General features: G+C 37.9%; 1 protein-coding gene across 1 annotated transcript; it reads right to left on the bottom strand.

Annotated features, from left to right (window-relative positions):
- Positions 1–4,760: 4,760 nt before the first annotated feature.
- Positions 4,761–95,089, bottom strand: LOC581842 (vacuolar protein sorting-associated protein 13D). The gene is made up of 76 exons (XM_030987496.1): positions 95,042–95,089; positions 92,671–92,848; positions 91,940–92,017; positions 91,267–91,454; positions 90,138–90,227; positions 86,749–86,865; positions 76,403–76,534; positions 75,140–75,187; positions 73,921–74,168; positions 72,259–72,430; positions 71,224–71,325; positions 70,687–70,873; positions 69,462–69,901; positions 68,835–69,016; positions 67,462–67,687; positions 66,576–66,668; positions 65,407–65,512; positions 64,562–64,736; positions 63,505–63,727; positions 62,948–63,078; positions 62,221–62,336; positions 61,410–61,575; positions 60,788–60,960; positions 60,180–60,365; positions 59,389–59,525; positions 58,234–58,387; positions 55,619–57,591; positions 54,532–54,727; positions 54,426–54,436; positions 54,302–54,338; positions 53,422–53,683; positions 52,669–52,861; positions 51,593–52,198; positions 51,007–51,085; positions 50,235–50,651; positions 48,808–49,032; positions 47,814–47,971; positions 47,113–47,211; positions 46,144–46,377; positions 45,264–45,459; positions 44,277–44,476; positions 43,269–43,468; positions 42,314–42,384; positions 41,783–41,879; positions 40,913–41,020; positions 40,185–40,319; positions 39,389–39,463; positions 38,961–39,035; positions 38,380–38,587; positions 36,190–36,324; positions 35,331–35,484; positions 34,239–34,446; positions 32,070–32,295; positions 31,131–31,322; positions 30,299–30,468; positions 29,231–29,362; positions 28,333–28,477; positions 27,396–27,571; positions 26,485–26,608; positions 25,456–25,528; positions 24,498–24,654; positions 23,693–23,807; positions 22,809–23,036; positions 22,143–22,215; positions 20,957–21,129; positions 19,951–20,097; positions 19,456–19,605; positions 18,699–18,827; positions 17,098–17,234; positions 16,579–16,828; positions 15,599–15,766; positions 14,330–14,536; positions 12,825–13,078; positions 12,195–12,352; positions 6,582–6,760; positions 4,761–4,949 (listed from the first exon to the last, which is right to left on the bottom strand). The coding sequence occupies exons 2-76, from the start codon at positions 92,765–92,767 to the stop codon at positions 4,833–4,835; spliced, it is 14,199 nt and encodes a 4,732-aa protein (XP_030843356.1). The 5' UTR covers positions 92,768–92,848; positions 95,042–95,089; the 3' UTR covers positions 4,761–4,832.
- Positions 95,090–103,455: the final 8,366 nt, after the last annotated feature.

Consider the following 103,455-nt stretch of genomic DNA (forward strand, 5'->3'; position numbering starts at 1 on the left):
ATAAATGGGTTTGTAAGAAAGTACATCGTCGCGTATTCGTTAAATTTATATGAACCTCAAATCCGATTTAGTGACACACACACAAACAAAAATGAAAATATTGTTGGACATTTAAGCTGCGAATAAAAGAGTGGAAAATCGACAGAGAAAGACATGGAAGACAGAAAGAGACAGAGAGGAAAGGGAGAATAAAACAGCAACGTAATATAACACCTCAACGAAGGAAGTTTAAGATCAATAGAAAGAGAGAAATCAGGAACAAAACGAGAGAGGAAATCAGACAAAAAAGAGAATAAGTACACGGAAATAATTTAAAAGAACGAAAATTAAATGTTACAGACTATGCAGAAGCGGCTGTGAGTAAAGCAGTCACCAAATCCTCATAACAACCTGAAGTCACCAAATCCTCATAACAACCTGAAGTCATCAAATCATCATAACTTTAAGTCATCAAGTCCTAATAACCGTAAGTCATCAAAACAACCTTAACTCGTCAAGTTCTCATCACAACATTTAATGAGGTCATCATATCCTAATAACCTTAAGTCATCAAGTCCCCAGAACCGTAAATCATCAAGTCCTCAGAACTGTAAGACATCAAGTCCTCATAACCGTAAGTCATCAAAACAACCTTAACTCATCAAGTCCCCATAACAACCTTAACTCGTCAAGTTCTCATAACAACCTTAAGTCATCAAGTCCTCATAACCGTAAGTCATCATAACAACCTTAACTCGTGAATTTCTCATAAGCGTAAGTCCTCATAACAACCTTAACTCATCAAGTCCTCATAACAACCTTAACTCATCAAGTCCTTATAACAACCTGAAGTCAACAAATCCTCATAACAACATGAAGTCACCAAGTCCTCATAACAACCTGAAGTCAACAAATCCTCATAACAACCTGAAGTCAACAAATCATCATAACAACTTTAACTCACAAGTCCTCATAACAACCTTAACTCACCAAGTCCTCATAACAACCTTAACTCATCAAGTCCTTATAACAACCTTAACTCATCAAGTCCTTATAACAACCTGAAGTCAACAAATCCTCATAACTACCTGAAGTCATCAAATCCTCATAAAAACCTTAACTCATCAAGTCCTTATAACAACCTTAACTCATCGAGTCCTTATAACAACCTGAAGTCAACAAATCCTCATAACAACCTGAAGTCATCAAATCCTCATAAAAGCCTTAAGTCACCAAGTTCTCATAACAACTTTCACTCATCAAGTCCTTATAACACCCTTAGACCAAAACAATACAAGAAACCAAATATGAACTATGATATCATTAGCACATAAGTCTTTAATGTAATTAAGTTCTATTATACACTATGTACACATTCATTATGATACAAAATAAATCTTTTCATAATCATTCTTCATCTTTCCTAAAGTTTGTAACGACAGTCAGAGGTACATGAATTTACTGCTGCAATGAATCGAACAAAAATAATATATCTGCATATATCATAAAAACAGATGCTTTACATAGAGAACATTTCTATTCAGTTTATACATTTCTTTTGACACAAGGAATCATTTATCACACAACTCGTCCTTGTTTTCACGAAGTGACGGTAGTGAGGCAAATCGTAACGCAAAGTGAATGCAATTTTTTTTCACTACCGTCACTTTGTGAAAACAGCAACGAACTGTTATTACCAAGTAGCACAAATATTGTTCCAAACTTTCCGTAAAATATTCTGCACTTCACAAAAATTCATACTTGCATGACAAACGATGAGTTATTTCCCATTCTCAGAATATTAGAGTGGCATAATGCCAATAACTATATAAAATTACTTTTATTGTAAGTTCATTACGATGCATGTACAATGAAATCACACTGCAAGTAACCACACATTTCAGTTAATCAGATTCCATGATAAAGCAGGATATTATAAAACAATTATCCCTTCAAAGCTACAATAAAAGGTAAGCTTAAGATTTCTATAAAAAAACTGCATACTCTAAACTCCACAACATCAGTACACATGTATCCAAAGTCTATATGAATAAACATTCCCCCTGGTCAAACTTATAGGCCCAAATTCACAAAGGAGGTTTGTCGACAAACCTTGGTTTTCGTACGTCATATGACGCATCTTACGCGTTTTTTACAAACCTGGTTTGTAAAGAACAAAAGGAGGTTTGGCGAAACAGAAGGAGGTTTGAGCTCAAACCTTGCTTTGTGAATTCGGGCCTTCATGGTTCAGTTAGACCCAACAAGAGGATTACAGTCAAGACAAACAAAGGTCAAACTTAGACGAGAAGAGACCTTAGTCTAACTTCTCTTGTTAAACTCCACTTATGGCCAAGCTTCAACACAGTGTTGGGTTTAACTGTGAATAAAATATAATAATGAAACATCCATTTACAATAGTGCAGCTACTACTGTGCTTAATACAAAGTTTCATATTATAACCCCAGCTGTAGCTGATCTGCCATAATAAAGTGCTAAGCATTCAAGGAATTTCTTCCAACCGGGTATCCATTTACTTCACCTGGATGGAGAGTGGCAAATGTAGATTAATGTCTTGCCAAAGGACATTAGTGCTGCGACTAGACTCGAACCATGAACCATGTGATCCATAGTCCGATGACATATCCACTAGACCACATCACCTCTATAAAATATATGGACCAATGTCTGAAATATCTATAATTTTTCTACAACTTCTACCTTACTCAATGCCTACTATTCTAATACTACTAGTAACATGTCATATGACTATAACAACTATCTCTTTAACGACTATATCCCTTATTCCATATTACAAATAATCAATGCCTAACATAATAACATTTAAAATGTGACCTCAATCTAATTACATCCGTGTACTGAACATCAGGCAAGAGTGCATTCACTTAAGTGCTAAAAAAATCTTACACTCCAGATCATGAAAGCATACAATATTCATTCTAATGTCATCCATGTTTGCAAAACCTATGTCTACATGTATATCTGTTTTTGTTACACTAATGTGAAGAATATTAATGATTTTATAAAATATCTAAGATCTACTCAAACATCAATGGCAAGTGCATGGATAAAACATCATTTATTTGATTTCCTAAGCATCTATCTCACGTCTCATATCTACAGACTAATTACTACCTATATAAGTGATTTTTAAATGCTTGCTTTCAAAATCAATACAATTGATGATAAATTGGTATAAATACACTTGTGAAGAATGAAGAATAAAACAAAAATGTCATTTACAATGAGTTATAAAATCATAAATAATATTGCTCTAGTGTTAAAATCAGGGAGTCAGTTATACAAAAATTGAAGCGACATAAAAATAAAATCATTTTGGCCAAATAATACAACTTATTGATCTTGAACCAAACAAGAGGATGACAATAATGAAGGAATATAAACACTACTTGAGAAAATCACTAAAACTGGTGAACAATTGCACTTCAAAACATCCCCATTTGACTAAAGAAGCAATACAGCCGTATCAAAGTGTATTGAATTCATAGGGGGAAAAATGTAATACATGTATGTCATAAACACAGACAATTTTAATTTTGTTGTCCTGAAACAAAAGAACTAAACTGATGGATTAACAAAGCAAAATAATTCCATAGAACTCTCTTGGTTACAGAAAGATATTGCTTATTTTGTGTTAATACAGTCTGTTTGGAGGAAGAAGGATATTAACTCCTATAGTATCAACAGATAGCAGGGAGTTAAACCCTTCTCGTTCTGAATAGATGATTTGTTAATTTCATGGCAGATCTGCATTTGCTTTATACTGTTAATTGTGTTTATTTAGATTAGGTTATGAAATATGAAAAGCTTGAATATGCAAAAATCAGTTTAGTTTCTCGAAAAAAAAAAAATATATGAACTCCCAGATATACATATACTAATATATAAGCAAACTGCATGCTTTAATTATCTTGCATTTGCGTAGACCTTGTATAGCTTTGCTCTGAGTAATCACAAAACAAATCATGCTGCTACCAGTGTGGCTGATTCAAGCCTACATGTACATATCAGGATGAAGTAACAAACCGATTTTAGAATACCTATAGTTCATATAATTGCAAAACGATATTAAGTAACATTTTAAAGTAAAATAATGTGCCTTTAATATGGGAGAATACATCGCTACTTCTTAAAGCACAAGATCTCATTATTTATACATAAAAAATGGAAAAGGGAGAAAATGAGTGGAAGATATAATAACTGTGCATCTTATTAAAACGACTCTGTCCAAGGGGTCGCAAAGGGTCACATTTCAAAAGACAGGCATATACCGGTAGAGCTGGAAAAATTGCAATCTCCACATAGCAAAAGTACTTGCCACCTAAATAGGGTCATTACATAGGAATTTGAGGAGATGAGTCACACACCTGTTCAAACTTGGGTCTGATCAGTGTCAATTTGTAGGCGAAGACAGAGAGCTGGGCCCCGTCTTATAAAGAGTTACGATCGATCCAAATCAATCGCAAGTTTGCAGTCTCCTATCTCTTATGTACATAGTTGTGATTGATATCAACCGCAAATAACCTGCGATTGATATCAACTCTTTATCAGACAGCGCCCTGATCGTACCACTGATATTATCGCTAGACCAACTCACATCTCCATGAATGATAAATTGCACAGGGCATTTGAAGAGATTTAAACCTAGTCATCAATGTGTGAGGGTAGATGAAGTTTGAGGAAAGCATCGTCACTCTTAATAATGACTTGTTGCTTGAGTTCCTCATAACAACTCTTACCACTGATATTATCGCTAGACCAACTCACATCTCCATGAATGATAAATTGCACAGGGCATTTGAAGAGATTTAAACCTAGTCATCAATGTGTGAGGGTAGATGAAGTTTGAGGAAAGCATCGTCACTCTTAATAATGACTTGTTGCTTGAGTTCCTCATAACAACTCTTAGCATAGTTGATCTGCTGGGAAACCTAGGAAAAGAGAGATTAGAAAAGAAAAAAAAAGAATGGTTAATAACTGGAAGATCCACAAACTACAAGCACTGATTTTTGGGTGGATCCCTCCATTTCCTCAGAAATTAAGAATTTCTTGTAATAATTGTATTTTAATAATTTATTTATGTGTACAGTGTATTTGTATACTTATCAAGATGAAAATGAATATGTACATATTATATTTGTTCATACTTTTTTGTAGTTATATCTGTAATCCCTTTGTTTATCGTTCCATTGGAAATGAAATAATTACAAATTGAATTGAATATCAAAGATAAATAGATAGTAAAAGAGGGTGATTAAGGTTGACAAATAATGGGGGGAGGGGGGTGGATTCCCACACAGGGAAAGTCCACCGATTATAAGGGGTGATGGGTTCTTCTGAAAAATGAATCAAACAGAAAACTATTTGTCCATTACTGTGTGCCATACATTTTTCAACCATTTGATCTGTTTTACTGAGGTTTGTAAGTTAATGTATTTCTAGTTAAATTCTAGAGATAATGTGTAGTTGCACCCTCAATCTCTCACATCTTAATTTCTTGTTGTGAATTTTTGAAGTATTTTTCTGTGAAGAATCAAATTTAGACAAACTCACTCTAAGCCACTAATTAAAAAAAATAATGAAAAGAGATAAAGTCTGAACCATAAACAAAATACTTCAGCATACAATATTTGATTACTTTATGATCGACATTTGGGTAAATGTATCTCCAGAAAATAAAGAGAGGCAGTAGACATTATATCTCACTCTGAGAATTTCTAGATAGTGGTGCTACCATTTTAATCATGTCAGAGAGGGAATGTAGCTGTTGCGTATTTTGCTAAGTTTACCTCCGACATATTATATACACAAAGCACAGTGTAACCATAGGCAGCAGTTTGAAATGTAATAGCATAAAGACTTATATACGTATATACATGTATGCCGCAGGAAAGGTGCGGTAGTTTACCAGTGGTTTTATAAACGCAGTACACTCCCCATTTTTATATCTATAGCACACAGATATTAAAGTAGGTCCATGTAGGACCTTTGTTGACTTCCTTCATCCCCACTTACCAGACATTCAGTACACAAAAACTGCTATGTAAACTTATGCTGTTTACCATAGCATATGGGAGTGACACTAAAATAATTGTTGACATACCAAAAACTGTCATACTGTCAACCAATTCAAAACTTGTCTTAAAGGGATTGGGTAACTGTGTCTCAGATTCTAAAACAAAATCCTGGATTTAGCTCATGCTGCAATGATATTTATAAACCTTTAGGTCAGTCAGGAACCCCATGACTTTTACCAGCCTATCGCTTGTCTGATTATCAAGTTATTTATGACTGGAAATCAAAATCAAATTTTGCTTTTTCCTAACGGTTTTCATAACACTACGGTCTATTGGGGGAAAACGAGTATGGTAAAACCAGTCATTCAAAGATATTTACTTTTTTGAGGCACTTCATGATCATTTTGAAGCGCAATTATTTTAGGGCTTCAATATTACACCATATCACAGACACTGATAACACGTAGAGCCATACATCTCAGATGTAATATTGTTAAACGATGCCTTTAACCTACTTCCTCCCCACTTGCATGTCATTCAGTATACAAAAACTGCTATGAAACCTATGAGTGAGCCTAAAATAAGGGATAGGACAGGCCTTACCTTCTTGGCGATGCGTTCGTTATCACACCCAACCTTGGGTCTTTCTTTGAGATCCAGACTAGGCGCTGATACACCAGCCTCTGTGTTAGCCACCTTGGTCAGCTCTATGTAATGCTTCCCAGCTGAGAACAAAATCAGATTGATGAAAAAGGCAAAAAATTACAGAATCATGTTCAAATTCAATTCAAAAGACTTTATTTCAATTAAAAACAAACAAATATATGATGTGATTTAGTACAGACAGTTCAAAAAAAATAAATCATAAGCATTAAGTCAATTTAAACAAACTGTGAAAATGAGTAGCAGGAAAAGGGAGCACCTGTAGAATGCTTGTTAGGAATGAAAACTATAGTTTATAAAGAACAGTGTTTCACACATTAACCTGTTTGCATTTGAAGCATCCATCAGTAACACAATGATAGAATACATCCAGTGTATTCAGCTCCTTAAAGTGACTCGGTAACATTGTGGAAGGTTGATGAAAAAAATTGCTTAATTTTTGTATAAAATGTTACTTACTATATTCCTTCTACTATACTAACCCTCTGACATGCAAAAAATCCTGAACAAATTCTCAAACCACAAAGATATCTATGGTTTTCTTTGAAGGCGTCGATGTGAGGCACCCTCTAACAGTGATTAACAGTAAATTCTCCCAACCATTTTTGAATTTTCCCAACCGTTTTTCCATGAGAAAAATACATAAAACAGGCTATAAAAATCTGTCAACACTTAACTGTCTAAAATGGAATGTAGAGCCATTTTATTGCTTTGTGACGATTTACATTCTCTTAAAATGTAATTAAATTGTCCTTGTCTTGATGCTGAACAGGCTTTGACAAGTAGCAGAATAAAAGTAGAATAATATAGTTGGGAGAATTAAGGAATCGATCAGATCAGTTTTTCCCAATTTGTACCATGAATAATGATTCGTTTTCACTCGAATTTTCAGATTATCTTTAATTGTACATCTAGCATTGAAGTCACTACCTTAGCACCACTATCTCTCATCTGAACAATGTTACAAAGTCCCTTTAAGTTAATTGTGACCAAAACATGTTTTGCTCTTGATGTACGCCGTTCCATGTTGCTTCACATTGGTCAAGATATAAACTTCAAATCTGACTCCTATAGAGAGATACCTGTATAGTCTACATGTACAGAAATTAGGTGATTGGTATATTTTAAAGCCTATCTGCACTAGTTTGGCCAGGAGGGATTAGACCTCCCTGCATGGTCACTGCCACGTGGTTATCTCATCAAATCAGCTCTTGATTAACATAAGAAAAAGGGGGTCATGGGGGAATCAATGGTCACCACTTAGGCATTGTTTGCGATATAGAGGGCGCAAGTAGCTAGAAGTAGTGCAGTGGGGCTTTAAGTGATCTCCAAGACGCTGGTGAGCTCTTAGTCCAGATTGTGTTATTTTGTTTCGCGATCTCTCCCATCCCCTACATGCTGCAAGCCACAGATGGTGGAGTGATATCAAGAAATACTGCAAGTTTACATGTTTACAAATTTACATGTTAATAAACTCTTAATTAACATAAAAGTGACTTGTAAGTAGACTATTTAACAGTATGTGCTCACATGGAATACAAATATTATGGCACCCAAGTCTGTCTTGGATTCTGCGTGCTGGGTTTTATGTTACTAGTATTCTATATTTGTTTTTCTCCATACTCTTCACCCACGGGCTGGTAGAACCCCAGGTTGGGATACTTGTGGCTGATTTCATCATACATTCTAGCTGCACACATTTCATTTGTAAGGTGATTGGTAACATTTTGACTAACCACTAATACACAATGCTACAATAAAGTGAGTAGTGCTGTGTTAACTCAACTTATCAGTATCAAGTTAACAATGGGTCAGAAACATGGAAAATACAAGTAGGAAAAATGAGATGACACACATTTTCATGTTCATGAATGCACAGATAAGGATGATATAACTAAAGAGATGATTGGTTCAGAGATGACATTCAAGAACTTGGACATCAAAATGTACCCACTAAAACAATGGTAAAACAATGGTATGACAATGATTGAGATACACCGGCATTCAGCATCCCCTCAGAAACAATTTTCGTGAACCAATGACATTGATGAAATGACAGGACTACTGAAGATGCACATGTATCTTGCAACTCTTGGTTACTTATACCATGAATTGTACAATGTTGAGTTCTGGGGGGTGTTTTACAAAACTTGACATTAGTGACAAATAACAGTTTTTGTTATAAGCTACTGAAATCCTTGCTTCTGATTGGTTTATCAGCAGATTTGTCACTGAGTTTTGTCCTTTATCATTGACAAAAAGCTTTGTGAAACGCCCCCCCCCCCCTGGTCATAATTGAAAATACAATCAAACCTGTCTATTAAGGCCATCCAGGGGAAACAGAAAAACTGGCCACTGTAGACAGGTGGCCTTTCTAATCCAACAAACAATTCACTGCACAATAAACATATTCAGAGCCAGTTTCTACATGTACATGGAAATGCAGTTTAATCACCAGAACTCAAAATATGTTTAACATTTGCAAAGAAATGCTTTACATATTGCATAGTCCTTCTTTTTTTTAATCACCAAAGGTTTAAAACAAGCTAACCAGTATTCAGACATTCAGAAATCATCTGTTGAAAGCAGAAAGGTTGTTAAAGTTCTCTACATGTAATAAAGTAAAACTATTTGAGTTAATGCCCTACTGGCTCTCAACAGCTGAATTGCAAAAGGTAAGTTGCTCCACTTTTCCCATGAAAAAGGCATGGAATTCTTTGATGTGTTAGGAAGAGAGAAGGCTTGGTAGAAGTTGTTTTAGAATGATAAATTCAAAGGCCTTTCTGATTGAAATACGCCAATAAACTAAAGTATGCCTATAATTATTAGCACAATATGAATATTTTAAAATTAAATTGCTTGCAAAAATATAATTCTATAATCAAGTCTTTCTCTATGATGACAAGGCTCAATATGAAAATGAAATCGCCAAAGAAAAAGAGAGTGTTCAATGAGTAACATAGATATGTAAGGCCGAATATATAACACAAACCTTTGTTACGTAGCGTTCCAAACTTCATGTATTTTAAGAAAAGTAAATTAATTGGATCTCAGATGATCTAAAACCACTTGGCAAAATAACCAAATTCAAGGCCCTGACTAACACTGTGTATTACCTTTTGACATTTATAATTTGGTATAGAATCCTAGTTTTGGATACCGAGATGATGCCAAATATGAGATAAAAACATGGACAATATATCAGATTGGAATCTACATTGTACATCTGTCAGAGTCCCTCCTCAATACTGGTTGTTTTTTAATGTAACATATTAACACTGGCTTATTATTGAATTGTACTCATATATTACCCAGTTGCACTGCAGGCTTTCTAAAACTCATCCCAACAAAAGAAAAACTAGACTCCTATCGTGGTGCTCAAAGCATTCAATGACTCCCTTCCAACCAGACACCAACTTCCTACACCCGGGTTACAAGAGGCAACTGTGAATGAAAGGCCTTATCAGAGGACATAACTGTACATCCTATCACTACTGACTTCTCCTAACCCCATAGGCTTCATACAGAGATCACCTGGTTCCTGTAGGCAACGGGTGAAACACTTTTCTACAACAACCTTGAAATAGGAAATGTCACAAGAGAGGCGGACCATGAATTTCTCTTGGTAATAATGATCTGTTTCTATCTATGAAGGTAATGATACATTTATAGTTAAACAGAAAAATTAAAGAAGGATTTTTCAAAAAACAAGGCCAATGAGAGATCACAGATCTTAACAAAAAGTGAACTTAAACCATCATGCTCAATGTTGAAATTAGGATGGAAAATGTACTCCTCCGCAGGCACACCCCTATTCTAGCTAATGGACTGTCCCGCTATTTACCTTCCTGCATAGGCCATGCATGGTGGAACTTGCTATGCCACACATATTGAGAGGGGTGTAGCAAAGAAGTCAAGTGGATGTGCTGGAGTCCCGCCGCATATTGGTAACGAACAGCTGGTACAATTATGTGTAAATGCACAGCATACATGTTTGTTAAAAGTGTCTACTGAAATTGAAGAAGGTTACAATCCTGTGTTCTGACACTCATTCTAACCTCTGTACACTGAAATTGTATTAATTATTAGGTCATTAATTACAAAAAAAGGGTCAGATACCTATTTTTTTTTTGCTTGTTTTTTAATATTTATTATTATTATTATTATTATTATTATTATTATTATTATTATTATTATTATTATCATTATCATCATCATCATCATCATCATCATCATCATCATCATCATCATCATCATCATCATCATCATCATCATCATCATCATCATCATCATCATCATCATCATCATCATCATCATCATCATCATCATTATTATTATTATTATTATTATTATTATTATTATTCTTTTTTTTTTTTTTTTTTTTTTTGGGGGGGGGGCTTGGCATTCACTTTTTATGTGTGCCTTGTAATGAATTTTTTTTTCCTACTGAGGGGGAGGGGCATTTTGACAAAATTTCAGGGGGGGCACCAGAAAAGAAAGCCTAGCTAATGCAATTCAAACCAATAGATTGAGAGAAGAACAAAAATCATTTCTACTCCCAAAATGCACTAAATAAGAGGATGCTGCCATTGCACAGATATACAGTTAGTATGCGAGAGTTGTGATGCATAAAGTTCCACCACAACTTACAGGTGCAATGCAGACCTTGCTTATGACGGGGGTTATCACTCTCAAAGTAAGAAGCTTATGAATAAGAACAAAAAAGGACCCACTTTCAAATAAGTCAATGTTTTAGTTTTTTGCATTCACATCAGAGGTTACCAGTACCACTGCATAAATCAGTTAACTGAAAATTAATCCACCGAACATAATTTTATCCTCTAGAGTATATTGGTGTGAAATGCATGATATGAAAACAGGGTAATCGATATATTTCCTTCACTGCATGATGTGGTATTGTTGAAACAGAGTAACAAAATGGGAAACTTTTAAAATGAAGGGAATAACAATGCATCTCATGAAGGCCAGAGAGGAAAATACATGAATACATGATAAAAAGATTGGGTATCTTTGCCTCAGATTCTTAACAAAATCCAGGATTTACCTCATGCTGCAATCATAATTATAAACCTTTAGCTCAGTCAGGGATCCAATGACTTTCACAAGATATTCATGATTAGAATTAGAAATTTCAAAAACCTTTTCCCAACGGTTTTTATAACACTACATTCTATCACGGAAAATGAGTATGGTAAAACCAGTCACTCAAAGATTTTTACTTTTTTTAGGCACTTCATGATCATTTTGAAACGCAATTTTGTTAGGGCTTCAATATTACACCATATCACAGACACTGAAAACACGTAGGGCCATGCAACTCAGATTTAACATTGTTAAACGATGCCTTTAACACTCACCAAGGTTACTACATGTAAAACAAAATACAGCGTCATGCTCACAGATTCTCATCTTCATAAATGTGATAAAGACAAGATGATCTACCCCTATTACTGAATGGTAGAGTCTGGTTCTTACCTTGTAGTATATGTTTAGCATGGAAGAGCTCAGAATGGAACACACTAAGAACAGGTTCCTGAAGGTTTGTGAGGGACAAGAAGTAGGTGCATTCACTGGTGATCAGGACCTGCATGCCGTCTAATGGATGGTTCCGTAACTCGTCCATCATGAAGTATCTGATATAAAATGTTATTTGTTAATATATTAGGGGAGTGTTTCACAAAGACTAAGATCAACTTCAAGTTGGACTTAACTATGGCAGGCACTGTTTGCTCTCACCATTATGATCTTTAGATAGTATTTTTTCCTTCAATAATGAATTATCAATTTTTTGTTTTAGTTTTACCCTTTGATTTATTCTTGAAAATATTATCATAAATTCTTGTGCTAAATCAAACAGCTGTTTGATGCTTTTTTTGCAGCTGCTGGAGATGCCCAGATCTAAAGGCAGAATGGCAAGGAAACATTTAAAAACAAATGGCTAGAAAATTACTAGTGTATACGTCTAGAATGACAAAGGCCTGTTGTCCCTCCCTATGGTATGCAGATACCTGAATTTTCCACATTGACCATTTTTCTTTTTGCTGCATGAAATTAAAAAAAAAATGTATAGTGCAAAAGGTTTTCTTAGCATGCTCGTAAACTCACCTTTCTCCACTAGTGCCTTCACAGAGCACACTAACAAACTCCATGCCCCTGGAGTCGTGTAATGAGTACCTAGCAAGCACCCCTGAGGGACTCCTACAGCACCGTGGTGGTCTGACCCTAGGGGGCATTAGGTGGCTCTCACTGGTGGTGGAGCTACGGATGGCATTCATGGTACCCGAGGCGAGGTCAAACAGACCGGCAGCAGGCTTGGTGACGGTACCCATGATGCCACGCCCTATCCCCTTCATAAGTCCCTGAGGAGGGGAAAAAAAAAGAAGATACTGATAATTTTTATGTAGATGCTGCTTATAAGTATCGGCTTGCATGGTGATGTAGATATACAGTAGGCTTGCTGTTGCACCATGTGAGAGAGGGGGAGAAAGATAACCAACAGTCTTTTTCAAGACTATACCAACAGTCCTTTTCAGGACTCCCCAATCCTCCCCCTCTCTCACATGGTGCAACCGCAAGCCTACGGTAAATCTTGATGTAGGATGATTATTTTTTTATTTTTTTTTGAGAATTAAATTTTACAACATCTGATACACAAGTGCAGGCATTGTATCTCAAATCACTCTGTTTAATGACAGACCTTATACTACAAATCAGTATGTAGAAGATAATATTATTGATAACATTGAAAGGAAGGTATTCCCAAACACATGCTAACAGAACATACACTTTTGGCTTGGTCCTATATGCCACAATAATTTGTGGCAGTTTATGCACATACACTTAGGTGTACTGGACTTCACATTTTTGTATTTCATAAATAGTCAAGTTTTAAATTCAACTTTTAATTGTAATATTTCTCAATGAACTTCCAAACAGTATTATATACATATAAGTTTTGAGTAGACTGAATCAATCCCATGTTACAATAGACCTTTGAAGTCTAAATGTAGGGTTTGATATACAGAATACATGTATATCCAGGCCTCTTTAATAGAGACACCCAATGTGTTTGTTTCTTCAAAATGCAAGATAAAATCGCGATCATATGCGATATTGCTTTGTGAAAAGTTTGCACTGAGGATCAAGCATCTTATAAGGGTACGAACACATCTGGAGAATATCCTTGTCTTTGGTTCAGAGATGGCAGATACTTAAAGGCATCGTTTAAATCTGAGATGCATAGCCCTACGTGTTACCAGTGTCTGTGATATGGTGTAATATTAAAGCCCTAAAAAATTTGCGGTTCAAAATGATTATGAAGTGCCTCAAAAAAGTAAAAATCTTTGAGTGACCAGTTTCACCATACTTATTTTCCTCAATAGACTGTAGTGTTATAAAAACCGTTAGGAAAACGAAAATTGTTGATTTCCAATCATAAATATCTTGATAATCAGACAGGCGATCGGCTTGTAAAAATCATGGGGTCCTGACTGAGCATGAGCTAAATCCAGGAGTTGGTTTCAGAATCACAGACAAAGATACCCAAACCCTTTAAATACACTGTACTTGGCATATACAATAATTTGACCGGCATAGCCTCTTGCACTCACCTCAACCCCATCCTCTGAAGCTCCTTTGTAGGTCTGAGTGAACATACTGGTCAAGCCACCGACCACTCCAAACGCAAACCCCTTGACCCCTGCAGACAGATGACCGGAGCTGGTTCCACCGTGCGTCTCTCGGATCACGCTTCTCATCTCCTGATGACGGTTGTCAAAGGTTGCCGTCCCGATCCCGTCAGAGATGGTTCCCGTCACCTGTGGAATTGAAATATGCAGCCCACTTTTATTCTAATTGCTCTTCAGCAAAACATCTTCATGAAGCGATATTTACGGTCACTACCTTGACAGGATGTTCGCTTCATTCAGTTTTATTATATGTACAAATGTATATCTACTTTCATTCATTTTCATTCATTTTTATTTTTCATTTCCAACAAAATACAATACATAATAACGAATACAATGTAAAATGTATACAAAACATATTTACATTTGTAATAAACAAATCTTTAGAGTAATTTATACATTTAAGGTAGACAAAAATTGAGTTAAAAATTTAACTGGATTTATATTTTGAGGAAATGAAGAGGTCCACTGAAAAGCAGAGCTTGTAAATTGTGGACCAATCATACTGTAATAAACAAGTATGGTAATCCTTTTTGTGGTTTACATGTATGTGATCTAAACTGTCTACATGTAAAACTTCGCTAAGAACTGCTGCCTTTTTTTCATGAAATTCAGAATAGTTTAATGTGCATGCTGATACCATGGACTAATTTCATTTTCATAAAGCCCAAAAATGCAAAAATAAAAATAAATATTGAAGACTTGCTCAATGAATCTATATGTACTTCAAATGTTTGTAAACTTTGCGGCACTTGATTGAGGAGAGCAAACTTTCTTTTAGTACACATATTATACGAATGCATTGTAGAGTTGTTGTGGTCTAGTAGATGAGCCACCCAACTGCAAATCACAAGGTACGGAGTTCAAGTCCCACCACGGCACTAATGTACTTTGGCAAGACGTTAATCTACATTTGCCACTCTCCACTCAGGTGTTAAATAGCTACCCGGTAGGATGCGAAAGTTTATGTGGTTGGATTAACAAGTGGGGCTTGTAAAATGGTGACTGGTGGAATGCTCCCCAGAGAGTGGAGAATGTGCATACATTGTTTAGGGAAAGCCTGAATCCGATGACCGGGGTAATAATCATGTACTGCGCCTAGAAACAAAGTATTAGGTGCATTATAAATGTGAGCTATTATTATTATTATAATAGTTTACTGGGATAAAGTCTTGTATGATGACAATATACCTTTGCAGCTGTGTTTGACATGCCATGGGTCACGTTCTTGACTAGACCCGTCACACTCCCTTCTAAGACCAGTTCCTTCAGACCATCCTTAAAGTCCTGGAGCAGACCGATGGGGTTACCCAAGAAGTCCACAGAACCTAGGATCTTCACTGCTTGACTCTTTAGCTCCTGGGGGAGAGAATTTTGATCAAAAAGGAGAGTAACAAAAAAGAAAAATAAATCCATCTGAGACCATGTTACAGTGTTTAACACTACAGGGGGATGTTTCATAAAGATCCTTAGTTGAACTTATCTCTAAGTTTGACTGAACAATTATGGAAAACTGTTAGCATCTATGAAAATATTTTGTAAAAGTTATTTCAAAAGGCATAAAATGTTGATTAAAATCATTCATATTTTCTTTTACCAAGGAGATTTTATGTTCTTGATGTGGAATTTATGAAAAGTCTACAATACTTGAATTTTTGCTTACGAATATATTTCATTTCAAGGCTACAAACGGCTCTCCAAAATGTTCAAACCCAACTTAGTATTAAGTTTGACTTAGGATCTTTATGAAACACCCCCGAGGGCATAAATTCCATAAAAAATATCAGCTACATGTTTATAGCACCAGGCCTATCAGATAAAGAACATCAATAAAAGTCCGCTCGGAGCTACAAAGAACATTGTTGGTTTTGAAATGTTCAAAGGAAATTATTCAAAAAATGCAGATAATTTAATCAAAAATTTCGCTAAATTCTACATTAAGGATCTATCGATACGAACGGAAAATTTACATGTCAATCATACAGCACAAATATTCTAGAAATATCATACAGGAGAACTAAAGAACAAAATGCTACAGTCTTGCAAACGCACCTTTGAGCAGTGCTTACAAATGGTCAAAAGTAAATGTCATAGCACCATATTCTCCACTAAGCGCAGGGCTAACAAATATCCAAGGTAAAAAAGGTAAAAAAATTGCCCCACACACCCACCTCTGTGTAGTGTTTGGCAACTGATTCCAAGAGAAACTCCTGCGTCTCGAAGGGATGTTGCCTTGTGAAGGGATCCAAGGAGACGGGAGCTTCTTCAAACTGGATCAAGAAGAGCCTCATGCTTGTCTTGAGCTGATTGAGGTCCTTGGGGATCTTGGTAGAGGTGTACATGCTAAGACGGAAGTCCTTGGCATGGATCTTCAGGGTCTCAAAGAAGAACCGCTTCGTAGGCTGGTTGTTGTCTCTGGGACTGCAAGGAGAGGAATAAAAAAGACCCTACTGATCAACACTGTCTTTCTATCAGTATACCTTCTGCAAGAACAATGTACTATACAAGCCAATATTTTCGCAAATAAAATGTTCAAGGACGAATTTGCGAGTTGTTAAATTTGTGAGGGCATACGGCAATTACTAACATAAATATTGATAATGGAGATATATCTAATAGATGATGATGATGACTATTTTTGTTGATGACAACGATGATGTTGGTAATGAAAATCAGTAATGGTGACAAACCTGATGGTATCATAGTGCGTCTCATCCGTCGTTTCCGTGGTGATATCTGGTTGAGAGAATCCACTCATTTGAAGCAGCTTGAGAAGCAGAAGTTCTTCTACATTCAGTGTCATCTTACTCACTGTCAGGACCAATCTCTGAAGTTCACAAAGAGATAATCAATCATTAATATCTGATCTATATTACTCTCTGTCTATCTGTCAGCCTCTCTCTACCTTTCTCTGTCTGTCTGTCTGTCTACCTGTCTCTTTCTCTGTATGTCTGGCTCTCTCTCTCTCTCTGTCTGTCTGTCTCTCTCTATTTGTCTGTCTCTCTGTCTGTCTCTCTCTCTGTCTGTCTCTGTATGTCTGTCTGTCTGTCTCTCTCTCTCTCTCTGTCTGTCTGTCTGTCTCTCTCTCTGTCTCTGTATGTCTGTCTGTCTATCTGTGTGTCTCTCTGTATGTCTGTCTGTCTGACTGTCTCTCTCTCTCTCTGTCTGTCTCTGTATGTATGTCTGTCTGTCTGTCTCTCTTTATGTCTGCCTGTATTTCTGTCTCTCTGTTTGTCTCTGTATGTCTGTCTGTATGTCTGTCTGTCTCTCTCTCTCTCTCTCTCTCTCTCTCTGTATCTGTATGTCTGTCTCTCTCTCTCTCTGTATGTCTGTCTCTCTCTCTCTCTGTGTCTGTCTCAGCCTACACATCTCACCAATGTACATGTAGCCTCCCACACTCACCGATGCATAGTGCTTGCCATCACTGTCTTCCCTACATCTTTGTTTCTCCTTCTCCATGCCCCATACATGTACATGTACTTCAGCACAACCAGCAACCTTTTTTACATGAAATTTTACCACTTGCTAACAATGAGAATTTTAAGGCAAGAAAATGCTGTAAATTGCACAAAGAAAGAAACAAATAGTTTTGTGTGTCTTCATTCAAACCGTCTGCGGAATGATGTTTTCTCGAATCAGGATCATTTTCTAAATCTGTGAAAGTTTCTAACATGCAAAATGTTCCGGTCTGAGAATAACTTACACCTATCACTTCTCGCACCTCAATCTCTAAAACGTTACTACGTATGTTGCAACATCAAGTCATCCAGGGCATGTATGTAGAGTGAATAAAGGACATCCTAATTATTTTGTATTATATTCCACATACAAAGAATCTTGAGCTACGATTGGTCAAAAGTAAAATCATATGATGAAAGAACGTTCGCCCATCATTGATGGGAGAAGAAAAGTTCATTGCACTGTGTTCACTGAAGATTGTCTATGTTGCGTAATATACATACGACTGTACATAAGTACCACATGCACTGTACGTGCAGTACACGTATCGTACACCGTTTGCTACATGTAGCTGTTAATTAATGACTTGTTGCTCTAAAATGACGGAAGAAGTGAAATGTTTCCAATGTGGAATATAAAACAAATAATCACCTTTTGGTTTCAGGCAATGGCAAACTATCACTTCCTCGGTGATCTGAATGTATACGCTTCGCTTCGGAAAGATAGCTACATCCAGATCGCCTCGGAAGTGATAGTCTGTCCTATCACCTTCACCAACGGTAATTATTTGTTACTATCTACATGTATTTGGCAAGAGACTGCTGTTTAATACCTTGTAGATTTCCACTGTTGGGGAACCCCCTAGCTGCTTGGTAGCTACTAGGCTGAGAGCTGGCCGACCTTCTTTGTCTGAGGCAAATAACATGACTGGTTTCTGAGCTTGAGCAAGCTGGTTGTCAATCTTAAATGGAAAGCAAAATGTATCAAGAATAGGGATTGTTATCTTGATACAATATTATCACATTTAGTGATAGACTCTTTATAACTGAACACCAACATCACCACTTCAATTTCTCTTGTCATCAGTAACATCAACATTATGATCTTCATCATCATCCTCTTCATCATCATCTACACCACTTCCACTTTCAACAACAACACTACCACCACCAAAAGCAACATCACTATCATCATCACCATCACCATCCTCATCACTAACTTCACTGTCATCAGCATTATCATCACCATCAACTTCATTATCACCACCACCACCACCATCATCATCATCATATCATCATCATCATCATCATCATCATCTAAGCAACAGCAGCATCATGATCATCATCATCATTTCCGTTGTCGTCATCACAACCACCATCACCATTATCATTATTATCACTACCACCACCACTATCATGATCAACATCACCACCACCACCACCAACCATCATCATTTCCATTGTCGTCATCACCGCCACCACCTTTATCATTATTATCACTACCACCACCACCATCATGATCAACACCACCACCACCACAATCACCACCATCATCATCACCAACATCATCATCACCACCATCAAACTCACCTGAATTTTACAGACGCTGGCATTGAGATCGACCTCCTTGCTCGTCTGTATGTAATGGACATCAATGCCAGTCAGGGTAATATAAGCCAACTCCTCAGGAGCTCTGTTCACTAGAGACAGACCAACCCCTTCCTTCAACCATAGGGCAATCTACAACATAGAAAGAAATAGAAAATAGAATTAGCCAAAATTTGTACAACTTAGTTTCAATACACAGGAAATTATTATAGAATATATCTGACAAAATGTTAGTCTTACTTTGCTCTCATGGCATTTGAGTTTTACAACAACATATAAATGAATACTACATGTAGGTATAGGTAATGGATAATAAGATGTAACAATTATTATTTGTTTTGTTTTTCATTCCACCCACAGTTGTATTGATAATTCATTGAAAAGATAAATTAACATTAAAATTTCTCATTTTAATTAAATTAAAAATTTGAGAAAAAAATTGCAATTCTTGTTAATGAAACAAAATTTCTTCTTTACCTCTAGCTCTTTGCCCTTCTTGGAAGTGCCGCCCTGTTGATTCTGGCTCTCTGCTGTGACCTTTGACATCCGAGCTTTGACTTCTACCATCTCAAACTCATCTACGGAAGAGCCTGGGATGACGCTGGCTGGTTTCTGGGGTGCAGACTGTGACAAACATAATCAAGTTTAGCAGTGCATATCAAGGAGAACAAGGAATGAATTACATGCAAGACAGCCACATCATGTACATATTTCATATAACAGTCTGTTCCAGCCACTAAAATTGGACACCTAAACAAACACAACTACCAACCTGTTGGGTGTTGTCATTGATGTGCAGGGATCTGGTTGGTCCAGAAGTAATGACCTTGGCACTGAAGTTGCTTGATCCTGATCTGAAGTTTTAGAAACATTTTTCCAAGCCGTTCAAATATGTCAACAAGCAACACTTTTTACCAGTTGGATGTTGGCATTTCTGTACAGGACTCTGGTTTAATAGTCCAGCAGTAATGGCCTGGGCACTGGATTTGCCTGACCCTAATTTACAGAAACATTCTGTCCTGCCTACTCAAACATGAAAACTCTACAAACAACTAACAACCTATTGGATGTTGTCATTGATGAACAGGGCTCTTGTTGGTCGATCAGAAATTACCTTGATGCTTGTCCAAGTTGTTTTTACTCAAACATCTGGGGAGTGTTTCACAAAGACTAAGATAGACTTTAAGTTGGACTTAACTATGGCAGGCTGTTCATGCCGCTGTTTGCTCTCACCATTTTCTGGTATTGGTCTCTCAAGGGACGTACAAATCGTGCTCATAAATCTACAGAATGTACCTTTTTTGATAGTTCATTATTGAAGGAAAAAATATTATCTAAAGATCAGAATTGAGAGACCAATAGTGAGAGCAACCAGTGGCATAAATGGCCTGCCATAGTTAAGTCCAACTTTAAGTTAATTTTAGCTTTTGTGAAACACTCCCAGAACTCTATGTACACATCTACACCTACAGTAGTTTAATACCTGCTGAATGTTGTCACTGATGTAGAGGACTCTTGTTGGTCCATCCGCTACGACCTGGACAGCGAGGTTGCCTGATCCTGGAAGGTTCTTCTGTCTGGTGATGACCTGCTCTAGAGGTATCTCATCCTGCGAAACATCCAGTCTGCCACCGGCTATCAGGATTAGCTCACTCCCTGAGGATACAAAAAATATATTGTAAGAAAGGGTAATTATTCTGTCTGGGCCCTCTTGCATAAAGAGTTGCATTTAAAAGCAAACGCAAGTCGTGAAAATCAAACCATGTTTGCGTTTGAATGCAGCTCCATCGCATAAACAGTTGTGTTTGATTTCAAACGCAACTTTCAAGCGCAACTTTATGATAGATATATGACCAAACGCAAAGTTGCATTTGTTTTCAATCGCAACTCTTAATATACAATGTGCAGTTGCATTTGATTGCAAGTTGTGTATAATATTTGCGTTTGATCTGAGATGCGATCAATCGCAACTTGACTTTTATGCAAAAGGGCCCTAGAGTCTCCTAAAATATTACAGGTAAATGATACAAGAATACAATAAAATTTTAGATTAGATCAGATACAAATAAAAGGGCATTCTTTTGTATCTTGGTGATCTGTTCTAAAGGAATCTTATCTTGAGAGACATCCAGTCTGCCACTAGCTATCAGGATTAGCCCACTCCCTGGGGATACATTGAGAATATTACATTAAAAGATTGTTCTTCTGACTAGTGATGACCTGTTCTAGAGGTACATGTATCTCATTCTGGGAGACAAATCATATAATTTTATTTCCATTAATGTCCATACTGTGCATCCATTACCCTTGGAATAATAGCAGGGTAAAAGTTGCCTTTAAAGCCACACTGTCCTACTGGTAGCTACTTGATCCCTCTATATATAAAACAATGCCTAATACCTAAAAAGAGGATCATGAGGGGGGGGGGGGGCCAATGATCCTCTTTTTCTTATGTTAATTGAGAGCTGACTTGATGAGATAACCACCAGTCCAGTGACCTTGCAGGGTGATCTAATCCCTCCTGTAAACTAGTACAGATAAGCTTTAAAAAAAAACATATTGAAGTCTGTAGAAAACGTCACATACATGTACATGATGAAGGATGAAGGGATGAAGGCAGAGAAAGAACAAGAAGGAGAAAGGAACAGAAGAACCAACGTTACACTGACCTTCCTTGAGGCTGAGTAGACCAAACTTTGGCTGAACGACATAATTACTGTCTTGACACCTCAGTCGCCCATCCTGCAATAAATGAAATCAGTGGAAACTCTTTATCAATGTAAATTACATATTGTTTAGGCAATGAATGTATAAAATATATCCCTCTTATACTTTTTTGTTCCAAATGATGTGACAAAAAATACACAGAGTGTGTATAGAGAGGCAGGTTAATATCGTTTTTGTAATAATGTTGTGCTTATCTATGCATGCTCATGTAGCTAATGCCAATCTGATTTTACAGTATATCAATGCGGAAAGATAATCCCAGTGGAATATACAAGTTTACACTTTGGGTGAAATAATGTTTTTTGAAATAAACAATGACAAGGTTTAATAGAGCAGCATTGCTAAATGAGAAAACCATGAAACAGTCTTTTTTTATAATGTCCTTTCAATATTAAAGGCCATCTGTACTAGTGTGAACAGGAAGGATTAGGCCACCCAGCAAGGTCACTGACAAGTGGCTATCTCATCAACTCAGCTCTCAATTAACAAAAGAAAAAGAGGATCATGGGGGACTAACAGGCCCCGATTAGGCATTGTTTTCTATATAGAGGGAGCAAGTAGCTACAAGTAGTACAGGGGGGCTTTAAACCAAGTGGAAACAACAATACCTTGCCAAAGTACCACGTCTGTGTGTTCTGTCTCGCCTCATCCGGTCTTCTTAGCTTCAAGATCATCTCATCTCTGGACGTGAACTGACCGTTGCTGATGTCCAGGACCAGACCATTCTTAGTCAGACTGCTCCTCCTCTGACCGGGATCCCTGGGGGCAGCAAACGCTTCGTTCTGAAGCAGACCGGTCGACGTCATGCGCCATAGCTGACTCCTCTTCCCAGGCTCCTGTAAGGCACATCAGATATTACCAAAAGAGTTTAAGGTTGTCCTACATTTTGCCTTGTGTTTATGATATTCAAAGTAAAATGAAATGAAATGAAATAAAAATACAATAAATACAATTCCTGGAATGCTTCCAGTGTCTCTAGGCAGCTTTGCTAAACCAAGAGTAATACAAGTACTTTGTAAGGTTCAGGGATGCCAGTCAGTTTTACTCACTGGGCCTGAAAAAACCAGAACACGTTAAAGCCCATTATGTGCTGTACAATATAAAATAATAATAATAATAATAATAATAATAATAATAATAGCCTAATAGTCCACTCCAAATTTTATTAAACCGAAACGGAAATTCTTTTTGCCCAATTGATCGTGAGCCCGGCAGCCACTGAGCAGCGCCAGATCGACGTTGCTCTATCCCTTACTGTTGAACGCCTAACAAGGTAGCAACAACTCCCGTCTTTTGGTATGACGTGGCCAGGGTTCGAACCCACGACCTCCCGGTTGTGCGGCGGACGCTCTACTGACTGAGCCAACACTCCGGTACCTGAAAAAGCCTGAAACGGGAAGTTGTCAGGGCCTGAATTCAGGCAAAAACCTGAAGAATGGCATCTCTGAAGGTAATTGCTATTATCTCATCAAAATAAAACTATGATGCTCACCTTCTTGCGTAGGACGACTGGTGAATCGGCATGAGGGACATCCAAGACAAGCTGAGCCGAGGACCAGAAGTTCTTGTTAGATGATGACTCTCCAAATGACTGTAGACTTGAAGCTCTGCAGGGGGAAAAAGTGTTTGTTTTAATTTTTGCTGGTGTTATTTCCCATACAAGTCCAATGTAAATCAGTCCTTGGACTTTAAATAGGGATAGTTTTGTTTTTTAACAGTCTCAAATCCCTTTAGGGAATTATTTTTATAGCTTAGTATAATGATGTCAAAATAATTGCTTTTCTATTTGGAAATTTCTCTCATAGAAGTGTTATTACTTGTGACTCTTTAGTAAAAAATAACAATAATAAAAACAATACTTATAAAGTACTTTCCACCAAAGTCTCTAGGCGCTTACTATTTTTTAGTTTTAAAGTTTTAAAGGTGGGGTCAATAGCAATGCAGATCAAATGTCCATAACAAAAACAAAAGCAGCTTTCCCATTCAAGTTTGTCTAGATTATAGACAATGTTGGATCCGCCTTTATACCCCTAATCATAATAACTTACCCTCCTTTCTTAGCCCTCATACCGGTATCATTACCCCTCCCTAATACCACTTTCAATACAATTTACCCTTTGAATGTGGAGTCCATAGCAATGTAGATGAAGATTTTATAGTAGAGATGGTTACCATCTTCAAGCTTGTCTAGGTTATCCTCCTCTCTAATACCCCTAATCATTATCACTTACCCTCCTTGCCCATCCCTCATACCGGTATCATTACCCCTCTCTAATACCACAAGCAATATAATTTACCCTTTGAATGTGGAGTCCATCGCAATGTAGATGAAGTTCTCATAGTAGAGATGGTTACCATCTTCAAGCTTGTCTAAGTTATAGACACTGCTAGAGCCTCCTTTCACTTCACACACCATGAGAGGGGGGAGAATCGGCTCATCCCATGCATACGGAACTGAGAATTAAAGAGAAGATAGGTATAGCACATTTAACGAATAGTAATGAAGAGAGACTTATGGGGCGTTGCAAGAAAGTTGCAATTGATTGCAAGTTGCAAAATTTGCAACTGATATTTACAATCAATTGCAACTCAACTTTCTTGCAACGCCTAACTAGTCTCCTAAATTTCCTAGGATTTTGTTAGGATTAAGTTTTAACAATGGCATTAAGTTAACTAGATCTAGCTTTTATTCTCCTCTTTTCTCTCTCTCCCTCTCTATCCCTGTCTTACTAATGGCAAGAAATTGGAGTTGCAATCAATTGCAAATTTGCAATTAATTGCAAGACTTACGCTTGATTTTGGGGATTTGCTATTGATTGCAACTTTCTTGCAACGCCCCATTGGAGAAGCTTTTTTATTAAATGACTGGCTTCCCTATATTTTGGTCAAATACTAGTTATTCTTGGTGGAGAATATATTAAAAGGGAATTCTTTGATTATGGGAACCCCCCCCCCCCTTCTCTGTTTATTGATCAAATACTTATTCTTGGTGGAGAAGATATTGAAAGGGAAATTGTTGATCATTGATTAAAATAATACACAACTATGAAAAGGTTTTCTGAAACGGGTGAATCTTTAGAGTATTTTTTAGAGGACTGCCATTTACTGTACCTGACATCTTTGGTCTTAGCATTGTCCCAAGTGTTGGGTCTTCACCCCAAATTTGTTGATCATGGATTAAAATAATACACAACTATGAAAAGGTTTTCTGAAACAGGTGAATCTTTGAAATATTTTTAGAGAACTGCCATTTACCTGACATCTTTGGTCTTAGCATTGTCCTTAGTGTTGGGTCTGTCACTCCTCGCTGGTAGTAGATGATATCAACCTGATTAAAAAAAAAAAACAGAAAAAAATTCTAATTCACTTCCCAGATCTACTCATTAACATAATGAAAGAAAAGAAACAGTAATTCAATAGTTCAATGCATTACTTAATGAATTATCAACAAATGTCAATTTCTATAGATTTGTGACCGTGATATGTACGTCCCTTGAGAGACAAATGCCAGTAAATGGTGAGAACAAACAGTGGCATGAATGGCCTGCAAAAATCGATCTTAGTCTTTGAAACACCCCCCAGATCATACAGATTCTGGTCAGTTCAAGAAAATGAAAGAATCATGCTTCCTCTGCCCATAGCTATCCCTAGGAGGGATTACCGTAGCCCAGACTACGTAGAAGTATGTTAAAATGCCTTCAACTAAATTAAAGTAAGTTAAAGTACAGCCAACAATTTTTCTGCATGAATTAAGACACGGAGAAGTAAATGTATGTTAAAGTACAGTAAAGGATGGTGAACTAGGTTGAAGTAAGTTGAAAAACGTGTAACTACGTTCAAATAAGTTACTGCTACCTCAATAAAAATGCCAGATACTGCTATCTTTTGATCATGCCCAACAGATAAACCTCTGCGCACGATTTTCTCACATGAATGGCCAAGTTATTTCTACAGATAACCACGGATGGTCACAGATAGCTACGGTGCGCCATGTTAAGCTATGCTAAGCTACGGAGGTTTCCACTACGCTTAACTACGTTACTTCACGTATGTGTGATCACCCATTAAAGCCCGTCTGCACTAGGTTGGCCAGAGGGGATTAGACCTCCCTGCTAGGTCACTGACAGGTTGTTTTCTCATCAAATCAGCTCTCAATTAACATAAGAAAAAGATGATCATGGGGGACCAACAGCCACCGATTATGCATTGTTTGCTATATAGTTGGCGCAAGAAGTGCAGTGGGGCTTTAAGCAGAGGATATAACAATGGAAGAACAGTACTGACCTCTGACATGTTGTCTATCCTGTAAGGCGGAGGTAGATCTGTTGTATCAGTGAAGATCACATAGAATGTAGCTCCTCTAAGGCGTACCTCGACATGGACAATGTTTGTCTGGTTGTTGTTACTCCTGACAATGATATAAAGATATGTGTACATCAGGGCGCCATCTTACAAAGAGTTGCAATTGATCCAAATAAATCGCAAGTCCTCCAATCAATCGCAAGTTTGCAGTCTCCTACCTCTTATGTACATAGTTGTGATTGATATCAACTCTTTGTAAGACTGGACCAGCAATAATCATCCTGAGGCATATTGAAATACCTGTACTTTGATTATTACACAATCAAATTAATTAATTAATTGGATTTGTTATGATACAAAGCAGTCCAAGACTAGTTATTACACCTGGGCCTCATCACATAAAGAGTTGTGATTGACCCAAATCAACATAAAGTCCTCAAAGTCCTCAAATCAATCGCAAGTTTGCAGGCCCCTATCTCTTGTGTATATAGTTGCCATTGACATCAATCGCAAATAAATTGCAATTAATCGCAACTGTTTATAAGACACGGCCCTGGTCTAACTTACCTCATAATAATAATAGCCCATAACTAGAAATAACAATTTCTTGTAATAATTTATTTTAATCATTTATTTACATGTATGTGTACAGTGTATTAGTATACTTATCAAGATAAAAATGAATATTTTCTGTAATATTATCTGTAATGCATTTGTTTATCCTTCTGTTGAATATGAAATAAATATACAAATTGAATTGAATTGAATCACAATATTGCTTCAAGGTCATAGTATTCCTATCATGACCTTGCATCAGAATAAAAGTAATCTAAGTCTAAAAAGTGTCCAAGACCAGTTTATTAGTGCGAGTCTACATGTACAGTGTACCTTACCTCATGTTAATGTTGAGAGATCCTGGCTGGTCTATGCGTATTCCACCGGACCATCGACAACCCTCAAGGTCATGCATACGAACACACAGCAGTCTGTCAAGGTCATCACGCGGCCAGTGAAATATGACCTTTGACCCAGATGTAATGGCAAGATGATTCCTGGGATTCTTGGGTCCCTGTCATGTGAAAATGACATTAAAAATTTTAAAAATAAAGACACAAAAAAAGCATAGATCTAGAATGTTCATACAATCTGTAATAAATACAAAAACTGATAAGCTGAAACAAATAATATGCTATCTAAATGCTTGTACAAAGTGAAAGTTACATTTTGTATTAATTCCCTTAATTTGCTGCTGCACATAAAATACAATCATCTACTGGTTCAGTATTACTTTCTCTCTTTCTGGTCTGCATTTTAAACCACTTTCTTTATTTATTATTATTATTATTTTTTTTTTGGTTTAATTTACCTGACTGCTAAAAATCATGTATTTAAAGTAAGTAACCAGGGGACTGATGGCTTAAAGTCATCTCCAAGAGACTTGGTAATGAGGATTAATGCCTTACCAAAGCACACTAGCTCATCAGCTTGGTTTCGAACCCAGGACCTCTCGCTTACGAGACCACTGCTGTACCACTGAGCCATCAGGCCTCCTTGACTTTAAAGGCCAAGTCCACTCCAAAAATAACTTACTTAAAATAGAAGCAGAAAAATCAGACAAACCAATCAAAAAAAGTTTGAGCAAAATTGGATAACTAATAAGGAAGTTATGGATTTTGCTCAAACTTTTTTTGATTGGTTTGTCTGATTTTTCTGTTTCTATTTTAAGTAGGTTATTTTTGGAGTGAACTTGGCCTTTAAACGATTTCTTCCTCTGCTCCCTTCCCTTCCATTCCCCCCTCCCCCTCTTATCTCTCCACCTCCCAAACTTACAATGCCTGTAGTGAGATGTCGCTGAGCAAAGGCAAGGTGATGAGAGGAGCGGTTCTCCAGCTGGAAGCGAGGTACGAAGGTCACAATCTTGGTTTCATGATAGCGCCCCCTACCTGGCCGAACATCAATACCGATGTTGTAGACTCTGTAAAAGAACAAAATACAAGGTGACTCGGTAGCATTGTCTCAAATTCTGAAACAAAATCCTGGATTTAGCTCATGCTGCAATGATAACTATAAACCTTTAGGTCAGTCAGGAATCCCATGACTTTTACAAGCCTGTCTGATTATCAAGATATTTATGATTTATGATAATTTTGAAGCACAATTTTGTCAGGGCTTCAATATTACACTACATGTATATTACAGACACTGATAACATGTAGGGCCATGCATCTCAGATTGAACATTATTAAACGATGCCTTTAAGAATAAGCCACTGCAAGCATTTTTTCATTCATCCATCCATCTACAACATTGAAACAAAAAATTAAAACTTAAAATCTGACTTTCAAAAATTCAACCAGGGGGGGTGTTTCACAAAGATCTTAAGTAGAATTTATCTCTAAGTTGGACTTAACATTATGGAAAGCCGTCTTTGAAAATATTTTGTAAAAAGTTATTTTAAAAGGCATAAAATGTTGATTCAAATCATTCATATTTTATATTATCAGGGAGATTTCATGTTCTTGATGTGGAATTTATGAAAAGTCTAAAATACTTCAATTTTTGCTTTTGAATACATGTACATTCTATTTTAAGGCTACAAATGGCTCTCCATAATGTTTTAGTCTAACTTAGAGTTAAGTTTGACTTGGGATCTTTGTGAAACACTCCCCTGGTATTACTGAACGTGGTGATGGACTTCTTTGAATTTCTAAGCAAAAGAGGATCTTACATGTGAGGTCTGCCTCCGTCTTGATGGATCCTGAGGGATCGTACTCCTGTACCGCCCTCTAGTGACATACGATGGCACCAGTTAGGTCTGCCTTCTAGCCCGATGATACTCTGTCCAAGACGCATCACACACCTGTTAGTAGTAGTTACACACTTACATGTCAATGCAGACTTCATTGAGTGATTTCAATTTGAGGGTTTAGGGCGGGTGTTAGTGTTTATTAAAAACTATCACCAGCCATAAACATTGAAATGAAAATCAGCTAATCTTAAGGCTTTGACCTCTGAATATCGTCAACTTCTGGTAGCTAGTGTTATCGATTTTGCAAAATTGACCTTTATATGGCTGGTGTTAATATTTTAGGTACAAATGTCCAATTCACTAACACTAGCCCCTAGGGATTAAGCAAATGTTGATTTCTAGTTTGGTGTTAGTGTAAAGCTATCAATATTATGGTATCTGGCTCTTAATTTCCTCAGCACATTTTTAGCTTGATTTAAGAACTCTTCATTGCTCTAAACACTAACACTAACACCCAACTTGAAATCACCCATTGTTACACTTCACATGATTTAGATAATGAACATACATGAATCTGTACGACTTACACATAGTTATAACAGGAATCCATAGGTAGTCAAGGGATAAGAACCAAGTACTGACTTCAAATTTGACCAAGCAATGATTTAAAACCCAAATTTTTTGCAAACTCTCAACAACAGCAATTTTTTGCAACAAGATATCTTTGCGTTAATTGTAATTTAAATATGAACCATGAACTTTGCAAATCTTGACCACTCTATCTCTGTTATATGTGAACTAAGACGAAATTAAGAATTTATTATCCATTCTGAATATCAGTTTTTCACTTGTAAAAGTTTATAGATCAGTTTACAAAAGGAAATCATTATCATAGACAATTACAGTAATTGTAAAATACAGTCATAACAGCTCTAGATGGATAAGTTACACAAAATCAGTTGTCTACGTTGATGCAGCCGCCTAAACCCCCTAAACAACTACAAACTGAAGAGGACTGAAAACTGAAAAGGAAAAAAGTAGTCTCACATGTTATCTGCTTTGCCCGGCTCCCTGTATGACAGCATGAGAGGAGCTACACTCCTAGCTCTCTCATGCTCATCATACTGACCGGCAGCATCAAAATCAGCTCCCTCCTCACGGAACACCAGAGGCAACCCAGACTTGTTGATCAACCAGTAGGGCGCTGAGACAGACACCTGCAAAGAATGATGACATACATATTACAGATACTACAGTCAAACCTGTCTATAGCGACCGCCCAAGGGAAAGACCACCTGTCTATAAACACCAAATTTTTTGTTTCCCTTGAAAATGGTTTCTCATTGGAACATGTACTAACGGAACCTGTATATAAAGACCACCTGCCTTTGAAGGCCACTTTTCTTGTCTCCCTTGGATGGTCTTTACTATTCATACCTTAGCTTCTCCTGGGGGTCGGCTTTTCTCTCAAGCATTCACTCTTGCTACTCTAATTCCACCTTCCCAATTCTTGATGTAATCCATCCCGCAGGAGGTCTACCAACTCAACACTTTCCAAACACTTTTCAACTCACCAATTTCACCTTTTCCAGTGTCCATCACCACTACCACCAATATCTATTCCCATCACCTCCACCACTAAAAAACATAACCACCATTACTCAGACCACCAACACCATCATCACCATCATCACCATTATCATCATCATCATCATCACCACCGCCACTATTGATCACCACCACCACCACCACCACAATCACCACCACCACCATCATCACAACCGCCATCCAACAAACATGACCACCATTACCCAGACCACCAACACCACCACCACCACCACAATCACCACCACCACAGCCACAATCACCAACTACCAACCTTGAGGGCTCTACCAGCAACACACTCTACCCTAACGGCAAGCTGTAAGCTCCTCCTCTTAGGATGTGTGTCTCGGAGCTCAATGTAGGCACACCCATCACAGTTGTGTTTGGCTGGGATGGTGAGAGGATGAGTGCATTCCCTGAAAGACTCGGTGAAGAACTTAATGTCTTGTGAATGGTCAAGGTCAGCCTGTCATAGCATCAAAGAACAAACAAAACACAATAAAAACATTAGAATAATAATAATAATAATATCATAATAATATTGGATATTTATATAATGCACATATCCACCATGCATGGTGCTCAAGGCGCTCCAACATTACCTTGGCTCTGCTAGGCAGCCAATTTCGGCGCTCACAGCATTCAAGGAATTCTTTCCTACCACCGATTCATTAAATGCTTTGAATCTCCCTTTAGATATCCACATATTTGCATCAATAGCCATGATCAATGTCTCAAACAAGATGAATTCTTATCTTACCTTAATCCCTGACCTAACAATATACCTCAAACTAAACCTAATCCTAAATCTAGATTTTACAACATATGTTCTGGTGACAACTGCTTAGTGGTCAATATATTACACTTACTGAATTCTTAGCACTTCATCTAACCCTAACCCTAAATAAAAGCCAGGAACAGTAATTCCTGGGCCCCGTCTTATAAAGAGTTGCGATTGATCCAAATCAATCGTAAGCCCTTTAATCAATCGCAAGTTTCCCCTATCCCTTTATGTACATAGTTGCGATTGATATCGATCGCAAATAAGTTGCGATTAATATCAACTCTTTATAAGACGGGGCCCTGGAGGATACATCTTGAAGTATATAAGCATCTACACCTGACCCAAAACCCACATGCAGCTTTAATCATACATCTTCAACGAAATATAGACTTCCTTAAATCGGATCAACTTGTTACGTATTGAACTGACCGTGTAGATAGGTTCATCCATTCCTGGTCTGATGCAGCCTTGGACTTTGGATTTGACCACCAGGAAGTTGAGTTCCATGGGTAAGAGATTGGTGAGTACCATGGGAGGCAGGATGGTCAAGGTGTGACCGGGCTGAGCGGCCAGCGTCTCCGTCTTCTTGGCTTGAGACCGCCTGCCGAGGGAGCCCTTGAATGGGAAAGCTTCGTGCTTCACGAACAAACAGAACCTATCGCACACACAGAACAAATTTCATCAGTAAGCTATTGTAAACTCATGAAAAGGTAATGTGGTTGAGTAGATATCATCATATCCCCCTTAGAAGAGTGTAAGTACTGTTTATAAAAGATGACTTGGATCCTAATCAAATGATTGGTTGAGAGCGTACACGTGACCAGGCATTTATTTTGCCTAACACGTAATTTTGATAATGACTGCTCATTACCAAATGCTAATGACCGGTCATTAGTAAAATAATGTTATAAAACATAATCTTATAAAACAAATAATACACATCATTTTGTTTGGGCACTAGTAAAATTACCAACACCTCGGTACCTTCAAAACAGTCCAAACACCCTCGCTTTTATACATGTAAAGCCATAAGAAGAACCCTAAAATTATGTTTCATTTGTTGAATGCACATGCCTATTCATTCCAGCATCAAAGTATTAAATATTAGATATTTTCATTATATTAGTTTAATCATTTATACTCATATTAGTTTAATCATTTATACTCATATTAGTTTAATCATTCATATTTATAATAGTTTTATAATCATTGAAATTAATCGTGTTTATCCAAGGTTCATTCAGGGCAGGTGCATTGGTTACAAGCATTCTTGAGGTACGTTTCTAAGATCCATTTCATCACAAGCACTGTGGCACAACATTTTGGAAAGTGTTGCACCTCTACGGGATGTCAGGAAAGGTATGCAGGGACTACATGAAATGCCTAATTCATTGCTCTATCATTGACTTTACTTTCGGAAGTATCTGCTCTTAGCGTATGAGCGATGATCAGGAGGGTGATTCGATGAATCAGAATGGGTAAAATGTTCCACAAAGAGATGTAACCTGTCAGATACATATGCATGTTTAAACTTTAAAGACTATGTCGGAAGTGAAAAACAAAATAGGAAAAGATGCTGCTTGTAAGTGTCGGCTTGCATGGTGATGTAGATATACAGTAGGCTTGCGGGTGCACTATGTGAGAGGGAGGATTGAGGAGTCCTGAAAAGGACTCTCTGTAATCTTTCTTGAGGGTTTGTTAGTCCAGAAAAGGACTGTTGGTATAGTCTTGAAAAAGACTGTTGGTTATCTTTCTTAGTTTATAGTTCTAAGGAGAACTATAGCGCTTGGAGAGGATGAGTAGCGGGAGTGGCTCGACGTTTCGAACAGGTTGACTATCCTGGTGCACCCGCAAGCCTACTGTATAAAATATGAATTATATATAAACGGAAAGCTTAAAAGCCATAGACTACAACATTATCAATTATTTGCTATTTTAGTGTCTGTCAGAGGAGTAAACAGCTCTCTGAAAACATGTAAAGCTTTGAAAATTGACTCGACATCATCTAATGTGGAGTACACATATTCACAATGCAACGACTTAACATTAATTAAGCATGGCTCATCGCCTAAGCTATATAGGAGAGCCGGTCAACTCCACATGTTATGTCGTCACTGTAACTGCGACAAATTTGACCCCTGTTGAACTGTAATTTGGAGGGTTGCGGAAAATAAGGTTTTAATTTGTTTTAGAGCAATACTGAGGGTTGAATTATTTTGTATTCCTTTATATTTGTATTCTATGTTCATTTAGCTTTCAATTGATATCAAATTGTATTTTCATCGGATAGGGTCTTTAAAGTTACTTCACATTTACATAAAGAATATGACCCATAATATATGAAAACAAATGTCATAGATTGTATTATCAAAATTATATATATATATATATATATATAATCCACATGAAGCTACAATTAAAAAAAACATGGAAATTATGGGTTCCTTGCTCACAAAGTCTCCAACTACAAAAAATATACAATAAATGTGCTCAGGAGGGCAACCTCTTCCTAATACATGTATTTTTCTTTACATAAAACTTTATTTCCAACAGAAAATAGCCTCCTCTTCACACACACACACACACAAGTGCTCCTACCTGAAGATACCGGAATCTCCACTGTCCGTCCTGCACTCCATAGGGAAGCTCTTGGAGTCGCCCGGGCACTGGGCCTGTCTCCATAGCAACGGCTTGTCGCAGTAAGAGACGGCCCATCCCTTGGGTCTGAGGTAGATGTCCCAGGATACACAGGGCAGTGGGATAGCTACCTTCTGGTTGGGTTCCAGTGGTTCCAGGACCTGGGGATCTAGGGACACATTCAAGAAATGCAAACTTTCTTTTAACTTTCACTACAAAAAGAAGATGGCTTGCAAAGTTGATATAGCGGCATGTTCACATGGTCAGCTCTCTGTCTTTGCCTACATATTGACTCAGGCAACCCCGGTTTGAAACTGAGTCATGTCTTTCGGATGGTGACGTTAAAGGACGGTCCCGAGACGTTAATAATCATATCTGATTGATACACGTCTGTAAAAACCCAATTACACACACACAATCTACAGGAGAGAAGGCTCTCCTCAAACATTTGGCAACCAAGACTGCAGGTAAGGGTGCCCCCACCAATGGGGAGTCCGGAAGCGTTATCAAAACATGCTTGGCACAGTCGCCCTGAGAGAATTCACTGTTACCAGATGAGCACCAAACTTATTATCTAACTTTCACAAATTGTTAACAACTCTTATTTTGTTGCTCTAGTTAATTGTAAAATTCAGAGCAATGCTTCAGTTTAAGTGTGCATCAAGAACTTGCAAAACTGAACAAAGTTAAAGAAGTTTCATACTTGCCAAAGATTTTGGTTTTACAGATCCTATTGATTCTTTTGAATCAATAGGAATTGTCAAGATTATTGTGCCTTTCTTTCTTTCATTTGAATTGATTTTATGTTAATAATTGGTATTCTAAAGATAATTGTTAATTGCTAACAGATAATATATTTATAAAAATGAGCATTTTCACAAAAGTTAAAATTTAAAAAGCAAATGAAATTGATGAAACAAAATAATAAAAATATGAAAGTAATACTTGTACAACAAAATTAATGATGACAAATAAAATAAATCAAATCACTGATATAAATTAAATTAAATTAAAGCTGAAGAATCAATGAAATTACTGAAATGAACCACTTACTGTCGGTCGGAGACTGGGGATTGACCAGTTTGAGTTCAATGGGTACACTCAGACGACTCACAACCATCAGCGCTGATCGGACCGTGATCAGCTTACGAGCACCGCCCTCTAGGCTCACATGAAACACAACCCTGGCTGGTTGCTGGTCTGTGAACTACACAGTAAACATAGGAAAACTTTAACAGTCAACATAACAATCTCTAACAATATAAAAAACAGAATTATGCAAAGATTTCAGATTTTCTGGGAGTAGTCTTGAATGTGAGAATTCTCGTTCAAGTCATATTCATTCAAGAGATTTACCTCAAATGGTGGTCCCTAAAGACCTATAAATCAGGTAAATTTATTTCAAGTACACTGTAGGTTTGTAAGCACAGGAACAATTGTATGCATTCATACAAATATACGCACACAGTGTGCCTGAAACTATTTAGTTTCATAAAAACTTACAAGCAAAATGAGGAGTTCATCATCAATTATTTTAACTTATAATGAGTATTCATGTGTACATTTGTAATTCTCTTTCCTACCTGTTCCAATTCTCATTTAAAATGAAGTAAATAGTTATACGATTTTAAATATAGACATGACAAGCAGTTAACAATCCAATGTGAAAAAGTAAAATAAAAGTTGGTCATTATCATCCTCATCATTATTGCAAGTAAGCTGCTAGTTCCTAAACAGAAGTTGACAGAAATTAATGTATTGTATAGTTTATTAAAATACTGAACCTGGCAGCCCATGATCTGATTTACATTGAGTTAACAAGACAAAAAAAAAATCACTTGCACATCATTGTTGTAAAAATTATCAAAAAATGTGAAAATAAATCATGAAAAGGGTGCCATGAAAGACTTACGATGCTAGAGAGTTGATTATGATGCGGTTTGGCCAGTCTGAAGAAGACCCCGACCTTGTCAACAGACACCGGTGTGAGCTGCTCCCAGCCATCAACCTTCACAACCAGCTGATGAACCCTCAACTCATGGGTGTTCTACAAGAAATACAAAGAGAACTTAAAGCCCCACTGCACTACTTATAGCTACTTGCGCCCTCTTTCTAGCAAACAGTGCCTAATCGGTGTCCGTTGGTGCCCCATGATCTCCTTTTTCTTATGTTAATTGAGAGGTAATTTGATGAGATAACCACCTGTCAGTGACCATGCAGGGAGGTCTAATCCCTCCTGGCCAAACTAGTACAGATGGGCTTCCGTTGTTTTCTTAGCCTGTCTGCATGGTCACTCACTTGTCACATGTGCAATTTTGCACAAAACAATAGGCACCAATTGACAGAATGATTACTTTGAGCAACACAGCTTTGCAAAATTACTGATTTCAGACCTTGATTAGCTCCTATGACAACCATATGAACACCGGTATCAATTAAAGATGAAGTTGAGTTCTGGTCATGCGATTGCATTGTGAAAGAAACGGTGTGGAACCGACCAGAAAAGGTTGATCATCTAGCATACAAGAATTTGTGTGTATTGCAAGGTTCTGGAGTCATCAAAATGATAAGAAATGTGGCCAAGTCTTGGTAAAGTTACAAACACTTGCACAGAAAGATGTATATGGGACTACACGAACACGTGGCGTAAAAAGCCGGCCCCCGATTTTTACGATGTTACATGCATATTTAGAATATAAAGGCATTTGAAGAGCCATGCTTTTCAGGGAACATGTCTTAACTGATGTTCTTCCACACTTGCATAAATAGAATGAGTAATGCTCACAAATTATTTTTCACCTCTTCCCAGAACTCAACCTTCTCTTTAATCTTGCACGGAAAACAGTAAAATAATCCTGAAGCCTTTGGTATCCTATCTATCCCATGATAAATACCATGTGGAACAGGGAGATTATCTGTGTGGCATATAAGGAGTCACTGGCCTGGTCTCTATGAACGGTAAATCACATTGTCGGTTAAAGATAAACTCCAGTACTGGTAAAAAATAAAAAAAAATTCTCACAGAATCAAACGAAACTTACACTGAATGTTCAAGATTACAAAAAGATTACAAATAAATGACATGTGCCAAACAATTTTGGAAGAAAATGTATACTGGCTGAGTAATGAGCATAGAAAGACAAGGAAATCAAGGTACACTGTAGTACTAGCCCCGACACCATGTGTGTTGTCCCATATATATAGCTTTCTATGTGAGTGCTTGTTACTTTACCAAGACTCGGTCAAATTTATTATGATTTTGATGACTCCAGAACCTTGCAGTGCACACCAATACTTACATGCTACATGATCAACTGTGTCTGATCCTTTCCACACCTTTTCTTTCACAATGCAATCGCATTACCAGTACTAAAGTTTATCTTTAAACTCTTCTGTGCAACCAAGTTTACTAATAACTGCCATAACTGAAATTTCATAAATCAAATTCTGAATTTTCATTCTCTGAATCAGTATCAAAGATTGCATGAGATAAAGTCTGTGGGTAAAATTTTACATTGCATGCATTTACATTTGTTTCACAAAGTTAAAGTAACCATTTGGGGTTCAAGTTCATGCAATAGCATTCAAGTTCTTGGGTGGGATTTGCTGCCCATGGCACAGCAGGACTCAGGGTCAGGACTTTGAGAGGCTTTTTTTTACAATAATTCAACAAATACACAACAATGCTTCTAACCTCCTTTTCAATATAAAGTGTATGGAAAGTTATTTTCAAATATTCACATATGATCTTCCATGCTATTTTTTTTTCCTTTTGAATGACAAAAGGCAATTTTGAAACTCAAAGAACCAACATTTATATATGAATAAAAAAAGGTTGCACTGCAGCTAGCTTGAATTGACTGATTTCCACGATGATGGGTAGAAGGGCAGAGGAAGAGGAAGGAGAGGAGAGAGAGAGATGGGGGAGAGAGGGGTGAGATGGGAGGGAATTGAGAAAACATAGAGAAGGGAAAGATAGAAAAGAAGATGAGAGAGAGATGGGGGAAGAGAAGGAATGACAGGGCGATTGAGAGAGAGTGAGAGCGAGAGAGAAAGAGAGAGAGAGGGGGGGGGGAGAGATAGAGTTAAATGTAGTACTTACCCTGTGCCTTGCCTTGCCCTTCTCTTCAAACATGAATGGTATCTCTTGTCCAGACTCAACCTCCTTCCATGCACTGAAGGTCCTCTCTGTATTCATCTTCTCTTCAGGTGAGGATACAACCCTGTAATAGAAACAGGATTTATATTTAGAAACATGCATTCCCAATCCTCCTTCCAAGCACTGAAGGTTCTCTCTGTATTCATCTTCTCTTCAGGCGATGATACAACCCTGTAATACAAACAGGATTTATAATCAGATACATGCATTCCCAATCCTCCTTCCATGCACTGAAGGTTCTCTCTGTATTCATCTTCTCTTCAGGTGAGGATACAACTCTGTAATAGGAACAGGATTTTCATTGAGATACATGCATTCCCAATCCTCCTTCCATGCACTGAAGGTCCTCTCTGTATTCATCTTCTCTTCAGGTCAGGATACAACTCTGTAATAGGAACAGGATTTTCATTGAGATACATGCATTCCCAATCCTCCTTCCACGCACTGAAGGTCCTCTCTGTATTCATCTTCTCTTCAGGCGACGATACAACCCTGTAATAGGAACAGGATTTATTATTAGATACATGCATTCCCAATCCTCCTTCCATGCACTGAAGGTCCTCTCTGTATTCATCTTCTCTTCAGGTGAGGATACAACCCTGTAATAGAAACAGAATTTATAATTAGATACATGCATTCCCAATCCTCCTTCCATGCACTGAAGGTCCTCTCTGTATTCATCTTCTCTTCAGGTGACGATACAACCCTGTAATAGAAACAGGATTTTCATTGAGATACATGCATTCCCAATCCTCCTTCCATGCACTGAAGGTCCTCTCTGTATTCATCTTCTCTTCAGGTGACGATACAACCCTGTAATAGAAACATGACTTTCATTGAGATACATGCATTCCCAATCCTCCTTCCCTGCACTGAAGGTTCTCTCTGTATTCATCTTCTCTTCAGGTGAGGATACAACCCTGTAATAGAAACAGGATTTATAATTAGATACATGCATTCCCAATCCTCCTTCCCTGCACTGAAGGTCCTCTCTGTATTCATCTTCTCTTCAGGTGACGATACAACCCTGTAATAGAAACAGGATTTTCATTGAGATACATGCATTCCCAATCCTCCTTCCATGCACTGAAGGTCCTCTCTGTATTCATCTTCTCTTCAGGTGACGATACAACCCTGTAATAGAAACATGACTTTCATTGAGATACATGCATTCCCAATCCTCCTTCCCTGCACTGAAGGTTCTCTCTGTATTCATCTTCTCTTCAGGTGAGGATACAACCCTGTAATAGAAACAGGATTTATAATTAGATACATGCATTCCCAATCCTCCTTCCAAGCACTGAACGTTCTCTCTGTATTCATCTTCTCTTCAGGTGAGGATACAACCCTGTAATAGAAACAGGATTTATAATTAGATACATGCATTCCCAATCCTCCTTCCATGCACCGAAGGTTCTCTCTGTATTCATCTTCTCTTCAGGTGAGGATACAACCCTGTAATAGAAACAGGATTTATAATTAGATACATGCATTCCCAATCCTCCTTCCATGCACTGAAGGTCCTCTCTGTATTCATCTTCTCTTCAGGTGAGGATACAACCCTGTAATAGAAACAGGATTTATAATTAGATACATGCATTCCCAATCCTCCTTCCAAGCACTGAACGTTCTCTCTGTATTCATCTTCTCTTCAGGTGAGGATACAACCCTGTAATAGAAACAGGATTTATAATTAGATACATGCATTCCCAATCCTCCTTCCATGCACTGAAGGTTCTCTCTGTATTCATCTTCTCTTCAGGTGAGGATACAACCCTGTAATAGAAACAGGATTTATAATTAGATACATGCATTCCCAATCCTCCTTCCATGCACTGAAGGTTCTCTCTGTATTCATCTTCTCTTCAGGTGACGATACAACCCTGTAATAGAAACAGGATTTATAATTAGATACATGCATCTAGACAACTTCTGAACTAGTCCTTCAGCTGCCCTATCCATCTAAAATATGTTCGTTCTTTCTGTGTCCATCTTAAGTTTTCCACAGATGAAGATACTACTCTCTACAAGAGGTAACTGGACATCCAGACAACTTTCTTTCTGTTACCGCAAAACAAACTGCCCTATCCTCATAAAGAAAGAAAAAAATAAAGAAAGAAACAAACAAACAACAACAAAAACAAAATAACAACAAACATTATTTCTGTATTTATCTTCTTTTCTACACAGAGCACCAATACGTAACAGAAGGATGACCTCCAATGAGGTAGTGTATCTTAATAATTATAATAATATGGATTTATAACGCGCTCAATATGAAATAAGGTCTCTAAGCACTTCACAGATATTATTTCCCCGGTCATTGGATGCATTCACCACTCTGAGTGCATTGTGAATTCATATAAATATATCCACATCATAACCCCAACATCAAGATTCAGAACAGTGCACCTTCATAAATACAATTGACATTAGTCAGAAGCTGTCTAAACTACAAACCAAAATACTGACTCACTTGTTGGGGGTGGTTGTGAGGGTTGCAAATGAAAGCCTGCAACCCGACTGGTTCTTGATCGCAAAGGGCACAAATGGTGATCTCGTCCTACCACTCCCAGAGGCCCTCCTGTAGGGAAACAAAGTACACAAAAACAAAAGAATAACATTATAATCTTTATATGAAGAATTTATTTCCAAAAGGAGCTACATCCATTTTTGTAACTTCAGAGAAAAGAGAAATTGTTTACCAGATTTTGTGCACGCATCTACGGAAAAAACATATTAGAAGGTGCATTTTTTCATAATTGCTCTCAAAATTTAGGTAAATAATTTTGTTGAAAGACGGGTAATTAAGTGAACAATGTTCTGATATCAATAACTCAATTTTCATCAAAAGTGGATTTAGCTCCTTTTGGAATTAAGCTCTTCATATAGTATTCACATTCTTTTATCCTTGAACGTCATATATATACATGTGCAGCCTTTGCCCCCATTTTTTTTTTAATTTGAAAAGCAAAGCTCCAAAATGTTAATATAGATTATGATTTTGGCAAGCAATGTGCATTTTAAACAGATTGGGGAACAATTGTAATTTTGTATGTATCTATATAAACAAAAATTTAACCCCACACTTAACAGAAAAATAAAATGTATTGTCAATCTACACGATTTCACCAATGAATATATTTCACAATGGAATAGAATCCAGAGGTTTCAACAAAAAAAGAAAAGGAAAAGGAAAAACCAGTACCAAGAAACAAACCGTAGAACTGTAGTAATGACACACACAAATTAAATATCACATCCAGTTAATATCACAAATAGAGAAGAAAAAGTTCTCATTCAGAAATAAGCACCACTTATATTAATAGAAGCAACATCCACTTACCCTCCCTTGCTATAGTAATCTTCTGTCCAGCTCTTCTTTGTATTGCTGTATAGATCGATGAGGGCGCTAGTCACGTTCAGATCCAACCTGTCATTCACTGTAGATATAAAATATTATACGAACAAAGAGTAGATAATAATAATAATAATACTCAGTTGTTTAAATAGCGCTTATTACAATCACAAAGTGCTTCCAAACTTGGAGATTATTACCCCTGTGTTGTTGCATTGCATTTCATAACATGATTCAATGTCATTACATCGGAATACTAATCTTTGTATTTTTCTTTTTGCTTGCTATAATAAACAAATTTCTAAGCGTACACATCAGATTAAAATATATTATCAATCTATACAAGTCACAAAAATATATTTCTCAATGGAATAGAAGCAATATCAGTTACATGGAAATCAATTACACTTAACAGTTTTCAGTCTATAGAAATGTAGATGATTTCCAACAATAGAATGTATTTGAGCTGGTTGTTAGTTAGTTTGTTTGCTTGTGTTTGGTTAGGTGTGAGTAGCTTACCTTTCATTTGAATGAAGAGTCTTTCCCCATACATCTGGCTTGCGGCTTGCTGGATCCATTCCACATTGCACCTACACAAAGAACAACAAGAAAATGTTACATGCTACACACATGTAGGTAGACTAAAGAATGTTATCTTTCATCACGATATGATCTCCAGATTATCATTAAACCATAAACATCCTTCTAACCACCATTAAAACTCTTAACTCTCTCTCTCTCCATCTCCTTCTCCTCTCTCTCTCTCTCTCTCTCTCTCTCTCTCCCTTCCCCATCTCTCTCTCTCTCTCTCTCTCTCTTTCCCTTTTCCCCTGTCCCATCTACAATGTATATCTTTGAGTTTGTTTTTTCTCTTTTTTTTCAATCTAGACTAGTCTTTAAAAAAAATGTACTTTCAATTGCAAAATACACCAATGCACTATACCATTATTTTTTTTTAAACAATTGATGTTTGCACATTATGTAAGTTTGAAGTGTTTAATTATACAAGTAATAATTTTTATCATGGGTTTTTCTGTTACTCTTATTTCCTTTTAGTGGACCTTTCAACAAAGATTGGTATATTTGATAACAGCATACCCACAACTGAACTAAGAGACTTGCTTCCATGGCTCTAAGCAAGACTCCCAGACCGAGAGACCGCTAAGGTCATTTTCAGCAGCTAGCAACTATGACATCCTTTCACAATGAACATTACATTTATTTAAAGCCTGTCTGCATTAGTTTGGCCAGGAGGGATTAGACCTCCCTGCATGGTCATTGACAGATGGTTTTCTCATCAAATCAGCTCTCAATTAACATAAGAAAAAGGGGACCATGTGGGACCAATGGTCACCAATTAGGCATTGTTTGCTATATAGAGGGCGCAAGTAGCTGTAAGTAGTGCAGTGGGGCTTTAAAAAGAAAAACAAACAAACAAACAATGAAAACATTCCAACCGAACCAAGACACTCACTTCCATGGTTCTAAGCAAGGCTCCCAGCCCGAGAGACTCCTATGATAGTAGTCAGCAGAGAGAACACAAGCAGCTTGACCTTGGGCGCTAGGGAGAAGCTTCTGAAAGAAGTTGAGGTTCTGGCAGGAGATCTCTATCAGAGGGATGTCGATGTTACCGCAGTCATCGATGAGGGTGATGGCAAGGGAGCCAGCTCGCACCTTGAGCGAATAGAAATAAATTGGTGTAACGCAATGAATATCAGATGGTACAAAGATCAATTTTTGTGTTAGAAATTATCACTATGATATTAATAATTATTAATAACGATGTATGACTGTTGACTGTGATGTTGACTAAAACCCCCGAAATAGAGTGCTGAGCTATTCAGCTATCAATGTGAATCACATGGTTCACAGTTCGAGTCCTGCTGCGGCATGAATGTCCTTTGGCAAGATATTAATCTACATTTGCCACTCTCCACCTAGGTGTGGGAAATGGGTACCCAGTAAGAAGAATAAATAATGTTTGAAGGGCCCTCAGGAAGAACAGTGTTAATACTGATGAGGCTACCCTCGGTAAACAAGTCCATTGTCATCACCATCATCGTTATTATTTTCATCATCATCATCATCATCATCATCATCATTATCATCATCATCATTACCATCATCATTATCATCATCATTATCATCATCATTATTATTTGGATCGTCATCATCATCACCATCACCATCATCACCATCACTACCACTACCACTACCACTACCACCACCACCACCCTCATCATCATCATCACCATCATCATCACCATTATCATCATTATCATCATCACCATCATCATCATCATCATCACCATCATCATCATCATCATCACCATTATCATCATCACCATCATCATCATCATCAATATCATCATCACCATCACGACCATCACCATCACGACCACCACCACCATCATCATCATCATCATCATCATCATTGCATTCAGGCCCTGAACTCCTATTCTTGGTAAAAGATCAAACATACCTCGATTCCTGCAATCTCCATCTTGCCGCTGCCCCCATCCTCCCTGTCCGGTTCCCTAGGGCTATGAGCCGGGCTCGAAGCAGGAACAGGCTGGGCATTCTCTAGGAGCCATCCTGCAGCTAGGTCCAGTCTGTAGTTACTCCTCTCCAAGGCCTTGCGACAGTCTTGAGTATGGAACCCTAACTCCTTCAACTTGGCGACTAAGATGGAACACAATGAAAACAAAGGTCACAGAGGTCAACTTCTGAAATTACCAATAAGTGGGCGTTGTGGCGTACGCCTGTAATCCAGCTAACAATGGAAGTTACAAACTGATTCAGCCAAGGACGCAGGTTCGAAACTGAGTCACGTCTTTCAGATGCTGACGTTAAAGGTCAGTCCCCAGATGTAAATAATCATATCTGATTGATACACGTCTGTAAAAACACAATTATACACACACACACTCAAGACAAAAACTGATGCTCAAATATTATGAACACTCTAAACTGATACATGGATTTTATGTGTACCTCAAGTTGATACCGTATTTGCCGGCGTAAAGGCTGCAGTATTTTTGGAAGAGAAAATATCAAAAAGTCGGGGTGCGGTCTATGCGACAAAAGAGTAAAAAAAATTATAAAAAAGTAAGTCAAACCAGCCCAAATTTGCACACATGGGACTAGATCTACGAACAGTACAATAACAATACATTTCCACACATCTTACCGACAATTTTATCTTGCATTGTTGACATGAAGACGAAAATAAACTTCCAAAAACAACATATGCCAATAGATCTTGATCTAAGTTCGTGCCAATGCATTGCAAAATTAAAAGAAAGGCCCGTTTAACGGAGCTGCCGCGAAGTCGGGGATGCGGCCTATACGGCGCTGCGGCCTTATCGCCGGCAAATACGGTAATGACAATAATTTGTTGCCATACACAATCTCGATGGGCAGTGTGTGGGATAAGAATTCTAGGAAATGCATCTGATTGGAAGCTTACTTTGTCTCTTAATCTTGGACTTGGATTGCGTCTTCTCCTCCGCCTCGTTCCTCATATTATCCACCGCCTCCACCTCTTCCTCCTCGTCCTCAGAGTGCTGTTTCTTGATCATCTGTGATGGCAGTGAGTTCATGATGCTGAGGAAGAGCTGAGCATCATGGTAGGATACGCGGATGTTCAGCGCCTGGATGTGAACCTACAAAGGACAAAGTAATAATAATTACATTTTTTTTATAACGCATAACACATACCCATAATTGCATGTCTCTGAGTCTATGCACTTCACGTAACAAAATACAGAAGAAGTGGTAATGGTGCACTGGGTTCATGATTATCAGATTTTACAAGGTGCTAAATAAGTATGTTTTCAAATTAGTTCTGAACTTTTAGTATGTTTCTATATTTCTAAGGTATTCTGGCAAGTTATTCCATAAAACAGTGGTTGCATATGAAAATGACCTTTCCGGGTAAAATTTGAAATAAAGACTTATTCCAGGAACGCAGCTTTCTTTCTGGTTTAAACTGTACAAACACTTGCACAAGTGATATATTGATAATTGATTGACTCAAACACAACATCCTAAAAATTGAATAATAAATGGGTGAGCTCAAAGAAATGCATGCATTACGAACCAATTGTTAGAGGGAGAGAGCGCATCATATACATGGATACATTTCACGCTAAGCGACCCCAAAACATATTCGCGGGTTCTTAAATTCGGGTCACACGCATTTCGGCCCGTTCTAAACACGCATAAGATGTCATGCTTACATATTAATGGGTTTAATATTCGCAGACACCAACTTAAGCGCGAAATCCGCGAAATTAAAGCACCATGACGTTTACAGTAGATTGATATCAACTCTTTAATGGACTCACCTCCAGTATAGCATGGGCATCCATGATATCTAGTAGTCCGCCGAGCTGCTGCCCGCTGTGAAGGTGAGACGATGTTCCCTTCAGCTCCACGTTGATGGTGCTAGGGTCCACGATGGAGAGTGCGGTGTCCTCTTCACTACTCATGCAGCAGGAGAATACCTCCAACCCTTCTAGACCGCACGAGAAAGGGTTCTCCTTCGAGACGGGCTTGTAGGTCAGCACGGCACAGGTAGACTGTTTGTTACAACAAAGGAGGAAAGATATTGACACTAAAAGCTTTGTGGGGCACATCTGAAGAAAAGATTGTAGGTCAGAACTGCACAGGTAGACTGTTACAACAATGGAGGAGAAATATTGATACTAAAGATTTGTGGGCACTCTTGAGGAAAAGATATAAAAACTGTTTTCTAACAAGTATTTCCCATAAAAGTTGCTTTGTAATTACAGTAAGTTGACTGTACATGTACCCACAATTTTTGGATGAGAAAGGGTTCTCCTTCAAGACTGGCTTGTAGGTCAGCACGGCACAGGTAGACTGTTACAACAATGGAGGAAAAATAATCACTTTGCGAGGCACTGCTTACAAAAAGATATATAAAAATCGAGAGAGGGTTCTCCTTCGAGACTGGCTTGTAGGTCAGCACGGCACAGACTTTGCGAGGCACTGCTGACAAAAAGATATGAAAATCTGTTTTCTAACTGTTTTCCCCACAAAATTTGCTTTCTAAAGCCGGGGTATTAATTGTGGAGTGCCAGGAGTGTTGAATCTGGGGTGGTAGGTTAATGCTTTCTTTCAAGATGACAGTATTAGAATTACTATACGATGCATCATCTAAGATCACAAATTCACAGTTACAGTTAATGCACTGTGAGAAGCTTGGCGAAGATGGCGCACAATACATTTTCACCATACTTGAGGAATGTTTGTTTGTTTTGTTTTCTGTTTGTTTTATTTGGTGGGGTGCTTACCTTTAAGATGACAGCATTAGAGTCACTAGATGATGTGTCCCCTAAGATCACAAACTCTGTCTCAGTCACATTCACCTTGAAGTCTGAGTTCTTCTCAACCTATAACAAGTGCAAGAAGGAAAAGGTCAACAAAAAAGAGAGAGCATAGCGTATTTGATTTTGCGCTATTGAGGGGAAGAGGGCATATGGATAAGATTTGAATTGAAAAGACGGGGGAAATGTAATCAGCTGAGCAACATATTATCTACAAGTATACCCTCTATATCAATCCCCCTGTCCATTTATCAACCCAGTCATTAATAATTTGTTTAATGTTTATATCCCAATTTTCTCCGTTTATAACCATGTATCTATTCTTCCATCCATTCTACATGTATCTCCCCATCTATCAATCTATCCTTCTAGCTATCCATCTACCAATCTATCCTTCTATCTATCCATCTATATATCTATCTATTCATCTATCGTTCTATCTATCAATCTATCCTTCTGTCTATACATCTATCAATATATCCTTCTGTCTATCCATCTATCCTATCTATCAATCTATCCGGTGACCTGGATCTCTTATCTACCGTTGTTACGTTAGAAGACTCTGTAGCAGGGTCTATCCATCTATCAATATATCTATCCTATCTATCCATCTTTCAATCTATCCTTCTATCTATCCACCTATCCATCTATCCTTCCAATCCGTTTACCTGTTCTCTGTGTGGTACCCTCTTGGTGAGTATGCCTGTTCCAATGCTGACCGGTGACCTGGATCTCTTATCTACCGTTGTTACGTTAGAGGACTCTGTAGAAGGGTCCAGGGACGTTGAGGCTTCTGACGATGCCCTGGCACTTGCTCCTTCTGATCCTGTCATGAAAAATAACCAAATGTTCAACAAACTAGAACTTTGCTTCTGTGCAGAAACATAATAATTATCTTAAAGATACATACATGTATTAGTGGGCTGTCATGGAGATTTGGACAGTATTCAGTGTTTATCCAATAACAGGTGATGGCAATCACCAGGATTAGCCTACAGTTTTAATACCAACAGATCTTATGTAATGCTATGCATTTTCCACCAATCGCGCCATATTGAAGAGTCATTACGTAACCTTACATTTCACTCACCAAAAGACTCTCTGAGAAACTAGGAGTATTTCCTAATGGGACCACAGGTTTGCTGTGTGCGAGACTTGTATATGTACCCCCATTAATGGTATTTCCACCAAGTTTGGTGTCAGCGAATTATGACCTACTGCACATGGAAACTGACAACCATCTCCCTTTAACCCTAATGACGCCATGTTGGTTGTTTTGGTGGTCTCTGGGCCTTTTTAGGGTTAATACATCATTTTCCAAGAACTCAATGATTAGTACATGTGCATATGAACCCTTTTATGATAGATTGTTCTTCATGAATAATCCATTAAAATTGTAGACCAACTTTAGGGTTGTTGGGATTGGCCTTTAATATAGAGCTAATGGGTCTAAAAGCTTTAAGGCACATTTCTGTTGTCCCACATAGAATTATGAATGCTCACATTACATACATTCACTTGCTTCATGCTTTTTGCTTTTTCCCCCAACATTTCATAACAAATGTTGTCAAGGTTTGACAACAGGATAATACCTTCAAATGGTAATCTTTCATTCAAATCAAGTAAGCATTAAAATTTCTCTTATGGAAAAAGATAGCTTGCCTTGAACTGCCTGTGAATCATAGGCCAGTAAGAAATCCTTGACTGCTAGGAGAAGGTCAAAGACACATATGACCCTCATGTTGTTGAGCAGGGCCGTTGCTCTGGTGCTATCGGCCTGGGATGTGAAGTGCAGCTCCAGCTGTAGAGGGTTCGGATTGCGACTGTGATGTCTGGTAGGGGTCAGGATCTCCTCAAAGACGTTGCTTCTCTTCTTACTAGTATCGCCTAAAATGAAAGAGGAAAGAGTTGAGTGAAGGTTACGCTTCTTCTTCTTCTTCTGGTTAAGTCTGCCTCCTTCAAATTGACTGAAAATTCTAGCAAACTATGTGCGTGTGAACGGCAATTTACGTCCATTTGTGTGCTATTTACGTTATGATACAGTTTATTTTATACAAATATTTACAATCTCATGTATAAGCTTACAGAAGCAAGAGCTCTCAATTCCATTGCCTGTATATTGCCTGAAATCGAACCAGCTACCTGCAATCTTGAAGGAGCTTCATCTGTGGAATTCCTGTATAGTCCTGTATAGTTCGCTTGAGAACACAGCTTAAAGACCAGTATAGACCAGTTTTGGGAACGCCCCCCCTCTCAAAAAATGAAATGAAAGCTCTTATTACCAATCATGTGAAAGAATATTTTTTTACTAATAAGTGATACAAATTTTGCCGGGAAACCGCCTACTAATTGATATATTTGGTAAATTATCATATCCATCCAGCCTCGATAGATATCGCAAATGCACTTCAACATCGAACATACTTTTCTGCTCTTTTGCGAATTTAGGTTGAAGTATTGCCATCTAAACCTCTGAAGGCAATATCTAAACAATATTGAATGGATATTTTGCACCCAAAACCCTTGAACCGCAATTGTACCACTTCCGGTCTATATCTTTAATTGACTCAACTGGCCTCATCGAATTGATATATCATCTGTCCAGAGCCAGAAGTGAATTAACTCTGTGTTAAAGCACATGAGTTAATGCCCTTCTGGCTCCGAAGAGACGATTACTTTGTTTAAACGACCCAGACCTGTGGACTGAAGTGATGTGTGTGAAGCACCTCGTAACTCCAAAGAGAAGGCACGACATCAAATACCTTTTGGATTAGATTGGAATAGAATTGAAAAGCTGGAAGCCAGTTGAAACCATTCTCTTTAAAGCGGGACTGCACAACTTGTAGCTACTGGTGCCCTCTATACAGCAAACAACTCCTAAGCGGTACCCACTGGTCCCCTATGGTCCCCTTTTTCTTATGTTAATTGAGAGCTGAATTGATAAGATAACCACCTGCCAGTGACCACGCAGGGAGGTCTAATCCCTCCTGGCCAACAAGTGCAGATAGGCTTTAAAATGCTAGAAGCACTTAATTCAAATCTTGGTTACCATCCATCCAATAACAAGGGTCAACATTTCTTCCACATACCTTTCCATCTGGTATCATACGCTCTGATGGCATGTGACACCAAGTCCACCGTCTTGGCTCCGTTCGACTGGCTCATGAACGAGAACTTGGACTCCATGAAGTTGAACTGACCCAACGACCTCTCGGGCACCGCCTCCTCAGACTCGTTACCATGGACACCAACGACAGGGTCAGATGCATGCTGGAGGAGGAGTTCAAGGGTCACGTTGACAAGGTTGATATGCATGGAGATGTTGGTGCAGGTCTGCCCGCTGAGGACCGTCTGGGACTCGGGGTTGGAAGGGCGGGGCAGTGTTTGGAACTCCTCCAGAGGCTCGCCCAGATTGTGGTCCAGGAACCCACGGATGAGCTGGTACTGGGAGAGGTCCAGGCAGCAGTGGACCGATGAGAGCAGACCATCTATTTCCATGTCTGGAACTACAGGGATATATAAAAGTAGCATAATTACATGTACTAAACATACTTGCTGTATTTTGCATATATTGTATTGTCGTGTTACTACTGTACATGTATATGTGCATATTAACATGCATTTACAATGTATCTGTTCATTGTACAGTGTATTCATTCTATGAACTTTTGTCTATGTTACCATACTATGATGTGCATAGGTATACTATGATTTGTAATCAGAATTGGAAAACGTATTTGATACTACTACATATACATTATCTCATGATTTCTTGACTTAGGGTAAAGATTTACAAATTGCGACACTGATAGATATGCATCGGACTACAAGAGAGAGAAAAAAAAAGGATTGCGCTCTGACCTGTCCTTCTGATGTCAATGTCCAGATTACGGTCCACCTGCAGTTTCAGAAGGCATGTCTGCTTCAACAGTTTGCCACCCTACAAAGAAAAGAACCAAACCAAACAGCATTATAAATGGTAATAGGATGACATACAACCAGGTCAAATTACTGGCAATTAATTTCAATAGATTTTCACAAAGATGCACATAATCTTTAGCTCTGTGAATGAAATCAGAGCACACACAAGAATATGTATTCTCACAAGAAGTATGTTTTGTTTAATGACTGTAAAGAAATTCTTACAAATCAAACAAGAACTTACACATAGTACTCAAGAGTACACAAACACGTGGCAAATGATTACAGTAGAAAATGTATGAGAGTTGAGTAATGAAATGATATAAGAAAATTAAGTTATAATGTAGTAGTCCCATCCCAAAGCAATAACATTTGATCTCATACACTGTACATGTACACATTGTGCTTTTCAAGAGGTAGGGGTACTTGCTTTTAAACCAAAAATAATGCTAAGAATTATGATAATACACATTGAAAATCAATAAGAAGAGATGAAAACACTTAAAGATAAGATAAGAAGTCTAACCTTTCTTTGGACAATGAAAGACGGAAAGATCAAAGCTGTTCCATCTGACACATCAAAGTCTGTCGGAGAAACTCGCTCTGCAGGGTAAAGATCCATGTCTTCAAGATCAATCTGAATACAGTCTAGAAGACAACTCAAATTCTCCTCCTTCTTGCTGACCTCCACTTCCGCTTCACTCGCTTCATCAGCAACTCTTGGAGAATGCTTTGGCGTTGATGAATACTGCGGTCCATGGCTGGACTTAGATATTACAGCAGTCCTTGTGCTGGCTCGTGTCAAGACACCAGGGGCAGTTCCTAGACCAAGTCCAGGACTGTCTTCTAAATTTAGACCATGAGCTGTGGCCACCTTCCTGGGTGTTTCTCTGGCAGGTTTGGAGGATTCTTCCGAGGGCTTAGGGTCCTCAGGGTGAGGTTTAGGAGGACTGGTCTTGTGGATAATGGTTCCGGGTGTCCCAGACATCAGGAACTGGTTGCGTAGGGTCAGGTTGCCAAGGTTGATGACCAGTAGGTCCTTGGACTGGGAGCTCACGGGTGCTAGTATGACAGGAGAGCCAGCCTGGACATCAAGCATGATGCGAGATGTACGAGTTGGTTCAACAGATACCTGAGGTGTCAAAGACATAAATGACAAACATTGTAACGTAACCTGATCAACTCGTAAAATGACATGAAAAATAATGAATACTAAACTTCTTTTCAGTATTCCTTCATTGAAATCAACTCATTAAATATCATGTAAATATCAAATCCATAGACTACCTTGTAGTTTTTCAGCAGCTGCCCTCATTGAAGCAGGGTGAAGTTCATTATTATCATCACAATCATCTTTTCCATCACCACCATCACAATTATCCATCACATCACCATGATAATAATCATTATTATGATATCTTCAGTATTACCAATGTCATTGTCTTCATTGTAATCATCATCACAACCTTCTTCTTCATCATCGTCACCACCACAATCATCATTATTATCATCATCCTCTTCCCTCTCCTTCCTCCCCCTCCCCCTCCCCCTCCCTCTTACCCTCCCCCTCCTCCTCACCCTAACCCTCACCATCCTCCTCACCTCATGCCCTGCAGCTGCAGCCCTCATTGTGCCAAGGACTTCCTGGAGTTGGTTGAAATGCTGCGCAAAGGCCACGACTTCTGACTGGAAACGGTTCGTGTGAACGTAGCGGACTGTTGACATCCTCAGTTTCACACTCATGTCAAAATCCCTCTCAAACTCCCTTTGAGGCTCCTTCCTAGGCTTTCCATACCTAAAGGTATAAAAAGCAGCATTAGTAATAATAATATTAATAGTAATTGCTTCTCACATGTATCTAGCATTCATGTCCGCCACTTTGTGACACTCCTGGCACTGCCCCGTTTATTACCCTGGCTTTAGCAAGGCAGCCATTACAGCCCTCTAACATTCAAGGAATTAATTCCTACCAGGTAGCCATTTACATCACCTGTGTTGAGTGTGGCAAATGTAGATCAATGTCTTGCCAAAGGACATTAGTGCCGCGGCAGGACTCGAACCACTGATCTTGTGATCGACAGTCCGGTGACATATCCACTCATTAAAAAATGGCTCAGTGACCATCTCAAAAACAATATTTGATGCCACATAGGTGTGCAGTCCCATACACCTATATCTGCGGGCAGTGCTTTCATTTTAATTCAGCAAGATTGGGTCAGCTATTTTATCATTTTATGATTCAATGTAACTTCAACTAAAAAATAAAACAATAAGAATAGCTTCTTTAACAATACATTTAAATGGCAAGAACTCAAGTTCATCTTAAACTCCAACACAGTTTTCTCTGTGACTTACTTGAAAATATGGAAGCTGAGAGCCTCTTCTCCTTTCGTTGTGAACCTCTCCCTGTAGAGCCTTCCATGCGGGGTCAAGTCCAGCACCGACATGCTTCCCATGTGACCTTTGACCTCTAGGTTGCCCTCCATGTTGGTCATGTGAGCATTGACCTCTGACACGCTGGCCTTGGCGAGCTCGTAGTCAGGTTTGTTGAGGATGAGAGAGAGGGATGCCAGGTGCACCTGCATCTCCATGTTGTTACCTTCTGGTTCACCTACACCTAGAAGACAATTGGGTGAGAACAAAACATTAATTTCTTTATAAAAATATATCTTTCAGGTCACCATGGACAATACAAGATGGACGTAAGACAATGCAGGGGGAAACTATTGGGCAAAGGTGACAGGCTGTGATTGCCGTGGATGCCAGGCCAGATTTTTAAGCTGTCAAAAATTTGCCAGGGCAGTCACGATGCGGATGAGAAACCCAATAGGCCGTAGTAAAACGAGGTGAACTCAATAAAACGTGACACTACGTAACAAAATATCTAACAAAACTTGAATACAGAGAAAAAATAACAACAAATCCCACAGCACACTGCGTTTCGGTCAAACAAGGATGCCGTGGCCACCGGGAACATAATGTGAAGCTAGCATAAACTGACATGAACAACTCTTGAGGTGTGTAGAGAGAATGATGTAATTCCGTGCAATGTAATTTGAATTTATTTCTTCTTTATTTACCTTTCAAAGAATAACTTTCTGCCGTTAACCTATACAGTTGAACAAATTTTTAATACATAAACCAAATTTTGCTACTTTTCATTACAGTTTGCTGTGACAACCCATCTTACGCATTAAAAACAATTGTTGACTCCCACGGCCAACAAAATACTCACTTGTTTGTTGAGTTGGCATTGGTTGTATGAGCCCCGCCTAATTAAAACCTGCAAATAATCTCAACTTATTTTTGATTGATATCGATTGCATCTCTGTATTTATCAGAGATATGAGACAGTTAACTTGTGATTGATCTGGATCGATCGCAACCCTTTATAAGACAAGGCCCAGAACTAAAGACTAGCTTTACAATGTACTTGTCGACTCCAACGGCCAGCAAACTACTCACTTGTTTGTTGAGTTGGCAGTGGTTGTACGTCAGATGTCTGTCTCTGCGGAGCACTGGTTCTGGTTGGAGTGTCCTGTTTGACGTTGTCCTTAGGTAGTGAGCTCCCTATACCCAGGAAGTCCAGGAGAACCACCCAAGTCTGCTGGTTGATGGTGATGTCCAGCTGGTTGAACTCAACATCAACAAACTGGTTGGTCTGCACAGGTAAGAAAATCAATGATGGTTAAAGGGATTGGGTATCTTTGTCTCAGATTCTGAACAAAATCCTGGATTTAGCTCATGCTGCAATCATAATTATAAATCTATAGGTCATTCAGAAATCCCATGTTTACAAGCCGATCGCCTGTCTGATTATCAAGATATTTATGATTTAAAATCGAAATTCAATGGTTTTCATAACACTACTGTCTATTTGGAAAAATGAGTATGGTAAAACCAGTCACTCAAAGATTTTTACTTTTTGGAGGCACTTCATGATCATTTTGAAGCGCAATTTTTTTTTAGGGCTTCAATTTTACACCATATCACAGATGCTGATAACACGTAGGGTCATGCATCTCAGATGTAACATTGTTAAATGATGCCTTGAACACATGATAAAAGGGGATCAAACAACAGAGATATTCTGCTCTGTACAATTTAAAAAAAAAATATTTGAACAATAGCATCACCAAATATTTAATGAAATGTGCTGAAACAGCAGACTCTCACTGAATGCTCTCGTAGACCAATCAAGTGGTTCACTGCTTCTCACAATGACTAAATAAATGAAAAGTACAGTACAAAGGAACAAACTAATATACAACACAAAATAAAAGCAAAAAATAATTAGGTCACATCATATACCATATTCAAAACATCAGTTCCAAATGTCACTTTTGGGTAGCAATATTACAAGTTTGAATACACTCTACATGTCAGTAGCCTTATAAAAGTTGACACACATGTATGCACACATATGCACAGGTAAGTTTAATAACTCCAACTTAACTTCGGTGCAGGCCTTGATATGAAATCAATGTGTCCCCTATCCTCTATAACCTTTAACCATTTATCTCTCTGATCCTTAACCATCCAAATTCCTCACCTTCTTGTACTTGGTAGCGTACTCAGGACTCTTCTTGTCCACCAAGAGAACTCTGATCTGTACCAGGGCATCACTGGTAGGGACTGTATCCGTTGATATGTTAATGTCCTCCAAGGAGATGTTCAGAGAAGGAGGTGGTGTGGAAGGGTACATACCCCGGCTGCTACTGCTCGTTTGTCTACTGTACTGAGGAGCATAATACTGATCAGGGTTGTTTAGTTCCGAAGGCACTGAGCTGGGTCTGATGGGCGACATCGCCGGCATGGCCGTCACCGATGGACACGACGTGGAATGGACCATCTTGGATGACGGGCCACTGCCAGAGCGTCTGGTGCCACCATGAGATGCTACGAGTTGGCGATGCTTGGAGTCAGGACTCTGAAGGAGGTCCTCAATCACCAGAGACTGCAGGAGGATGGTGACCGATGTCGCAGCTGGAGTGGACTTCTCGTAATCGATGCTGAAGTCCGAGAAGCACACATTGACAATGCCTTGATCGCCATCGCTGAGGTCACCCCGCATTTGAATACAGAGGTCTGGCATGGCAAAATTTGCACATATCCTCATTGGGAGCTTACTTCCAGCAGGTCGGATGGGTGTACTTTCTGTGACTCTATGATACCCCGGTGTCTTTGATTGTGTCCCCAACGGCTCTAGTTCCTTGACATTGAAGATTCCTGACTTTCTGCCTTTGGTTTTCTCTAGGCTAACAGGAGTGGAGGGTACCTTTGTTGGTTCGTCATATGTCAGGTTATCCAGTGTCTGCAAGATCTGTTCATAGATATGCTTGGACAGAATGACCTTCAGGTGGGTGACCACCTTACCTACAACTTGCAAGGTGGAGGAGTGGTGGTCAAGGTCGAGAGGTTCTTTCTCCTCAAGGTCAGGGAATGCCATGCTGTTATCCATGACCGGTGGACCAGATTCCGATGGGATCTGATTCACGATGACCTCCAGAGAAGTGTTGTGAAGGATAGGTGTCCCTGAATAAGGTCCGGAGGCAGCGCTCATGATGTCCGAACTGATGCTGGTTACGCTCTGCTCCGATGGCACGTTTGTGTCTTCGTGGTTGAAGGAGAACAGGTTCACGTTCTGAATCCTCAAGAAGAAGCGGGTCATATCCGGATTAGGGTCGAGTCCCAAGGTGCTCTCGATGTCCATGTCCCGACTGATGTCCGAAGACTCGCTGTTGGTCAAGCTGATCTTTCCTAGATGGGCGACCAAGAGCTCTGAGCTGGATGCTGTCCTTGGGATGATGATTACAGGCGTCTCCATGACGATATCGAAGTTCATACTGGTGTGTGACTTAGCACCGATACGTGAGTCAGTCATGTCCATGGATGAATCTCCAAAGGTGTTTCCTCTCTTCCCAGGAGACTCCATCATGGTGTTGAACATACTTGGGGAGAAGGACGTGACAAGGTCAGGCATCTGCGACTGTATCAATTCCCTGGCTGCATCGCCGGCTGCCTTCTGAATGGAGTTTGCAAGGTTGGCGATTGAGCTCTGAAACTCGTCCATGCAGAGGGTGACTTCATGGAGAAACCGAGGGACATGGATGTAGCAGAGGGATGCAAGATGAAGCGACAGGTTCAACTGCTCATCAATATCCTCTCCACCAACTTGTATCTTGATAGGTGATCCCAGAGACATAGCTGTTGTGTTCTCAACGTCTCTTCCTTTCTTGAAAGTAAAGGAGAAGGCTCTCAGCACTTCCTTGCCTTTCTTGTCTTCCTTGACTTCCTTGTCTTCCGTGTCTTTGATCGTGCTAAATCTCGAGGTATCCATGGCAGATTTGTACAGGTCCGTCTGGTCACTTTGTTTCATTACTGAATCCCTTTCAAGAGAAGTCTTCTGGCCTGTTGTTGTTGGGTCTTGTCCGACACTGAAGACCTTTTGGTGTCTGCTGCCCTCTGGCGTTAAGTCTAAGAGCTGGAGACCGCCAAGAAACCCTCCCACACTCATCTCCCCACCTGGTATCAGAATACAAAGAGAACATGTTCAAAATTAGCTCTATTGATAAAAGTCACTCTTAAGTATATACATTTCACAGGTACAAATTTTTCATACATACACAGGGTACTCAGGATAAGTATAGTCTGTACAACTTTACAAGCTTACGCAAATTGCAGTGTTTAGATTGTACATGATTACATTTTAAAATGTGTTTTAAACGAAATTACGATGTATGTAATTATGAATTTTGAAGCTAAAATTAGTACATCCATTCTAAAGTCAGTTTTTTATTCATTGTCTTTATTGCTACAAATTATAAACAGGATGTGAAACAGACGAACACAAAAGGCTACTGTAATTTCTTTAAATTTCATTAACATGGAGCAATATTTTTTGGTCTTTCTAAATCCTTAGCCCGATTCTTTGTATTGCTAAAATTAGACCCCCCAAAAAGACTTTGTGCGATTAATTCACATATTCCAGATATTTTAAATGCTACTTCTCTACCATACGATTGCTCCCTTTGATCACTTTTGGCCATCTATCTCGAGAATAATTCAAGAAAGAAGGAAAAACAGAAAATGAACAAAATACATGATGCAAGAGTGAAATTCCTAGTTTAACACTGGGAACAATAAAGGTAGACCATATATATTTACCTAGAGTTGCATGTACGTGAGCCTCACTCACAGTGGCTGTAGCAACTTTCTGACCTCTGACCTTGGTTCCCATGATGCCCCTGACCATGACTATGTTAAGGCAGCGGAAGTCTGCTGAGATCTCTGTACGGGTTGGTGTCTGGCTGTTGGAAGGCTGAATAGATAGAGAAGGGTAAGAAGGGTAAAGGCTCGTTAACATGACGCTTCGTTCGTTCGTTCGTGTCTCCTTAGATCAAGATTAATGTATCTTGATCTTCGGAGTAGTTGCTACAACGGGCCGTGTCAGACACGTTGCCCCGGGGTGCGAGATAGGACTCTTGTAGCGTGCCCCCATTTAAAACAATTATACAATAACAATTAACATTACATTTAATTAATAGTATGAATATATTAAAATTACTCTCATGTTACAGGAAAAAATATTATATATATATATAAATATATATATATATATATATATATATATATTATGAATCAATTGATTTGGTCGATCCAGTTCGATGGCACAAACACGGCACTACTGGACTTGGTCTTGTTGCTCTGTCGCCAGCAGTTTGAGGATATGACGCTACAAACTTGTTTTAAAATATAAGCGTTCTATGCTTCACATTGCTGTATCTTACTGTATAACACATAAAGAGTGAGTATGCTAAGGACCTTTGATGTGCACAGCTACTTTTTTCAATCCCCATTTGCCATTCTTTGAGATTAAAAATATTAAAAAAAGTCTGGATAAACTGTGTCATGTGTAAATGAGCCATAGACTTTCATCCCAAATAAAGTCCAAAACAGACTCACCGGACTACTACCCCCCGCCCCCAGGACATTTTCTGCTAATAAAATATGTATTTAGACAGCTTCCTCACTAGGACTAGGACACCTGTCCTTCTAAGATGACCAAAGGTAATTATATCTATTCAGGAACAATATATACAAAGTAAATAATCATTTGTTTTACTCACAAGAAAGAGATTAATTTTTGTTCCTTTTCATTTCATGGAAAGTAATCTCTTCTTTTGGATGTAATTTGGAGTATTATCTTTTAAATGGCGTTGGAATTTAACCTTTTCATTGTTTTTGGCCTGCAAATGGGACACAGTACCTTTAACAATTCAATGAGATATCATGAGCACAACGGTAGAAAGACTGTACTACCTCTATGATGCTTGCTTCCCGTAAGAGTGAGTTGGTGAAGCTGGATGGATCTTCAGGGGACTGCTTGGGTTTGTTCTCATCTTCTGGGAAGGCTTGCTGGAAGAAGGACAGTAGCTCTACTATAGTCTCTTGATTAGCTGGTCAGGAAGAAAACAAATTTAGAAATTCCCATAATGACTTTAAAGGTATAGACCAGTTCTGGTTATGCGATTGCATTGTAAAATTGATCAGAAAAGGTTGATCATCTAGCATATAAGTATTGGTGTGTACTGCAAGGTTCTGGAATCATCAAAATGATAAGAAATTTGGCCCAGTCTTGGTAAAGTTGCAAGCACTGTACACAGAAAGATGTATATGGGGCTACCCTATATCAATCCAGTCCGGATAGATATACTAATTTACCTTAATATATCAACTAGTATGCGGTTTCCCTGGCAAAATTTGTATCATCACGTATTAGTCAAAACATATTCTTTCACATGATTGGTAATAAGAGCTTCCATTTAATTTTTTGAGAGGGGGGTATTTCCAAAACTGGTCTTTACCTTTAAAAAAGCTAAACTTTCTTACGGCTCATCTCAGTTTTTTAAAACTTCACAAATCTACAAGCATTTTCCTGCTTTCCTTTGCTGTAATTGTTTGTGCTTGATTGTCTTTCTGATAATATATGAAATATAATGGGACCTATGAAAAAGGGTATCTCAATACTACAATTATATCTGAACACCAATTTTGCGGTGTTATACTTTATTACAAGACATTGTTTTTTAAAAGCTCAAGTACTGTCTTACCTATGACATCCAAGCTATTGACCTGAATGACAGCGACTTGCACGGGACCATCATTGTTGGTGTTTGATGGACGTTCAGCATTGATGAGCTGTAGTTCCACATGGATGAGCGCTTCCTTATCATTAACCACAGGGTCAAAGGGCGAGAGAGCAGGCGGGGCAAGGGATGACGCGCCTGATTGGTTACCTGCATGTACAGAACATCAAAGCATAGCACAATTAAATCAAGTGTGGAGTTCCACAGGGTTACCTTTTGGGTCCATTACTACTTTTTACCTACCTTTTTTTCCTGGGGGGGGGGGGGGGCTTTACATTTGTGATTAAAAAAAAAGCAGTGATATGCTCTATCTTCATGGTGATGAGAGGTTCACAATCCTCAATATTTTGCAATGATATAGATAAATAATAATAATTAATTAATAATACATACAAATAGTTACATTTGATTTTTAATGCAAAAGAGAAAATTGTGTAATTGTTGTGATATACACATTAAACAAAATACAAATAGGTTTTAAACTTGTTATTTAATAATGATTTTATATAATCTCTAAAGTTGTAGTAGATGTGTAGTTACATACACAAATCAATATATTTTAATCTACTCACCCCCTTTGCTATTGGCCCCCATCTGTCTAATGGCAGAGGCCAGTTCAGCATGTGAGGTTGGTTCCATCATCTTCTCTGCGGGGGAGGCAGGTGATCGAGGAGAGGTGGGTGATCGGAGGGACCTAGGAGTGGAGGCTTCGCTGTCCACGATGCTTCCACTAGGGGCATGCATGCTGTAGTGATATCAAAGAGAGAGAGAGAAAGAGAGAGATTGGAATTGGTTTCAAAAATTGTTCTTTTGTTTTGCTGTTTTTATTATTGTTTATTCATATATCATATATCATTTTGTATGATTCTTTTACTAGTTTTACTGTTTACGGTGGCTGCCCAGACAATTGAATTGAATTGAATTATGGGGTAGTACTGGAAGATTGAAAGGATGCGAGATATTAATCAGAAGTTTTTTTCACAAGATTGTTACATGTACAACTTCAGTCCCATACATTAAAAAAAAAAAAAAAATTATCCAGTTACATATCACTGTAAATTAAAAATCATTTGTATATATTTTGATTTGTGCATATTTCGCTACAACACTTATAGCCACACAAGCATGCATGTACAATAACTTACAGAGACATACAGACTGGAAGAAAGAAGGAAAGAAGGAGGAGTATTTTACCTGAGGTCCTTATGTGAGGCAAGAAGAAGCTCAAAGTCTGGTCCAAACTGCTGAAGGGCATCAATAACAAGTAGACTGTGAACACTGAGAGAGATGGAGGAATCAAAGGGACGCTTGACCAGGTCTGTCCGCACTCGAGATATCTGGAACTCGGATATACAACGTCCTGGGAGAGAGAGAGAGAGAGAGAGAGGAAGGTGAATGTCATATTATCTTACAAGAGACATGAGACTACATAATGTTAATAACAGTATACATGTTTATGTACAAAAAGTTGAATAATGTTCACTTCTATTAAAAGGTCATTATGGAGACCACCGTTAATATCATCACTTGTTGGTTGGCTGCACTACACACCCGTTTTTGTTCTTCTTTTGTATATAGACAATGTAACAAATGAATAATGAAAAAGGAACCTCATTCACAAGCATAATACTTTTAAGGTTTCCTCCTCACTACTGTAGATTAACTTAACATCCTTTGTATTTAATGACATGCATAAAATCGTTGTTATTGTTTTAATACCATCTATCTATCAAATATATTTATATGTTTTGTTACTTTGTATGTGCGTTACTTTGTAAATTCTTTTCCTAAGCAGTTAATATGGAAATATAACCTTTACAAAAAAGTGCTTGAGGAGAAATGAGACAAAAGTACGCTTTCAGAAGAAAAGTGTCACCATTTACTGCCCTTACAGCTAGTGCATGATATCTGTTTCATTCAACACAGGATAATAAAAATGTTCTGTGTAGCTACACAGGTAGCCTATATTTTTTTGTAAATGAATAAGCCTGACTGGAATGATTACCTCTGCTATGGATGGCTAGGGACATTTTGTCGACAGAAAACTGCATCTCCAGGAGCTTGGATTCCTCAAGTAAGGCTTGGGATTTCTGTTGTATGGTGGCCTCAAAATCTGATTGACTGTGGACAATAATGTTATACAGTTAAAGGGAAATCCAACCTTGATGACAAACTAATCAAATATGAGAAGTGCACTCATGAAGGTTTGAATGAAATCAGAAAAAAGGTGAAGAAATTCATGAAACAATTTTCTCATTTGTTCCAACACACAAAATGACTAACATGTCAGATTTCATAAATGTATTTCCCAGGAGGGTATTTTCTTTCTAGAGGACCTACATACTAATATGCTATCCATGCTGCGGGCACGTCAAGCTACTTTGCTTATTTCTGTAGTCCTCCTGCATCTAATGTATGTTAATTACGCATTCAATATATTTGTTTAATTTCGTTTATTATTTGTATAAAATTATATACACTTAAAATACTGTATATTATGTTCATGAAAATGTATGATGAAAAAAAAAAAAAAGATGCAGAAACCAATTAGTGTTCTCATATGTCAACAGCGAAAATGATCTTTGATTTTGGTGTGTAAAACCTTCCATTCAACAAAAATTCATTGAATGCATTAGAGTACTAAGGGAATTACATGTACATGTAATTGCAAACGTTGTTATGACTCTTGTGGAATGGCATTGCTGTACGAGAAAAAAAGTGATAATTATCACCTTGTATAATGTGCTCTACCCTGAGGCCCTGGATACTCGGTGTCGGAAGGAGGGGAATACCCTGCAGGGGAAACCCCTGATTGGTTGTTGGATCCAGACATGAGCTTCAAGCATTTATTCAGCGCTTGAATCTAAAACAGGCAACAAAATAATTAAAAATAGATATAACAAACATTCTCGTGATAGGAGTGAAAGCGAATATATAGGGATCATTTTTATATTAAGACTGAACAAAAATAGACAATCACATTTTCCCCTCATAACCCACTAAACATTAGTAATTTCTGTCTCCAACATCTATTTCTATGTGTATGCACAATGCACTCAAAACAAGATACATGTATTTTTATTTAATGTTATGTTTCCTGGGAGAAGTTTCAATTGTTGTAAAGAAATTTATGGCTTGCACCCACTTGTTTTTGAAAATAAGTCCGGAAAAATCAAGGAATCTGGGGGATATACAGTACATAAATATCATATTTTAAACAGTTCTTTGATAAAATCAAAAGAAAACAGACAAAGTTAAACTTTTTCAAGATGACGAGGTTATAACTTACCTTCTTCTCATTGATATGAATAGATAGACTTGGTAGATTCCCAGACATCAACATGCTCGGCCACTGAGGATCCTGCGTGAAGGTTAGACGGCGCTCAACTTTCACAGAGATGGAGAACTTATCTAGGACCTGGAAGGGACAGAGCCCTCTGGAGTGGGCTGTGCGCCAGTTCTCGGAGCCTTTGGCAACAAGGATCTGCAGATCTGACATGTCCAGTGTGTATCTGTTGGAAGGAAAAGGGATAGTTGATTGTTTGCTCATGTCGCAAATATCAATATACTCTTCAGGTGTCGAGACTTCACCTGAAAATCTATTGAAAGGATCATCAGATGCAACAAATTAGGCTACACTGTGTATTTCAAATTCAGAAATATTGAATTTTAAATTGGAATATATTTCAGGAGAAGTGCAATATGCCTAAAGGACCAACAGAGGGAGGGTCCATGAGTCCAAGGGGAAGAGTGTTAAATTTCATCTTCCTGATATCCCCATGATCAGGTGGAGGAGGAGGAAGAGGAGGAGGATGGTAATGATGACTATATGACTACAGCATTGGAAATGACAAATGATTTTAATGATAGTAATGATGATTGAGATGATTAAAATATCAAACATTGATGAAGATAATAATAATTATGAAGACGGAAATAGAGATGATGATGTTGATGAAGATAGTGATAATGAAAGTTATGACCAATATTGTAACAATATTGATGTTGATGAAAATAATCATGATGATGATGAAGGTGATGATGATATTGATGTTAAAAATGATAATGATAGTGATGTTAATGATGCTGATAATGGTGATGATGATGATGATGATGATGATGATGATGTTAAAAATGATAATGGTGATGTTGATGTTGATGATGATGATGATGATGATGATGTTGTTGATGATGATGATGATGATGATGATGGTGATGATGACACTGATGAAGAAGATGATGTTGATGCGATCAATGATGATCATGATGATTAATATATATTGATGCGTCTAATTGTAATGGTAATTAAGATGATAATAAAAGAAATTCTTCAGATCGCATCTTACCTGTCGTACATCCTATCCCTGAGAGCCTCGGCAGTGATGGCACTGTTATCAAAATCAGCTACATCAATCCCAGAGCTCGTTGTCATGGAATCTATTTTGGCATCGGTCGGCACAAAGTCCAATGCTTCGTGGGGTGGAGTCGACAGAGGAGTGAGGAAGTCATCATCTAAATCATCTGGAGAGATTTAAATGTGTTTTTTTATTTAGCTGGCAATTTAAGTTGAACTGAAAATGTTCATCAATGCATGGCTCATTCACATGACCTCTTCGACATTGCAAAGAAAATAACCAAAATACAATGCATTTTAAAGTCCCTCTGCACTATTTTGGCATGGATGGATTAGACCTCCCTGCAAGGTCACTGGCAGGTGGTTATCTCATCAAATCAGCTCTCAATTAACATAAGAAAAAGGGCATCATGGGGGATCAACAGGCACCGATTAGACATTGTTTGCTATGTACATGTAGAGGGCGCAAGTAGCTATAAGTAGTGCAGTGGGGCTTAATAAGATTTCTTCCTGTAGGTGAAGAGTCAGATATTGTACTAAAAAAAGAAAAAAAAATCACTTTCAAAAGTAAATCATCTGAGTCATCTGTACGTAAGCCACCTGCATGTAAAAGGGGAAGGCCTTTAAAGCCCCTCTGCACTAGTTTGGCCAGGAGGGATTAGACCTCCATGCATGGTCTCTGACAGGTGGTTTTCTCATCTAATCAGCTCTCAATTAACATAAGAAAAAGGGGATCATTGGGGATGAACAGGCAACGATTAGACATTGTTTGCTATATAGAGGGCGCAAGTAGCTATAAGTAGTGCGGTGGAGCTTTAAAGATGGTGTTTTTCTCACCTTCATCTCCTGGCGATGAGAGCTCTGCTTCATTCTCGCTCTTCTTAGAGCGACGTCCCTTGGCTGTCATGCTGAACAGCTGGAGTCTACCCAAGTCAAGAACAACCTACCAAATACAACACACATACAAAGCATATTAGAAAAACAATCTAAATGTAGCAATCCCAAACAAGCAAATTGTATTTGAATCTTGAAAATAAAAAATTCATCTGCTGACACCTGGAAGGGCATGAACTCATACTTTTAGACAAAGTTCTTGATCTCGATAGACAAGCTGAAAAATTGGTCTGACATCACTCTGATGTATACAAGTAGGTGATCAGAACTCCTGCAATAACCTGTAATGTTTACTACACTGTTTATATGACTATTAAAATCCCAACATGAAGATTTCAAGAGGTTCCCAGCATTTTGTCAAAAAAACCTGCTTTAATCCCCTGAAGATGTTTCAAAACTTAATGATCAGTATCTAACCAAAGCCATTTGGCTGAAGAGAGAGAAAAACAAGCATAACACTAATTTTAAAACAAAATTCATTTCAATCCAATAGCCTATCATCGAGTGGATATGCTCTTTAGACAAAATTTTTGTCTGCTTTTGGGGTCAATGAAATTCCTTGACATTACCTTGATTTTCAGCGAATATTCTCTGAATCATCCCTGACTGGATAAAAAGGAAACTCAATTTCAAGGTCTTTCCTCATTTCAAGGATAGCTACATTAGGAACCCTGATTTACAAGTGAGTTACAAGTGAGTTACATGTATATATTTTCACAACCAAATAATATTACAATTTCCGAACAAAATTTGATCGCACTCGGATTGCAGTCAGACCTGGATTATGCAGATGGCGTGCATCTCCACTACTGACATCACTTTGATGTATACAAGTATACTTTTGTTAATATCTTATGTTTATTCAGATACCCTAATTTATATACAAACCTCTTAACTGGGACCTACATAATACAAGCTTTGCTTTTTAGTAGATCCCCCACTATATTTAGCTTTTTGCAATGTATTTATCACACTTATGATTGTATCTTTTGTTATAACTATCACCATGTACATTATGTTTCTATATTGTATGTTTAGCTATAATTATTACCTCGTTCATTATGTTCAATTATGTTATCTTTGTGGAAATAAATAAAATTGAAACTACTCACCAGTGTGGCATCCTTGTTGTGGAAGTTGTCTGGGATGATGATGAGAGGGGCCGAGATGTCAAAGTGAATATCCCATCTCTTAACTTCAGAAGTCTATAAAGAACAAAATAAAACAAAAAGTTGTAAGGAGAAATCATAATCAAACATAATTATGTCCCTTGACATATGAAGATATGATTTGCAAAGTAGCTTCACAATTATCCCCTTATATACAGTGTATAGACATTGACATGTCTTTGACATATTACCAAGCTGACCATCATTGTAGAAGCATAACTTTATTTAAGCAAGGGGGTTGTGTCATTCTGTCAGAAAAAGCTGAACTCAAACTGCAGCAAAATAAAATTTACCACACATCAAGGTAAATTTCAAACAAAACCTACATGTGTGAATGTTTTTTAACGGACTTGCTGAAAAACAGCCTTGTGGCTGATAGCAGGTTTTAATCGTGGATAAATAAATAATTTATAAACAAACAAACATGTCTGTAGTAAAGGTAAACATGTATTGTACTTTAGAAATACTTTAGCTGTTCTCCCCCCCCCCCTCCCAATCTCTCTCTCTCTCTCTTTCTCTTTCTCTCTCTACCTCATCTCAATTTCTTTTTCTCCTAGCAATCGTAAAGCACAAGTCTGCAGAAGAACAGTCATTTGAAAAATGTCCTTTAAAGCCTGTCTGCACTAGTTTGGCCAGGAGAGATTAGACCTCCCTGCATGGACACTGACAGGTGGTTTTCTCTTCAAATAAGCTCTTAATTAAGAAAACAGGGATCATGGGGGACCACTGGGTACCGCTTAGGCATTGTTTGCTATATAGAGGGTACAAGTACATGTAGCTACAAGTAGTGCAGTCCCGCTTTAAGAATAAAATAAACAAGCAAACAAACCTGCTTCTCTCCTTCTAGCAGTGAGTCCACGGTCGAGGCAAGCTCTTGTTTGGTCTGAATCTTCAGCTCCTCGTACCTCATTCGAGCAGCCTTAGTCAGCTGGAGCTCAGAGGCTCTTGAACTGAGGCCCTTGCTGCCTCTGCCTTCAGCCTTGAAGAAGTTGGAGACTCTGTCCATTGCTGTCGGGTTGTAGACAATGTCAAGGGGTCTGCTGATGATTTCAAGTCTGGAAGAAAATTTGGAAAATGACTAAGGTAGTTTCAGAGGACTTTGGACACCATTAAAGGCATCATTTTGTGTATGACATTATTCAGCAAAACTTTTGAAATACAACTGGATACCAGTACAAGTATGTTGCTTCAAAAATGTAATTGGGACTCAGTGTTTTTTGTTTTTTTAATCACCTTACAAGCAGCATACTTCAAAATAAATGTTGCCCTTACAATGCGTCCAAGAGATAAAATATTACCTGCCCTAATTCTACTTTTATTTGATCTTTCACATGAAAAAGGATGTGCGCTAGCATTAAAGCTGCATGCATCACAAGTATATAACTCTAATGGGCATGCAAGCAGTAAGAGCTCGGGATGAAATGACTGATTAAATCTGAGATAAAAAATTGGTCTCAGAATACTGATTACTTTATAAAGATGAAGGATTAGGCACTTATTACTTACAACAATTGATAACAAAATATCCCCCTGCAAGAAACCTTCGCTCTCAGTCAAAATCCTTCTTAATTCCTCCCTCAATATCAACAAATTTCTATGGTGCGAGATCCTTTCAATTGGCAGCGGCAGAGTTATGGAATAAATTACCTAGTCATCTTAAGCAGGTTGATAAAGTAGAAAACTTCAAGAGTCTCTTAAAGACACGTTTATTCATTTGTTAAATTAGTACAATGTCATGACAAAGCAATTATTCTTTCTCTTCTCTTCCCTAATGTCTGCTATTATCCCTTCTTTTTTTTCTTCTGAGTGCATAGGGACTTAAGTTTATTTTTGTGATATCGTAATTAACATTGACTCACCACTCGGAAACTAGAACAACACTCAAATTTGTCTGTCATCTTGGTTTGAAAGTAATCTTTCTGATAGATCTCAAAATGTAGTTTATAATAATAATTCCTCCAATTTTTCTTCTATTACACATGGCGTACCACAAGGTTCTATCCTAGGTCCTCTACTGTTTTTTAATTTACATTAACGATCTTACACATTCAACTGCACCTCGCAGTTAAATGAAAGGCCTCTTTTTTTTAGGGCGAAAAAGAGGGGTGCGGTTAATACACGAGGGCAGTTTATACAACGTTAATTACGGTATGCGCTTTATAAGAGTGGTTTATTATTATTTTTATTAATCCAATCTTTTACCTAGAATCAGCATTTGAATGAGGTGGATTTGATTCATAGGACATCTCAAAGAGCGGGAGGTCTGATGAAGGCTGCTTGATGTTCGTACCGGAGGAACTGGGCGACATGTAGGAGAAGCTGGCAGATGCGGAGCGTGAGAGGAGCAGAGAGTGGGACTGTCTTGGTCCTAGCGTTTGCTCCTCCTGGTAACGGGAAACAAAATAGAAATTAAATAATTGATAATAATGACACTGAAACTAATAACATGTTACAGTGTGTACAGGTACATGTACAGACCCTCTTTCTACCCATAAAGGGTACTGGGCACACAAAATGACAAAAGTCTCCCATCTTCATCTGCCCACTACCACAATAATGAGCAGAACTTGAATTCCTATAGGCCTAGGCATGTATAGAGATAATTATTAGTTACTGATATGAAAAACAAAAATGGATAGCAAGTTATGGGAATTTCGTTATGAATGCTAACATTCAATTTACTCATCTTCCTTTGCATCAGAATTTTTAACATCATTTGATAACATCTGCAAAGAGGGAAAATGGGATTAACTCTGAGGAAACTGATGAGTAATAATATTTCTGGCTCCCTGCAAAAAAAAAACCATTGAACTTGTAAAGACACCCTACCCTCTTTTGCTGTGGAGCTACCAGGTGTGGGAACAGCGAACCCTTCGTCATGACATCATGGATGAACAGCGCCCCCAACTTTGCAGTGAAGAGGAAGGAGCTCGTCCGCAGCCTCCACTCAAAGCTCATCTTGACGCTGGCGAACTCCAGCTCGATGATGGTCTCGTTCTCGTTTCCCCCCGGGTCTCCCGGCGGGCTGGTACCAGGATCCAGATGAGATGAAGGGTGCATTGAGGTGGCAGGGGGTGCCGACTTGGAAGGGGTTATCAGGCCGGAAGGGGTTCTGGTGGTGGGTGTGGTACTGCCAAGGTCATTGTTGGTACAGAGCTTGATTGAGCCGCCCTGGAGCTTGAAGTTGAGGAGCGCGAAGACGTGGTCCCTTCGGAGGAGGTTGTTGTCTGCTGATGGGTCACCAAGTACATCCAACAATTCTTGCTCCTCTGTGTTTGTTCAAGGTATATAGACATGGTATGGAATATTTGATTAAACTTATCAAAAAAATCATAAAAGAGTTTTTAAATGAATTATCATTTCTGAGAACTCTGTTACACCAGTATGTACATGCATACAGCATGGTTAGGGGCTGTGCCTTCATATTCTGTCATCTACAAAGAATATGAACAGTTTTTAAATATTTTTTTTTAATGAACATTGCTCTTTAGGTCGTAAACCTGAATTTGATTCTAATCTGCTGAATTTGTCTCCACCTCTCAGTATATGTTATAAAAAGTCATTTCTCTTCAAAAACTTTTAAACAGTATTCACAAAATTCATATGTAACATTTTCCTCAAAACATGAATTTTATATTCATAACATATTTACAAGATAAGATTTTATATTTAATGACTCAACATAAACAATGGCCTGTTGAACATGCAACGTCTAAGTCGTAAAATCGACTGGATTATTGTGCGTTAAAAAAAAATATTCATATAACCGAACAAGAAAGAGGTATGGTGAGGAGACACCGCACTTCTGATTTTATCTCCTTTATTTTAATATTTCTTTGGTTTGAATAAAGAATATATTTATAAATATTTATTCTTGAGAACCTACATGTACATGTACAAAAAACAAATTATGCTTTCCAGTAGGTTCCCGTTTCATTTCATAATTATGAACTTACTTTGTCAACTATGTTCTTGTACTGTGCAAACAATTGATATGTAATAAAATAAATTCGAATCAATCAATCAATCAATCAAAAGCATTTGTTTCTCTCACCTTCAACATCGATGAGTGGTGGTGGTGAGGGGGAGCGTCTGCTACCGGCCCCAGAGGGCGTGTCATCAACGCTGCTCTCTGTGCCACCTTCAGCACCCCCCTTCTGTGAGTACCAGCCGCTCCATCCCCACACCCAGCGCTGCATGATGCCCCCCTGCTGGGCCTCCTCAGGCTTCTTAAAGATCTCCTGTAACCAAGGTAACAGAATGCCATCAAATATTATCTCAGAGAAATCGAAAGGATACACAGAAATAGAGAGTAATAAAGAAAAAAATAGACAGATTAAATACTGTACAATGGAGTAGAAACAATAAAACAAGGAAAATATGGCATCACTATTTGCTCCCTCTATATAGAAAACAATGCCTAAGCGGTCCCTGTTGGTCCCCCATGATCCTATTTTTCTTATATTGACTGAGAGCTTATTTGATGGGATAACCACCTGTCAGTGACGGCGCAGGGAGGTCTTATCCCTCCTGGCCAAACTAGTGCAGTGGGGCTTTATTATCAATGCTATAAAGTAATGGACTAAGTTACCTCTCCACCCCGTATTCTCTTCTCCAGCTGGTTAAAGACCACGTTCCTTAGAATCCTGATCTCTTCAAATGACAGCTCCTTTTCAAACTCTTTCATCACAATCTGTAATTAATTAAAAAAAGAAGCATTGATAACTAGTACAGATATAAAATTCTTCCTTCTGTGATAATGGTAGAGAAATATGAACATACGCATGACATACATATATACACATAATTGTTTTGTAATATTGAGACAATCAGGATCATTCATTGAGCAGCTGTACATGTATATCATGCCAACAAGATCATACCCAAACATTTACCAAATGGACTACGATATAAAAAAGATTACATTCATTTACAAGTATGTTGATTACTGTAATACTTTTTGTAATATGTTTAAAACGATTATAACAGTTGATTATTCTTCCTACTGTATAAACATGTATATTACATGTACCTATGTTGATTCATGATGTTACATGTATTATAGTTTCTGGGAAAAGACTGCACATTACACAAAATAAAAAAACATAACCAGTCATCCATTTCCCACACTCATATTTCACTAGTATGCTTATGAACATGCATCACATTATAATATGAAATCAGTCACCCTTCATGTGAAATACAAAATGCTTACCAAGCATCAAAACATACCTGCCAACCTTTCAAAGTAAAAAATAGGAATCCCTCAATGCAATTTAAGGAATATACTGTACTCATTTGTATACTTTTTACACAGAAGTTTTCAGAAAATCAAGGAATGTAGGATTCATAAGATAAGTTTGAAGGCCCAAAAACTAGGAATCATTCCTCCAAAATAGAGAGAGTAGAAGGGGAGTTAGAGAAAAGGAGAGTTCAAAAACAGGGAATCGAGAGGAGGAAATTGGAAAGACGAAGTGAGAAGTAGATGAGGGAGACTGAGACAGGAAGGGAAAGATAGAAAGAGAGAGAGAGAAGGACAGAGACAGGGAGGGAAAGATAGAAAGAGAGAGAGAAACAGTCGGCAGCTATGAAGCAAATGTGACAAAATAAAAAGAGAAGATCATACCATGAGTGGTGCAGGGTCTACGTCCTTCGCCTCTAGGAATCTAGTATAGACTGCAGTGTATTGTTTGTTGAGGCTGATCCGCTCTGAGATGAACTTGGGTGTTCTTCTGCGTCTGCGGTCCTTGATGCCATGTAGGACACTGTTGATGGCAAACTGCCACCACTTTCTGATACTGGAGGGAAAGAAGAGAGAAATGGTGTCTCATTATTAAGTTGTTGTTGCTAGTTTTCCATTCCATGTATGACTCTGCTCCTTCCTACAATATGAAGTTGATTGTTAAGTATAAGCCTAGAACATCTTCGTTCATCTCAATCCTTCTTATCAGTTGTCCCTAAGACGCGCAGTTCCTGGGGGGATAGAGCCTTTTCTCATTCTGGTCCGTCCCCTTGGAATAAGCTACCGCTTAGTATTTGTAGCTTAACAGCCCTCAATGACTTCTAAACATCTCTTCCTAAACAGTGCTATTTAATTATGACAATTATAATTGTGGCGTAATAATTTGTGTTCATTTATTTTACCTTTACTTTAGTTAAGAAAGTGATATGTTTGTGATTGTAATATGTACAGAGCCATGAACGTCAGAGCCTGGCAGATACCGGTGCTATATAAATATCCATATTATTAGTACCGGTAGTAGTATTATTATTTTATGTGGTTTCATTATGTAATGTTATATGGAGCGGTAAAGAAAACCTTAGGGTTATATTTATTTAGTTTGTCCTTTTCTTTTCCAGATATCCATATGACTCTCTTAAAATTCTACTATTGTTTTGTACTTGATGTTTCTGCTTCAGTGTTTGCTAAATGAATAAAATCCAGAGGAAAAAACTACTGATAACTACCGATAACAAATATATGCATCAGCTCAAGTACTTTTTTACCTCCTCTTATGAAAGATAATGCAGTGTTGGTAAAACTTAAAGGGGATGGAAATAAATGTAATTGATTATCTCAACGCTGGCTACATCAACAAGAGTTCAACACGCCATCAGAAGTTTGCCCTTAGAAATTCCATTGTTAACTTTGATTTTAGAATTCAATCGTCACTGATTATCACACTAATAATCTTATGTGTTGGTTGATTAGCTTAAGTATGCATTTCTCACAATAAAATCGTTTCCGAATTTACAATTCACAAATGTTGAGTATTGTTGATGAGCTACATTGCAAGTGAATATCTCCCAAATAATTTGTTTCTTAGATTTCTGAGTGTATAGATAAGTTTTGATTCACGTTGACATGTTAACAATATAAAAAGTTAGAAAATCACAAATGTAGGAGTGTCGTGGCCGAGTGATTTAAGGCGCTTGACTGGAAATGCGAAGGTCGAGTGTTCAAAGCCCGACACGGCGCTAATATCCTTAGGCAAGACATTAACCTGCACTTGCTACTCTCCACACAGGTGTTAAATGGGTTTCCCGGTAGGATGCGACCGTCATCGTTGGTCAAACAGTTTTTGAGCATCAAGTAACGGCTGGCTGGAATGCTCCCCAGGGAGGGGAGATTGTGCACACATTGTATGTTGGCAAGTATCAAATCCAATAACCGGGGTAATAGTATATCTGTAAAGCGCTTAGAGACATTTGCATTATTAAAGAGCTATATAAAAGCGAAATATTATTAAAGGAGAATGATGTATCTAAAGGGGGGGGGGCTACAAACCTCTCCTTTTCGCCAGTCCAGGCTTCCGGCCTCCACTTCCTGTAATGCCTTGCTTTGCCGTTGCGCTCAAACTCCTTCATGAGCACGGTGATACCTCGGTACTGATCCTCGGAGAGAGACAGAGGGATCTTCTGAAGCGTCAGGTCGCAGACGTAGCGGGGCGTGGTGCGAGATCGCAGGGGGAGGGCCGAACCGTTCCGCTTCAGTCTGGCTTCAGCACTCACCGGTTCCACCATGTAGTCATGGTTCTGCACGTACATGGGATACAGTAAATAATCAACAATAAGCAATCATAATTCAATTCAATTCAATTCAAATGAACATTTATTTTCTTCCATTCAATTTGACAACATATTTGACATCTGTTCAAACATGTGTCAAAATATGGATTCTTCATCCGAATTTCAACGAGAGGCAAATAAGTTTTTAACTTTAAATGCCTACTTCCAAGGTATATTTCCAAGGTATATAATATAATTTATACGTAGGAACATAAATATAGTTAAAGAACTTGTATTACACGGAAGAAGGCACAAATCTTGATAAGCAAAGCTTGTAATGGGTACGCCCGAATAATGTACATGTACATCAATTTTTATAACAGACAGGCCTACCATAAACAGTTATTCCTTCTCCAAGAATTACTGTACACATACCTGCCAACCTTTCACAGCAAAAATTAGGAATCAATGAAATGGGTCTCTGTAAATATTTTGAATTACCGTATGTATGGTCCATAGTGGACTTTTGGAGGACCGTGCATTCCTGACCATGTTAAGCCTCATTCACACATGACGCGGCAAAACCAAAAAGGCATATTTTTTTTTTTTTATGATGGCGTAAAGTGTGATATCGTTTTACATATCTGTATCTTAAAACACAGAACTTGTTGAAAACGCTTAGGACCTTTGGTACCTTCAGTTGCTATACATTTGCACATACAAAACCATGGTATTTTCTTTGCGACGATTTACCGCGTCATATCTGAACGAGCCTTCCGTGTTAAGCCCCGCCTCTAAGGCAAGGAAGCAGTCAAGGCATCCTACTACAGCCAAACCTGTCTATAGCGACCTCCTAAGGGAAACACAAAAAGTGGTCTTTGTAGACAGGTTCCTTTAGCACATGTTCCAATGATAAACCATTTTCAAAGGAAATAAAAATTGTGGTCTTTGTAGACAGGTGGTAACTAAAGCAAGCTAGACTGTAATGTCCATCCTACCTTGATCTGGTTTTCAGTTGTACGGCACTTTTCGCTCATCAGAGCATCCTGCGAAAGAAAAAAGATCACAATATTTTAATAACACATTATTAGAGGATACTGAGGAAAAAGAAGGAAAAAGATAAGATCAATGAATAAAAGTAGAGTTGACTAGTGGGAAATGACATGATGTAGTAATCTCCAGAGTGTTTTGGACGGGTAACTGTTAGAGTAGTAATGGCCAATGGTTGGGTGATTATTTGGTCAGAATCTGTCAATTGGTATTGTTTGGTCAGAATCTGTCAATTGGTATTGTTTGGTCAGAATCTGTCCATGTGGTATCGCGTGGTCAGAAGCTGTCTATTGGTCTTGTTTGGTCAGAATCTGTCCACATGGTATCGTTTGGTCAAAAACTGTCTATTGGTTTTGTTTGGTCAGAATCTGTCCACATGGTAATGCGTGGTCAGAAGATGTCCACATGGTATCGTTTGGTCAGAAGCTGTCTGTTGGTCTTGTTTGGTCAGAATCTGTCCACATGGTATCGCGTGGTCAGAAGATGTCCACATGGTATCGTTTGGTATCGTTTGGTCAGAAGCTGTCTATTGGTCTTGTTTGGTCAGAATCTGTCCACATGGTATTGCGTGGTCAGAAGATGTCCACATGGTATCCTTTGGTCAGAAGCTGTCTATTGGTATTATTTGGTCATCTCCAGAGTGTTTTGGACGGTAACTGTTGGAGTAGTAATGGCCAATGGTTGGGTGATTATTTGGTCAGAAGCTGTCCATGGGGTACCGTGTGGTCAGAATCTGTCCATGTGGTATTGACCCAAGGATAAATGCAGTTGTCTAAAACATTATGTTATCTGAAACGAGCAAGAGAAGGGGTAATAGTCTTGGTCCCTCTCTTATAAACAGCTGCAAATGATTCACGTATCGTTCGCAACTTGATATCGTTGCAAGTCTTTAAAAATAAAGTAGAGATTTGCAAGTTTGGGATTTATTCAAGGACTTACAATCAAACCCATAAAAATCACACGTCTATAAGAAAGACTCAGAGTCTGCACTCCTCTGATTGCCCATCAACTTTAAAACCCTTCTGCACTAGTTTAGCCAGGGGATTAGACCTCCCTGCAAGATCACTGACAGGTGTTTATCTCATCAAATCCGCTCTCAATTAACATAAGAAAAAGAGGATCATGGGGACCAACGGGCACCGATTAAGCATTGTTAGTAATGTAGAGGGAGCAAGTAGCTGTAAGTAGGACAGTGGGGCTTTAAGACTTACCCGGAGATCTGTAAGATCAAAGTCTGAGACTGGAGCAGAGTCTGCATCCCAATAGATGGCAAAGTTCTCTAAGCGGACAAGCTTGAACTTCATACCTCCTGTAGCCTTCTCTCCACCAGTCTGTCTGGGTGACTGCAGGGATGAAAAGACACAAGAATAAATTGCATTATAATATATTCATCATGGGTAGACTGACATGGTATGGTTGTGTGGTTGGTAAAGAGGAGAACCAATGGGTACAGAAAGCCATTCATTCTGTACCGTAAGTCATTAAAACCAGTTCCACCACAAATCCAAAAGATCTTTACATGTCACAGCTCGATGTCACGTCCGAGGATGGTGTCTGAACTAAAAACATTGAAACTGTCACAGGTCAAAATATTTTGATGAATCATAGAACTGATTCCTTGCTTGTTAACATGCTTGTTATCAATGATGGCAAAACTGAAATGCTTCATCTAACATCATCCAGGAAGCGTGGCTCAAATCAGGAACTGTCTCCACTCACGGTTGGTGACACCAGCATTTCTAGCAGCACAACTGTTCGAGACCTTGGAGTTGTGCTCGATAATCACTGAACTCTACGTCAAAATGTGAACTCCATCTGTCGGAATGCATCCCTATCTCTCTACAAAATCGGAAAGATAAGAAATCTCCTCGACAATCACACAACTGAGATCCTTGTCCACTCCTTCGTCACCTCTCTTCTCGATTCTTGTAATTGTCTCCTCATAAATCTCCCCAATAAAGACATCGCCAAGCTTCAGCGAATTCAAAATTCAGCTGCCAGACTAGTTTCCAAATTACCAAGGCAAGAGCACATCACTCCCACTCTTCAGGAACTCCATTGGCTGCCCGTATCCCAGAGAATCCAGTACAAAGTCATCACTCTAACTTTCAAAGCACTTCATCAACTCTGTCCAAGCTACATATCTGAACTTGTTACACCTTACATACCCACTCGATCCCTCCGCTCTGCATCTCAACACCTAATTGAACCCACGAAAGACAGGACCAAGTCATACGGATGCAGAAGATTCTTATCTGCAGCTTCGCATCTCTGGAACTCTCTCCCCACTACTTTCCGAACCATCACAGACTTAGCTTTCTTTCAATCTCAACTAAAAACCTACCTGTTTAAAAACGCTTTCTAATGTCATTTAAACTGTATTATTGTATTCATCAAAATTTAATTACATTACTGTACTCTTATATAATTTGCCTTCATTTCTGTGTTATGGGTGTATATAATGTTTGATTATTATTAATCTTTTCCTTATTTTGATATATATCTTTAGTTCATGAATTAGTTGTTATGTGTAATTTTGTAAAGCGCATTGCTATTTTCTTCGAAGATGAAATGCGCTATATAAGTCTAGGTTATTATTATTATTATTATTAATCATAAAAAAAAGAATAAACAAGGGAAACGCTCTCAGCGGTCTCGTCTGCATTATGCAATTCGATATGATGAAAAATTGAGGTGGGGACATTGTTTATAGGCAAAGTAGCCCATTAGCAGGCCCCCAAAATGAAATCCTCTGAATATAATCAGCATTTTGAGGTGAATATTGACTAAGAAACATCAGAAGAATTATTTACTATAATTTGTACCAAGATTGATAACTTTAATGGAATATAAACAAATAACAAGGATTGATTTATTAATTCTCATATTAAGTTGTGGAAACATAATCCAAGTCTACTGACCTAAAATGACCTTTGACCTTGACTTTGTGACCTTAAATTTGTGTCATATGATTTGTGATACTTGATAACCCTTGTGTACAAGTTTCATGGAATTTGAACTCATAATTTTGAAATTATGCTACAAATTCAAAATCTTGATGTTGATGCCACAACAAAGTCTAAGTTTGCAGAGCTGAAATTACATTTTACCTTGACTTTGTCACCTAAAAGACTAATCACATGATTGATGATGCTTAATGTTCAACTTTCATGGAATGGGAATGTGTACTTTTAAAATTATGATAAAAATTTAAAATCTTAACCTTTGGTTAAGTTTTGATGTTGATGCCACAAAATAGTCTAAGTTTGTGGACCAGAAATGACCTTTGACCTTAACTTAGTTACCTAAATTCTACTCATATGATTGTGGATACTTGATAACCCTTTATGGCACAGTCACACGGCCACTTACGGTAGCTGCGGATGCTTACGGATAAAAGTCCGTAAGCATCCGCAAGGATCCGTATCATCCGTAAGCATCCGTATCCATCCGTAATTCAATCCGCAGGATCCGCAGACATACGCAGATCCGCAGCGGAATTTTGAAAATCTCAAAATTTTGCTGCGGATGAAATATACGTAAGCATCCGCAGAATATACGTTATCCATACGTAAAATACGTTATCCAAATATACGCAGGCATCCGCAGGTCCGTAACATGGCCGTGTGACTGTAGCATATGTCTAAGTTTCATTGATTAAGAACTTATACTTTCAAAATTAAACTAAAAATTCAAAAAATTAACCTTAGGTTAAGTTTTTGATGTTGACGCCGTCGCCGCCATTACCGGAAAAGCGGCGCCTATGTCTCGCTTTTTGCTACGCAGGCGAGACAAAAACTTAACTATACGTCAATTGATCCCGATGACCTTTGACAAAGTACAGTAACCCAAAATTAAATGAGGTAATTTAGCTACTGTGATACATTCCTTGTAGCACATGAATTGCTTTTGATAATGTTAACAGCAGATGTTAAGGGCTTGAGTATCATTTTCATCACGGAAGTGAAACATCGTGGGGCAGCCATTATTACATATTCCTCTATGGCTAACGAAAGTGAAAATAGATATTTATAAGTACACTTTTTTATTTTATGAGGTAGGATGATTAATTTCAATGAAACAAAGTTGTTGCATGGCTCTAATGACTTTGGTTCCGTCATCATTATCCGGATACTGGACAATGCAAATTCGTCTGAAATATGGATATATCTCACACAGGAGTTTCATAATGGTTGACAAGGCTAAGTGCCCATCATTTGCCAACGGTACAATCTACAGTGGACAATCATTTATAAGGAACCACCTACTCTAAATCTTGCACATGTTTAAGGATTTTGTGGAAGCCATTATTAATTGATGGAAACAGATGTGCCTTTTATACAGGCAAGCAAAGGATTCATAAAACTATTAGACTGATGTAGTCACACAAGGCCCTAGAGATATTGCACTTTACTAAACTTTGAAGATGTTCAAGGGATTGTTTTTCTTCAGTTGCAGCTCTTAAGATATGGTAATCTGAAATGCTGGATATCTTGTGGAAATCATAAAGTGACAAAAGCAAACGTGCCCTTCAACAAACATTGATGAGACTAAAAGATTGCTGCATGAACAAAGGAGGCCGAGACATGTAATTGTTGCAGTTAATAGTCTTCAAGAGAATTTCTTCTAATTGACAGAAATAAACTAGCGCTTAGATACAAAGATTAATGGGACCATCTGACTGCTGTGAATGAAGACGAAGGGTTATTCCAAGAAGGTGAGATCTTCAAAATCTTGAAGGGTACGTCATCTGTAGTAGAGGCCCCAAAGAGATTACAATCTTTCTACGGTGATCTTGTGCGAATCACTCATTCACAGAAATTGGCCATAACGTGAAACATTTACAGGAATATTTTACTGCAGTGAGGTGGGCTAAAGAGATATTTTGGATAGTGAGACTTTAAAAATTTCCAAGGGAATTTCTTATAGAGTAGTGACATCCAAGAGATCACAATGTTCAAGTCAAGGATGACTTGTACAACCTCAAGGATTCCTCTCTACTTGTGGATTGCATGTGTTTTATCCTTGCTATCTGGAGTATTGCCTGGGAATGGCATAGCGGGCAAGGATGAAAATTGGAGCTCTGTCTCCCCCAGTGGCTGCCAGCTCACGAATACCAGCCTTGGTACCAGAGCTATGTGTACTCGTCTGGGTCTTTGGTCTGTTCCTCAGGATCTTCCAAGCAACACAACAGTATTTGATCTCTCCATTAACCTGATAATAACCCTGTACAATGAGTCTTTTTCCTATCTCCCAGACATTGTCACACTTGCACTCGGAAGAAATCAAATATCGGTGATAGAAGACGGTGTCTTTGAGCATTTGGGTAATCTCAAACAATTAATCCTAGAGAGAAACCGCCTAATGTCTCTTCCAGCAGGTTTACTTAGTTCAAATAGACTTCTCTCTGTGCTCCACCTCGGTAGCAACAATTTGAGTTCTATTCCAACAGATGCTTTGCCCTGGTCTGATAATATCAGTTTGTTTGATCTGACCAACAATACCATCTCCTTCATAAGACCCGTAGACTTCACACCCCTTCAGAACTGTCCATCGATACGACTATATCTCGGCAACAATGCATTAACAAATCTTCCATCAAATGCTTTCTCAGCTTTGAATAAAGTCAACGAGTTGACTCTTTCAAAGAATACTTTTCAGGAATTTCATATCTCTTCTATTTTAGGAATAAATGAAATTGATAAACTGTCCTTGAAAGAATGCAATATACATTGTGTAATTCCACTGAACCAAACTCATAACCATTTTGATGGTTCCCCCAAGATTTATTTCATAGATCTCCGAGTTAACATGCTGAGCTCCTTCCCAGATTTTGTGTTTTGGGGTTTGAATCAGACAAGTATTATATTACTTCAGCACAATCAAATCAATGTTTTATCAAACAAGACTTTTTGTGGACTAGACCAGCTGGTTGAATTAGATCTATCCTATAATGGCTTAACTTCCTTACCCCTAGGCATGTTCTCCTGCAATAAAAGGCTACAGCGATTGATGCTTGCTGGAAATCATATTGCAAGCTGGTCCATTGGTACATTATCTAATCTATCCTCTATTAACCACCTAGACCTGGCTTATAACAATATCAAGTATATTGAGAGAAAAAACACCATTACATTTCCTTCCCTAGCATATCTGGATCTTTCTTTCAACAAATTCACAAAGATCACAAAGTATTTTCTATGGGGTTTCCCTAATCTCAAAATACTAAACATGTCTCACAATGAAATCAAAGATACCTATTCTCCAAATGCCTTCACGAAGCTGAAGATCCTTAAAGAGCTTTATCTCACCAATGAACCTCACCAAGACATCAATGGAGCTTTTCGCTACATGGATGCACTTTGCACATTAGATTTATCAGTTTCAGGGGCATTTATTCATTCAAAACTCCAATTTACAAATACTACATCTCTCGTGAAACTGGCTATGCGTGAAAATGGTTTGATGAGCACAGATTTATTTGATACCATGACCTCTAAATCACTCTTTTTGGGACTCAGATCGTTGGTCAGGCTGGACTTGAGAGGGAATTACCTAGATATGTTAGCACCAGGAACTTTCAACCCCATGAAGAAACTCGAAATACTGCTCCTCTCTCAGTCTTCTATTAAAGTCCTCAATTCCAGTGTTTTTGACAGTCTGACTTCTCTCACAAGATTGGATCTTCGTGACAATGAGATCTCAGCAATTCCTGGAGATTTACTTCAAAGTCAGCCCAGGCTTGGAGTCTTCATCATAACCAATAACAAACTTGATTTGATTCCCAAGACTCTATTCAATAGAGCGCAATCTCTGCACCACCTGTTCATGCAAGGCAACAGAATCACCACAATAGAACCTGGAACAGTATTTCCTAAAAACAGGACAACGAGCATAGACGCATCAGGAAACCCTTTCTCATGCACATGCGACTTGGGTTGGTTTGTGGAGTGGCTACATTCAGGCAATATCGAACTCATCCACCCTGATGACACACTTTGCTCACTCTCTTCCATCGAAGACATGGTGCATTCGCCAATCCTTTCGTTCCATCCTGATCAATACTGTGGCACGAATATCCTCATCATCACAGGTGTGTCCTTCTCCGTAGTTCTGGTAGCCATCCTGTGCTTGGTGGCATATCGAAAACGACGGTGGCTCAACTGCAAGCTCTTCCTCCTAAGACTAGCCATCTTTGGCTACGAGGAATTCAACCAAGACTTTGATGCCCAGGACTATGAGTACCAGCTCAACCTGATGTACGATGAGGATGACCAGGAATGGGTGGACCAGATCATGAAGCCAGTCCTGCAAGAGAGGTTTCCACATCTCCAGAAAGTGGCCTTCGGCGATAACAACCTCAACATCGAGATGTACTACATCCAAGCTCTCCACTACGTCGTTGAGAACAGCTTCAAGACTGTCCTCTTAATAAGCAACAACTCTGTGGATGAAGCCTGGTTTCTGACCAAGCTACGCATAGCCTTAGAGCACCTCAATGAGACCAGACTGGACAAGGTCATACTGATTTTCCTTGAGGACATCCAGGATGATGATCTCCCGTACCTGGTCCAGTTGTTCATGAGTAAGAACAAACCCTACATGCTCTGGACAGATGATGGAGATGGCCAGGAACTCTTCTGGGCTCAGTTTGGAAAGAGCATGAGAGGCAACAAGGTGATCAATAGTGTTATTCCTGTTTAACACGACCGTTACTATTCACCACAAGGCAAACTAATTGTCATCCAACAAACATTAAAAACCTCCAAAACAATATTGGCAAATTTGATTACCGGCAAAGGGCTGAGAACTACATGTGTAATAATCAATATGTATGCCTCTAAGGCCACATTCGCAGTTCCCTTGTCCTTTATGTGTATTGAAGTCCGGGGTATTTTGTCCCTTACTTTACCCACAACATCAAGCTGCTGCAATTCGTAACTGAACATAACTAATTTTTAAAATTCATACCCCTTGAAAATTTGATGTTTTCTGTTTTGTTTTTTTGCAACTCAAGAATATAAGCTGAACTGGTTGAATACTTTTAGATGTAATATGTCACATTCTAAAGTAAATTAATTTGGGACAAATCTATTTTTACACGTTTGAAAAATTACAAAACTTGGTAAGCGTATGAATAATATAGTTGTTAACTGTACATTATTCATTCTCTGTAACTTGTCAAATTTACATTTCTGTCTTTTTGTGAAATATGAAACAACTTTGACTCGTGAATTCTGAATGTTTTGACAACTGAGCGGTGTTTGATAGCCTTTTTTAATTTGGAGAATGAATTTGTTGCTAAATACACGTATGTTTAATGGTACAACTACTACATGTAATAAAGGAGGCATAATAGTAATACAAAGAATAATGACTAATAATGAATAATACAATAATGACTAGAACTCAACTTCATCTTTAAGTATTTTTTTTATTTTGAAGCATCAATGTCTGACCTAGTATGTTTAGATTTATGATGATAATGCCTACAACTACTAGGTACATGTAGTGAAAATGTAATACTGTGCATTTTTAGACTACCTTATGGAATGTAGATTGCTGTAATTGAATATTTCTGAAAGTTTCCACTTCCCTTACCGGTAAGTACTTTTACTTGTATACCAGATCCGAATTCATACTCCATACTCTAGGCTCAGTGTGTTAATTCCTTAATTTGATTTTATTAAGATTTATATGACATATCGTCTGCTGAGAGTTGGGAGGGTGTTGGGTCTACATGTATGTAATGAATATGAGTTAACGCCCTTCTGTCACAACAGACGATACACGCTACCATCACTCACAACTCCATTCTGAATCTATGTAATGTTGGTGATCTGTGTTTCTTTTATATCCGTCATCATTATCGATTTCATTATAAACTGCTCAATTTATAGACAAACCTATTTTAATTACTTCAAATGTTAAAGACACTCAGTAGTCAGCTCTCATGGGGAATTCGACACCGTTCGGGTGTTTACCCAACAACAGGTGTTGTCAATCACCCGGGTTAGCCTCGAGTTTTATGACCATTAGACCTTATGTAATGCTTTGCTCCTCCCCCCCCCCCCCTTACCAGAAAACTCTCAGTATTATCCGAGAGATTAGGGGGGAATTCTTGACTGGCCAACGGGTTTGCTGTGTGCAGAATATTTGTACTCCCATTAATGGTATTTCCACCAAGTCTGGTGTCAGCGAATTATGGCCTTCTGAACATGGAAACTGCAGGATAAATACAATTATTATGAAATGCTGTACTTATGAGCTAACGTTAATTTATTTGATAATTTGTCATGGAATGATTGTAGTACATTGTTGTTTGTATATTTACATGTATGTATCAGATTCTACAGTTTTTTTTAAAAAACTTGTGTACATTATTTCTACCATTGTTATCTATCTGGTTGTGATTCTATTTGTGATTTTATTTATATTTTAAATTGTACCACAAGTTTTGGTTGCAATTAAGAAATAATTCGTTAAAAAAATGTAATTACTGTGTATATTTCAACAATAGAAGAGCTGTTTAGTATTTTCTTATGTGTAGAATGAATGTGTTATAATTACATAATATTCTTAATTTCTTATGATGATTAGCAATGGTTTTATCATTCAGGTGACATTAGTACTTTGGCAATCATCGAGAGGTTTCCCAATATGAGCAGGTCTTTAAAATATCCTTTTAATTCATTTTTCTAAGTGTATGTATATACTATTATGATCAACGGATTTGCTCCACGTTTTATGGGGATAATATACTCGTGAACTAAGATAAGAAAGTTCTATGTGGTACACTTTATTAGAATTTTAAATCTACAATCAATTCATTCTCGAAAAACTTGATTATTATCTGATTTGTTTATATCAATATTAAATTGGGTCGAAGCACAATTTATGTATGGTTTCTTACTTCCATAACCTTTGACATATTGACCTTAACCCCTAGTACAGTTTAGTCATTACAGTTTATTCATTAAAGTTTAGTCATTAAAATACAAGTCTGCATTTTGGGCTGTGTTATGAATTGTATAGTCGGGTTTGGGGCTTGTAGTCTTGATCGATATTGCAGACGTTCTGTCGCATGTCAATTAGCTGTTGCACAATCTGTAAATTGGTATAATACATCCACAGGGTCATCCAAATATATCAAAATTGTAAAGAATCACTATCCACCCAATTGTCAAAATTTCCAAAAATGTTGTATTACCTTTAAGAATCAAAAACATGTAACTTTGAATACATGACTACCATCTAAAGTCTCCAATGTGCACATGTACAGGCCGTTTGTATAAATTCAATACAGTCACGTAATCCTTCTAAAGCCTGGTACATGTGTAGGTATCACATTAATCCCATGGCCTTCAATCAGATCATATGCAGTAAACATATGCTGTTCCTTTTATGTTACATGCTCCCTCAGGCATTCACTCCAGATGTTAGCACGTAGTTGTGAAGAGACATGGTTTCCTTTTCCATTTAAAGATGAAGTTGAGTTCTGGTCATGCGGTTGCATTGTGAAAGAAACGGTGTGGAACCAACCAGAAAAGGTTGATCATCTAGCATATAAGAATTTGTGTGTATTGTAAGGTTCTGGAATCATCAAAATGATAAGAAATTTGGCCAAGTCTTGGTAAAGTTACAAACACTGTACACAGAAAGATGTATATGGGACTACACGAACATGTGGCGTAAAAAGCCTCCCCCCACCCCCCCACCCCCCCCCCCCCCGATTTTTAGGATGTTACATTCATATTTAGAATATGAAGGCATTTGAAGAGCCATGCTTTTCAGGGAACATGTCTTCTTCCACACTTGCATAATAAGAATGAGTAATGCTCACAAATTATTTTTCACCTCTTCCCAGAACTCAACCTTCTCTTTAAGCATTTTATACTGTTGCTGTTGAAGTAATCATATACAGCTCTTTCCCACATTCACATAATGTGCCCCCTTTGTAAATTTCTACCCATTTTTTTTCTATCAAAGTTCTATGAACTGTGTGCACACATTTGGAGTTGAATATGTACATACATGTATATATGTCCATGTACTTAGGTTTTGGACAAGAATTTATTGTATGTGAATTGTCAATTGGCAAAAATGTCAGACAGGTCATATACAAAATAGAGTACTTTCCAGCAATACTTTGGCACTGCTCAATTTTGTTCACCAATGTATGCACATACATGTAGACATCGGTTCAGGAAACTGCCGATGATTTTACACAGCAAACCAGAATTACGGTATATTTTTCATAACAAAATTTCTAATGTACATTTACATAACTGTTGTCAGCCTGCTGCTTACTTAACCATTATTACTTTTGTACATCATATCACTGGTTAACAAGTTTAAAGCCTATCTGCACTAGTTTGGTCAGGAAGGATTAGACCTCCTTGCATGGTCACTGACAGGTGGTTATCTCATCAAATCAGCTCTCAATCAACATAAGAAAAAGGGGACCATGGGGGACCAACGGTCACCGCTTATGCATTGTTTGCTATATAGAGGGCGTAAGTAGCTATAAATCGTGCAGTGGGGCTTTAAGACTTACATAGTTGTCATCGGTGCTGACGGCTGAGATGCTTTTGATGGTGATCCCGAAGGCTAGATTCATGCCGGGCAGGATGGTGGAGTCTTCGTATCGTATATGGACATCCTTGATCTTGAGCTGTGGAGAGAATACAGAAAATAATCAAACTTAACCCACCGACTGCTGAATTCTCTAATCCGTATATAGGCTTAAAGGTACTATGTCCCATTTGCAGGCCAAAAAAATGAAAAAGTTAAATTCCAACTGCATTTAAAAGATAATACTAATTTAGAACTTCCCTAAAAAAGATGGGGCTTGAAAATGTCTTCAAGTGGGAAAATAACGACCATTAGTTGTCAAATCGACTTTAGGGCTATAGAGCCCAAAAGTAATAGTCTTGATTTTCAGACAATTGTACCGAATGGTCATACCTTTTATGCTGTGCAAAGATTCAATCAGTTTAATCTTGGCCATCACAAGAAGTGGGTTATTGATGTAGACAAATGCTCATGTACCCTTTACAACTCTTTTCATGTATGTTATTATCAAAGAAGAAAAAAAGGCAGTCAGACACTCAATAGTGTCTGACAGTGAAGTCTAGCAAGTAAACGGGTTTCCTTGCATAATTTGAATATGAGGACACTGCTAATGTTTGAATTTCACAGATAGGACATACATGACATATTCATAATTCCTGCAAAGTTCTACAGCATTTGAGGTTGGCTGCAAAAGGGACATAGTACCTTTAATAGAGGGAACATCCGGTTCCAGTAGGCAAATGGTTAACACATTATATAGAGAGCAATCCCACAAGGGCAGGAGGTAATGGAATGAGATCATTCTCCGATACCATTGAATGGCATTTACATTTGCATACAAAATGTTTTCTGTTACCTTCTGTTACATTGTAGTATCAATTGGTAAAATATTATTTGGAAGATTGGAGTGTTACGATTTCTCGCACATGAAAGGCTTATTCATGTACAGTACAAGTATATCAAAATAATGACGACAGCATTATTGCTATATAAATAGAGAATCTAGAATTCATCTCAATTAACATTGCAGTCAATGTTTAACACCTATCGTCTCCAGCTCTTTCCATGAAGACATTAATCAAGGTAAATTCAAATTTAATTTAATCTTTATTTCCCCCAAAAAATGGATGGCCTGACAATATTTTTGTAGGAATTATGTTTACGTTATTTTTTCAGCCCAATATACAATTTCTTATCAGATACCATTATAATTTCTACCCTCTTGTAATATTGTCTTTTTATATACACTGTAGTACCTATATCCACACTGTGATGCTTGTGGCGCTTAAAGATAAACTTGAGTTCTGGTAATGCGATTGCATTGTGAAAGAAAAGGTGTGGAATGGATCAGAAAAGTTGATCATATAGCATGTAAGTAATGGTGTGTAATGCAAGGTTCTGGAGTCATCAAAATCATCATAAATTTGGCAGAGTCTTGGTAAAGTAACAATCACTTACACAGAAAGATGTATATGGGACAACACACATGGTGTCGGGGCTAGTACTACCCTGATTTCCTTATCTTTCTATGCTCATTACTCAGCCAGTATACATTTTCTTCCAAAATTGTTTGGCACATGACATTTATTTGTAATCTTGAACATTCAGTGTAAGTTTCATTAGATTCTGTGAGAATTCATTTTCTTTTTTTACCAGAACTCAAGTTTATCTTTAAACATTAATACCCCAGTTATAGCTGAGATGCCAAAGTAACTAGCGCACCTGGGTGGAGAGTGGCAAGTATAAGTATACCAGTACTTGTTAATACATGTGATGTAAGAGAAAGATGCAGGAGTACAATTGCTACAAGGAAAAATGTACTGTAAATCTCTGTGTATAAGGCGCACCCCTATTTTGAAGACTAAATAAAAAAAAAAATTAAAAAATCTGTCATCTTTAGTTTTAAAACCAACATTATTACTAGGTCTTACTAAGTTCCAATCGGCAAGGTTTTGTTGCCCCTACGGAGCTCTAAAAACAATAATTATCGGCAAGGTTTTGTTAAACGTTTAGCACAAAAAACGTAATGACTCAGGCTTATCGAAAACCACTAAAAAGTAGCATTTTGAGGACTTAAAATATTCTGTACCTGTGTATAAGGCGCACCTCCGATTTTTTATTTTTGCCGACGGAAAAAAAGTGCGCCTTAAACACAGAGATTTACAGTACATGGAATGTATTTTAGTGGATTCCCCCTTTGTAGTACATATTAAATCAGCACAATATTGATAGTATTGACTTTTACATTCTAATAATCTAAGATACAATGTAAGGCCTGATTGGATCTTATCTTGTTGCTAATTTTGCTTTAAACTTTGATCTTTGAACTGCAGCTTAATACAAGAATCTACATGTACCCGATACATGATGACACATACATGTACAAGTCGTATACATGTACATATATTCTATCATGCTCTGATTATATCCCCTAAAACGTTACCAAATAATTAAATATGGTTATAAGCTGTATGGGGCAACATGTATTGTTAGCTTTTAAAATTTATTTCTGTCAGTCTAGGTCGGAAAAAGTGCACCATTGAACGTGCATATGCTATTTATGGACCACTGGATGAACTTTAGGACATGCTGGTAGGTAATGAATCGGTACTATTAGTATGATATTACATAAAGTATAGATGTACATTTGGTATAAACCGTACATGTTGCATTGTACAGAGCATTACAGGTAAATAGACCCTACCTGATGGAAAGCTGAATGAACATAGAATACAAATATAAAGCAATAACAAATATTTTCCCTGTCAGTATTGAACAAAAACAAATCAAAACCTCATTTTCCTTCCAAGTTATGGGTCAACAGGGTCAATTAAGCCGCAGTTATGGTGACAACATTACATGTGAACCAGATATGCTTGTCTATATAGCTGAGGCAATGAGCCATGCTTTATTTAATACAAAGTCATTGTGAATATGCGTATTCCACCTAAAATGATGCCATCAAGTCGATTTAAGGTCAACTACTTCCGATTTACAAAGCTTTAAATTTTGAGTTTTCAGAGAGCTATACTCCTATGACAGGCACTAAAATAGCATATAATTGACATTGCTACAATCTATGGCTTATAAGCTTTCCGTTGATATATAAATTCATCTATTTCACTCTTTTTTTTACTTCCGACAGGGTCTTTGAACTTCAAACATCATTAAAAGATCTATACACAAGATCTTAGTCTGATTCAGAGGATGTTGAACTGTGCTTTCTCTGCATTCCCTCCAATTTCACAAATTCATTCAGCAAATACTTACTTGCATTTTGCAATATTCAGTGGCAATATGATTCTGAGACAGTTTCATTCATGACTACCAAAATTATGATAGGAATAGGTTGATGAAGAGAGACTGACTTACTTGTAGATTCTCCAAGACATTGTAGAAGATGTTTGTAGAGTATGCATACCAAGATGTATCCTCATTCGGACCAGAGGCTTCCATTTTTCTCTAAAAGTACAAGAAAAGAAGTTTGTATCATTAGAAAGGGCAATTACAATAAATGAAATAATAGTAAAGATATAATGACTGCTCTAATATTTGAAGGATAGTTGTTTTTATAGGCTCAAGGGGATGTTACATACTGTTATCAGCCCGTAAAAAACGTAATTCCGATGAAAAAAATTTGGAAGAAAAAACAGAGTAATTCCAGCAGAACGGAATGGTTGCCAGCTCTGGAAGTGCATCTTTTGGAAAATGACATCAAATGTCTTCAAATGTATCATCACCTCTCAATTTGATGGATGCGGAAAAAACCAGAAACTTGCACAGGCATGCTAATGTCATGCATGTGAGAGTGAATTTTCAGGATGCATCTTATAACAGCAAAAAAGTAGATGGAACTTTGACTGTGCTCCGCCATAGGGTGATTTTACAAACCAAAACGAAAGCAATTTTTTTTAAATGCAAGTTCGATTGTAATCGATCTGCCAGTTCTAATGATAATGCGATCACAAGCTATTTTTGAATACATAATGAGCCCCACAACTTTTGACCATTGACCTCATGACCCTAAAATCTAATCAGTTCATTGGCTCAGCAAGATACATAAATGACCCAAGTTTGGCACTAATCTATCCATAGGTTCTTAAGATAATGCGACCACAAGCTATTATTGAATACATAATGAGCCCCACAACTTTTGACCATTGACCTCATGACCCTAAAATCTAATCAGATCATTGGCTCTGCAAGATACATACATGACCCAAGTTTGGCGCTAATCTATCCATCGGTTCTTAAGATAATGCGACCACGAGCCCTGTGACCAGTGTATTGAGCCCTGTGACCTTTGACCTTGTGACCCCAAAATCTAATCAGTTCATTGGCTCTGCAAGATACATACATGACCTAAGTTTGGCAGGAATCCATCAATTGGTTCTTGAGATCACGAGAACCGGACGTACAGATGTACTGACGGACGGACAGCTCGAAAACATAATGCCTCTGGATAAAAATTATAAAAATTTGTGATGTATCATCTTCTTACCTTCCATTGAGCCTCGATGGCATCCAGCTGCTGCTGCTTCCTGTCCTGTTCCGGGGCCTCCTCTTTCTCATCGTACTTGGTCCTCAGAGCAGGACCAGCTACCAGGTACAGGTTCTCTATAGAGATCACCCATGGCTCAGTCTTTAGATGCGTGACTGGGATCTGAAGACGAATCTTTCCGATGAACCCTGCAAAATTAAATTTGAAGCACACATTTTTTTCTTCAGTTACATGTTTATTTCTCAATCAATCAATCAAACTGTACATTTAAAAAAAAAAGAAGTTCAATAAAAAAAAATGATAAAATAGAAAAGTTCAATTTGTGTATATATGCAGTATTGAAATACTCATTACAGGGAGAAATATATGTACAAAGAAAATTGCTATGATTTTTATGACAAGTTGAATTGTAATAAATAAGGATTTTGAAAAACTTAAATAGACAGATTTAGAGAAATAGAATTAGTAAAGGCGACAACAGAATAGAATGAGACAACAAATTTGAGCAGGTGGAAGAGGAGGGAGATCAATTTCAAGAAGCTATGGTCAAACCAGAAACTTGAAGAAAAATATTGAATGATGACCATTTTTTCTAGAATAGACTTTGTGAATTGCAAATGCCCTGGCTTATAAATGGCTCTGAACAGATGATATAAATTGGCCTGATTCATACCAGCTTTGACTTCGACAGGTAGGTCCAATTCTTTCAAGGCATCTTTCCTCAATGGAAGATTTTCCAGTTCAACTGCACCTGTATTAAAGAATATAAAGAACAAAAAGTGGATAAGTTATCATTCAATCTCGGAATTAAAAAAGAAAAAAATTTAACGAGGTCATCACTGTATGAAACAAATACATGTCACAACTGCTCTACATCCCTCTTTGGGGCATTCCATATTTCTGTAAACATCACATACCTGTATGACAGTGAAACCAGTGAATATTTGTTGCAATTAGTTGTGAATTCATATGCATTACAAGTGGAATATTAAAGGCACACTGCCATACTTGTAGCTACTTGCTCCCTCTATATAGAAAACTTCCCCAATCGGTGCCTGTTGGTCCCCCATGATCCTCTTTTTCTTATGTTAAATGAGAGCTGAGTTAATGAGATAACCACCTGTCACAGTGACCTCGATGGCTCGCTGTGTGGTCTAATCCCTTCTTGCCCAGTAGTGGTGACGGTCTTTAAACATAGTGATATAGTGACAAGTGATGCATGTATATTACATAGGGTCATTGGAATCCTATTCATTTGTGAGAAGAGCTTCTCAATTCTTCTACCGAACTTATATGACATGCTTAATCCATTCAATACAAACTCTTTTTCTTCCAACACATATCTATAGGTCTGTCTATTATCTATTTAGATGAAATATAGTATCAAAAGGCTAAATAACATACCACTGAGAAGTCCTATTGAAAGCTGATCTGTGTTGAGGTTCTCGACGTACTCTCCCAGATAGGTATTGAGAACCCATGCTGCCAACCGTTCTAACATCACGGCTTGACTCAGGAAACCTCTAGGCTAGAGAATCCTTGACTGCATCATTGAAAATCTAATTTCTGCGGTTTTTCATATCTGTAAAATACACAATTTTGTTTGATTTTATTAATGAGGAAAAAGAATGCAAAGGCAGAAGCTATACTCGTCTGCCATCAAGGGTAACTCTCCCTTTAAAAAAAGGGGTCCTTATCCCTGTAATATTACGAATGTGTATATTGCATAAGAACAAGGCAACGAAAGCACTGGGTCACTAAAGTGCCATATACATGTACATGTATTTGGAATATATCTTTGATTTTGGAAACCAACATACTGCATTGGTAAATGGGTACAAGCCTAAGGTAGGAAGAACTTCCTTGAATGCTTGAGCGCCTTTTCATGGTAGCTCGGCTAAAGCAGGGGTAATAATATGATTACAGAAGCCTTGGAGAGAACAGTATTACTAATGATGAGGGTACCTTGGGTAAACAAGATATATTATCATTATTATTATTGCAATATTTTGTCACAATTTCATTTTTTTCTTCTTTTTGTCTCATATCATCCAAAGTTTAGAAAGGCATATTAGAGTAAAGGAGCCGGTTTTCGGCCACTTAAGACAAAATCCTATTTTTTGGACCCTTTACTTCCTATTTATTATCATTTTTTGTTCAAATCATGAAGCAAATATTATTATTATTTAAACAAAACAAGAATCCCAGAAAAAAAATCACGAATTGCCATGACAATATTCATTTCAATTTTCACTGTTTCGGAGTCAGTAGGAAGCGCGCGCACGCGCCGTGCGTTTCCGCGCTGATCTATAGCACTAGCGGGCGGAGCAGATATCCCACGCCGGAGCTCCCCGGAGCTCGCCAGGCCGAAAACTAGTACTGCGGTGATCGGATATTGGAATCTGAATTAGACAGAGATATCGTGTGTGCGTTGCGGTGTGCGGCTGCATTGATTTAATACATGCGATGAGATACTTTTGAGCTTGCGACTAGCACAAAATCGGCTCTAAATCTGAAAAATACTTGAAATAAAACTCATTTTACTGTACCCATATTTCTTACAGACACGCGTGAGATACTCAATTTTTCAGATTTGGGTAGCGGGACCGCCGATTACATCGCTAAAATGTAATATTTTAGGATATATTTTTTTTATTGCAAATGTGGTTCTTCAGTGACACTGGCATGGTATGGTATGTGTGGGATATGTGTTATGCTATTATGCGATGTATTTTAGAGGGATTTTACCTTACATCCAACCAATCGGCCGAAAACTGGAGCTTGCCGATTACCGGCTCCTTTACTCTACATTGATATTACTACTTTATCAATGATTGTAGACTAGTATGTATTTTTAATGAATTAATAGCGGAGGGGTCATTCAGCTTTGTCTTTTTGCCATGAATTATTGGATCTCTGTACAACTCTACCATGTTGACATCAACCAATCCACTGACTTAGAGAAATAAGAATACTTGTTTTCATTAGCTTCCACTTGTAAAAAATATCCTTTGTACGCATGTTACTATCAAACCAAAGGAATTTTTTTTTAAAGAGCAAATTTCACTGAAGTTAATTCAAATGTATTTGTAACTCATTGCAGCATCAGATTTCAATCATTAAAGCTGTACTCGTACTCGTACTCGTACTCGTAGAATCGGTTGACAATTTTTGTTCGACTCAGTTTTGGCCACAAATGAATCTTTTAATAACTGCTTGACAAACTCAAGGACATGTTGTTACAGATGATGGTGAGATCCTTCCTGTCCTTTGACCTATTCAACTTGTAGGTTGAATAGATGAGAGAGCTTGCCATTAATTTAACAAGAAAGAAAAACTTATTTCAATTTTCTGCTCGACTTGTTTTGTCTCAAAACGTTTGTCATTTGCATTGTTTTTTCCTTCACTTAGACTTAGTCAGTCTCAGTCATTCTTTTGCCTCAAGAAAATAATAAACATCTTCATATATCACATTAGAGAAGACAATCTATCTGATATACCAATCCAGGATAAATAAGATAACATACAAAACTATTTGCAGTGGTGACATATCAACGTTCAGACCTCGGCCTACACAAAAATCAACACACGGGACCGAAGCCTTACAAACTGACATTTCGGTCAAGATATCTAATCACGTAAAAAAGACATTAAGAATAACTTAAACTCGAATTTTCTTACCCAATTCTATTTCACATATAATAATAAATAGGAAATAAGTACTACTAAAGATTAAACAACTCGTTTTATCCCCCAAATCAGAATTTATATTCACCAGTTTGGGAGTGTCTTCTCCGGATCAGATTTAGAGAAAGATTAAATCTAAGATTGATAACTTTCTTCTTATAGCATACGCGTTTGATGTATCGTAATTTCAGGGAGCTCAGCAACGATTTCGCAACGACTCAGCCAGCCGCTGAATAAGCAAGGGGGGGGGGGGGGGGGGGGGGGGTAAGAGGACACCTTTTTTTTTGTCTCGAAATTTGAAAAATTGACATTTTGCACCGTGGGGGGGGGGTAAGGTCAGCTTTTTTAGGTTAGTCATGGGAATATTTTTGTTTTTTTGTTTTTTGTTTTTTTTAATAAAAAAAAAAAAAAAAACACATCCAAAGGGGGGGGGGTTTAGGGGAGTTTAGGGGGGGTTTACACACAAAACAAATACCAAAGGGGGGGTTTAACCCCCTAACCCCCCCCCCCCCCCCCCTGTTTACGCGCCTGGATGTGCTATATTAGTGCCCTTTTATGAGGCATTAATACTGTCAGTTATGACCTAAGGACATAGGTTCCCTAGTTGATTGGCATAGTAGCACACAAATGCTTTAGCAGTCACGCAAAACAAACACTCCCCAATTGTCATTCAATAAAATCTGAGAATTTATACTATTATCTAGATCTATTAAGAATAAATCATTGTCGAAATCATTCAATAAATTGGGGTAAAAAAAAATTATTCCACCATTATGACCAACAGTGTATAGAGTATCCTGGGCCCGGCCTTTTTTTTTTAGGGGGATCAAAGATAATGACAATAAATAAGTTTTAAATGTTTTCGAAACGGAGTCACACACCGACATTCAAAAAATCATCACCCAAATAATCTCCCCCTCCCTTCTCCTTCTTTTTCGCTATATAAGTACAGGCCACCGTCGTGTATATTATCGTACTGAGTAGTCACTTCAGGCGCAGATCCAGGATTTCTTACTGGGGGTGGGGGGGGGGGGGGCAAATTTGAAATCAATTTGAAATTTAGTGTGCTTAAATTTGAAAAATCGTGCCGAACGCTAATTCGTTCAGTGGGAGGGGGGGGGGGGGTAGTGATCACTAATTTTTTTTTGGCCCTCGAAAATTTGAAAAATTGCACCCCCCCCCCCCCCCCCCCCGTTGAGGGGCATCTAAAAAAAAAAGGGGTAAAATTAACGTATTTTTACACTGTTTTTTTCTTCCCCCGCCCCCCCCCCCCTAGATCCGCCACTGAGTCACTTAGCTATGATATAAGCATGTTTAATCAAAATGGTGTTCTAAATGGAAGGTTCCAAAGTGGAAATGCAAAATCTCAAAAGGTATATCACCAGAATGAAAGCTTCGGCTAGAAAAAAAGTGTTATTCCCTATGCTACATAGATGCGTTACTATACTCGGTCGCTGTATAATAAAGCTTCCACAAAACGTGGTGCCCCGACAGGGCTATAGTTATATAGACCCCTCTCAGAGAAGAAAAGGAATTGTGCCCACGGCCTCCTAAAACCTGATCCGTAAATAATGTCATTGCGTAACATCCCTGTTTTTTAATAGCTATATGTTGTTAGAAAAATGCCCTTTATAGATAGGTCAACATAAAGTTATTTCATTATAAACGAAATATAGTTTTTAACTATCTTGTTTTAAATAGTTCTATTGTAGATTTTTTTTCAATGATTGTCATGTTCTTAAACATTATTTTCCGTAGAATCAAATTGGAGGCACTATATATAGAGTCAGTGGGGCCAGTGAGCCAGTAAGATGACGGTAGTTAAAGCGTACTTTGGTAGACTCTCCAGTGCCCGGCGTATCCAAACCTTGGCCTCAGGAGCTATAATAGGGCAAAACATATCAGCTTACTGTAATTGAGTTCACACGGCGGAAACAACTTTTGAGGAACGTGTTTTGTGGAGAGGAATTGGGGGGGGGGGGGGGGCGGCCGGGCGGGGTTATATTGACCAAAGTGACTTACTATTGGATTATTTTAATAAGTCAGAATGTGTCTTTTCATGCGTTTCCATGTATAATCGTTTATATTTATTACACGGTAGCCTCTGACATTCTTCAATCAAAGCTTGGCTATTGTTTTTTTAAACTTTTGTTATAAAGTATTGATGAGGGGGGAAAGCATCCATGTCTTTTCTTGTTTTTGCTGGGATGAACATGAACATGAGTCAGATCGGCTCAGATGACTGAATTTGTTGAATTTCTGTGCGATGTTTATAACTGATTCCCTGTTTTATCTCATTCAATCTTAATATCCTATGTACTTACTTCCTCAAAACCAAATAAACATTAAAACATCAACCAATTTAAAATATCGACAAATGTTCGAAATTCATACATCCAAGCCTGAGTCAATTTTTCAAATTTCCTCAATTAATCCTCAAGACATGCAGGCCTACGAAGTTAAATACACATTCATTTATAAAAATGTACATTATGATATGGAAGAAGGGAATACAATAGACGAGGCCAGGAGCTCATCACGTCGCGACACTCAGTGATAAAGTGGTAAGATAATTATGACGGCACTGATATTTTTCTCCTGACACTTTTACCTCTGACATATTTACCTATAACATTTTTACCTGGCACCCCTGGCCCCCTCCCCCCACAAACATAAGGCTGGCAGTTTTTTAAGAGGGGCTGCAGACTAAAGCCCCACCAGCAGGCGCGGATCCAGGATTTCTTAGGGGAGGGGGCCCAACTTTTTTTTTGTTGCTCCCGAAAATTTGAAAATCGCGCCGGCCGAAAAGTCGCTCAGTGGGGGGGGGGGGGGGGGGGGGGGGGGGGGGGGGGGGGGGGGGGGGGGGGGCAGTGAGCACATTTTTTTTTTTTTGATCCTCAAAAAAAAGTCAATTTGCACCCCCCCCCCCCCCCTTGAGCGCCAGGGGGGGGGGGCCAACCCCCCAAAATGGTAAAAATCACGTGATTTTACATGATTTTTTTCTCAATATTATAAATTATAATTTTTCATCCATGATCATCAAATTCCCTTTCAATATATTCTCCAACAAGAATAACAAGTATTTGATCAAAATATAGTAACTAGTCATTTAATCAAAAAGCTTCTCTAATGGGCCGTTGCAAGAATGTTGCAATCAATAGCAAATCCTCAAAATCAAGCGTAAGTCTTGCGATTATTTGCAAATTTGCAATTGATCGCAACTCAACTTTCTTGCAACGCCCCATTAGTAAGACAGGGATAGAGAGGGAGAATAAAAGCTAGATCTATTTAACTTAATGCCATTGTTAAAACTTTAATCCTAACAAAATCCTAGGAAATTTAGGAGACTAGTTAGGCGTTGCATGAAAGTTGAGTTGCAATTGATTGTAAATATCAGTTGCTAATTTTGCAACTTGCAATCAATTGCAACTTTCTTGCAACGCCCCATAAGTCTCTCTTCATTACTATTTGTTAAATGTGTTATACCTATCTTCTCTTTAATTCTCAGTTCCGTATGCATGGGATGAGCCGATTCTCCCCCCTCTCATGGTGTGTGAAGTGAAAGGAGGCTCTAGCAGTGTCTATAACTTAGACAAGCTTGAAGATGGTAACCATCTCTACTATGAGAACTTCATCTACATCGCTATGGACTCCACATTCAAAGGGTAAATTATATTGCTTGTGGTATTAGAGAGGGGTAATGATACCGGTATGAGGGATGGGCAAGGAGGGTAAGTGATAATGATTAGGGGTAACCATCTCTACTATGAGAACTTCATCTACATTGCTATGGACTCCACATTCAAAGGGTAAATTATATTGCTTGTGGTATTAGAGAGGGGTAATGATACCGGTATGAGGGATGGGCAAGGAGGGTAAGTGATAATGATTAGGGGTAACCATCTCTACTATGAGAACTTCATCTACATTGCTATGGACTCCACATTCAAAGGGTAAATTATATTGCTTGTGGTATTAATAGAGAGGGGTAATGATACTGGTATGAGGGCTGGGGAAAGAGGGTATTGATAATTATTAGGGGTACAAAGGAGGATCTTGTTTTTTTATGGAAATTTAATCTGCATTGCTGTGGACTCCACCTTTAAAACTTGAATGAAACTAAAATGTTATGCAGTATTAAAACTCTATCACTGTGACCTTTGATGGATGACTGCCATTTATAGTTTGCTAAAGAGTCGCAAGTAATAACACTTCTATGACAGAAATTTTCCAATAAAAAAGCAATTATTTTGACATCATGATACTAAACTTTAGAAACAATTCCACAAATCTATTTGAGAGTGTTGAAAGAAAAAAACTATCCCTATTTAAAGTCCAAGGACTGATTTACTTTTGAATCGTATGGGAAATGTCGCCAAAAATATTTAAATGAACACCATTTCTCCCTGCAGAACTTCAAGTTTACAGTCATTTGGAGAGTCATCATCTAACAAGAATTTCTGGTCCTCGGCTCAGCTTGTCTTGGATGTACCTCATGCCGATTCACCGGTTGTCCTACGCAAGAAGGTGAGCATAATGGTTTTATTATGATGAGATAATAGCTACGTGCTTTAACACAAAGTAATTGTGTTACTCTTGGTTTAGACAAGCTGTCCAGAGACACTGGAAGCATTCCAGAATTTATTTTAACTTTTTGATTTTCATTTTATTTCCAGGAACATAAAGGAGTATAATCATAACAGGGAATACAAGAAAACAAAGTACAATAATAAATAAAATAACAACAAAAAATACACCATCAACTAAAGGCTGTGGATTACCAAAAGAAATATATATATATATATATATATATATATATATATATTATACGATTACAATCTTCATGTGACAAAAGTCAACTGTAACAGTCTCCCATTTGCTCCACTGGTGGACCAAAGTCAATAAAGAGGTGCAATTGTCCATGTCACTTTGAATATCATTAACACAATGGCAAGAATGTAGGACAACCTTAAACTTCTTTGGTAATACCCGATGTGCCTTGCAGGAGCCCGGGAAGAGGAGTCAGCTTTGGCGAATGACATCGACCGGTCTGCTTCAGAACGAAGCGTTTGCTGCCCCCAGGGATCCCGGTCAGAGGAGGAGCAGTCTGACTAAGAATGGTCTGGTCCTGGACATCAGCAACGGTCAGTTCACGTCCAGAGATGAGATGATCTTGAAGCTAAGAAGACCGGATGAGGCGAGACAGAACACACAGACGTGGTACTTTGGCAAGGTATTGTTGTTTCCACTTGGTTTAAAGCCCCCCTGTACTACTTGTAGCTACTTGCTCCCTCTATATAGAAAACAATGCCTAATCGGGGCCTGTTAGTCCCCCATGATCCTCTTTTTCTTATGTTAATTTCTGATTGATAAATAAATCAATCAGAGATGGGGTTGTGCCTGACGTATGGAAAATAGCAAAAATTATACCGTTGCATAAGAAGGGTGACAAGTATAACCCAGATAATTATAGGCCCATTTCGTTATTGCCATGCATCTCAAAGCTTCTTGAAAGAATGATACAGAAACAACTCATTCAACATTTAAATGTAAACGATATTATATCTGCTCACCAATCTGGTTTCAGAAAGAAACATTCAACGTGTACTGCGCTTGTCAAGGTGACCGACGACTGGTTAAACGCAATGGACCAGGGACAATACACAGGGTCAGTCTTTGTTGATCTACAAAAAGCATTTGATTTGGTGGATACTGATATACTGTTACAAAAGCTCTTACTAATAGGCGTCACATGTGAATCGCTCCAATGGTTCAGGAGCTATTTGCTTGATCGAAAGATAGTGACTTGTATTAATGATGTAGTTTCTGATGCATTACCATTGACTGGTGGGGTGCCGCAGGGCTCTCTACTAGGCCCTTTATTGTTTGTCATATTTATTAATGATATGCCTCATTATTTTGAAAAATGTAAAATACATCTATATGCTGATGACACTGTGTTATATTACTCCCATAAGAATCCGTCTGTTGTACAGTCAGTTCTCAACGAGGAACTAGCTCGATTAGATACATGGATATCTCGGAATAAACTGAAGATTAACTACAGCAAGACCGTGGGTAGCCTATGTTAATTGCAACAAAAAATTTGCTAAAAAAACAAGATAAATTAGTTTTGAAAGTTCGAGGGAGAGATATAATCCAAATGCATAACACAAAATACCTAGGGGTAATCATTGACTCAGAATTGAAATGGAACATTCATATTGAAAACATGTGTAAGAAAATTGGAAAAATGGTTGGATTTCTTGGTCGATTGAGACATTATGTAAATGAAACTAATTTGAAAATTATATATCAATCTGTTATTCTCCCGCATTTTGAGTATGCAGACAATGTGTGGTCGTCATCTTCTGATAAATATCTTGATCGGTTACAGAAACTACAGAATAGAGCGGGGAGGATCATTTTGAAGATAAATCGGCAGTCATATATATCCAATCAACAATTGCATGATATCCTAAAATGGGATACTTTGTCCCTACGGCGTACTAAACACATGCACGTTATGATGTTTAAAATACTGCATGGCCTGACTCCTAATTATATAAATGAAAATGTTTCTTTTAGAGTTACTAGATACTCACTTCGTAGTCAATTTAATCTTGCCCTTCCTAAACCCAGGACAAATTACTGTAAAAGAACCTTTGTATATAGAGGCTCAGTATTGTATAACGGATTACCATTGACCTTACGCAACTGTAATACATTGTCTTCATTCAAGAGACTTTTGAGTTGTTTATAAGTTTACTTCACACAATTCTCTTTCTATAAATACCAGTTTCTTTTCTCTATACTGTCTGTCCTGGATATTTAATTTCTTACTATATTTTGCTTGAGAATTTATGTTTTGCCATTTTTCTTTGTCGTTTTTCTTTGTCGTTTGTTAATGTATATTGTTATTTATTGTATTGTTTCACTGTATCATTTCTGGTCCCCATGGAAGACCAGCGGTATCATAATGATACCGCTGAATATGGGCTATCCAGCCGTTTATTTTATCTTGTTATTCATTATTCTATTTGTTATTATATTACTGAATGCATGTCTTTTATACGGAAATAAAACAAACAAACAAACAAACAAACAAATTGATTGATTGATTGATTTTTATTCGACAAGCTTCCAACATACAACAATATACAATAATAACAGATCAAAAAAAGTCAGCTTGAACAGGATAACCCACGAAAGCTCGAGAGCTTATTTCCAGTGGGGTCCCTTACAGACATGTATAAAATTAATAAGTTAAAATAGTAATATTTACAGACAGATAAGAAAATCAAAAGAACTACTTATTAAAGATAATAATAATAATAACAACATTAAACTGATGATAGAAATGATATTAAGTACAAGAAGAAAAAGAAGAAGGAGAAGAAGAAAAAGAGGAGAAGGAAGAAGAGGAAAATAATGATGAATTTGTAGAATTTCTATAACGTACGAAAACATAAGTATATACAACATGAAAAAGTATGAACCGACAGAAGAATAAAAATTTCAATCATATAACATGTCATTCACTTTTCTTCTCTGACTGTCAAGTATTAGGTATTCCTTTAATTTCCTCTTAAAATGATCATAGTTTCCTATTTCTTTTACACCATTGGGAAGGGAATTCCAATGTTTTATGGCATTGTAATAAAACGAATTTCCAATTCTACCTACTCTTTCAGGTAAGTTAAAGTTGAATCGTCTATTTCTTGTATTATAATCATGTACGTCAGTAACAAAATCGAAGTTGGATCGAATATAATGATTCGACCTAGTATGATATATTTTATGCACATGATGCAATACGAGTTGTTTTGATCTTTGGTCGACTTCAAGAAAACCAGCTTTAGAAAGTTCGCTGTAGCCAACATGAGTTCTTGGATCAGAACAGTTGATAAATCTCACCATTTTGTTCTGTATAATCTTCAACTTCTTTTGATCTGACTTGTTTATGTTACTATACCATGCAGGGTTAGCATAGTCAAATAAACATTGAATAAGAGCAAAACAGAGTGTACGTCTTGCTTTTAAATCCATACAACTTTGATATCTGTACAAAAATTTCAGACGAGAATTTGCTTTTTTTACAACTGATTCTACTAAAGATGAAAATGAAATTGCGCTAGCCAACTCAATGCCTAAATACTTCACAGACTCTTTTCTCTTGATTGCTTGATTATTGTGTGTCACTTTGAATTCAAATGACTTTTTAGAACTACTTTTAGAACAAAATAAAATGCTTTCTGTTTTTCCCAAGTGTAAAGAAAGCTTATTATCAGTCATCCAATCGACACACGTAGACAGCTGTTCACTGAGCTTTTCCTCAATATATTTAGGATCAGGATTTGAATAGAGTAGTACGCTGTCATCTGCGTACAATAATAGTTTGAAGTCTTTTATACAAATACACATATCATTTATATAACTTGAAAATAGAATTGGGCCTAAAATGCTTCCCTGAGGAACACCGCAAGTTATAGGCATTAGTTT

This window comes from Strongylocentrotus purpuratus, unplaced genomic scaffold, assembly GCF_000002235.5.
Source record: "Strongylocentrotus purpuratus isolate Spur 01 unplaced genomic scaffold, Spur_5.0 spur5_scaffold_16, whole genome shotgun sequence".
NCBI classification, from domain to species: Eukaryota; Metazoa; Echinodermata; class Echinoidea; order Camarodonta; family Strongylocentrotidae; genus Strongylocentrotus; species Strongylocentrotus purpuratus.

What these genes read in the sequence shown, in the direction of transcription:
- LOC581842 (XM_030987496.1), bottom strand. Translation starts at nt 92,767, where the DNA reads ATGTTAGAACGGTTGGCAGCATGGGTTCTCAATACCTATCTGGGAGAG. An exon ending in GGGTACCACACAGAGAACAG is followed by an intron (nt 47,212 to 47,813) that starts GTAAACGGATTG and finishes CACTTGTTATAG; the next exon opens with GTTGAGAAGAACTCAGACTT. An exon ending in GCTAAGACCAAAGATGTCAG is followed by an intron (nt 24,655 to 25,455) that starts GTAAATGGCAGT and finishes TTTAATTCTCAG; the next exon opens with TTCCGTATGCATGGGATGAG.